The 142,889-nt window shown below is 38.3% G+C and overlaps 10 protein-coding genes, 1 long non-coding RNA gene and 1 other non-coding gene across 16 annotated transcripts; 6 read left to right on the top strand and 6 right to left on the bottom strand.

The window, feature by feature from the left end:
• Positions 1-26,324: 26,324 nt before the first annotated feature.
• LOC141625922 (small nucleolar RNA R71) lies at positions 26,325-26,431 on the top strand. The gene has a single exon (XR_012535664.1). It is a non-coding gene; the product is annotated as a small nucleolar RNA R71 (small nucleolar RNA).
• A 15,699-nt stretch (positions 26,432-42,130) lies between these two features.
• On the top strand, positions 42,131-50,537 carry LOC141622430 (isocitrate dehydrogenase [NADP]-like). Of its 2 annotated transcripts, none has more exons than XM_074438462.1 (15): positions 42,131-42,415; positions 44,313-44,356; positions 44,442-44,551; positions 44,771-44,808; positions 44,898-44,975; positions 45,082-45,237; positions 45,931-46,022; positions 46,177-46,280; positions 46,751-46,819; positions 46,910-47,025; positions 47,176-47,210; positions 47,750-47,892; positions 48,130-48,252; positions 48,335-48,418; positions 50,238-50,537. In XM_074438462.1, the coding sequence occupies exons 1-14, from the start codon at positions 42,364-42,366 to the stop codon at positions 48,408-48,410; spliced, it is 1,236 nt and encodes a 411-aa protein (XP_074294563.1). In that variant the 5' UTR covers positions 42,131-42,363; the 3' UTR covers positions 48,411-48,418; positions 50,238-50,537. The 2 variants fall into 2 exon arrangements, with proteins under 2 accessions (XP_074294563.1, XP_074294562.1); XM_074438461.1 differs by having other exon boundaries at positions 42,189-42,415; positions 48,335-48,406.
• A 599-nt stretch (positions 50,538-51,136) lies between these two features.
• On the bottom strand, positions 51,137-61,036 carry LOC141622429 (uncharacterized). The gene is made up of 16 exons (XM_074438460.1): positions 60,777-61,036; positions 60,588-60,671; positions 59,397-59,537; positions 59,212-59,282; positions 58,805-58,898; positions 57,119-57,196; positions 56,675-56,741; positions 55,579-55,664; positions 55,390-55,440; positions 54,525-54,572; positions 54,130-54,250; positions 53,878-54,058; positions 52,209-52,346; positions 52,008-52,120; positions 51,600-51,671; positions 51,137-51,511 (listed from the first exon to the last, which is right to left on the bottom strand). Exons 1-16 carry the CDS (start codon positions 60,939-60,941, stop codon positions 51,429-51,431), a joined length of 1,593 nt encoding a protein of 530 aa, XP_074294561.1. The 5' UTR covers positions 60,942-61,036; the 3' UTR covers positions 51,137-51,428.
• A 1,053-nt stretch (positions 61,037-62,089) lies between these two features.
• On the bottom strand, positions 62,090-74,243 carry LOC141622397 (uncharacterized). 2 transcript variants are annotated; one of them, XM_074438434.1, is made up of 16 exons: positions 73,657-74,243; positions 72,113-72,852; positions 70,123-71,259; positions 69,095-69,448; positions 68,917-68,991; positions 68,700-68,768; positions 68,546-68,574; positions 68,360-68,447; positions 68,111-68,257; positions 66,356-66,544; positions 66,188-66,267; positions 66,009-66,081; positions 65,796-65,900; positions 65,053-65,158; positions 63,284-63,371; positions 62,090-62,613 (listed from the first exon to the last, which is right to left on the bottom strand). In XM_074438434.1, exons 1-16 carry the CDS (start codon positions 74,012-74,014, stop codon positions 62,409-62,411), a joined length of 3,843 nt encoding a protein of 1,280 aa, XP_074294535.1. In that variant the 5' UTR covers positions 74,015-74,243; the 3' UTR covers positions 62,090-62,408. The 2 variants fall into 2 exon arrangements, with proteins under 2 accessions (XP_074294535.1, XP_074294536.1); XM_074438435.1 differs by lacking the exons at positions 62,090-62,613; positions 63,284-63,371 and adding an exon at positions 63,528-63,673 and having other exon boundaries at positions 73,657-74,194.
• A 910-nt stretch (positions 74,244-75,153) lies between these two features.
• On the bottom strand, positions 75,154-87,129 carry LOC141622395 (uncharacterized). 2 transcript variants are annotated; one of them, XM_074438432.1, is made up of 11 exons: positions 86,648-87,129; positions 85,663-85,737; positions 85,509-85,567; positions 84,928-85,063; positions 83,227-83,323; positions 83,060-83,126; positions 82,644-82,742; positions 81,890-81,979; positions 80,717-80,871; positions 76,352-76,453; positions 75,154-75,590 (listed from the first exon to the last, which is right to left on the bottom strand). In XM_074438432.1, the coding sequence occupies exons 1-11, from the start codon at positions 86,901-86,903 to the stop codon at positions 75,461-75,463; spliced, it is 1,266 nt and encodes a 421-aa protein (XP_074294533.1). In that variant the 5' UTR covers positions 86,904-87,129; the 3' UTR covers positions 75,154-75,460. The 2 variants fall into 2 exon arrangements, with proteins under 2 accessions (XP_074294533.1, XP_074294534.1); XM_074438433.1 differs by having other exon boundaries at positions 83,060-83,123; positions 86,648-87,117.
• Positions 87,130-92,994: 5,865 nt separating this feature from the next.
• On the top strand, positions 92,995-96,401 carry LOC141622391 (uncharacterized). The gene is made up of 3 exons (XM_074438428.1): positions 92,995-93,396; positions 94,572-94,809; positions 95,754-96,401. Exons 1-3 carry the CDS (start codon positions 93,094-93,096, stop codon positions 95,879-95,881), a joined length of 669 nt encoding a protein of 222 aa, XP_074294529.1. The 5' UTR covers positions 92,995-93,093; the 3' UTR covers positions 95,882-96,401.
• Positions 96,402-96,715: 314 nt separating this feature from the next.
• LOC141622390 (protoporphyrinogen oxidase 2-like) lies at positions 96,716-104,092 on the bottom strand. Of its 2 annotated transcripts, none has more exons than XR_012532954.1 (18): positions 103,848-104,065; positions 103,566-103,605; positions 103,102-103,237; positions 102,844-102,909; positions 102,590-102,640; positions 102,449-102,505; positions 102,223-102,299; positions 101,926-101,962; positions 101,763-101,828; positions 101,038-101,078; positions 100,201-100,321; positions 99,895-100,062; positions 99,034-99,108; positions 98,553-98,676; positions 98,371-98,479; positions 98,215-98,289; positions 97,689-98,128; positions 96,716-97,518 (listed from the first exon to the last, which is right to left on the bottom strand). XR_012532954.1 is itself a non-coding variant. In XM_074438427.1 (18 exons), the coding sequence occupies exons 1-18, from the start codon at positions 103,960-103,962 to the stop codon at positions 97,072-97,074; spliced, it is 1,578 nt and encodes a 525-aa protein (XP_074294528.1). In that variant the 5' UTR covers positions 103,963-104,092; the 3' UTR covers positions 96,716-97,071. The 2 variants fall into 2 exon arrangements, 1 of the variants encoding a protein (XP_074294528.1); XM_074438427.1 differs by having other exon boundaries at positions 96,716-97,184; positions 98,022-98,128; positions 103,848-104,092.
• Positions 104,093-108,366: 4,274 nt separating this feature from the next.
• LOC141622424 (protein PAM71-homolog, chloroplastic-like) lies at positions 108,367-116,843 on the top strand. Its single transcript, XM_074438457.1, has 10 exons — positions 108,367-108,611; positions 111,065-111,218; positions 111,601-111,784; positions 112,502-112,549; positions 114,448-114,544; positions 115,006-115,160; positions 115,465-115,530; positions 115,740-115,790; positions 116,169-116,273; positions 116,351-116,843. Exons 1-10 carry the CDS (start codon positions 108,494-108,496, stop codon positions 116,414-116,416), a joined length of 1,044 nt encoding a protein of 347 aa, XP_074294558.1. The 5' UTR covers positions 108,367-108,493; the 3' UTR covers positions 116,417-116,843.
• Positions 115,173-125,901, bottom strand: LOC141622427 (uncharacterized). Its single transcript, XR_012532964.1, has 3 exons — positions 123,988-125,901; positions 123,743-123,857; positions 115,173-115,255 (listed from the first exon to the last, which is right to left on the bottom strand). It is a non-coding gene; the product is annotated as an uncharacterized LOC141622427 (long non-coding RNA).
• LOC141622425 (GDSL esterase/lipase At5g37690) lies at positions 119,984-122,547 on the top strand. Its single transcript, XM_074438458.1, has 6 exons — positions 119,984-120,304; positions 120,453-120,580; positions 120,701-120,827; positions 120,990-121,102; positions 121,270-121,519; positions 122,303-122,547. The coding sequence occupies exons 1-6, from the start codon at positions 120,037-120,039 to the stop codon at positions 122,545-122,547; spliced, it is 1,131 nt and encodes a 376-aa protein (XP_074294559.1). The 5' UTR covers positions 119,984-120,036.
• A 1,230-nt stretch (positions 125,902-127,131) lies between the features above and the next one.
• Positions 127,132-129,397, top strand: LOC141622387 (fructose-bisphosphate aldolase 2, chloroplastic). Its single transcript, XM_074438425.1, has 6 exons — positions 127,132-127,449; positions 127,652-127,921; positions 128,000-128,109; positions 128,329-128,419; positions 128,533-128,802; positions 128,996-129,397. Exons 1-6 carry the CDS (start codon positions 127,270-127,272, stop codon positions 129,272-129,274), a joined length of 1,200 nt encoding a protein of 399 aa, XP_074294526.1. The 5' UTR covers positions 127,132-127,269; the 3' UTR covers positions 129,275-129,397.
• Positions 129,398-129,570: 173 nt separating this feature from the next.
• On the bottom strand, positions 129,571-135,647 carry LOC141622386 (putative serine protease EDA2). Its single transcript, XM_074438424.1, has 12 exons — positions 135,386-135,647; positions 133,838-133,963; positions 133,213-133,368; positions 132,363-132,545; positions 132,141-132,257; positions 131,932-131,985; positions 131,771-131,842; positions 131,233-131,438; positions 130,618-130,712; positions 130,427-130,501; positions 130,123-130,206; positions 129,571-130,023 (listed from the first exon to the last, which is right to left on the bottom strand). Exons 1-12 carry the CDS (start codon positions 135,566-135,568, stop codon positions 129,896-129,898), a joined length of 1,479 nt encoding a protein of 492 aa, XP_074294525.1. The 5' UTR covers positions 135,569-135,647; the 3' UTR covers positions 129,571-129,895.
• Positions 135,648-142,889: the final 7,242 nt, after the last annotated feature.

The raw sequence follows: 142,889 nt of genomic DNA, 5'->3' as shown, positions 1-142,889 counted from the left end.
TTTAATCCATTTTTCACGATTATCCGAGGTTTGACGAATGCTGGTTTAAGGCATATCGGCCACCCCAAATGTCTTCCGTTGCCACTCAAATTTTGCGTGGCCGCTTTATCGACCGAAGAACTTTCTATGTGATTTAGGAGAATTTTGTTCCAGGACCTCGGAATCACGAAAAACCGTGTATTATAAACTTCAATTTGAGCCGATCGGGATGTCGTACCGGACCCGGTTTCTTTTTCTCCCGGTTTTACAATCACGCGCCCGAGGTCATTTCAGGAGTTAACCTATACGATTCAGCCTCAAATAACGAGCATTAATCCATTTTTCACGATTATCCGAGGTTCGACGAATGCTGGTTTATGGCATACCGGCACCTTCAAATGTCTTGCGTTGCTACTCAAATTTTGCGTGGCCGCTTTATCTGACCCGAGGAACTTTCTATGTAATTTCCGGTGAATTTTGTTCCGGGACCCTGAAATCCCGAAAAACTGTGTATATACACTTCAATTTGAACCGTTCGGGAGGTCGTACCGGAAAAGGTTTCTTTTTCTCCCGGTTTTTCAATCACGCGTCCAAGGTCGTTTCACGAGTTAACCTATTCGATTCAGCCTCAAATAACGAGCATTAAACGACCATAAATCTATTTATCACGATTATCCGAGGTTCGACGAATGCTGGTTTATGGCATACCGGCACCCCCCAAATGTCTTGCGTTGCTACTCAAATTTTGCGTAGCCGCTTTATCTGACCCGAGGAACTTTTTATGTGATTTCCGGAGAATTTTGTTCCGGGACCCCGGAATCCTAGAAAAAACCGTGTATTTTACACTTCAATTTGAGCCGTTCGGGAGGTCGTACCGGACCCAGTTTCTTTTTATCCCGGTTTTTAAATCACGCGTCCGAGGTCATTTCAGGAGTTAACCTATTTGCTTCAGCCTCAAATAACGAGCATTAAACGAGCATTAATCCATTTTTCACGATTATCCGAGGTTCGACAAATGCTGGTTTATGGCATACCGGCAACCCCCAAATGTCTTGCGTTGCTAGTAAATTTTGTGTTCCCGCTTTATCTGACCCAAGAACTTTCTATGTAATTTCCGGAGAATTTTGTTAAAGGACCTTGAATCCCGAAAAACTGCGTATTATACATTTCAATTTGAGCCGTTCGGGAGGTCGACGGACCCGATTTTTTTTCTCCCGGTTTTTCAATCACGCGTCCGAGGTCATTTCAGGAGTTAATCTATTCGATTCAGCCTCAAATAACGAGCATTAAACGAGTATTAATCCATTTTTCACGATTATCCGAGGTTCGACGAATCCGGTTTAAGGCATACCGCCACCCCAAATGTCTTCCGTTGCTACTCAAATTTTGCGTGGTCGCTTTATCCGACCAAGAATTTTCTATGTGATTTCCGGAGAATTTTGTTCCGGGACCTCTGATTCACAAAAACCGTGTATTATAAACTTCAATTTGAGCGATCGGGAGGTCGACGGACCGGTTTCTTTTTCTCCGGTTTTACAATCACGCGTCCGAGGTCATTTCAGGAGTTAACCTATTCGATTCAGCCTCAAATAACGAGCATTAATCCATTTTTCACGATTATCCGAGGTTCGACGAATGCTGGTTTATGGCATACCGGCACCTTCAAATGTCTTGTGTTGCTACTCAAATTTTGCGTGGCCGCTTATCTCGACCCGAGGAACTTTCTATGTGATTTCCGGTGAATTTTGTTCCGGAACCCCGGAATCCCGAAAAACTGTGTATTATACACTTCAATTTGAGCCGTTCGAGAGGTCGTACCGGAAAAGGTTTCTTTTTCTCCCGATTTTTCAATCACGCGTCCAAGGTCGTTTCACGAGTTAACCTATTCGATTCAGCCTCAAATAACGAGCATTAAACGACCATAAATCCATTTATCACGATTATCCGAGGTTCGACGAATGTTGGTTTATGGCATACCGACACCCCCAAATGTCTTCCGTTATTACTCAAATTTTGCGTAGCCGCTTTATCTCGACCCGAGGAACTTTCTATAGGATTTCCGGAGAATTTTGTTCCGGGACCCGGAATCCCGAAAAACCGTGTATTATACACTTCAATTTGAGCCGTTCGGGAGGTCGACGGACCCAGCTTTCTTTTATCCGGCTTTTAAATCACGCGTCCGAGGTCATTTCAGGAGTTAACCTATTTGCTTGACCTCAAATAACGAGCAGTGAACGAGCATTAATCCATTTTTCACGATTATCCGAGGTTCGACAAATGCTGGTTTATGGCATACCGGCAACCCCCAAATGTCTTGCGTTGCTAGTAAATTTTGCGTTCCGCTTTATCTGACCCGAAGAACTTTCTATGTGACTTCCGGTGAATTTTGTTAAAGGACCTTGGAATCCCGAAAACCGTGTATTATACACTTCAATTTGAGCTGTTCGAGAGGTCGTACCGGACCCGATTTCTTTTTCTCCCGGTTTTTCAATCACGCGTCCGAGGTCATTTCAGGAGTTAACCTATTCGATCCAACCCAAATAACGAGCATTAAACGAGTATTAATCCATTTTTCACGATTATCCGAGGTTCGACGAATACCAGCACCCCCAAATGTTTTCCGTTGCTACTGAAATTTTGCGTGTCCGCTTTATCTGTCCCGACGAACTTTCTATGTGATTTTCGGAGAATTTCGTTCCGGGACCCTGGAATCCCGAAAAACCGTGTATTATACACTTCAATTTGAGCCGTTCGGGAGGTCGCACCGGACCCGGTTTCTTTTTCTCTCGGATTTCAATCACGCGTCCGAGGTCATTAAAGGAGTTAATCTATTCGATTCAGCCTCAAATAACGAGCATTAAACGAGCTTTAATCCATTTTTCACGATTATCCGAGGTTCGACGAATGCTTGTTTAAGGCATACCGGCCACCCCAAATGTCTTCCGTTGCCACTCAAATTTTGCGTGGCCGCTTATCGACCGAAGAACTTTCTATGTGATTTAGGAGAATTTTGTTCAGGACTCTCTAATCACGAAAAAAAGTGTTTTATAAACTTCAATTTGAGCGATCGGGAGGTCGTACGGACCGGTTTCTTTTTCTCCCGGTTTTACAATCACGCGTCCGAGGTCATTTCAGGAGTTAACCTATACGATTGACCTCAAATAACGAGCATTAATCCATTTTTCACGATTATCCGAGGTTCGACGAATCTTGGTTTATGGCATACCAAGCACCCCAAATGTCTTGCGTTGCTACTCAAATTTTGCGTGGCCGCTTTATCTTACCCGAGGAACTTTCTATGTGATTTCCGGTGAATTTTGTTCCGGGACCCCGGAATCCCGAAAAACTATGTATTATACACTTCAATTTGAGCCGTTCGGGAGGTCGTGAGGAAAAGGTTTCTTTTTCTCCCGGTTTTTCAATCACGCGTCCAAGGTCATTTCACGAGTTAACCTATTCGATTGACCTCAAATAACGAGCATTAAACGAGCTTTAATCCATTTTTTACGATTATCCGAGGTTCAAGAATGCTTTGGTTTAAGGCATACCCGCCACCCCAAATGTCTTCGTTGCTACTCAAATTTTGCGTGGCCGCTTTATCGACCCGAGGAACTTTCTATGTGATTTCCGGAGAATTTTGTTCCGGACCTCGGAATCCCGAAAAACCGTGTATTATAAACTTCAATTTGAGCCGATCGGGAGGTCATAGGACCGGTTTCTTTTTCTCCGGTTTTCAAATCACGCGTCCGAGGTCATTTCAGGAGTTAACCTATTTGCTTGACCTCAAATAACGTTAAGCAAGAACGAGCATTAATCCATTTTTCACGATTATCCGAGGTTCGACAAATGTTGGTTTATGGCATACCTAAGCAACCCCCAAATGTCTTGCGTTGCTAGTAAATTTTGCGTTCCCGCTTTATCTGACCCGAAGAACTTTCTATGTGATTTCCGGAGAATTTTGTTCCGGGACCTTGGAATCCCGAAAAACTGTGTATTATACACTTCAATTTGAGCCGTTCGGGAGGTCGTACCGGACCCGATTTTTTTTCTCCCGGTTTTTCAATCACGCGTCCGAGGTCATTTCAGGAGTTAACCTATTCGATTCAACCCAAATAACGAGCATTAAACGAGTATTAATCCATTTTTCACGATTATCCGAGGTTCGACGAATACCAAAGACCCCAATCGTCTTCCGTTGCTACTCAAATTTTGCGTGGCCGCTTTATCCGACCCGAGGAACTTTCTATGTGATTTTCGGAGAATTTCGTTCCGGGACCCCGGAATCCCGAAAACCGTGTATTATACCACTTCAATTTCAGCTGTTCGGGAGGCCGCACGGACCCGGTTTCTTTTTCTCTCGGATTTCAATCACGCGTCCGAGGTCATTAAAGGAGTTAATCTATTCGATTGACCTCAAATAACGAGCATTAAACGAGCTTTAATCCATTTTTCACGATTATCCGAGGTTTGACGAATCTTTGGTTTTTAAGGCATATCGGCCACCCCAAATGTCTTCCGTTGCCACTCAAATTTTGCGTGGCCGCTTTATCGACCGAAGAACTTTCTATGTGATTTCGGAGAATTTTGTTCCAGGACCTTAATCACGAAAAACCGTGTATTATAAACTTCAATTTGAGCCGATCGGGATGTCGCACGGACCGGTTTCTTTTTCTCCGGTTTTACAATCACGCGCCGAGGTCATTTCAGAGTTAACCTATACGATTCACCTCAAATAACGAGCATTAATCCATTTTTCACGATTATCCGAGGTTCGACGAATCTTGGTTTATGGCATACCGGCACCTTCAAATGTCTTGCGTTGCTACTCAAATTTTGCGTGGCCGCTTTATCTGACCCGAGGAACTTTCTATGTAATTTCCGGTGAATTTTGTTCCGGACCCGAAATCCCGAAAAGCGTGTATATACACTTCAATTTGAACCGTTCGGGAGGTCGACTTAGGAAAAGGTTTCTTTTTCTCCCGGTTCAATCAATCACGCGTCCAAGGTCGTTTCACGAGTTAACCTATTCGATTCAGCCTCAAATAACGAGCATTAAACGACCATAAATCTATTTATCACGATTATCCGAGGTTCGACGAATGCTGGTTTATGGCATACCGGCACCCCCCAAATGTCTTGCGTTGCTACTCAAATTTTGCGTAGCCGCTTTATCTGACCCGAGGAACTTTTTATGTGATTTCCGGAGAATTTTGTTCCGGGACCCTGGAATCCCGAAAAACCGTGTATTTTACACTTCAATTTGAGCCGTTCGGGAGGTCGTACCGGACCCAGTTTCTTTTTATCCCGGTTTTTAAATCACGCGTCCGAGGTCATTTCAGGAGTTAACCTATTTGCTTCAGCCTCAAATAACGAGCATTAAACGAGCATTAATCCATTTTTCACGATTATCCGAGGTTCGACAAATGCTGGTTTATGGCATACCGGCAACCCCCAAATGTCTTGCGTTGCTAGTAAATTTTGTGTTCCCGCTTTATCTGACCCGAAGAACTTTCTATGTAATTTCCGGAGAATTTTGTTCCGGGACCTTGGAATCCCGAAAAACTGCGTATTATACATTTCAATTTGAGCCGTTCGGGAGGTCGTACCGGACCCGATTTTTTTTCTCCCGGTTTTTCAATCACGCGTCCGAGGTCATTTCAGGAGTTAATCTATTCGATTCAGCCTCAAATAACGAGCATTAAACGAGTATTAATCCATTTTTCACGATTATCCGAGGTTCGACGAATGCTGGTTTAAGGCATACCGGCCACCCCAAATGTCTTCCGTTGCTACTCAAATTTTGCGTGGTCGCTTTATCTGACCCGAAGAATTTTCTATGTGATTTCCGGAGAATTTTGTTCCGGGACCTCGGATTCACGAAAAACCGTGTATTATAAACTTCAATTTGAGCCGATCGGGAGGTCGTACCGGACCCGGTTTCTTTTTCTCCCGGTTTTACAATCACGCGTCCGAGGTCATTTCAGGAGTTAACCTATTCGATTCAGCCTCAAATAACGAGCATTAATCCATTTTTCACGATTATCCGAGGTTCGACGAATGCTGGTTTATGGCATACCGGCACCTTCAAATGTCTTGCGTTGCTACTCAAATTTTGCGTGGCCGCTTTATCTGACCCGAGGAACTTTCTATGTGATTTCCGGTGAATTTTGTTCCGGGACCCTGGAATCCCGAAAAACTGTGTATTATACACTTCAATTTGAGCCGTTCGAGAGGTCGTATTTAAAAGGTTTCTTTTTCTCCCGATTTTTCAATCACGCGTCCAAGGTCGTTTCACGAGTTAACCTATTCGATTCAGCCTCAAATAACGAGCATTAAACGACCATAAATCCATTTATCACGATTATCCGAGGTTCGACGAATGCTGGTTTATGGCATACCGACACCCCCCAAATGTCTTGCGTTACTACTCAAATTTTGCGTAGCCGCTTTATCTGACCCGAGGAACTTTCTATAGGATTTCCGGAGAATTTTGTTCCGGGACCCTGGAATCCCGAAAAACCGTGTATTATACACTTCAATTTGAGCCGTTCGGGAGGTCGTACCGGACCCAGTTTCTTTTTATCCCGGCTTTTAAATCACGCGTCCGAGGTCATTTCAGGAGTTAACCTATTTGCTTCAGCCTCAAATAACGAGCAGTAAACGAGCATTAATCCATTTTTCACGATTATCCGAGGTTCGACAAATGTTGGTTTATGGCATACCAAGCAACCCCAAATGTCTTGCGTTGCTAGTAAATTTTGCGTTCCCGCTTTATCTGACCCGAAGAACTTTCTATGTGACTTCCGGTGAATTTTGTTCCGGGACCTTGGAATCCCGAAAAACTGTGTATTATACACTTCAATTTGAGTCGTTCGGGAGGCTGTACCGGACCCGATTTTTTTTTCTCCCGGTTTTTTAATCACGCGTCCGAGGTCATTTCAGGAGTTAACCTATTCGATCCAACCCAAATAACGAGCATTAAACAAGTATTAATCCATTTTTCACGATTATCCGAGGTTCGACGAATACCAGCACCCCCAAATGGTTTCCGTTGCTACTCAAATTTTGCGTGGCCGCTTTCTCTGTCCCGAGGAACTTTCTATGTGATTTTCGGAGAATTTCGTTCCGGGACCCTGGAATCCAGAAAACCGTGTATTATATACTTCAATTTGAGCCGTTCGGGAGGTAGCACCGGACCCGGTTTCTTTTTCTCTCGGATTTCAATCACGCGTCCGAGGTCATTAAAGGATTTAATCTATTCGATTCAGCCTCAAATAACGAGCATTAAACGAGCTTTAATCCATTTTTCACGATTATCCGAGGTTCGACGAATGCTGGTTTAAGACATACCGGCCACCCCAAATGTCTTCCGTTGCCACTCAAATTTTGCGTGGCCGCTTTATCTGACCCGAAGAACTTTCTATGTGATTTCCGGAGAATTTTGTTCCAGGACCTCGGAATCACGAAAAACCGTGTATTATAAACTTCAATTTGAGCCGATCGGGAGGTCGTACCGGACCCGGTTTCTTTTTCTCCCGGTTTTACAATCACGCGTCCGAGGTCATTTCAGGAGTTAACCTATACGATTCAGCTTCAAATAACGAGCATTAATCCATTTTTCACGATTATCCGAGGTTCGACGAATGCTGGTTTATGGCATACCGGCACCCCCAAATGTCTTGCGTTGCTACTCAAATTTTGCGTGGCCGCTTTATCTGACCCGAGGAACTTTCTTTGTGATTTCCGGTGAATTTTGTTCCGGGACCCTGGAATCCCGAAAAACTGTGTATTATACACTTCAATTTGAGCCGTTCGGGAGGTCGTACCGGACCCAGTTTGTTTTTATCCCGGTTTTTAAATCACGCGTCCGAGGTTATTTTGAGTTAACCTATTTGCTTTGACCTCAAATAACGAGCATTAAACGAGCATTAATCCATTTTTCACGATTATCCGAGGTTCGACAAATGCTGGTTTATGGCATACCGGCAACCCCCAAATGTCTTGCGTTGCTAGTAAATTTTGCGTTCCCGCTTTATCTGACCCGAAGAACTTTCTATGTGATTTCCGGAGAATTTTGTTCCGGGACCTTGGAATCCCGAAAAACCGTGTATTATACACTTCAATTTGAGCCGTTCGGGAGGTCGTACCGGACCCGATTTTTTTTTCTCCCGGTTTTTCAATCACGCGTCCGAGGTCATTTCAGGAGTTAACCTATTCGATTCAACCCAAATAACGAGCATTAAACGAGTACTTATCCATTTTTCACGATTATCCGAGGTTCGACGAATACCAGCACCCCCAACTGTCTTCCGTTGCTACTCAAATTTTGCGTGGCCGCTTTATCTGTCCCGAGGAACTTTCTATGTGATTTTCGGAGAATTTCGTTCCGGGACCCTGGAATCCCGAAAACCGTGTATTATACACTTCAATTTGAGCCGTTCGGGAGGTCGCACCGGACCCGGTTTCTTTTTCTCTCGGATTTCAATCACGCGTCCGAGGTCATTAAAGGAGTTAATCTATTCGATTCAGCCTCAAATAACGAGCATTAAACGAGCTGTAATCCATTTTTCACGATTATCCGAGGTTCGACGAATGCTGGTTTAAGGCATACCGGCCACCCCAAATGTCTTCCGTTGCTACTCAAATTTTGCGTGGTCGCTTTATCTGACCCGAAGAATTTTCTATGTGATTTCCGGAGAATTTTGTTCCGGGACCTCGGAATCATAAAAAACCGTGTATTATAAACTTCAATTTGAGCCGATCGGGAGGTCGTACCGGACCCGGTTTCTTTTTCTCCCGGTTTTACAATCACGCGTCCGAGGTCATTTCAGGAGTTAACCTATTCGATTCAGCCTCAAATAACGAGCATTAATCCATTTTTCACGATTATCCGAGGTTCGACGAATGCTGGTTTATGGCATACCGGCACCTTCAAATGTCTTGCGTTGCTACTCAAATTTTGCGTGGCCGCTTTATCTGACCCGAGGAACTTTCTATGTGATTTCCGGTGAATTTTGTTCCGGGACCCTGGAATCCCGAAAAACTGTGTATATACACTTCAATTTGAACCGTTCGGGAGGTCGTACCGGAAAAGGTTTCTTTTTCTCCCGGTTTTTCAATCACGCGTCCAAGGTCATTTTACGAGTTAACCTATTCGATTCAGCCTCAAATAACGAGCATTAAACGACCATAAATCCATTTTTCACGATTATCCGAGGTTCGACGAATGCTGGTTTATGGCATACCGGCAACCCCCAAATGTCTTGCGTTGCTACTCAAATTTTGCGTGGCCGCTTTATCTGACCTGAGGAACTTTCTATGTGATTTCCGGAGTTTTTTTTTCCGGGATCCTGGAATCCCGAAAAACTGTGTATTATACACTTCAATTTGAGCCGTTCGGGAGGTCGTACCGGACCCAGTTTGTTTTTATCCCGGTTTTTAAATCACGCGTCCGAGGTTATTTCAGGAGTTAACCTATTTGCTTCAGCCTCAAATAACGAGCATTAAACGAGCATTAATCCATTTTTCACGATTATCCGAGGTTCGACAAATTCTGGTTTAAGGCATACCGGCACCCCCAAATGTCTTCCGTTGCTAGTAAATTTTGCGTTCCCGCTTTATCTGACCCTAAGAACTTTCTATGTGATTTCCGGAGAATTTTGTTAGGGACCCGGAATCCGAGAAAAACCGTGTATTATACACTTCAATTTGAGCCGTTCGGGAGGTCGTACCGGACCCGATTTTTTTTTCTCCCGGTTTTTCAATCACGCGTCCGAGGTCATTTCAGGAGTTAACCTATTCGATTCAACCCAAATAACGAGCATTAAACGAGTACTAATCCATTTTTCACGATTATCCGAGGTTCGACGAATACCAGCACCCCCAAATGTCTTCCGTTGCTACTCAAATTTTGCGTGGCCGCTTTATCTGTCCCGAGGAACTTTCTATGTGATTTTCGGAGAATTTCGTTCCGGGACCCTGGAATCCCGAAAACCGTGTATTATACACTTCAATTTGAGCCGTTCGGGAGGTCGCACCGGACCCGGTTTCTTTTTCTCTCGGATTTCAATCACGCGTCCGAGGTCATTAAAGGAGTTAATCTATTCGATTCAGCCTCAAATAAGGAGCATTAAACGAGCTGTAATCCATTTTTCACGATTATCCGAGGTTCGACGAATGCTGGTTTAAGGCATACCGGCCACCCCAAATGTCTTCCGTTGCTACTCAAATTTTGCGTGGTCGCTTTATCTGACCCGAAGAATTTTCTATGTGATTTCCGGAGAATTTTGTTCCGGGACCTCGGAATCACGAAAAACCGTGTATTATAAACTTCAATTTGAGCCGATCGGGAGGTCGTACCGAACCCGGTTTCTTTTTCTCCCGGTTTTACAATCACGCGTCCGAGGTCATTTCAGGAGTTAACCTATTCGATTCAGCCTCAAATAACGAGCATTAATCCATTTTTCACGATTATCCGAGGTTCGACGAATGCTGGTTTATGGCATACCGGCACCTTCAAATGTCTTGCGTTGCTACTCAAATTTTGCGTGGCCGCTTTATCTGACCCGAGGAACTTTCTATGTGATTTCCGGTGAATTTTGTTCCGGGACCCTGGAATCCCGAAAAACTGTGTATATACACTTCAATTTGAACCGTTCGGGAGGTCGTACCGGAAAAGGTTTCTTTTTCTCCCGGTTTTTCAATCACGCGTCCAAAGTCATTTTACGAGTTAACCTATTCGATTCAGCCTCAAATAACGAGCATTAAACGACCATAAATCCATTTTTCACGATTATCCGAGGTTCGACGAATGCTGGTTTATGGCATACCGGCAACCCCCAAATGTCTTGCGTTGCTACTCAAATTTTGCGTGGCCGCTTTATCTGACCTGAGGAACTTTCTATGTGATTTCCGGAGATTTTTTTTCCGGGATCCTGGAATCCCGAAAAACTGTGTATTATACACTTCAATTTGAGCCGTTCGGGAGGTCGTACCGGACCCAGTTTGTTTTTATCCCGGTTTTTAAATCACGCGTCCGAGGTTATTTCAGGAGTTAACCTATTTGCTTCAGCCTCAAATAACGAGCATTAAACGAGCATTAATCCATTTTTCACGATTATCCGAGGTTCGACAAATTCTGGTTTAAGGCATACCGGCACCCCCAAATGTCTTCCGTTGCTAGTAAATTTTGCGTTCCCGCTTTATCTGACCCTAAGAACTTTCTATGAGATTTCCGGAGAATTTTGTTCCGGGACCCTGGAATCCCGAAAAACCGTGTATTATACACTTCAATTTGAACCGTTCGGGAGGTCGTACCGGACCCGATTTTTTTTTCTCCCGGTTTTTCAATCACGCGTCCGAGGTCATTTCAGGAGTTAACCTATTCGATTCAACCCAAATAACGAGCATTAAACGAGTACTAATCCATTTTTCACGATTATCCGAGGTTCGACGAATACCAAAGACTCCCCATTTGTCTTCCGTTGCTACTCAAATTTTGCGTGGCCGCTTTATCTCGTCCCGAGAAACTTTCTATGTGATTTTCGGAGAATTTCGTTCGGGACCCGGAATCCCGAAAACCGTGTATTATACACTTCAATTTGAGCCGTTCGGGAGGTCGCACCGGACCCGGTTTCTTTTTCTCTCGGATTTCAATCACGCGTCCGAGGTCATTAAAGGAGTTAATCTATTCGATTCAGCCTCAAATAACGAGCATTAAACGAGCCGTAATCCATTTTTCACGATTATCCGAGGTTCGACGAATGCTTTGGTTTAAGGCATACCGCCACCCCAAATGTCTTCCGTTGCTACTCAAATTTTGCGTGGTCGCTTTATCTGACCCGAAGAATTTTCTATGTGATTTCCGGAGAATTTTGTTCCGGGACCTCGGAATCACGAAAAACCGTGTATTATAAACTTCAATTTGAGCCGATCGGGAGGTCGTACCGAACCCGGTTTCTTTTTCTCCCGGTTTTACAATCACGCGTCCGAGGTCATTTCAGGAGTTAACCTATTCGATTCAGCCTCAAATAACGAGCATTAATCCATTTTTCACGATTATCCGAGGTTCGACGAATGCTGGTTTATGGCATACCGGCACCTTCAAATGTCTTGCGTTGCTACTCAAATTTTGCGTGGCCGCTTTATCTGACCCGAGGAACTTTCTATGTGATTTCCGGTGAATTTTGTTCCGGGACCCTGGAATCCCGAAAAACTGTGTATATACACTTCAATTTGAACCGTTCGGGAGGTCGTACCGGAAAAGGTTTCTTTTTCTCCCGGTTTTTCAATCACGCGTCCAAGGTCATTTTACGAGTTAACCTATTCGATTCAGCCTCAAATAACGAGCATTAAACGACCATAAATCCATTTTTCACGATTATCCGAGGTTCGACGAATGCTGGTTTATGGCATACCGGCAACCCCCAAATGTCTTGCGTTGCTACTCAAATTTTGCGTGGCCGCTTTATCTGACCTGAGGAACGTTCTATGTGATTTCCGGAGATTTTTTTTCCGGGATCCTGGAATCCCGAAAAACTGTGTATTATACACTTCAATTTGAGCCGTTCGGGAGGTCGTACCGGACCCAGTTTGTTTTTATCCCGGTTTTTAAATCACGCGTCCGAGGTTATTTCAGGAGTTAACCTATTTGCTTCAGCCTCAAATAACGAGCATTAAACGAGCATTAATCCATTTTTCACGATTATCCGAGGTTCGACAAATTCTGGTTTAAGGCATACCGGCACCCCCAAATGTCTTCCGTTGCTAGTAAATTTTGTGTTCCCGCTTTATCTGACCCTAAGAACTTTCTATGTGATTTCCGGAGAATTTTGTTCCGGGACCCTGGAATCCCGAAAAACCGTGTATTATACACTTCAATTTGAGCCGTTCGGGAGGTCGTACCGGACCCGATTTTTTTTTCTCCCGGTTTTTCAATCACGCGTCCGAGGTCATTTCAGGAGTTAACCTATTCGATTCAACCCAAATAACGAGCATTAAACAAGTATTAATCCATTTTTCACGATTATCCGAGGTTCGACGAATACCAGCACCCCCAAATGTCTTCCGTTGCTACTCAAATTTTGCGTGGCCGCTTTACATGTCCCGAGGAACTTTCTATGTGATTTTCGGAGAATTTCGTTCCGGGACCCTGGAATCCCGAAAAACCGTGTATTATACACTTCAATTTTAGCGTTCGAGGTCGCACCGAACCCGGTTTCTTTTTCTCTCGGATTTCAATCACGCGTCCGAGGTCATTAAAGGAGTTAATCTATTCGATTCAGCCTCAAATAACGAGCATTAAACGAGCTTTAATCCATTTTTCACGATTATCCGAGGTTCGACGAATGCTGGTTTAAGGCATACCGGCCACCCCAATTGTCTTCCGTTGCTACTCAAATTTTGCGTGGCCGCTTTATCTGACCCGAAGAACTTTCTATGTGATTTCCGGATAATTTTGTTCCGGGACCTCGGAATCACGAAAAACCGTGTATTATAAACTTCAATTTGAGCCGATCGGGAGGTCGTACCGGACCCGATTTCTTTTTCTCCCGGTTTTACAATCACGCGTCCGAGGTCATTTCAGGAGTTAACCTATTCGATTCAGCCTCAAATAACGAGCATTAATCCATTTTTCACGATTATCCGAGGTTCGACGAATGCTGGTTTATGGCATACCGGCACCCCCAAATGTCTTGCGTTGCTACTCAAATTTTGCGTGGCCGCTTTATCTGACCCGAGGAACTTTCTATGTGATTTCCGGTGAATTTTGTTCCGGGACCTTGGAATCCCGAAAAACTGTGTATTATACACTTCAATTTGAGCCGTTCGAGAGGTCGTACCGGAAAAGGTTTCTTTTTCTCCCGATTTTTCAATCACGCGTCCAAGGTCGTTTCACGAGTTAACCTATTCGATTCAGCCTCAAATAACGAGCATTAAACGACCATAAATCCATTTATCACTATTATCCGAGGTTCGACGAATCTTTGGTTTATGGCATACCAACACTTCGAAATTCTTGCGTTGCTACTCAAATTTTGCGTAGCCGCTTTATCTGACCCGAGGAACTTTCTATGTGATTTCCGGAGAATTTTGTTCCGGGACCCTGGAATCCCGAAAAACCGTGTATTATACACTTCAATTTAAGCCGTTCGTGAGGTCGTACCGGACCCAGTTTCTTTTTATCCCGGTTTTTAGATCACGCGTCCGAGGTCATTTCAGGAGTTAACCTATTTGCTTCAGCCTCAAATAACGAGCAGTAAACGAGCATTAATCCATTTTTCACGATTATCCGAGGTTCGACAAATGCTGGTTTATGGCATACCAAGCAACCCCCAAATGTCTTGCGTTGCTAGTAAATTTTGCGTTCCGCTTTATCGACCGAAGAACTTTCTATGTGATTTCCGGTGAATTTTGTTCCGGGACCTTGGAATCCCGAAAAACTGTGTATTATACACTTCAATTTGAGCCGTTCGGGAGGTCGTATCGGACCCGATTTTTTTTTCTCCCGGTTTTTTAATCACGCGTCCGAGGTCATTTCAGGAGTTAACCTATTCGATTTAACCCAAATAACGAGCATTAAACGAGTATTAATCCATTTTTCACGATTATCCGAGGTTCGACGAATACCAGCACCGCCAAATGGCTTCCGTTGCTACTCAAATTTTGCGTGGCCGCTTTATCTGTCCCGAGGAACTTTCTATGTGATTTTCGGAGAATTTCGTTCCGGGACCCTGAAATCCCGAAAAACCGTGTATTATACACTTCAATTTGAGCCGTTCGGGAGGTCGTACCGGACCCAGTTTCTTTTTATCCCGGTTTTTAAATCACGCGTCCGAGGTCATTTCAGGAGTTAACCTATTTGCTTCAGCCTCAAATAACGAGCAGTAAACGAGCATTAATCCATTTTTCACGATTATCCGAGGTTCGACAAATGCTGGTTTATGGCATACCGGCCACCCCAAATGTCTTCCGTTGCTACTCAAATTCTGCGTGGCCGCTTTATCTGACCCGAAGAACTTTCTATGTGATTTCCGGAGAATTTTGTTCCGGGACCTCGAAATCACGAAAAACCGTGTATTATAAACTTCAATTTGAGTCGATCGGGAGGTCGTACCGGACCCGGTTTCTTTTTCTCCCGGTTTTACAATCACGCGTCCGAGGTCATTTCAGGAGTTAACCTATTCGATTCAGCCTCAAATAACGAGCATTAATCCATTTTTCACGATTATCCGAGGTTCGACGAATGCTGGTTTATGGAATATCAGCACCTTCAAATGTCTTGCGTTGCTACTCAAATTTTGCGTGGCCGCTTTATCTGACCCGAGGAACTTTCTATGTGATTTCTGGTGAATTTTGTTCCGGGACCCTGGAATACCGAAAGACTGTGTATATACACTACAAATTGAACCGTTCGGGAGGTCGTACCGGAAAAGGTTTCTTTTTCTCCCGGTTTCTCAATCACGTGTCCAAGGTCATTTTACGAGTTAACCTATTCGATTCAGCCTCAAATAACGAGCATTAAACGACCATAAATCCATTTTTCACGATTATCCGAGGTTCGACGAATGCTGGTTTATGGCATACCGGCAACCCCCTAATGTCTTGCGTTGCTACTCAAATTTTTCGTGGCCGCTTTATCTGACCTGAGGAACTTTCTATGTGATTTCCGGAGATTTTTTTTCCGGGATCCTGGAATCCCGAAAAACTGTGTATTATACACTTCAATTTGAGCCGTTCGGGAGGTCGTACCGGACCCAGTTTGTTTTTATCCTGGTTTTTAAATCACGCGTCCGAGGTTATTTCAGGAGTTAACCTATTTGCTTCAGCCTTAAATAACGAGCATTAAACGAGCATTAATCCATTTTTCACGATTATCCGAGGTTCGACAAATTCTGGTTTAAGGCATACCGGCACCCCCAAATGTCTTCCGTTGCTAGTAAATTTTGCGTTCCCGCTTTATCTGACCCTAAGAACTTTCTATATGATTTCCGGAGAATTTTGTTCCGGGACCCTGGAATCCCGAAAAACCGTGTATTATACACTTCAATCTGAGTCGTTCGGGAGGTCGTACCGGACCCGATTTATTTTTCTCCCGGTTTTTCAATCACGCGTCCGACGTCATTTCAGGAGTTAACCTATTCGATTCAACCCAAATAACGAGCATTAAACAAGTATTAATCCATTTTTCACGATTATCCGAGGTTCGACGAATACCAGCACCCCCAAATGTCTTCCGTTGCTACTCAAATTTTGCGTGGCCGCTTTACATGTCCCGAGGAACTTTCTATGTGATTTTCGGAGAATTTCGTTCCAGGACCCTGGAATCCTGAAAAACCGTGTATTATACACTTCAATTTGAGCCGTTCGGGAGGTCGCACCGAACCCGGTTTCTTTTTCTCTCGGATTTCAATCACGCGTCCGAGGTCATTAAAGGAGTTAATCTATTCGATTCAGCCTCAAATAACGAGCATTAAACGAGCTTTAATCCATTTTTCACGATTATCCGAGGTTCGACGAATGCTGGTTTAAGGCATACCGGCCACCCCAATTGTCTTCCGTTGCTACTCAAATTTTGCGTGGCCGCTTTATCTGACCCGAAGAACTTTCTATGTGATTTCCGGAGAATTTTGTTCTGGGACCCTAGTTTCCCGAAAAACCGCGTATTATACACTTCAATTTGAGCCGATCGGGAGGTAAACGGACCCGGTTTCTTTTTCCCGGTTTTACAATCACGCGTCCGAGGTCATTTCAGAGTTAACCTATTCGATTCACCTCAAATAACGAGCATTAATCCATTTTTCACGATTATCCGAGGTTCGACGAATGCTGGTTTATGGCATACCGGCACCCCCAAATGTCTTGTGTTGCTACTCAAATTTTGCGTCGCCGCTTTATCTGACCCGAGGAACTTTCTATGTGATTTCCGGTGAATTTTGTTAAGGACGGAATCCCGAAAAATCGTGTATTATACACTTCAATTTGAGCCGTTCGAGAGGTCGCACAGGAAAAGGTTTCTTTTTCTCCGATTTTTCAATCACGCGTCCAAGGTCGTTTCACGAGTTAACCTATTCGATTGACCTCAAATAACGAGCATTAAACGACCATAAATCCATTTTTCACGATTATCCGAGGTTCGACGAATCTTGGTTTATGGCATACCGACACCCCCAAATGTCTTGTGTTGCTACTCAAATTTTGCGTCGCCGCTTTATCGACCGAGGAACTTTCTATGTGATTTCGGTGAATTTTGTTAGGGACCCGGAATCCCGAAAACGTGTATTATACACTTCAATTTGAGCCGTTCGGGAGGTCGTACCGGACCCGATTTTTTTTCTCCCGGTTTTTCAATCACGCGTCCGAGGTCATTTCAGGAGTTAACCTATTCGATTCAACCCAAATAACGAGCATTAAACGAGTACTAATCCATTTTTCACGATTATCCGAGGTTCGACGAATACCAAAGACTTATTTGTCTTCCGTTGCTACTCAAATTTTGCGTGGCCGCTTTATCTCGTCCCGAGGAACTTTCTATGTGATTTTCGGAGAATTTCGTTCCGGGACCCTGGAATCCCGAAAACCGTGTATTATGCACTTCAATTTGAGCGTTCGGGGAGGTCGACCAGGACCGGTTTTTTTTCTCGGATTTCAATCACGCGTCCGAGGTCATTAAAGGAGTTAATCTATTCGATTCAGCCTCAAATAACGAGCATTAAACGAGCTGTAATCCATTTTTCACGATTATCCGAGGTTCGACGAATCTTTGGTTTAAGGCATACCGCCACCCCAAATGTCTTCCGTTGCTACTCAAAATTTGCGTGGTCGCTTTATCTGACCCGAAGAATTTTCTATGTGATTTCCGGAGAATTTTGTTCCGGGACCTTAATCAATAAAAACCGTGTATTATAAACTTCAATTTGAGCCGATCGGGAGGTCGATCTAGGACCGGTTTCTTTTTCTCCCGGTTTTACAATCACGCGTCCGAGGTCATTTCAGGAGTTAACCTATTCGATTAAGCCTCAAATAACGAGCATTAATCCATTTTTCACGATTATCCGAGGTTCGACGAATGCTTTGGTTTATGGCATCCAAGCACCTTCAAATGTCTTGCGTTGCTACTCAAATTTTGCGTGGCCGCTTTATCTGACCCGAGGAACTTTCTATGTGATTTCCGGTGAATTTTGTTCCGGACCCGGAATCTTTAAAAACGTGTATATACACTTCAATTTGAACGTTCGGGAGGTCGTGCAGGAAAAGGTTTCTTTTTCTCCGGTTTTTCAATCACGCGTCCAAGGTCATTTTACGAGTTAACCTATTCGATTCAGCCTCAAATAACGAGCATTAAACGACCATAAATCCATTTTTCACGATTATCCGAGGTTCGACGAATCTTTGGTTTTTATGGCATACCAAGCAACCCCAAATGTCTTGCGTTGCTACTCAAATTTTGCGTGGTCGCTTTATCGACCGAGAACTTGCTATGTGATTTCCGGAGATTTTTTTCCAGGATCCGGAATCCCGAAAAATCGTGTATTATACACTTCAATTTGAGCAGTTCGGGAGGTCGTATCGGACCGGTTTGTTTTTATCCCGGTTTTTTAAATCACGCGTCCGAGGTTATTTCAGGAGTTAACCTATTTGCTTGACCTCAAATAACGAGCATTAAACGAGCATTAATCCATTTATCACGATTATCCGAGGTTCGACAAATTCTGGTTTAAGGCATACCGGCACCCCTAAATGTCTTCCGTTGCTAGTAAATTTTGCGTTCCCGCTTTATCTGACCCTAAGAACTTTCTATGTGATTTCCGGAGAATTTTGTTCCGGGACCCTGGAATCCCGAAAAACCGTGTATTATACACTTCAATTTGAGCCGTTCGGGAGGTAAACAGGACCGATTTATTTTTCTCCGGTTTTTTCAATCACGCGTCCGAGGTCATTTCAGGAGTTAACCTATTCGATTCAACCCAAATAACGAGCATTAAACAAGTATTAATCCATTTTTCACGATTATCCGAGGTTCGACGAATACCAAAGACACCCCAAATGTCTTCCGTTGCTACTCAAATTTTGCGTGGCCGCTTTACATGTCCCGAGGAACTTTCTATGTGATTTTCGGAGAATTTCGTTCCGGGACCCTGGAATCCCGAAAAACCGTGTATTATACACTTCAATTTTAGCCGTTCGGGAGGTCGCACCGAACCCGGTTTCTTTTTCTCTCGGATTTCAATCACGCGTCCGAGGTCATTAAAGGAGTTAATCTATTCGATTCAGCCTCAAATAACGAGCATTAAACGAGCTTTAATCCATTTTTCACGATTATCCGAGGTTCGACGAATGCTGGTTTAAGGCATACCGGCCACCCCAATTGTCTTCCGTTGCTACTCAAATTTTGCGTGGCCGCTTTATCTGACCCGAAGAACTTTCTATGTGATTTCCGGAGAATTTTGTTCCGGGACCTCGGAATCACGAAAAACCGTGTATTATAAACTTCAATTTGAGCCGATCGGGAGGTCGTACGGACCGGTTTCTTTTTCTCCGGTTTTACAATCACGCGTCCGAGGTCATTTCAGAGTTAACCTATTCGATTCACCTCAAATAACGAGCATTAATCCATTTTTCACGATTATCCGAGGTTCGACGAATGTCGGTTTATGGCATACCGGCACCCCCAAATGTCTTCCGTTGCTACTCAAATTTTGCGTGGCCGCTTTATCTCACCCGAGGAACTTTCTATGTGATTTCGGTGAATTTTGTTCCGGACCCTCGAATCCAAAAAAAGCGTGTGTATTATACACTTCAATTTGAGCCGTTCGAGAGGTCGTACCGGAAAAGGTTTCTTTTTCTCCCGATTTTTCAATCACGCGTCCAAGGTCGTTTCACGAGTTAACCTATTCGATTCAGCCTCAAATAACGAGCATTAAACGACCATAAATCCATTTATCACTATTATCCGAGGTTCGACGAATGCTGGTTTATGGCATACCGGCACCCCCGAAATTCTTGCGTTGCTACTCAAATTTTGCGTAGCCGCTTTATCTGACCCGAGGAACTTTCTATGTGATTTCCGGAGAATTTTGTTCCGGGACCCTGGAATCCCGAAAAACCGTGTATTATACACTTCAATTTGAGCCGTTCGGGAGGTCGAGGACCCAGTTTCTTTTATCCGGTTTTTAGATCACGCGTCCGAGGTCATTTCAGAGTTAACCTATTTGCTTGACCTCAAATAACGAGCAAGAACGAGCATTAATCCATTTTTCACGATTATCCGAGGTTCGACAAATGCTGGTTTATGGCATACCGGCAACCCCCAAATGTCTTGCGTTGCTAGTAAATTTTGCGTTCCCGCATTATCTGACCCGAAGAACTTTCTATGTGATTTCCGGTGAATTTTGTTCCGGGACCTTGGAATCCCGAAAAACTGTGTATTATACACTTCAATTTGAGCCGTTCGGGAGGTCGTATCGGACCCGATTTTTTTTTCTCCCGGTTTTTTAATCACGCGTCCGAGGTCATTTCAGGAGTTAACCTATTCGATTTAACCCAAATAACGAGCATTAAACGAGTATTAATCCATTTTTCACGATTATCCGAGGTTCGACGAATACCAGCACCGCCAAATGGCTTCCGTTGCTACTCAAATTTTGCGTGGCCGCTTTATCTGTCCCGAGGAACTTTCTATGTGATTTTCGGAGAATTTCGTTCCGGGACCCTGGAATCCCGAAAAACCGTGTATTATACACTTCAATTTGAGCCGTTCGGGAGGTCGATGCGGACCCGATTTCTTTTATCCCGGTTTTTAAATCACGCGTCCGAGGTCATTTCAGGAGTTAACCTATTTGCTTGACCTCAAATAACGAGCGAGAACGAGCATTAATCCATTTTTCACGATTATCCGAGGTTCGACAAATGCTGGTTTATGGCATACCGGCCACCCCAAATGTCTTCCGTTGCTACTCAAATTTTGCGTGGCCGCTTTATCTGACCCGAAGAACTTTCTATGTGATTTCCGGAGAATTTTGTTCCGGGACCTCGAAATCACGAAAAACCGTGTATTATAAACTTCAATTTGAGTCGATCGGGAGGTCGTACCGGACCCGGTTTCTTTTTCTCCCGGTTTTACAATCACGCGTCCGAGGTCATTTCAGGAGTTAACCTATTCGATTCAGCCTCAAATAACGAGCATTAATCCATTTTTCACGATTATCCGAGGTTCGACGAATGCTGGTTTATGGAATACCGACACCTTCAAATGTCTTACGTTGCTACTCAAATTTTGCGTGGCCGCTTTATCTGACCCGAGGAACTTTCTATGTGATTTCTGGTGAATTTTGTTCCGGGACCCTGGAATACCGAAAGACTGTGTATATACACTTCAAATTGAACCGTTCGGGAGGTAAACGAGGAAAAGGTTTCTTTTTCTCCGGTTTTTCAATCACGTGTCCAAGGTCATTTTACGAGTTAACCTATTCGATTCAGCCTCAAATAACGAGCATTAAACGACCATAAATCCATTTTTCACGATTATCCGAGGTTCGACGAATGCTGGTTTATGGCATACCGGCAACCCCCTAATGTCTTGCGTTGCTACTCAAATTTTGCGTGGCCGCTTTATCTGACCTGAGGAACTTTCTATGTGATTTCCGGAGATTTTTTTTCCGGGATCCTGGAATCCCGAAAAACTGTGTATTATACACTTCAATTTGAGCCGTTCGGGAGGTCGTACCGGACCCAGTTTGTTTTTATCCCGGTTTTTAAATCACGCGTCCGAGGTTATTTCAGGAGTTAACCTATTTGCTTCAGCCTCAAATAACGAGCATTAAACGAGCATTAATCCATTTTTCACGATTATCCGAGGTTCGACAAATTCTGGTTTAAGGCATACCGGCACCCCCAAATGTCTTCCTTTGCTAGTAAATTTTGCGTTCCGCTTTATCTCGACCCTAAGAACTTTCTATATGATTTCCGGAGAATTTTGTTCCGGGACCCTGGAATCCCGAAAAACCGTGTATTATACACTTCAATCTGAGTCGTTCGGGAGGTCGTACCGGACCCGATTTATTTTTCTCCCGGTTTTTCAATCACGCGTCCGACGTCATTTCAGGAGTTAACCTATTCGATTCAACCCAAATAACGAGCATTAAACAAGTATTAATCCATTTTTCACGATTATCCGAGGTTCGACGAATACCAGCACCCCCAAATGTCTTCCGTTGCTACTCAAATTTTGCGTGGCCGCTTTACATGTCCCGAGGAACTTTCTATGTGATTTTCGGAGAATTTCGTTCCGGGACCCTGGAATCCCGAAAAACCGTGTATTATACACTTCAATTTGAGCCGTTCGGGAGGTCGCACCGAACCCGGTTTCTTTTTCTCTCGGATTTCAATCACGCGTCCGAGGTCATTAAAGGAGTTAATCTATTCGATTCAGCCTCAAATAACGAGCATTAAACGAGCTTTAATCCATTTTTCACGATTATCCGAGGTTCGACGAATGCTGGTTTAAGGCATACCGGCCACCCCAATTGTCTTCCGTTGCTACTCAAATTTTGCGTGGCCGCTTTATCTGACCCGAAAAACTTTCTATGTGATTTCCGGAGAATTTTGTTCTGGGACCCTAGTTTCCCGAAAAACCGCGTATTATACACTTCAATTTGAGCCGATCGGGAGGTCGTACCGGACCCGGTTTCTTTTTCTCCCGGTTTTACAATCACGCGTCCGAGGTAATTTCAGGAGTTAACCTATTCGATTCAGCCTCAAATAACGAGCATTAATCCATTTTTCACGATTATCCGAGGTTCGACGAATGCTGGTTTATGGCATACCGGCACCCCCAAATGTCTTGTGTTGCTACTCAAATTTTGCGTCGCCGCTTTATCTGACCCGAGGAACTTTCTATGTGATTTCCGGTGAATTTTGTTCCGGGACCCTGGAATCCCGAAAAACTGTGTATTATACACTTCAATTTGAGCCGTTCGAGAGGTCGTACCGGAAAAGGTTTCTTTTTCTCCCGATTTTTCAATCACGCGTCCAAGGTCGTTTCACGAGTTAACCTATTCGATTCAGCCTCAAATAACGAGCATTAAACGACCATAAATCCATTTTTCACGATTATCCGAGGTTCGACGAATGCTGGTTTATGGCATACCGGCACCCCCAAATGTCTTGTGTTGCTACTCAAATTTTGCGTCGCCGCTTTATCTGACCCGAGGAACTTTCTATGTGATTTCCGGTGAATTTTGTTCCGGGACCCTGGAATCCCGAAAAACTGTGTATTATACACTTCAATTTGAGCCGTTCGGGAGGTCGGAAAAGGTTTCTTTTTCTCCGGTTTTTCAATCACGCGTCCAAGGTCGTTTTCACGAGTTAACCTATTCGATTGACCTCAAATAACGAGCATTAAACGACCATAAATCCATTTATCACGATTATCCGAGGTTCGACGAATGCTGGTTTATGGCATACCGGCACCCCCAAATGTCTTGCGTTGCTACTCAAATTTTGCGTGGCCGCTTTATCTGACCCGAGGAACTTTCTATGTGATTTCCGGTGAATTTTGTTCCGGGACCCTGGAATCCCGAAAAACTGTGTATTATACACTTCAATTTGAACCGTTCGGGAGGTTGTACCGGAAAAGGTTTCTTTTTCTCTCGGTTTTTCAATCACGCGTCCAAGGTCATTTTACGAGTTAACCTATTCGATTCAGCCTCAAATAACGAGCATTAAACTACCATAAATCCATTTTTCACGATTATCCGAGGTTCGACGAATCTTGGTTTATGGCATACCAAGCAACCCCAAATGTCTTGCGTTGCTACTCAAATTTTGCGTGGCCGCTTTATCTGACCCGAGGAACTTTCTATGTGATTTCCGGAGATTTTTTAGGGATCCGGAATCAAAAACCGTGTATTATACACTTCAATTTGAGCCGTTCGGGAGGTCAGGACCCGGTTTGTTTTTATCCCGGTTTTTAAATCACGCGTCCGAGGTTATTTCAGGAGTTAACCTATTTGCTTGACCTCAAATAACGAGCATTAAACGAGCATTAATCCATTTTTCACGATTATCCGAGGTTCGACAAATTTCGGTTTAAGGCATACCGGCACCCCAAATGTCTTCCGTTGCTAGTAAATTTTGCGTTCCCGCTTTATCTGACCCTAAGAACTTTCTATGTGATTTCCGGAGAATTTTGTTCCGGACCCGGAATCCCGAAAAACCGTGTATTATACACTTCAATTTGAGCCGTTCGGGAGGTCGCACGGACCCGATTTATTTTTCTCCGGTTTTTCAATCACGCGTCCGAGGTCATTTCAGGAGTTAACCTATTCGATTCAACCCAAATAACGAGCATTAAACAAGTATTAATCCATTTTTCACGATTATCCGAGGTTCGACGAATACCAAAGACCCCCAAATGTCTTGCGTTGCTACTCAAATTTTGCGTGGCCGCTTTATCTGACCGAGGAACTTTCTATGTGATTTCCGGAGAATTTTGTTCGGGACCTTGGAATCCCAAAAAGCGTGTATTATACACTTCAATTTGAGCCGTTCGAGAGGTAAATCAGGAAAAGGTTTCTTTTTCTCCCGATTTTTCAATCACGCGTCCAAGGTCATTTCACGAGTTAACCTATTCGATTGACCTCAAATAACGAGCATTAAACGACCATAAATCCATTTATCACGATTATCCGAGGTTCGACGAATCTTTGGTTTATGGCATACCAAGCACCCCCAAATGTCTTGCGTTGTTACTCAAATTTTGCGTGGCCGCTTTATCCGACCCGAGGAACTTTCTATGTGATTTATGGAGAATTTTGTTAAAGGGACCACGGAATCCCGAAAAACCGTGTATTATACACTTCAATTTGAGCCGTTCGGGAGGTCGTACCGGACCCAGTTTCTTTTTATCCCGGTTTTTAAATCACGCGTCCGAGTTCATTTCAGGAGTTAACCTATTTGCTTCAGCCTCAAATAACAAGCAGTAAACGAGCATTAATCCATTTTTCACGATTATCCGAGGTTCGACAAATGCTGGTTTATGGCATACCGGCAACCCCCAAATGTCTTGCGTTGCTAGTAAATTTTGCGTTCCGAACTTCCCATACTTTTTTTCAAGTTTGGCTCTTGCCAACCTTTGTGGAAAAGGAATTGGTGGCACATAAGTTCTTACAACTTGTTGTTGAGGCTCTTCAACCACCTTTGTTGGTTCATCAATCACTCTTGGAGTTTCCACAACAATTTCCACGAGTTCATCTTCTCCCTCCTTTTCTTCAATTACCCTAGGAGGTTCAACCACAACTTGAGGTTCAATGACATTGGCCGGTCTACTAATCTTCCTCTTCTTGACAAATTCCCGGTCTTCCAAATCCCTTCCACTCCTCAAGTGGATAGCATTCATGGTTTTCGGGTTTTCCTCGGTTTTACCAGGGAATTTCCCTTGGGAGGCTTGTAGTTGGCTCATTTGGGTAGCCAATTGGGAGATTTGGTTGTCCGTCATTCGTTGAGAAGCTTGCATTTGGGTCCTAAGTTGGTTGATGGATGAGGTTGTCTCGTCATGTTTTTGAGTGGAATGGTTGATGAATTGTGTTTGAGTATTGACAAGTTGGTTTTGGGAAGTCATCAATTGTTCCATCATGAGTTCCAAGCTTGACTTTGGTTGGGTATTTTGTTGGAAAGGTTGGGTGGTTTGTTGGAAAGGTTGGGTGGTTGGTGGGTTGAGTGATTGAAATTGTTGTCTAGGTTGGAAGGTTCTTCCTTGGAAACCCGGTGGACCTTGATTGAATGTTGTGTTTTGTTTTTGAGTTTGGAAGTTTGGTTGTTGTGATTTTTGTTGGAAGGTTGGGTTTTGGACATTTTGAGAGCCATAGGAGAAGTTTGGGTGGGCTCTCAACCCGGGGTGATATTGGTTGTTGTTAAATGCTTGCTTGGCCGGACTAGACTCCCATATCCCGTTCACTTGCTCCATACAACTTCCATCTCCAACCACCAAAGGACACTCATTGGGTGGGTGTCCTTGGTCTCCACAAAGCTCACAACTATAGACTTGGTTCCTCATAGAAGAATTGCTAGATGTTTTGCTTGAGCTCATCAAAGCAACTTGTTGCTTAAGCTCTTCTATCATCTCTTTCACTTCCACATTGTTTGCCGATTCGACCGTTGACTTCCCTTTCCTCTTGTGCCTATCATTGTTCCAATGAAAGGTACGAGAAGCCATTTCTTCAATAAGCTCTTTCGCCGTCTTGTGGTCTATCTTATCCAAAGCTCCCTTCCCCGAGCCGGAATCAAGGTTCATCTTCATCTCATTGTTTAACCCTTCATAGAAATTGTTGATGAGCTCATCATCCCCAATACCGTGGTGAGGACATAGCCTTTGGAGGCCCTTGTACCTCTCCCATGCTTCATAAAGGGTCTCATCTTCTTTTTGGGTGAACCCTTGGAGCTCACTCTTGATTCTTGCGGTTCGTTGGGGTGGGAAATACTTGTTGAGAAAAGCCTTAGAGACATCGTCCCAAGTCCGAAGAGAGTCGGGTTCACAACTTTTAAGCCACTCCTTGGCACTTCCCCTCAAAGAGTAAGGGAAAAGCCTAAGGCGTACGGCATCTTCCGTGACTCCATTGGCCTTGAACATGTCACAACTATCCAAGAACTCGTTGAGATGCTCGTTGGGGTTTTCGGTGGCTCCCCCTCCGAATTGGTTCCCTTGGACAAGTTGTAGCAAGGTGGCTTTCACATCAAAATTGTTGGCTTGAATAGGTGGCTTCACAATACTCGGATTCACCACCTTTTTCGGAGCCAAGTTATCTCTCATAGGAACCGCGGCCATTGTTACTTCCGTTTCCGGTGTTGCAAAAGGATTTTCGAAAGTTTCAAAGACCCGTGGTTCTTCTTGAAGGTTCTCAATTACTGGATTTTCTTGAGGAATCGGTGTTTCTATAAGCCCTCTTCTACGGAGTGAATTTAGTCTTCTCGAGGTTGCTTCGATCTCGTGGTCAATCGGGCGTATTGGTTGTCCTCTTCGAGCTCTCCTAACCATGCAAAAAGTCCTACACACACAAGAGAGGGGTTAGTAACAAAAGACTTAGTCTAAACAAGAACGAAAACAATTAATATCTAGCCGAACTCCCCGGCAACGGCGCCAAAAACTTGATGGTATCAAGCTATACCTCGCAAGTGCACGATTTTATCGTTGTACACTATTAAGGGTCGATCCCACAAGGAGCTAGGAAGACTACTAATCGTTTTAACTCTATGGTTTAGCTAAGTCGACAATAAAGGGAGAAGGTTATGCTAGACTACTAACAACAAGGTAAAGCAAACTAAATAAGAAATAGGAGAAAAAGCAAGGTAGAATAAAAGGTTGTAAATCAAATATATTAAAAACCTAAGACTCGGTTCTTCCCAAACAATTCGTAATTCCACGCAATCAAATCTCTAGGCTAATCACAAGGGTAGCATGGTGAGGAGGTGACGACTCTAATTCGCCTAAGACCCCCCTCTCGGGTTCGAAATAGGACACTAGTACTACCCACCAACCCCCCTCTCGGGTTCGAAGGTCGGAATCCCTAACTCAATACCCGACTACCCCAAAAACATGCATTTTCCCAAGGTAGTCCAATATTTGCTAAGGTCATTAAGCCCCATCAATTCCCGGGTCATCCCACTCCCTCTCTCGAGGGTCGATTTCAAACGCTAGATTAGAGGTGTCCTACCCCGGTTCTCCCTTTCGGTCTCAACCAAGGTCAACAATAGGGTCGAATCTCGGGTATCCAAATCACAACCTAACCAACTCTCGTTGGTGGTCAAGGGTCGTAAGTCAACACTACCCAAAAGTCAACCCATAAACCATGTCATTCCTCTAAACTACCCTCACCAATTTCCCCAAATAATTAGCCTTTATGAAATTCAATTAGTGAAATTACTCATGTTGGGTCAAACCGAGCCCTAGTGGAAGACTACTCACTAATCATGGTCCTAATTGCAAAATAAACAATAAAGATGGAAACTTTGGTCACAAACATGGTGGGAAGATGAATCTTACTACTAAACATGCAACAAATCAACAATAATCAAGAGAAAAAGAGATTTTATCTAATAACAAGGTTAACTAATCTAAAAGGCACAATCTTTAACCAAATCAACTCAAAGATTAAGTCTTTGAGGACAACTATCCAAGGATGAACAAGTGAAAGAGAAACAAAGGAAGGATGAACAATGAAAGGATGAACAATGATGAAAATAACAACAACAAACAAACAACACCAACAATTTTAACATAAACAATCAAACAAACATAAAAGAAGAACAAAATGTAAACAATTGAAAATAGGGAGAGAATTAATACCAACAAAATAGCAAAGAGGAATTTGGATAGAAATAATAAAGAAGGAAATCCTTCAATCTTCTTACAAACCCAAATTCAATCACTAATTGATTGAAGAACTTCTCTAATTAAGGAAAGATTAACAAAGAGATTAACAAAGTTTTAAGCTTGAAAGGGTAAATATTCTGGATCTAGGGTTGTGTGTACAAAAGGGTTTAAGAGGGGGTATTTATAGGCTTGTACAAGATTAGGAAGAAAAGAGGAAGAAAAGAAAGAAAAGCCCAAATTCTCGTCTTTCTTTGTTTTTTTTGCGGTGCACCGGCTCTTGGGGTGCTCCTACCGGCAAAACCGTGCAAGGATTTAAAATGTCTGGCATCCGTGTTTTGCGGTGGGCGGTTCTTGTCGGCCTGCCGGCAAAACGCCTTCTTCAGGACTTCTTCTTCTTTGTTGATGTGTGAAATGCCGGTAGACCGGCTGCCGGTGCTCCTACCGGCAGCGAGGTCAAGCTTGTTTTTCACCAAATTCTTCAATTAATTCCACTTGCTTTGTGCTTTTACCGGTGGGGGTTCGGTTGCACTGTCGGCAAAACACGTCTTCAACTTTTCTTCAAAAACTTGAGTGATTCTACGGGGTGTGTTTTGCCGGTGGCTAGACCGCTGCGTCACGGCCTCGCCAAGCAAAACACACTCTTCACCATTTCTTCACCTCTTCTTCATGTAAGGGCAATGGGGTGCCTTTCTTGCCCCAATTTCTCTATACTTGGGTCGTTTCCTACAAAAGGATACACAAGGTAACAAGTATGGGCATTGGGCACAAAATGCAAGGAAAAACACCCGAAACCGACTCGATACGAGTCGGTATGCATAAAAGAAAGAGGGAATTAAGAGTAAGTTAATCGTATATCAAACCTCCCCACACTTAAACCTTACTCGTCCCCGAGTAAGTCACAAAACCAAATGTACAAAGCATTATTATGATAGATATGGAGAGTGGATGCACAATATAAGCATCACTCAACTAAACTACTACTTAAGCCGATCGAGTATTAGCGCACTCAACGCCCCTTCAACTCGCAATTTGACACCCATGAGGGGAGAGTGCCCTATTGCAAGGCAAGTTGGGTCTTGCTACAAAACTTTCGACACATTCATCATGAAAGCACGTAATCAACAAATAGAATGCATCTAACAAAATGATCCACTTTCCTCATCTAAGTGGTCGGATTCTTCAAACAACAAAACATGGTCTCGGTCGGAGCCGTCTCGAAGTGCCAATTGAGGTGCCAACCCCTAAATGTGACAAAAGCAACCCTTGTGTGACCAATGCTCAAGAAACAAATTCAAGAGCGGGGAAAGGGAAGAAAGGGCAAGTCCGCCGAGAATTACAAAACCGACACAAGATTCAACCAAAAGACCCATGACTAAGGGGACCAAGGCAACGACATCCTCACGGTTTTCACTCGTCACTCAATGAAAGAACAAGGTGATTTTTGTGACAAAAAGTAACCAAAATCACTCAATTAACTCGACTAGCGAAAACGTGCCCGCAATCTAATGTGTAAAATCGTCCTATGTCCAATGAAATGCAAACAATGGGAAAATGCACAAAACATGAAGCAAGGGTTACAACGGGGCTAAGGAGAAGGTCGAAATGGGATTGGTGCAAGCACCGTTTGGACATGTGGGGCTCAAATCAAGAATCGTCGACACATCACATCCCATCTCTTATTACAACACATGAGACACGTCTATGCCCTAACATAGCAATGATGACCAAAACTATGCAAAAATTGCATAAACCCAACTCAAGTAGGAAAAATTTGATAAAACTCCTTTTATTTCAACAAATGGTGACGTCTACACCGTAACAACGACTCGGTTTCCCAAGCCATGCAAAAAATGTGCAAACCCGACTCATCTTTGGAAAAACATCAATTTGCCCCTTTTTATTTAGCAACGGCTTTTTCTACCCCTTTAAATGATGAGTAGGGGTGTTGCTTGCCTCTTTCTTTTTCTTGACAACAAACAAATATATACAACACAACTCGTTTTTTTTTTTTTTGATTTTTCATGACTTTTTCACTTTTCTATTTTGTTTTTCGTCTCTTTTTTTTTTTTTTCAAAACCTCTTATTTATATATATAATGCCAAATGATACCAAGTTCCGACCCAAATGGATATGTGTACTATCCATCACTATGCCCCAGATCACCTCCTACAACACAACTACAAAACCGACCAATTCTTGATTAAGGAAGGGTGGTTATGGGAATGTAGCTATTTAGGTGGGTTTGCCAAATGAAAAGGGCTAAGCTCAAGGGGGTGAATCAAAAAGGGAAACAATGTAGGGAATAAAACAAGGCTATTTGGCTATGTGAGGTTCATATAAACTGATTTTTTGCTTCATATCATATGCACAAAAATGTAATGCAATTTCATGATCTAAGGACGATGCGACACACTTATGCGTAATGATGTGACACGCCTCGCGAGGAGACCTACTCTCGAACCTAGATGAGGGCGGGGTATGAATGTACCCGCCCTAGGAGGCTCTACCCTTACCTTTGAGTAGCTAAGTCGAGCCAAAGGTCTAGTCTACGGCCCTAGGTCTCACAAGATCGGTCTAAACTCATTGGTCAAGCCCTCCTTCCTCGGCTAACTAAGAGGCCACGGGCGCGAGTCACGAGGAGGGGAAAGGCACAATTGGGCACATTAGTTCATCATGGGGGTACTTGGTTCCCTTCCTTTGACCATGCTCTTCCTTAAAAACTTATTTACAAACTCAATGCAAAAAGAAAGAAATGCAACAAGTATTTACATGTGAACAAATGCATGCGGAAATTTAAACAAACATGAAATGAAACGTGCAACAAATTGGCTAAACCTAGCAGCACATCAACACCAAAAATCCAAACGGTCTCCCAAGGAGACACCCAAAGCAACAAAATTCCCATTCTCCTTCAAAATATGCAAGATACCAAAAAGAAAGAATAGTAAAAGGAGCAAGAGATAAGAAGGATTATACCAAGCGGTCTTCTAGCTCCCTTTAGCCTCAAGTGGTCAATGCGCCAAGCCAAAAGGTTAGACAAAACATATATATACAATGCATTTTTTTTTTTGAATTTTCAGAATTTTTTTTTAGGCATTTTATCTAATTTATAAACATTTACAATTATAAACAAATATTCACAAGAGTGATATTTCCCTCCCCACACTTGAGATGTACATTGTCCTCAATGGACAAAAGCATAGGGAGTGAATAAGAAAAAGAAAGGAACATATTTTTTTGATTTTTTTGATTTTTCAAAGGGAAAATAACATATTTTTGTGATTTTTGGTTTTGAAGAATTAAAAAGACATATTTTTGGGTTTTTGATATGAGAACTCCCTCCCCACACTTATTTATTTACATTACTTCCAAATGGAAATAAATGTGTGGAGGGAGTACAAATTAAAAGACATGTTTTTTTGTTTTTTTTTTTAGGCCCTCCCCACACTTATTTATAGACATGGGAGGGCATATTAGTGAAATAAAGTAACATGTTTTTGGTGGTTTTTTGTCATTTTTCAATTTTTAGTTGGTTCTTATTTTGAAAATGCAATGCATGCTCTATTCTATATGCAAATTTGAAATGACAATGCAAGTTATGCTAAGTGAATGCAATTACTAAATGTGACAATATATTACAAAATTGAAATCTAATGCAATCCTATATGATGCAACTAAATGAATTATCAACTAAATGCATGCGAAAAATTAAACGTGAAGGAGAGAATTTGGATAAAAGGGAGAGATCGTACTTGTCATTTGGATTGAATATAAGGAGCATACCAAAGGCTTTGGATTGAAAAGGGAGGATAAAAAACCATCAACTCGGGGACTAAGACCCCATCTCATCATCATCATCTTCATCATTGTTATCTCCGGTAGTAAAGTCGGAGCCTTGAATCAAATCATCGGGGTTGAAGGTGAAATTACCTCCACTACCGCCGACACCCGGGAAACCACCCGTGAAATCGCCACTCATATTCATCACGCCGCTATCTCCTCCCGTGAAACCACCACCGGATCCCGACGCACCCGCATCACTAGCAAAATAGGGCCGAACTCCCCCTAACCATTGGGCATCATGCCCCTCCGGTCTAGACTCGGGCATAGGCGGGAAAATGGGGCGCGCAAAGTAGTCTGGTTGGAGGTTAAAACCTCCGTGGACCATACTCCCATCCTCTCTCGGGTAGTTCCCATCGGGCCAAGTGAAATAAGAGGGGTGAGGATCCTCATAGCCCACGTAACTCCGCCGACAAAAATCATCGTAGATGGGATAAGTACCGGTAGCTTGATCATAGTATATCCGGTCCAACTTTCTCCCCAAAATGTCCCTCTCACTAGCGGCTTTCGCCGTGGCAATGTCCATCCTCTCCATCCACTCGGTGAGCGATGGTGGTAAGGGAGGGTAGGAAGGAGGGTTCGAGGAGGACCCCTCACCTTGTTGAAATTGCCACGGTGGAGGTTGATGAGTTTGCGGCATTTGGTATTGAAGGGAGGATGGGGTGTTCACTCGACGGTCTCGTGAATAAACACGAGTAGGATTAGGGGGAGGTTGGTCGGTGGGTGCCTCCGCTTGAATTGGGAGGAGGTAATCATCTTTATCTTGCTCAATTTTAACGGCGGTTACATTTGGAAGCCGGATGGAGTTCTTGTGATTGATTTGCCAATATTCAAGGCCGTCGTCGGGGTTCTCTTTGAGCCACTCAAGCTTTGTAGTCAAGTAGTGCTTTGTCAAGTAAGTGTCCCCGGGTATCCAATTCATCGTGGAAAGGTCAACCGGACGGTCCATGTTGCGGGCAATTCGGATGATCATGCCACCCACATGTATCGGGGTTCTATGCCCCGGAGAACTTGCAATCTTGGATAGGTTAAGGGCTAGGTAGTGAGCCACATTAATTCGGAAGGGGGTGGGTTTTGTGAACAAGTAGGAGCCCAATATTTCAAGCTCGTGGGTCCTAAACACCCATGGCTCATCCACCGCAAGAACGGTGCACCCCATACATCTATGCCAAACCCGAATGACGGGATTGTGGCAACTTGTCGCGGGCCTTTTCACCCCAACTTGATCATCAATGCCCGAAATCGCCTTCCATACACGGGAATAGTGAAAGTCAGCGGGTGGGGTATGCGACGTCGCATTTTCCAGCCCAAAAATTTGAGCCAACCGACCCAAAGTGATGTTATGTTCCCGGTTCATGAGTCTAAAGCTAAGGGTAGCTACCATGTTTGATTGCCGGTGTTTGGTAATCTTAAGACTACTCAAAAATTCCCATGTGATCCGAGGGTAAGTATACTCATGCATGGTAAATATGCCCCTCATACCACACCCCGCAAAAAGAGCTTCCGTCTCCCTAGCAATCCCAAGGGTAGACAAAGACGGATGATGAAGAAACTTAGTAGGGGTGAGGGGGCGATTTTTGAAGAGAATAAACTTACCCTTCTGAGTTGGTGTGGCAAACTCGACTGTAGGAAAGTCCGGATCGGGGTATGTATCGGTTGCCGCTTGAGCAATCAATGCCGCTTGGTCCCTTGCTATATCGGCTCTTGTTCTTCTTCCGGCCATCTTGATGATTGGAGGAGATTGGTGAAGGTAGGAGGAAGTTTGATTGAGTTTTAATGGAGTTAGGGTTGAAAAGGGGGAAAAATAATGGAGGAGTGAAGGAGGAAGGAAGATGAAATGAAATGAAGAAAGAAAGGGTATCGCGGTTTAATTGTGGTCTGCGTGTGCGTTTTGCCGGTTGGCGAACCGGCAGCCGGTCTGCCGGTAAAACGCACTCCCTCATTTTCTATTTTTTCGAATTCCTTCTTCAGAGAATTGGCCTCGCTGCCGGTGGACCAACCGGCTGCCGGTCCATCGGCAAATCACTCTCCTCTATTAATTTTTCCAAATACCAGGTGTGTTCTGCCGGTGAGCCGGCTGCCGGCCTACCGGCAAAACACACTCCTCACTCTAAAATCCAACTTCCCAGCTTCAAAGTATGAGTGTTTTACCGGTGAGCCGGCTGCCGGCCTACCGGCAAAACACACTCCCAATTATCAATTCTTCGTGTTTTCTGCTTGCCAGGTGTGTTATGCCGGTGAGCCGGCTGCCGGCCTACCGGCAAAACACACCACTACTTCAATTTTTCAAAAAATTTGTTTGGCCTCGCTACCGGTGGACCAACCGGCTGCCGGTCCACCGATAAAACACAACACACAGCTAATTTTTGTTGTGTTCTTCCAATTTGCTCAATTTTTCTTCAACTCGGGATTCGAGCTTTTTCATTGACCCCGGGATTCATGTTTTCCACAACTACTCCGACGCATGATGTCGGGATTTCGGGTCAACGAAAATAATGCTTGTGTTCTTCAAAAGTGACCTCCGTCACCAATCCAAATAGACAAAATACGACTCCAAATCTCTCACTACTAGTCTAGAATGCGAGTTATTTACAAAGAGGCATGGGTTGCCTCCCATGAAGCGCCCTTGTTTTATGTCGTAGGCTCGACGGAGTTATGAATAACAATCAATAATTTGGAAGGAAGGTGGCAATGGAGCTCACATTCTTGATAATAGGGGTTCCGGCAACGTAGTGCTTGAGCCTTTGCCCGTTCACTTTGAAGGATTGATCTCCATCGGATATTTCAACCGCGCCATGTGGAAAGACTCGGACCACGGTGAAGGGTCCCGACCACTTAGACTTGAGCTTCCCCGCAAACAACTTGAACCTCGAGTTAAAGAGGAGAACCAACTCTCCCTCCTTGAACTCTCTCCGAATGATGGCCTTGTCATGGAATCTTTTGGTCCTCTCCTTATACAATCTAGAGCTCTCATAAGCCTCTAGCCTAAATTCTTCAAGCTCATTGAGGTCAAGTAGTCGCTTCTCTCCGGCGCTCTTCAAGTCAAAGTTAAGGAGGCGGATTGCCCAATGCGCCTTATGCTCCAACTCAACCGGCAAATGACAAGGCTTCCCAATACACGGTTTTTCCGGAGCCCGGGGTCCCGGAACAAAATTCTCCGGAAATCACATAGAAAGTTCCTTGGGTCGGATAAAGCGGCCACGTAAATTTTGAGTAGCTGCGTAAGACATTTGGGTGTGCAGGTATTCGTCGAACCTCGGATAATCGTGAAAAATGGATTAATACTCATTTAATGCTCGTTATTTGAGGCTGAATCGAATAGGTTAACTCCTGAAATGACCATGGACGCGTGACTGAAAAACCGGGATAAAAAGAAACTGGGTCCGGTTCGACCTCCCGAACGGCTCAAATTGAAGTGTATATAATAGACGGTTTTTCGGGATTCCACGGTCCCGAAACAAAATTCTCCGGAAATCACATAGAAAGTTCCTCGGGTCAGATAAAGCGGCCACGAAAAATTTGAGTATCAACGGAAGACATTTGAGGGTGCCGGTATGCCATAAACCAGCATTCGTCGAACCTCGGATAATCGTGAAATTGGATTAATGCTCGTTATTTGAGTCTGAATCGAATAGGTTAACTCATGAAATGACCTCGGACGTGTGATTGAAAACCAGGAGAAAAAGAAACCGGGTCCGGTACGACCTCCCGAACGGCTCAAATTGAAGTGTATAAATACACGGTTTTTCGGGATTCGAGGGTCCCGGAACAAAATTCTCTGGAAATCATATAGAATTTCCTCGGATCAGATAAAGCGGCCACGTAAAATTTGAGTAGCAACGGAAGATATTTGGGGGTGCCGGTATGCCATAAACCAGCATTCGTCGAACCTCGGATAATCGTGAAAAATGGATTAATACTCGTTTAATGCTCGTTATTTGAGGCTGAATCGAATAGATTAACTCCTGAAATGACCTCGGACGCGTGTTCGAAAAACCAGGAGAAAAATAAACCGGATCGGGTACGACCTCCCGAACGGCTCAAATTGAAGTGTATAATACGCGGTTTTTCGGGATTCCAGGGTCCCGGAACAAAATTCTCCGGAAATCACATAGAAAGTTCCTCGGGTCGGATAAAGCGGTCACGTAAAATTTGAGTAGCAACGGAAGACATTTGGGGGTGCCGGTATGCCGTAAACCAGCATTCGTCGAACCTCGGATAATCGTGAAAAATGGATTAATGCTCGTTTAATGCTCGTTATTGAGGCTGAATCGAATAGGTTAACTCCTGAAATGACCTCGGACGCGTGATTAAAAAACCGTGAGAAAAAGAAACCGTGTCCGGTATGACCTCCCGAACGGCTCAAATTGAAGTGTATAATACACGGTTTTTCGGGATTCCAGGATCCCGGAACACAATTCTCTGGAAATCACATAGAAAGTTCCTCGGGTCAGATAAAGCGGCCACGCAAAATTTGAGTAGCAACGGAAGACATTTGAGGGTGCCGGTATGCCATAAACCAGCATTCGTCGAACCTCGGATAATCGTGAAAATTTGATTAATGCTCGTTTAATGCTCGTTATTTGAGTCTGAATCGAATTGGTTAACTCATGAAATGACCTCGGACGCGTGATTGAATAACCGGGAGAAAAATAAACCGGGTCCGGTACGACCTCCCGAACGGCTCAAATTGAAGTGTATAATACACGGTTTTTCGGGATTCGAGGGTCCCGGAACAAAATTCTCTGAAAATCATATAGAATTTCCTCGGGATAGATAAAGCGGCCACGCAAAATTTGAGTAGCAACGGAATACATTTGAGGGTGCCGGTATGTCATAAACCAGCATTCGTCGAACCTTGGATAATCGTGAAAAATGGATTAATGCTCGTTTAATGCTCGTTATTTGAGGCTGAATTGAATAGATTAACTTTTGAAATGACCTCGGACGCGTGATTGAAAACCAGGAGAAAAAGAAACCTGGTCCGGTACAACGTCCCGAACGGCTCAAATTGAAGTGTATAATACGCGGTTTTTCGGGAGCCCGGGGTCCCAGAACAAAATTCTCCGGAAATCACATAGAAAGTTTCTCGGGTGAAATAAAGCGGCCACGCAAATTTTGAGTAGCTGCGGAAGACATTTGGGTGTGCTGCTATTCGTCGAACCTCGGATAATCGTGAAAAATAGATTAACGCTCGTTATTTGAGGCTGAATCGAATAGGTTAACTCCTGAAATGACTTCGGACGCGTGATTGAAAAACCGGGTGAAAAAGAAACTGGGTCCGGTACGACCTCCCAAACGGCTCAAATTGAAGTGTATAATACACGGTTTTTCGGGATTCCAGGGTCCCGGAACACAATTCTCTGGAAATCACATAGAAAGTTCCTCGGGTCAGATAAAGCGGCTACGCAAAATTTGAGTAGCCACGGAAGACATTTGGGGGTGCCGGTATGCCATAAACCAGCATTCGTTGAACCTCGGATAATCGTGAAAATTCGATTAATGGTCGTTTAATGCTCGTTATTTGAGTGTGAATCGAATAGGTTAACTCATGAAATGACCTCGGACGCGTGATTGAAAAACCGGGGGAAAAATCGAATTGGATAAATCCTCAAGAGACCTTGGATATGTGGTAGAAAAACCGGGAGAAAAATAAACATGGTCCGGTTCGACCTCTGAAGTGGCTCAAATTGAAGTGTATGATACAAGGTTTTCGGGATTCCAGGGCCCCGGAATAAAATTCACCGGAAACCTCATGGTAAGTCTCTCGGGTCATATAAAGCGGACACACAAAATTTCAGGACCAACCGGGAAAATTCGAGTCTGCTGGTATTCTATAAACCAAAATGAGTCGAAACTCGGATAATTGTGAGAAATGGATTGATACTTGTTTTTTGGGGTTAAAATCGAATAAGATAACTCCTTAAGAGACCTCGGATATGTGGTAGGAAAACCGAGAGAAAAAGAAACATGGTCTGATACGCCCGTGGAATGGCCCAAATTGAAGTGTATAATACGTAGTTTTCGGGATTCCAGGGTCCCGGAACAAACTTCACCGGAAATCTCACAGAAAGTCTCTCGAGTCATATAAAGCGGTAACACAAAATTTGAGGACCAACCGGGGACATTTGATAAGCACAAAATATGAGGACCAAACGGAGTCATATAAACTGATAAGCACGGACTCGCTCTACATCCACCATGCAAGTAAATGGGATCATGTCCTTTTGTACCGCATCTACCACAAATAACCTCTTACTCAATCATAGCATGAACTTGCTCGTGTGAGCCCGAAACGCGTAGAATCTCCATATTGTCTGATCTTCCGCTGGGACTTTCCACTTCAGCCACTAAGACTTCACTTAACCGTCTACCTCCTATGGGATTTCCATATTCAGCTACATGAATGGCCTTTTCCTCAAATAAGCTGCCATCCTTTATCATCTTCAACATTTTACTGGTACCTCCCTTTGGCCGCGTTATCTAATATGGCTCTCTGGTCTGGATAAAACCCATTGTAAAATTGGGTACATAAGAACCAACGTTTGAAGCCATGATAAGGCACATTACGAACAAGTTTCTTGAACCTAGTCCAAGCCCCATTCATATCTTCAGTAGGCAGTTGTGTGAATACAGTTATTTGGCCTCTCAACGCATTAGTGAGCTGTGGTGAAAAGTACCGTCTGTAAAAGGCTAAAGCTAAGGAATTCCATTCAGTAACACCGACAGCTTCCCTGTCCAAATCTCTCAACCATTCCCGGGCGTCATCAGTCAAAGAAAAAGGAAAAAGAACTCCCTTTACCTTATCCTGTGTCACCCCAGCAGCTAAAGGAATGGTAGAACAATACTTTGTAAACAACTCTATATGCTTACATGAATCCTCTCCAGGTACTCCCTTGAAGAGATTTATCTCAACTAACTGTATATAGGATGGATGAATCCCAAAGGTCCCTGCATCTGTAGTGGGAAGAAGGAAACCTTTAGGCAAAGAATCCACTGTAGGTTCTGAGTGACTGGCGATGTTCGGCATCTTAGCAAGCAGAGCTATTAGAATGGCAGGTATAACAGTGTCCTCTCCTAGGACAGATTTCCTACAACACTATTAAAGCACTAGACAAATATGAGATCAGACCCAAGGAATAAATTCCTTGAGACGAGAGACAAACTTAAAATAATCAACAAAATTACGCCACCTTCCCGGCAACGGCGCCAAAATTTGATACCGTCATTTTAGTACCAAAAATAAAATAAAATAAAATTGCATGTGAAAAATTAATTTCAAACAAACAAGTTTATTCTCAATTGCCTTTTAAAAAAAACTATTTAGATGAAATCAACTTAATTATTACTTTTAATTAGTGAGGGGAAAATTCATTCACGGATCAATTTTTTGATTTATTTGTCCAAACTTTCATTTTTTTTACAAATTTGTCCAAAGATAAACTTTTTTTTTACCAATTTGTCCAAACCCCTAATTTTTTTTTTATCAATTGACCCCTTGTTAGTTAATTTTAAACTAAGAAGCTATTCATCCTATTGTTAGTTAATTTTAAAATGAAATGTTTCTGGCTTTGTTTTTTTAAGATGAAATTTTTTTGACATATAAAGTGAACATTCTCTCATTTTTATAGAGACGAAAAAAACCAATTTCACGAATTTAACAAACTAAAAGACATCATGTCATATTCCCCCAATAAGTCTTGTTTAAGACGAACATTATTTGTCTTAAGTTTAAGACGGGTCAAATACTACCACATGGTGGTAATAAACACAAAACTTCTGACATTTTCTAGATAACTTACCGTGTAAATTAAAGTATGTATTTATACCGCTTTAAACTTAATATGAATAGTACTCATCTTAAATGAAAATTTGCGTATTTCCTAAAGTCATTCCATAATGTTTTCACCATGCCAAAATAACTCATAATAGTCATATTGTACTCATATTTGACTATTTGAGCTACTTTACCCTTGATTATCTTTGCTTTTAACGCCCATTACATTACACCAAAGGACTAAGACAAACCTCTAACAACTAGCAACAAAAATCAACTTATCCAATCAAGTACCATACATTTCTCAAACGTCATTGGATAAACACAAAAGATTGACCCTACACTTTGAAATATACTCATAATTCCCAAATTGACCACTTGTCCCAAGATTATTGCCTAATGTCTATGGAAAAAAACTCCTTTTCAGAAAACCCCTTATCCATGAGCACAAATTGACCTACACTATCCGTCACTTTGGAGTGACGGATACCATTTTACCTCACAAAGTACCCACTTTTTCTCTCTCTGTAACACTGTTCATGTGGTCCCCTTTCTCCACTAACCCATTTTGTTACCATTTTTACTCACAAATTATCCGTCACAAATGGTAACCCGTCACAAGGGAGACCAATTGATCCATGATACCATGACACACAATTGCACAAACATCCAATATTAAAATCAACATAAACTTACTTCCCATTCATTATGCAAAACCGTCTCACAATACATATAATGACCTCTCATAAAAAAATTACGAAATGCAGATATCAGTTACTATACTATTTTAGGAGAACAAGGATTACGCATCTGAGGTAGTACCTCAAACCTTGTAGTTTTTGAGTATATGCACATTTTTTCTAAGTATATTACCATTTATAAATATAGTTTTTGAGAAATATTATATTTTTTTTAGTGTAATATTTTAGTAAATGTGCTCAAAAACTTTATACTAAAACAAAACTCAAAAACTTTAAAATAAAACTCAAAAAATAAACAATAAGAGGTACTAACTCAGATATATAGTCTATGAACTGCTATTTTAGTTGCTAAAGTTATAAGATGTGATATTTAATACTCATGACTCGAATTCGAACTTCATCAACATCAAATCATCTTAATAAACTCTCTATATTAAAAAAACCTCTGAAAAAGTTATAAAATAAGGAATTTTTATAAAATTAAATTTTATATATGCCGACATTTTTATAGGGTAATAGTGTAATACAGGCCCTGTTTGGTAAACAGCGGATTAATATTAGCAGAAGCAGATTTAGAAAGCAGATTTGACTAGCATAATGATTTAGCGGGTTTGACTAGCAGATTTATTTAGCAGAATTGTTGTAGAGGTGTTTGGTAATTGACAGTTTTAGATTAGCAGATTGTTTAGATTCTTTGTAAAATGACAAATAAGGATATGAATAAATTATTTATTAAATATATAAAAGGAAGGTTAGTACTTCCTCCATTCAACTCCACTCTACCACTTTCTTTTTTCACGTTTGCTAACGCGTGTTTTACGCGCTAAATATCGTTAGCTACGTATTTGCAAAAATTATAAAAGTTAGATATTTTTAATGTACTCGTAAAGACGAATCAAACAAGATCCCACATGAATATATTGCTACTTACGCATCGAGAGAAAATCGAAATTGAATACACAATCGTGAATAGTGCACAAAAATGAAATAGGTAGAGTGGAGTTGAATGGAGGAAGTATTTTTTAAGGGGGTAAATAAGACAATATTTTTTCTTTCTAATCCGCTAACAGGAGCATATTGCAAAATAGCATATTGGACCCCAATATGCTATTTTAATATGCGGACCAAACGCTCTAAATAGCATATTCGTAAGTCAAACATGCTAAACATCCTCAATATGCTGAAATTTGGCCAATATGCCATTTACCAAACAGAGGCACAATGATCGACTATATTTCAAATTATCCATATATAAGACCGGCTTGTAAAAGATTTACTTATTTGAAAACACAAAATCTCATTTGTGATGGCACATATCCGTCACTTTGGAGTGACGGATACCATTTTCCCTCACAAATGACCCAAATAAAGGAGTGAGGGAAGCACATGGGGTTGCCCCCATCTTGTCCCCATATTCTTTTTATGAGTGGCATTATCCGTCACTTGCTTCGACCCGTCTTCGATATTGATTTGAAAAACGGTAAGTGTGTGTTTGAAAAATCAATCCCGAGTTGCGTCAAACACTAGTGCGCACTCCAAAGTCCAACCCCCACCCACCTACTCTTCTCCCTTAACTCCCACTATTTATATACAAACATTCACACAAACACAAACACTCTCATTACTACAATTACATTCATTGTTTTCTCCAATAATTTTGCGGCGCATCACCTTCACTTCTCCTCTCTCTTCAATCTGCCATGGCTACTTTCGATAGGATCAAGGTTGCCAATCCCATCGTTGAGATGGACGGTAATACACTCATCTCTACCAATTTCGATTTCTTTTAAGTTTTTTAATTTTTAATTGTTTTGGTTTTGATGCTAGTAGTGTTTGATTTAGATCTGTGAATTAGGTTTGATTGAAGTTGATTTTATTTCATTTGATTGTTTTTAAGTGAGTATGAAATGTTTGTGTTGGATGATCACTGGTTTTGTCGCTTTTGTTGTGGTGTTGAAATGAGTAGATTTGATGGCGGATTGATTGATGATTGTTTAGTTATTTGATCGTTGAATGTATGCTGCCTTACGACTAACTTGAGGATGATTTAGTTGAAATGTTTTAGATGTGTGTGTTCGATGATCATTGGTATCGTCGTGTTGAGATGAGTATATTAAATAGAGGATTGATTGATGATTGTTTTGTTAGATCGTCGAGGGAATTGAATGTACGCTGGCTTAAGACTAACTTGAGAGGATGATTTAGTATGAAATGTTATAGATGTGTGTTGGATGATCAGGAGTTCTGTAGATTTTGTTGTGGTAGAAATGAATAGTTTTGATCGAGTATTGATTGAGGATTGTTTTGTTATTAGATAGTCGAATGTGTGGTGCCTTAAGACTAACTTGAGGATGGTTTCGTCGATTTTTTGAGGTGTTGAAATGAGTAGCTTTGATGGCGGATTTATTTATGGTTGTTTTGTTGTTGGATCATCGAGGGAGGCGAAGGTATGCTATATGACTAACTTGAGGATGCTTTAGTATGAAATGTTTTAGATGTGTGTTGGATGATCGTTGCTTTCACCGATTTGTTGCAGTGGTGAAATGAGTAGGTTTGATGGCGGATTTATTGATGATTGTTTTGTTATTGGATCGTTGAGGGAGCTGAATGTATGTTGCATTACACCCAACTTGAGGATGGTTTTAGTATGAAATGTCTAGCATGTGCGGTGATCATGGTTTGATCAGTTAGTTGTGGGTGTTGAAATGAGTACGTTTATGGCAGATTTGTTGATGATTGTTGTGTTGTTGGATCACTGAGGAGGTCTAATGTATGCTACCTTACACTGACTGAACTAATGGAGTGTGTGATGTAATTTTCAGAGAGATTTTTAGCTAAAAGATTGGTGATTTTTGATGATCAAAGTTATTTGGTGTAGATAATTGGATCACCAGTATTTTTAAATCTAAAGCAACTTTCAACGTAGGTTTAGTATGACATCAGTGATATCGACGAATATTTTCATGAAAATATTTCATTTGAAGGTGTAGTTCACATAGATAAATTTGAGGCATAGTCAAGTTTTAGCCTAAAATGAAAAGTTATTTTTTATGGGATGAAGATAAGGTGATAGTGATTACATTTATTTGTATTAATCAAGTTGGAAGGAAAATGAATAATTTGTCGGTATGTGGGGATGGTGATTAATGAAACATTTCAACTTATTTGATCATCAACTGCTGGTTAAATTCAGATTTAGCGAATGGTGTATTTGATTAATTTTGGCTAGTGGAAACTCTGCAATTTGCGCATAAATAAATTTATTTACAAATTTAAGAATCGAGATTGTGGCTTCTTGTTTAAAGTGCTGTGTGGTTTTCCTTATCTTTTTGTTAGCCTCCTTTCCATCTTTAGTTTTTTAGGGAACTTCCACGGGCTAGTGCATTTTCCTGATTATCGTTTGTTAGCCGCTGCTCCTCTATTTCAATACGAAAAATCTGTTAGGCTGTGTCTATTACTGAGCAACATGAGAATAATGAATGTTATGTATCTCGTGGTTGTAGAACATCAGTCATTGGCTTAGATGACAAAGGGGCCTTTATTTTATATATTTTTCATGTGTATTCATTATGCTTGCTTTGCAAGTGCTATATTCGGTAAAAAATAGGACAAACTATTCCATAATGGTTTCCAAATTTCTCCTTTTCAGGTGATGAAATGACTCGTGTGATCTGGCAAATGATTAAAGACAAGGTGACTTTTTTGTTGCTTATATACAATCATTGTACTTCTAGAAATACATGTTCTAAAATGGCTGTGATGTTGACCGCCCATGCAGCTAATCTTCCCATTTTTGGAATTAGACATTAAGTATTTCGATCTTGGTCTTCCCCATCGTGATGCCACTGATGACAAAGTTACTGTTGAAAGTGCCGAAGCAACTCTCAAGTAAGTTTGCGTGGTATTTTCAGATTATTATGAAGCATTTAGCCTTTAAGACCCCTTTGCTCAAACCTATTTTTCCAATTTTAAGTTATTATATACATTGCTTTGTCATTTATCGACAGTCTTGATATTTAAGAAAATAGAAGCACAATTTTGTTCTTGCTCAAGCCTCTTAACTTTTTTGGAAACAAGTATTAAATATCTCGACATCTTATTCTGCAGGTACAATGTGGCAATCAAGTGTGCAACTATCACACCAGGTTGCTGAATGTTCACAGATTTTCTTATCAATTTAAGCTGTGCTTCTTCTGTTGTACTTCCTGTTCTTAGTATTGTGTCTTTCTCACAGATGAAGCACGTATGGAAGAATTTAAGCTGAAGAGCATGTGGAGAAGTCCAAACGGGACAATCAGAAATATTTTAAACGGTTGGTATACATTGCTTGGGATATTGTAAATTCATATTTAAGTGTTCTTTAAGTGCCTTCTGAGACGATTTATTTTGATGGTTTGTGTCTGTCAAATATGTTACAGGCACCGTCTTCAGAGAACCCATTATGTGTAAAAATGTCCCTAGGCTTGTTCCAGGTTGGACAAAGCCCATATGCATTGGAAGACATGCATTTGGAGATCAGTACAGAGCAACCGATCTTGTCATTAAAGGAGCCGGGAAACTCAAACTAGTATTTGGTTAGTCATGTTAATTAGTTGCTATATAGTTTCTTCCTGTCATCTTTCATCATTAGATCATTAGCCCCTCTTCACACTCACGCTTGTAAAGTTTTCCCTTGCATGCCAAAAGTAGCAGTTCACTAATGCATGAATTTGTGGCAGACTCCCCCTCTGCTACGTAACTGAATTATAATCCCTCCATCTCACCCATTTCTTTACGTTTACTTTTTCACATTTGTCAATGCGCATTTTGTTTTGTTCATATCTTTGTTTACATATTATTAAAAGATCTCACATGACTATTTTATGTTATATATTAGAAATTACGAAGTATATTAGAGATTCTTTCCACTCTTGAATAGTGCCAAAAAATAAATGTAAATAAATGGGTGAGACGGAGGGAGTATCTTATTTGGAGAAGGAATTCCTTTGAATTTTTGTACGCCTTCATGGGTGCTAACATGTATTTTTGGATGTAAATTGATGTACACCCATGTACGCATCTGAATCCTACAAATTCTTCTGTATAATAATTTGCTTGTAAACATCTGTATACTTCTGTCTTTTGCTAGTACATACATATATGCTGCTGCCTGCTAGTGGATCAATTAGTGAGATAATTATTGAAAACATCATCCTGCGTTTTCTTATTATTGATCCATTACAATTTTACGTTGCAAGTTTTGAGTCTGAATCCTTTCTTCATTGCAGTTCCAGAAGGCAAGGACGAGAAAACAGAATTGGAGGTTTTTGACTTCACTGGAAATGGAGGTGTAGCTTTGGCCATGTACAACACTGATGAGGTTTAACCCCTTAGTTGTCTTCTTGAATGTCATTGGCCTATCGATTTTCCGATTTATGTATTTGCGTGTCCTTTTTTTATACTTCTTTTGTTGTTTTTGAGGGCTCTTTGAGTCTTTGTCTTATTTTCCTCTATACATGTCTGTCGCCTTGCAGTCAATTGCTTCATTTGCCGAAGCTTCAATGAATTTGGCTTATGAGAAAAAGTGGCCTCTTTATCTCAGCACAAAAAACACTATTCTTAAGAAATACGATGGAAGGTACAATTACTTCCCCTTCTTTACATTAAATACAGAGTTAATTGATAAACACCTCGTATTTACCACTTTTTCAAAACTCCTACTTATTACAATATTTTTGAAAATTCCTACCTCCAAAGTTTTTACTCTCTAGTTTCTAAAGAAAGTCTCTTTCTAGGCTAAAAAGTGACAATTTTCATTGAATATCGATCATGAAAGATCTTTATTTTTGCTCATTACTGACTTTTGGTACGAAGGAAAGACAATTCATGACTGATAGCCGCCAAATTTGTCTTTTTATCTGGCCCAAATTGACTTCTGGTACGAGCTTTCAAAGAAATATTCGTAAATGTTCAGAGTTTTGAAGAACACTTGTAAGAGATAGGGCTATTGGAGTTATGGAAAAATGGTATAGAGTAGGTACTGTGTATCAATTAACTCAATTATATTTGATACTTCACATCTAATTTTCATCTGGCTTGTTTGTGAAGATTCAAGGATATCTTTCAAGAAGTTTATGAAAGCAAGTGGAAGACTAAATATGAAGAAGCTGGAATCTGGTGTGTGCTGGGAGCCTTGGAACTAGAAAAATGTTCTGTGATTTCAGCTTCAGTTTTTTTATTTGATGTTTTTTTTTATTAAAATGGTAGGTACGAGCACCGTCTCATTGATGACATGGTTGCTTATGCTCTCAAGAGTGAAGGAGGTTATGTATGGGCATGCAAGAACTATGATGGAGATGTGCAGAGTGATTTCTTAGCCCAAGGTTTGTGTATTATTTTGCATTACTGGTGTTGTCATTTGTAAATTCATCGAAGACTTGTTATAGCTATAATTTGACTGACCAAATAGTTAACTGTTCTGATTTTACAACCTAGTTGGTGCCCTTTGGCTAATGTTGCATTTTACACTGTAGGATTTGGCTCGCTGGGATTGATGACTTCAGTATTGGTATGTCCTTGAAATCTGGCATTTAGCTCTTCAGATGGATGGCACATTTAAATGCATGCACAGACTGAATAACAAGATTTTCATTTTTACGTGTACGGGGTTTAACGTGTACATCACCTCCTCACAGTATATGATATTTTAGCTTATTTGATTCTACCATAAATTTTTAATTTTGAGATCGACGATGGGCAATAGGAGACAGTTAATATCAGGTATGAAAGTGGGTAAGCTATATATAACCCGCTACTAAAACTTGGGGGAGTACTTCACTTTCAACTTATATATGGTCACATTAAATTCTGAAACTTTGACATTCAAATTTGTATTCGGCCAACAAGCACCATACCCATGTATAAAATGCCTAAGATAGCCGTATCTTCATACCTCGTGTATTACTTGAGAGAAGGGGTATAAAAAAGATGCGCATTTTAAGCATGCTTGTGCCAGTTGTTTGTATTTGATATGTCATACACATCTTTTCTAATCAGAATCTCAGCTAAGCAACATGTGTACATCTGCTTACATACTCACTTGTTCAGGTTTGCCCTGATGGTAAGACAATCGAAGCTGAAGCTGCTCATGGCACAGTAACACGCCATTTCAGAGTTCACCAGAAGGGAGGTGAAACTAGCACCAACAGCATTGCCTCAATCTTTGCTTGGACCCGGGGCCTCGCTCACAGGCATGCCAAGTTTATTATTACATCTCTTTAGTTTATTACTCCCAACTCTTCATAATATCTCGTGTACCCATGTTGCACACTCAACAATCAACACTCAGGCATGGGAAATTTTTGAAAAATTAACCGAATCCATCACTTATACATGCACCCGTGTTGGATACTTCAAAAGGAGTCAAAAACTTTGAGTAACATAAGTCACACTTTATTTTAATAATCAACCTGTTACTTGATCGACAGGGCTAAGTTGGATAACAATGAGAAACTCTTGGAGTTCACAGACAAATTGGAAGCAGCTTGTATTGGAGTTGTTGAATCTGGGAAGATGACCAAGGATCTTGCCCTTATTATCCATGGATCAAAGTAGGTTACATCCCTATAAATTTTCTGTGTTTCCTTTATGAACATATATGATGAACTAATGGAGGTTTTATGAACAATTTAGGCTTGCAAGAGACAAATATCTGAACACAGAAGAGTTCATAGACGCTGTAGCTGCTGATCTTAAAACAAGGCTGTGAGTCTATTTGTGAGTCCAACCTTTTTTCTTTCTCATGCAACTATGCAAGGAAGACTCTTTGTCCTTACTGCTTCTCTTTCTCTTTGTTATTACTTCCATCACAATTTTATTTTCCTCATTTGACTTTAGTGGTCAACTGATGTCTACTTTGTCATTTATCTTTCCAAATTCAAGTGGAGATACAATCTAAAAATTGTCAAATTTAATCTATTAAACAACGTTTTCATATTACTATTTCTAAAAGTTTGTATATTGTGAGAAAAGATCAATCAAAGTCGATATCCGGTTGATCAACAACAACAACAACAACATCAGAGCCTTAATCCCAAAATGATTTGGGGTCAGCTAACATGAATCATCCTTTAGAACCGTCCATGGGTGAACGCACACCTCACAATGCGAAAAAAAGAAAAGGGAAAAATGAAAAACAAAAGAGAGAGCAAAACATAATACAAAGTCTAAGGTAAAGGGTTTCTTTTATAAAAACTTAAAATTTAAATCGAGAATAAAGATTAAAACGATTTTGAAAGCCGAAGTAGAGTTTAAGGATTCGGAATACCTTAAAAGTAAACCAAGTAAAATATATAAGAAAGTGGTTGGTAAAAAAGGGTTACTAAAGGAGAGAAGAACAAATAAGTTTTTTAAAATTAAATAAAAACACTAAGTATGTCAAATAACATCAAATACTAAAAATCCACATGTATCCTTTCCCTCCATTGTGCAATCTCCGTCACCATACTCTCCTCAAGCCCCAGAAATCTCATATCGTGCTCTATCACTCTCAACCATGTCTGTCTCGGTCTCTCTCTACCCCTAGGAACCTTTTCTGTTCTCCAAGTCTCCAGCCTCCTAACTCGTGCGTCCATAGGTCTCCTTCTCACATAGCCAAACCATCCGGTTGATCATAAAGTAAAAAAAAAAACAGGATCAATATATTTAATTTTATAATAAAAAAAGAGTGTATGGTTAGATTGTTAACATTTTTCTCGCCTAGTAAAATAAATCATTTAGTCTGTTGTATGACTTGTATCCATCATTCATGTCCTTGTGGCTACTGAATTTCGTTTTAAAACACTTTCTCAATTCTCATGAATCATGATGATGATGATGGTTCATCAAATTATTGAGGTGTATGGTTAGATTGAAGATACCCTTTTGATACTTGCAAATGTTGCAACCTTGTGTTGTGTTGTAGTCTATAACTGGATTGCCGACTTACAGTTGGGTGTAGTTTTTGCATTTCACCATTATGACAAAATAATAATAATAATAATAAAATAATACTCTGTACTCGGTATTGTTTTAGGTTTATAGATCACCCTTAATATCTAAAACAAATGAAAGGCAGTGTAATAAACATTTTATAAGGTTAAGCTCAGGTTATAAACTTCGGGTAATGGTATTTCCACGGGCTCATTGTCTTAAGCCACGGAAAATTCCCGTGTAGCAATACATAACACCCGTGGCATTATGTCCACCCCAAACGTATACGGAGTAATTCATTTGATGGAAGTTATGAACTTTGAAGTGTCTGACTCCACACGTCGGCATGTCAGTGTCATGAATATAAAGTTAGGAACAATTGTGTTTTGCTAATCGTGTTAATAACGAGGATTAGATAAAATGCTCCATTTTAATTTGTGGGGGTAGTGGGAGGCGGTATTACAAGCGACTAAGCGAGTGTCGCGTTAGAGACTGAAACTTCAATACCCAATTTGTAAGGGTCACTGCCTCCTTGTAGGCTGATGTATGTTGATTACCCGGTATTAGCTTAGATTTTATTTGCCTGAGCGTCTTCATTGACACAAGTTATTGTTGCCGAATGCAGGCTTACAAAAAGCAAGCTCTGATCAGGTTAAAGGCGTAGTTTGATATACATTTTCTACATATTAGCCAAAATCTGGGTTCGCAATACTCTCAGTTTATTTATAAACCGCTGGTTGCCCTGGCGCCTTCACAAACTTGGTTTAAAATTTATGCGCTTTTGAGTTATGGTATTTTCTATTGGCAATGTGGCATTGATACACTTATCTTTTCAGTTGATTTATTTGTGGAGAATTTGGCCTTCACAAACTTGGTTTGAAATCAACTTACTTTGGGGTTATATATCTTTTGTGTTTATCTTTCCTACTGTTGTGTCCGTCTAGATCTGAGCCTTCAGACGGTAATTAAACCCAAACCCTGAGGATCCGTTTTCATATGGTGGTTCCGTTTTCATATGATGGTTCAGTAAGTTGGTAATCATCTCCATGTCCTTTAAATCTCTAAAGGAGAAAATATGATTTTTCATAATTGAGTCGTAAATATGTGGTATAATGAATTCAATTGGCGACAATATAATAATGGGATGGAAGTAAAAATAAAGCATGAACTAGTTTGAAAATGTATCCTCAAGAACACTCGAAAATATATCGTGTTTTTGCAAGCAATGATCTTTAAAAAAGAATTACACAAGTTACAACTTTTTTTAATAATTTTATTTCAAATTATTCCCACAAGACATTTTCTATATTCACTTTAGTGAGTCATTTTTTACTTCGATTTTCCATCCAAAACTTATGCTTCCCCTCCATTCTACCCTTCAAATTCACAACCTATCTAAAGACTATTCTAAGGATAGTCAAATTGGGGAGCTTGGTTCTGACTTTAAAGGATTAGGCTCGGATACGGAGTATTAGTGAAAATGGAGGAAGAACATAATTTATGATCAGAAAATCCAGAGAAAAATAACACAAAAAAGTTAAGTAGTTTTGGAGGGGAGTATTTGAAAAAAATAAATATAATATGGTTAAAAGTTCTTACATAGTGAAGTAAATTAGAAGTTCTAAAATCTAGTAAGAATAACTTGATTGTGATTTAAAGATGAATAATTTGTTAATTTTTAAATTTATAGTTTCAAACAAATTACAAGCCTATATACATCACATAAATCCACACCTAGAGTTTGGCCATGTATGATGGTGTATTCTTTAGTCTCTTTGTAGCCTTCATAATGCTATTTTAGCACCAAAACTGCAGCTCAGCATACTACAATTAGTCTCCTAAAGCTCTTTCTATATAAATCTTTGATGTCGTTAATCAATGAAAGCAGTCCAATTAACCCTGCGAGGTATAATAATTGCGCATATATCAAGTACAAGTTTTTTTACTGGCTTTAAGTCAAATTGTTACAGTAATACATGGGACTTACCCAGGAGGCATTTGAGTTGGAGATAACTAAGCCTACTCCTGATATCTGAGATGAAACGATCCAGTATGGAACCTGAAAATGAAACCAAAAACGATGACCAAATAAATTGAGCATGACGGCAAAGGAAATCTTTCCCTGTTATCTGTACTTTAGAGACACAGGCATAATATCAAATCTTCATAATGACAAAACATCTCAACCAATCTGCACAGGTTTTGAAGGTCGCCGTGACAACATTTAAAGTGGCATCTCCCACATTAATGGTGCAACAACTGCAATTAGGCCAAGATGACTGATGTCGTGAAGAAGATTGAAACCGACATTTAATACCACATGGTTTAGGAGCACAAAATCAAACTGCATACACCAAATCACCAGAATAAAAATTAGCAGGCGTCTAAATCTTACCTGATTTTGTATCTTGTTTCACAGAAAGACCATGTACAGCATATTTAGCATATGTCAGAAGCCGAACAGTTGACGATGTACCCAATTTGCTGAGTATGGATCTAAGTATTCCACTTGACATAGTAAAAAAAGACGTAAGCGTTACTTTGCCATTGTGACTAGGTATCTATCAATCAGAAAGCAGAGCTGTCTTAATCTTACTCAGTACGCAGTATAGTTAGAAGATCAGGTGGCAGACATTCCATGAAGGAAGATATGTCCCCCATCGTGAGCACCTTAAGCTCTTCCCTGACATTTTTTCTCTCTTCAACAGTCATTTCTTTTCCTAGAGTTGTTTTACTGCGAATAAAGAGTGTTTATTGACGGAGAAGAACACATAAAAGTTACCAAGAACCTATGTGATATCTGAATACTGTTGACATTAGCGAACACGTAAACAACTCACAGAATCCGTAGAATAATAACAAAGTAAAATAATCAAAAAGAGGAGATGAATTACATTTTAAAGAATTCCAGTATAAGACCATCTTACAATAAGATTCAATGACCCATATGAAATTACCAGGATTATCAAATGATTGTAAGAATTTAGGCTGGCCTCAAAATAATGCTGTTTTACATGAGGCTTACAAATATCTAACTGACTAACGCATGATTATATGTGCTTAATGGTTATATATTATGTGATGTTATGTGAAGATAGAGAGTTTACTAGATGTACGTACGTGTCTCTCTATTCTGTTAGGGTTTGAATTCTCTATATGAAGGGGCATCTGGGATTTGTTGCTGGAGATAGGTATCAGGGGAACTGCTATGCATCAGATGACGAGTAATGAGTACTAATTAAGACAAAACTCACTGATATTCCGGGCTCCAATATCTAAGAACCTAATGAAACTCCTTATTACACAGTTCTTAATTAGAGATGTACCCACAAGGGCCACAACCAAGACTCAGTGTTTCAGTGAGATGGTGTACTTAGTATCTTAGGTTGTCACTTATAGTGCGTGTCATAAATTTCTCCTTAAAATTGTACTTGAGACAATATACCCAGTGAGGTCGTGTCCTGGACTTGATGAACGACTACCAATCTAAATTGCCCAGTTCCAATTTTTTTTTACGACTGAGCTCTAATTTTTACGATGGAACAAAACAGACGAACGAGTTATATTAAACAATATGCATAAGCTAATATTATTGGACTCTTAAATAAAGTATCAAAGTGGCATACTTGCGTACACACACAATGCATGGAGGGCAAAATGTTGGAATGACTGAATTAGTCATACACTCGATCACTCAAAGCACAAATAATGTTTAAATGGAAGATATACGTGCAAAGATAAAACATCAGAAACAAGTAATGAAATAACATTGATAAATATGATGCAGTAGATACTCATAGTTGGCACTTCGCACAAGCCATTGGGATGGAGGAAAAAATCTCTATTTGTATAACAGCAACTATGAATCTATGATGCAGAAGATTGTGCCAACTATTGGTAAAATAATACTCCATAGTCCGTACCACATATGAATCTTTGGTGTTAGATGGTGGAACAAAGGTAAAGGAGAAGATATATATGCCGGGAAGAATGATTATTAGGTTTACCATGGTATGACGCTGCTTAGAAGAACTGTCAGGCGATTAAGATGGATAACAATGTCTAATGTCTTACTGTTTGATCTAAATGAGGCATATGATGGTGTACCAAGACATAATGCTCTAAAATATTCAAATTATATGTACACTCACCAAAATCGGACTTTTTGGTTTCTGTAGTACAGCATTAAAGTGCTCTTTTATTCATAGAGTTCACGAACAAGTGTTTGAAAACAGAGAAAGAAAAATAACCAGAAAACAGGTTACCTGTTGATCAGTCTCCCAGTAAATATGAGTGGTAAGTACCTAGCATAGCTGCTGATACCAAAATATTCTCCAACATGCTCTATTTCATTAACATTCTGAAGAATCATTGCCTTCCACAGCAAACAGTATTTTTTTCTAAATCCTTCATTCAATTCTTTGTACATTCCATGATCCAAAAGTACTGTAAAAGTTTTATCAATGGTTTGAGTTGAAAATTAACAAAAACTACAAGCAGATAAAGAGAGAACATACCCAATGAAAAACCTTTTGGGCCATTCAAAGAAACTAAAATGTTTCCAGGATGTGGATCGCCATGCACAAAGCCATGGACAAAGATCATTTCAGCAAAAACTTCCACCAACGCTTTTGCAACCTAAACCCACACCAAAGAGCAAAATCTCAACTACAATACGTACACCAGAAAAAATTTTATACAATCTTGCTGTGTCTAGTCAAAAGACCAGAATTCAGTCAACAAGAAGAATTTACAGATCAGATTCCCCATCCAAAGTATTTACTTTACCATTGAACTTGGAAACATATATAAAATCATAAATTCTAGACCGTTGAATTCACTTCAGGTTTTAGGAATGCTTGTATCACTCTTAATGGTGAGATGGCAAACAAGGAAGGATATGAGAGTACACCTTATTTGCATCGATTCCTGATTTCTTCAAAGATTCCAAATCATCAACCTGAAATCTAAAACATTTGTGCTGAGTGCAACGAGTTAATGGAATAGTACGAGCAAGTAGCAACATAACATCCGAAGCATAAACAAAATGCTTGTACAAATCCATTTTGATTGAGAAAAGTCCTGAGATTTAAGAATTATGAGGCTCAAGAAAGGTTCTTGCCTTAACGTTTTCCAATGGTCAAAAGGCAGCTATCATTCAAGACAAGCACCCACATCTTCACCTTATAGCATAAGGTTAAAAGAGCTAACAAAAATTTCTCAGTTTATTTTCACTCTCAAAATGGCGCACTGAGACAAAACAGAAACCAATGATAACACTTGACTACCTGAGGTCCTAGTAGGCCAATTCTAGTTCACAAGGGAACTCATCAACAATGTTTGGTCTGAATTGCCTCATGATTCTATATTAGGTGTTCTCATTGAAGCTAATATACTACGTTTGGAGAGTAAGGACCTCAAACTTGTTTGTAAATAAAAATTATGCTAACACAGAAGCTAATGAGGACAGAACTTAACAAAGTATCCGAGACAAGAAGGGCGATTCAAACACTTTATTATTCTCTGGTCCTATAATGAAATGCCTCATATTTCTTATCTAGCTTTATTTATATTGGCTAGAGGCAATAATGCGCAAGGGCTGAACACAGACTATGATGAGCTGAAGCTAGTGTAATAAAAAGCTACTCTGTAGCAGTTCTATATATAGCCTGAATTTGACATTCTCAATAACAGAAATACAAGAGAATGGAAGTGCAGCAGGAGTAACCCAAGCGAACAGCCTTGGATTACTATAACAGAGTTAAACCAGTAAATACCTTATGACCGGAACAAAACTGCATTGTCAAAACCTGTTTTGTTGTCAAATCCTGCATACATAGAGAGATACCTCGGTTAGCTCACAGACCTTATGCATTTAGCCAAGTACCAATAACAGAATTTCAAGATGCTCAACAAAATTCAGTTTAAATTTGAACAGCTATGACATGATACAGTCAGATTCTTGCCCAAAAAACTGGAGGGATCTTAACGTTCTTGCTGCTCATAAAATTGTTGGCGGTTCTTTCAGAATTTCTAGCTTCCTGTACGAAATCTTCAGAAGCTCCAAAGAAAATGAAGATTAAATATAAAAACCATTGCAATAGTTTAACAATTAATACCATAAAATTTAGGAGAGAAGATATAGTGCCAAGACCAGAATCCCCCTTCTGTCTGCCCATGTATAAATGATAGACGTCACAATTAAAATGATTTACTAACCATCATGCATTTCAAATCAATGGAAAATTTCTGATACATGTTTTCCAAGTGTGTTACTAGACTCAGGACACCCCACAGCCCCATTCCCCAAAGCAGAGAAACAAAAAAAAAGGGAAAAAAGAAAGAAGCTAAAGACATTGATCAGAACCACATTTAAGAGCATGTCAAAACAAGATGATGACTGAACGTGTAATCAAAGCATTATAATCTCTTTGGAGCTTGATACAAAAAATGAAAATAGTTCAACAATAAAGATGAAAGTATGAAACTCTAAAGAAAGACATGGGGATGAGATGACCCTTTATCTCAGGCTTGTAATCCAGCCCCTCGCCCGAGGCACAAAAGCAGAAGAAAAGAAAGGCATACTTCGAAATCACATTTAAGAGATTGTCAAAACAAGATGATGAAAGGTGTTACTCAAAGCATGAAATATGAAAATAGTTTACAACTAAACATGTAACTCTTACAGAATAACATGGAATGAACCCTTATCCGTATGCTTATTTATCCTTAGTAACGAAAAATGCTACAATCATCATGCTTATCTTAATAAAAGAAATTAAACCAAGAGTGGGTTCGGATAAATGTTATCTGGCTAGTCCATTTAGCTACATTATATAGACTAATCCAGCTTCAAACTTGATAAATAAACGCACACCAACTAAGAGTGAGTGAAATGTAATCAATTCAAGGAACACAAGTGTAATGAGGAAACTACAAACTGAAAACGAAATCTTGATGTCATGTATGCACAGGACTACAGGAGTAGCAGCCCAGTTAAAATCCTGGTAGTGACTAAATATAAGTTATATAAAGTTATACACATGAATATATGATACTAACCAAGTTCTGCAGAGATAGACTCCTTAAACCCCGATAGAATCCATCCAAATCTATACTCGGGAAAAAGCTGAAATTGAAGAATAAAGTTACTATATACACAAACTGAAAAAGAAAAAGTGAAACTGATTAAACATCCTACAAGGCTACAATGTGCACATTATGACAAGGCAGATAAAGGGCAAACGGGCTTTTGAAATGGACATGCCTGAAACAGATGCGTAGGATGACAGCCCGACAGGTATAAACAATCATGAAAAAAAAAACGCCAAAAACATTACCCAGATGCTCCTATTAATGGCGGGGTAACAGAGGAATGGGAAAGGGGATTTTGATAGATATAAAGAATTCAACGCCTGGGAAATTTGAACCGAACTGTTTCTGTAAAGTATGCTTTTCTATTTATAAAGACATTCTAACATGCAGCATAGTCCATAGTCTCCATACCCAAGCAACGAATTTTGAGACAAATGTCATGGTTGTCATGTCTAACTCCATCAGTCGCTCCAAGCCAGGGTATTGAACCTGTTAACACAACAGTAATATATTCTTAAAAACAATACCATGTGAGTAAGCAAAACATGGTTATCATTTTATCAAGGACTAAAATCTACTAAAAGAATAGGTGATCTCAAAAGTTTTCCCGCCAAAATGCACATTTCTCAAATAAGGAAACTAATGATAATTAAGTGCATTTAATAAATAAGGAAACTAATGATTACAATATATTTCATTTAATTATTATTTTTTCATTAAAATTAATCTTTCATCAAATTATATTATTTTCCCTAAATTCTAAAGTATAATATTTTAATTAATTAGAATAAAATAAAATTGATATAAAATTATAGTAAATTATTAAATCTTCTATTGATAATATTATTAGATAATGATTTGATCCCATACCACGTATAAAAACAAAACTATAAACCGTTGTTATTAGTTTTATGACAAAAAAAATTGAGAAAAAATTATAAATTGAAATAAGCTTTATTGTATAAAAATATTTTTCATTAAATACATTTCGGCTTATTACTCAAATCTCTTGATTAATTTTCAATTCCATTTTTTTTTTCGCAAAACAAAATTCAATGATGAGAAATGTGAAAAATTATGAATACCTATTTTATATAAGATTTTATAAATATAGAAAACTCTATATACCGTGCATGTAGTGCACGGGGTCTAACTAGTTTACGATTACACCATTTAATAAGATGTTTCTGTTACTCAACTTACTATTATGATACATGATATGAAGTGGACATGATACAGATGTTAATGAACTAAAAAAATAGGAAAAAAAAATTTAAGGGAAAATTCCTGTGGTACCCGAAGCTTGACATTTTCCCATAGTACCCCTATTAGCCTTTCCTACCTATTATACCTTTTTATTCATGTTTCCGTCATGTTAAATTTGTTCAATTAAGAGTTCAAACACTAACCCATGGTTTGGATATAAAGAATAAAAAGGAAGGGATGGGAGGGGAAAAGAGGAAGGGAAAGGAAGGACAGCGGAGAGAGAATGGAGCGATAGAGTTTTTACTCAAATCTTTCCTTTCGAGGGAAAAATAATTTACTTTGGAGAAGGGAAATAGAGGGATCCGTTCCCCCCGTCTCTTCCTTGTATATCTTAGCAATAATGTTAATTGTATATCTTAGCAATAATGTTACAATTATATATACTAATTACATATGTATATGCTATAATAAATCTATCAATTAGTAGGATTGTTATCCTTAATTGTAGGGTATAAAATAAGTCCAATTGTGCAAGGAGAATAACGGATGATTATGTGCCATTAATCTCATAATTTGTGGAATCCGTTGATTGAACATAATTGTGGACATGATTATGTGATTGATCTTTGACATATTTAGCAGGAAGTAAAATCATCCTACTTAGGAGTGAAATGGTCAACTTGGATGAAAAATTGTAGCATATTACATATATGTCGATTAACGATCAACACTACATTAATAAAGAAAAAGATTGTCGTGTTTTGGTTACATTTTCTCTACAAAAAGACGTAGAGTAATCAATTATTAGACTATTGACACGAAAATTGGGATATCCCTGAATCAATGATGTCATGGACCATAAAACTAGTATCATAAAGATAGATAACTGACCTTCACAGCAACTTCTTCATGGTTTTTTAAGACAGCACGATGAACTTGAGCAATAGATGCTGCTGCAATTGGTTGCTCATCGAAACTCAGAAATCTGAATGTTACTTAGGTTCATCAGTGGATATTAATTAAACAAAAAGCCTATAAAGAAGTATAAAGACTAATAAACTGAGCGCAAAAATATTTCCACGTTTCAAGGTCCAAGGCAAATTGATGAAAACGTGAGACATTAGTTGGCTTTGCAAAGTTTGCAAAAACTAAACTGGGCAATTCACGATGAACTGAGGTCAACTACACAGTTCTGTTCTGATCTCAAAATATACTCCTTTAACCATTTGACATCATGCCAAACTTTCAGTTTGACATCTTTTACGTAAAATCTACTAAAATGATTTATATAAACTCACATATCAGTGCAATCTTTACCCAGGTTTCTACGGATCACTTCCTTTATTAATCTGAAATCGCATGGAACTGCCTGCATGTCAGCAATAAGTTACGGAGTAGCAATTAAAAGTCAATAGAGATTAAGCCAGCCATGTCGCAAAAGCATTTAAAACAAAACAGGGCATCTATTAAATTGAATATATACCTGATCCTGTAAAACAGAGAGTGTCGCCATATATTCCTTCGGGATCTGCCTCAAGGAAGCAGCAAATTGACCAGCTTTCACATAAAAACCTTTGTTGACCTCGCACAATTTCAAACTTTTCCTTGCAGAACGCAGATGAACCTGGACTTGACACACAAAGAAATCACCACGAATTGATTGCACAGACTCGACCTTGCGTTTGCACAAACTTGGGTAACCTTAGACGACCTTACTTGATAATTACAAAATAGATTTCCCAAACCGCAATTAGAAAACCAACACAAAATTGAAACACTTCTCACCTCTAATATGAAAATTCAACTTGAACCTCAGAGTATATTTCACTCCAAAATGCAATGTTGTGAATGAAAATACAACTCACTTAAATTGGATGATTTAGGGAAATAAAGTTCATATATGGACTGTAAAGCATACTATAGTTACAATCATTGCATTAAGACTACATTTAAAGCACAAGTTAGGACGCTCTATGTATTTTCTTAAACATAAACTCGTAAACTAAGTGACTAACCATAAGTTGCATCCATTAACAACATTACCTCCATAAGCTTATTATTATGACTTATGAGACCGTTCACATAAGAATTCGTGGACTATAACCCACAGTAACTAAGTGAATATGATCATAGCAATACAACTACATTTACAGCACATGTTAAGTTGCTCTAATTATTTTTCTTAAATATAAAGTCGTAAAGTAAGTGAATATAACCATAACTTTCATCCATCACCAACATTGACTCCACTGAACGTGCCTTGTGAAATTGGAGTTAATTTTGACATTTTATGTCGCGAAAAATGTTCTCCCAGATTACAATAAGACAAACTCACAAAGTTCAAAAAGTTAAAATGCTATTTATTTTCTTAAACATAAACTCGTAAACTAAGTGAATATGACCATGATTCCATCCACTACCTACATCAATTCCATAAGCTTATCAAAAGACCGTCTCATATAAGAATTACGGAGAAATAAGTACAAACTGACAAATTTCAACATATCACAATTGCGAACTGCCTCGTATAACTGTTAGAAGTCCACAATAATCATATCACAAGACTATTTCATATAAAAATCAGGAGACCGTCTCACATAAGAATTACGAAGTACTGTATTAGGTACAAAACTAACAAATTTCAACAATCACAATAGCGAAAGTGGCGAACTACCTCCGCAATTGTTTCGCGATAAACATCGGAATCCTTAGCTAAACCGCGCAAAGAATACTTGTAATCAAAAACAGTTGAAGCAATCTACACAAAACAAAAACGAAGAAATTCAATGAAATTGATAAATTAGAACTAGAACAAATTATGATTAGCGAACAATTGAAGGAGAGAAAAATGGAGTAAACTGACGGTAAAAATGGTGTAGGAAGAGCGAGCGACGGCAGAGAAAGGAGCCGTAACATCGTCGGAAAAATGCGTCGGAAGTTCGCCGGAATATGCGGCGGCTGAAACGCCGGTAGCAGTGACGAGGAGTAGAGAGATTTTGGTTAACTTGGAAGATGTTAACCTCGTCATCTCAGTATCTCGTGCTTGAGAATTGAGACTTGAGGGACGAACTATGAGAAATGAGCCAAGACAAGTAGGATGTACAATATATTCAAGTTCTGACCTTATGGGAATGAAAAAGTCAAATTTAGAAGGGTCAATTTATTAAATTGTTTTCCGTATTTGGAGAAGATTGTTTCAACTGTCGATATGGCATATTCCTGATCAACAAATAAAAAAAAGGGATAAAACAGTAGGGGTATTATGCGTTCCCTTAATTAATTCGTTGATTTATGTAAAAATAAGTGGGAAGCGACATTTTTTAGTATTGTTATGTGCTCGTATAACAGTAGGTCTCCCTTGCGACGGGTCAAATATTGCGACGGGTATTATGTGAGTGGAAATGGGTAGAGGGGACAAGGTGGGCACCCACCCCATGTGCTTTGTCTCTCACCCTTATGGTTTTTTTGTGAGACGATATGGTATTCGTCGCAAGTTTGCGACGGATACCCTCCGTCATAAGGGAGAATTTGTGCTCGTATAAAATGGCGGAGCCTTTGTGGAAGTTTTTTGTTAGGTAATAGTGAATGTTTTTGCAAGAGTTAAACTTGTAATCATATACTCATTCGGTCTTTATGTTGCTGATCTACCTATTTGCTTAGGTTTATTTCCGTTTAGTAACATTGTATTGCTAGGATAGTAGGATGAATGATTTTGAGGGGCCTAAAGTTGTTCTTGTAACGGATTTCTTACGAAGATTAATTTAATATAAAACCACCCCAAAAAAAAAAAAAAAAAAAACCACCCCATGTTTTCCTAAAAAAAAGGTATTCTATTATTAATGGTTATAAAAGTTTAAATAAAATTAATTTTTTAATTTTGTTTGTAATTTAAAGTACCAAAGCTGATAATTTTAATAAATTATTGATTTATTTTAATAAAATTATTGATTTATTTTTTATCTAGCAAGTCGTCCCATTTGGGTCGAGTTTCACCCCAAAATTAACGGGTCATTTTAGATTCGGGTCAAACAGGTTACCGGTCAATTTTCGAGTCTTGTCCTAAAACAAGTTTAGATCAGGTAACCAGGTCGGGTCAAATTATGACCAATCTAACAATATCCTAACACTCCAATGTCGTGTCGGCAAAATAACAAGAGAAAAGTACAGTCACTAAAATGTCGCTAAAATCACGTTATCATACATCATGTGACATGCACTTAGCTTGTTTATAAAGCCATTGAGATGTACTTAATGACTGAGTTCAAAACCGTCAACATCGAAGCACCATTGTTTTACTTTACAAGAAAATGCTATGCATCAGTTGACGAGTGATAAGTACGAATGACAGCAGCTTTAACAGAAAACCGGCTAACAGCATGTCATTTTTTCGACAGATCTACAGCATAACCACTCTCAGGTGGATGGATCTACCAGTGGATATACAAAGTAACTTACACAGTTGCATAATATCAGTCCAAAAAGTTTCCAGCATGTATTAATTTGTAGTCGCCGCGTTGGTAATTCCACCAGTTTCAATCATTCTTGAAACAAAACGGCAAATGTTGATTATCCTCATGAAACCAGACCGAACACCTTGAACAGAAGTCCGAATATCTTCTACCAGAGACTCAAATATGTCCTGATTTCTAGCTGTTATTCCTTGCACCTCATAAGGCAGGATTTGTGAAGGGTAGACACCCCTGCATGAAAAACCATGAAAAATGAGCGACAGGCCACCATTGATCACTGTTGCCAGGAATCCAGCTTAAACTAAACGTCTAGCTTTCACGGGGAAAAAAACAATCGCTGTGTATAAAATATAAAATAGTCGCCAACAAACATTATAAACCATGGGTCAGCATAAAAATGGTCACTAACTAAAAAAAAAAAAAAATCATTTTTAATAAAATGTTGACTAATATTATAAACTGGTTACACACTAAATGGCCACTATTGGCATCAAAGAATTACCGGAAACTTTTAATAATCACTTAAGTACCAAAGTGAAAAATGGAGCTACGGAGTATGGAGTATCTCTTAAGCTAGAAAGCTACTTTGTGAAAAATGAATAAAAACAAAGCAGATTATCGAAACTTACTAATGGGATGTCAACGGGTTTATTTACACAGTTTGCGGAGGTTGTCAATCAAAAAAAATTCTGAAAGAATTTAGACTGAGAAGTGTTGCTCCATCTAATTCACTATTGACAGAACAAATAATTATGTTTATCCAGAATCTGAGTTGCACTAGTTTGACCTAAGTTTGATGATTTAGAAATGAGGACGACATTATTTTTATGCATACATGACATGGCTACATGCATGAAGTTGGAATTAAGATAAAAGTGTATGCAAATGTTCGAAAAATTACTGATTCAAACAGGTAATATCAAGAGTCAAAGTCACTCTTGCTCCGCTTCTGAAGTCAGTGAAGCACAATTGCAGATCAAGTTTCCCAGCTGCAAGATAATAAGACGTAGTAAATTAGCACAGTGAGTAAAACAACAACATTACCCCAGTGCCTCAATGCCTCCCGCAAATTGCGAGATAAGAGGGGTTTAGATTGTACGCAGCCTTACCCTTGTGTTAGCAACACAAAGAGGCTGTTTCCGAATGACCCAACATGAAATTTGTGCCGAGAACTGCATCCAAAGACCGCTACTTCACAAGAGAAAGAAGCGGAACCACTTTAGTGGGCCATTTTGAGCATAAGACTAGATACGAAAAACGAGTTGGCTCTCATAGTGGCCTATGCTTAAGCCTGGAAGGAAAAGTTAACTCATTCAACAAGAGGAAAGCATAAGCAGCATTCTAACTTAAAAAGACAGTAGAGGAATGAAAATTATAAGCAATAGACGGCTTAGATGCTACAGATTTTCGTCAAGTGAAAAGCTCCACCAACAAATCAACAGCTCATTTTACTTTCAGCATAAATAGCTCCACAACAAATCAATTATCTACTTAGTTATGATTACCGATTACGGTGCACATTTTGTGTAACCTTACAATTATTATGCTGTTTAATGTTAGTAGAGGACACATAAACACCTTGGCTTAGAAGAGGGTAACTTGTTAAAGACAAAACATTAAAAGTAAAAATAATGCAAAGACACCCTAACAACTAGCATCTACACGCTTAGAAGAGGATAACTTAAGTTATTGAACTTTTGACAAGACCTACTAAAAATATTCAACCTGCTAAGTCTAGCTCTCATAGCTTGCTGCGATAGTGATTTAACAGCCAAAATTTATCATCCAAGTAAGAAACTACTTGTTTGGTTTTCATAAAGGGTTGCCATGAAAAGATGTAAAACCTGGGATACAGGGGCCAAGGGAAGAGTAGAATGAAAAAGCTAGAATTAAAAAAAAAAAAGGGAAATGGCATAGTCATAAAGTTTGCATTGCTAATTGCGCCTTAACGTAGGGTTGATCATACATAAGATATCCAATCCAAATTTATACTTCCCAACGGATATCTTAATGTAAAGCGTGTGAAATGTATACCCATATCCAATCGAAAGATTTCCAGATATTCTCTGTTATTATCCACAAAATTTGGCTTGGATATGGATTGGTTATCAGTCTTGAATTTTTAGATACCTTGCAGAAATTCAGAGGTTAAAATATTCGATCAGATAACCTGCAAGTATATTTTCATAACCTTATCTAAAATTATCAGATCAACGGATTTTCGATATGGATATACGATCCTAAAATTTCGTTGTTAAAATATTCAATTTTTCAGAGTTATGATAGAAATCAGATGTTAGTACTTTCAATTTTTTTGCTATCGAGCTTTGTATGCGCCTTGTGCTCTTGGGAGCCCATTGTGCACATTGTGCGCCTTGCGACACACTTACACGTAAGCGCTCAGAGGCAGCACCTACTTTAACTACAATGTGAAGTCTTTCAGCAGTAGATAGTTAACTGGAAATTTTTTTTATTTGGTGTTGCATTGCGCACAGTTTTTGTCTCCAGTCACATTATACATTGGTTTTAAATTTTAACTTCAGATCACCACAATCCACACTAGCCTGTCAGTTACAGCGTTCTGGTCATTCATTGCAAAACCTTGACGATACATAAAGCAACAACAGATGCAGAACCCAAGATCCGAAAATGAACATAAAAAGTGCATACCTGACGGCTGACAAAATCTTGACCATGTCAAAGGTTTAAGCTCCATCATTGCCAGCTGCACTTCTTCCACAACATCAAGAAGTATATGCAAACGTGAAACAGTTTTCTGCACAAAAGAACAGTATAATAACGTCATTTATAAGAGTTACGGTGTAATTATTACTAACCAGTCAGTGTAATTAATAAGGTATATTCTTGCTTCAGAAAGGATTCAAGTAACATATCACAACGTCGTTCACTACCAATACCACTAGCTCAAAAGTATTCTATAATCAGTTGACCTACACACATAGTTGGCCTCCCGTCATTACTTCGTTTAATCAAAAATTTGTTTTCTTTGTTAAATGATGAGGTTACAGTCGCTACTTCAAGAGTGCCTTACACCAATGTTTAGATTTAGAAGGTGTGGCGCCTATGGCGGCGAGGCCACGTGTCTCACAGACATGAGGTATTGAGTGATATATCTACCTCTTATTCCCTCTTTTTTCACAAACACGTACAACGTTGCAAATAGACATGTTTCCCGATATTTAGTTTTCCCACGAAATAGCGGATAGTATAAACCGAAAATAAGACAAAATAATGGTAAAATTCCAAAATATTGATTGATGTGGGCCCATGTGGCCAAAATATGGTGTTTTTTAATATTAACAGAAGATAACACAAAGGGAATGCAATTTTGTTAAGAATGTAAATAGCGGGTTTTAATACCATGCTTTTAGAAGCTCAGTGCACACACTTACTTGTGTTTGTTCCGCGATAGTCCTCAAGCCTTCATATGTGAGTTGCATATCACCACTCAAAACAAAAGAAAAAGCAGCGGCCGCATCCATATTATTGATGAACATCTGACCCTCAAAAAGAAGTATTGAGGTGACCACTCAAAAATGAGCAGAAGAAATGACGGCAATGTGAGTAACAAAAGGCAATTACAGTTCAGAAAAGAAAAAATTCACCTTAGATATTTTTTCCTTGTTCAATCTATTAGTAAGTAATAAACCGGAGGTAGAAGTAGACTTCGTGTTGAAACTGCAACATATGCAATGAAGCAAAAAGCTCATTTGATGAAGTGTTACTTTTTAATAAACTTAAATAACCATCACCAGATAATAGGTAATGATAACATTGAGCAAACCTCTGTAACAAGAAACCACCATGGTCAAACATAATATTTGGTTGACCATGTATGGCGTCCAACCTCTCCACTTTGCACAACTGCAAATGTGACAAAAGCAACTTTTCAGTGAGGTTCAATGCAAATAATTAATCTCTGTCACAAATAAAGAAATAGGACAATGGAAACCTGCATTTCTGACTGCAATGATTGACATGCAACCATTTTCTTGAGACAACTTTTCACATATGCAGCTGTTTCCGTACTGGTTAACTCTTTCATGTCTTTAATATAAGAATAGAAGGATTTGTTTATCTTCCTTATTTCACCTTCTGAGTCTTCGAACTCCTTTCTTAGCGAACATAGTTCGGCAGAAACCTATACAAGAAGGAATAGAGTATTCAGCATTATATATCTATAATACCACAGGTACAGCAAAGTGCAGATGTGAGTCAGAGGAAATCCAGAAATTAAGAAAGACAATTGCGCAAAGATGGTCCCAAAATGCAACTGGCCAGTATTTATCAGTGCAAACTGCAAACAATAGATTTAGCTGCAATTATTTTATCAAAATTCAATCACTAGTATCTCATCACAAACCCAAAACAAGGAAATCAACCAAAATAAACCTACTTTTAGATCAACCAAACTTTGAGACCGTCTATCACATAAAGCACCAAATTCAGCAACACAGGTCTGCTTTTCTCTTTCACCTCGTTATAACTTCTCCAACTACATTTTGAGAAAAACAGGTAGAATAAAAAGGAAACAGCATGCATTTTTATGAATCCTTGAGTACGTCCTCTACGATAAAAAAATCCCATGGACACAGCCATAACTTCAGATATCCTTGACTACTTCCTCTAAGATAAAAAGTCATTTAAATTCCCAAGCAATAGAAATTGAAGACAAAGGTCCAATTAACCTTTACAAAAATAGAGAGTTCTTCCTCAACATAAGCACATAGCTAAATACATTCTTCCTAGCACCATGGACAAATACACTCTACAAGACAGTTATGGGCGGGTTCCAGTTGTTTGCAGCTGGTTTGGTGGTAGTTTGGGTTGGCTTGGTGGTGGCTGAGAATGAATGGATGGTTGTTGGGGCTGATTTGCAGGTGGATGAGGAGTGGGTTCAGGTTGGATTTGGATCAAAGTTCATTTTCAAAGATTCAGAAAAAATTATCAGACTGATGGAGTGGAGGCTGGGAAAAATCAATGTGGATATACATCAGGAGTGTTTAACGTTCAGGATCTGGGGAAAAAACGTCATGAAGTACTCCTCACAGTTACATGAGGTCATGACTACAAATCTTTAATGTACACTTAAATGTCATATCCTTTAAGGCTTTAAGCGGTTTCCTATTTTCTCATTAAGGAGGCTCTAAGACAGCGAGGTTCATGTCATATCACCCTGAATCTGTCACTTCATTTATAGGAAGACACTAATTCCAAAAGTCAAAATTTCAAACACCTGATACAATTAAAAATAGTCCAATTCCGCCAAAGAAACTTTCGCCAGGCAGAATAAGAAGGTTTGGAAGTAAACTTCTCTTACCCTTCAATTACACAGATCATGCTTGCAACAACCCTTAGCATCAGCTAAGAGCCATTGGTCAAACCTAAAATTTATATTTAGAAGAACTGCTAACAATGATTTGTGCAAAACATAGCCAAATAGACAAACTGAGATGCTTTATATCATTACATCATAGAATGCAAATAGGCAATGTGGCCATTTTTTTCCAATGATACCAAAAGAAGTGAACTATTATTTAGGTTAGTGAGTGTAGTGGAATAAATAACAATGGTCCGAAAACTGTGTTTCCTTCTTACTTACAATAGGAGTAGGACAATCGCTGCAAATCTTATGATTTATGACCAGCCCAAAACGGAGGACTATCTTTAAAAAAAAATCAAGGAGAGAACAGTATAGAAGATATACCAAACTTCGGCTGTCAGTATCAGTACACTGGCCTTCAAGTTGCAAGCAACCAATTTGGCGTATTTCACCTCGTCTACTTATAAGGTCGCAACTTGAAATCATTTTCTCTGATTCGTCAACTCTAGACTTCATTCTAGAAGCTTGGTCCTGCATACCAGGAATTTGTGCAGTTAAGAAGGATCAGTTAGATTCAGTCGATAAGAATGACGTCAAGTGAGATAGCAGAAAAGAGAGAATTAACAGTTCTACCAATAATTTGTCCCTCTTGAGACGTAGTAGCTGCAATTTGGCTTTTTGATACACAGTTTTATACAGTAGCAATTTTGTATCGGCCACTCTACAAAAATTAATATATGAGATTATGAGTTCACGTCCAAATCTGAAGATCAGAAATTCAAATGTTTCACCTCAACAGGTATAAGTGTATAACATTACCTTTTGCTATGTGCTGAGTCCAATGATTTCTGCAGAATACGGTAGAGCCAGGTGTTGTTAAATAGAAGTTTTAACCACGTTTTACCAAGTTAATATGCGCTTGCTGAATGAACAATAAACAACTTTTAATGAAACAACAGACTTGAGACCTTACTTCGTGATGAAGAAGATCGTAACTTTTCAGCTTGTCCAGGTACACCAAAATATCATCCAGCTTTGCAACCTGGAAGAAAAAGAGGTGAATGTTTCTTAGATGACATTTATTTTAAGTATTTCATGGTCAGCACTCAGCAGCGGTCGACAATTGGATAATGTTAACAATAGCCCCATTAAATGATAGATATCTCAAATTGCCTCAGAAGAGTACATGCCAGTGCCACATCGAACTTGTCACTTATAGGAGGAATAAGCAGCTGTTTTGTCACTCCGCAGAAGCTAGCAAATACCTACAAGGTGAATAGTAAATTTATGAATGAGTACCAAAAAAATCTATAGATATTTGCTTCAGGTAGCTATTTAAGGTAAAAACAACTGAAAGCATAGCATTACATCAGCCCAATCTCTTGATGCTAAATCACTTTCAATACAATGAGACCCCTTGTGGTCTTCCTCAAAGTTCTTCTGATCTTTGCATAACTTTGGCTTACGCGATAACAAGTCATGATCATCATGATCTTGAATCTCATCAAATAATTTCCTTTTATAATTCAAAGGGCCATCACTGGCACAAATATCAGATGATTCCAGTAGGAGCTGAGCATCTTCATTATATTTGTTAATTAGCTTATCAAGAGGTGCATCACACTGTCCTTCAGAAAAGTTCACTTCTGCTTTATCTCTCAAGTCACATGTTACATTCAGCATCATGCTGCAAACCTGCTTCTCTATAGGATTATCAAGTACCTGTTCAATCAATCATCAGTGAAAAGGAGTACAAGACAATGAAGATCTATCATTAACGACAGTGTGCTAAACTTAATTGGAATAGCAAACAACATGCTGCTTTCCAAGGCAAGATGTAACAGTAATATCTAACCATTCAGCACAAGCACAGACTTCTATAGCACATCAACACCATAGCTTAGTCCCTAAATAATTTAATCTGGCTACATGAACCGCTATGAGGAAGCATTCGGGAAATATAAAATAAAAAAGGCAGGCAATAAGAGATAAAAAAAGGGAGACATTTGAAAGGAAAGAAGCATAAGCCATAGATATCATTATCATTACCCCACTGCTTATAAAAGGGCTTTCGCACCCAGATGGATACAGGGACTCCGGCATGTGCAACCTTTTTTTTTAGAACAGCATAACGGGTGTTTCCAAGAAACCTATAACCCTGGTAAAGGGGTACGATCTACTACATGAAAATGAAGAGAAAAAAGGTTTTAAATCATTTTGAGTTGGTCCATATTACTCTTATGATTTATATCCCAAAGCTAAAAGAATAATACAGAAATGAGAAATGTGAGGATAAAAACATGAGCAAACAAAAAAATGTGTAACTGAGACAGAGAACAGAGACTATGAAGAGAGAAAAATAAAATAACGGACAATTTAAGGTTACTAAATATGACCTGGACTGGCAGCTTATCTGATCTAGAATCTGAACTTAGAGTACAACCAGGAATAGATTGCATTCTCTGCACTGGAACGTCCATAGAGGAGGAAGTTAATGTCCCCCCAGTTTCAACATCATTATTCGAGCTGATTACATTGTGAAATTTCAAGACCTTATCCTTCAAATCAAGCTTAGCAGGTTTACTCAACTGATGATCAATGTCACATGAAGACAGCTTTGATTTATTTTTTTTCTCAACAAGCAAACTACTGTAGTTTTCGACAGTAGAGGCTAAACCATCTCCCTCTTTGTGACCATGATGATCTACATTGGGCATGAACGGACTGACTTCATAAAGTGGAGAAGCTGACACCTTGTTTAGCACTCCACTTGCAGGCGAACAAGCAATATCACCAAGCATAACCGTATCGATACTGTCTTTTGAATCATTGAATGTGATATCCAACAAAGAGAAATCACTTCGCATAGATTGTAGAGTTTTTATAGCAGGTGTTTCCATTTCAGATTCATTGCTGTCTTTTGCCTTGCAATTCAATGACCCTGTTTCAAGAGAAGATGTTGAAGAAGAAACAATAAGACGTCTTGCAGAAGTTTTAGGAGATGGTGAACTTTTATGCAGGCCCAAGGATTCTTCATTTTTCTCAACCTCGCTACAGCTTTCAGACTGCACTACTCCTGTATTTTTCAAATCATAGCTATCTCTATCACTTTCCCTATTGAATTGTCCGTCAGACTCAGCAAAACGCACATCCAAGCAAGCAACAGGGGCATCAAAACGAGTAAATGATATATCCTTACTAACATATTCCACATTCTTATCACTTTCCAAATATCTTGGTGATAATCCATGAACTCTTAATCTCGAAGCATTTCCCTCGAACTTCGAAGCAGAAAGAAACGGAGTTTCAAGCCTTTTGAGTCTTGAAACGCTTTTTGCAAAAACTGAAGTACTCCAAGCACGGTTTTGAGTTCCTCTAACACGAAATATCTTATCATCCTGAGGTGAATTCATTAAAGCATTTTCAAAGCCATATGGATCCTTAAATATCTGCCTACGTTTAGAAAGTAATGAGGATATTGAGCCAGGATTTGAATCTATCCTACCATTGATATCCTTATCCAATGGAATATCCTGCAATCAGAAAAGAATTGGACAGTACACTATCAAATCACAAGACTGGAGTGGACACAGAGAAATCCATGCTCAACTTTACTTGAAAAAAGAAAAAGAAAATAAGACAATGGAACGAAAATGTCCCTATAACTATGAGCATTAGTAACATCATCAACATTATTGTGATACCCTTAATGAATCTTATGCCGTGCAGGGTAAGGAAGAATTATAAAGCAAAAAAAAAAATGATACGAATTTGATCCTTTCATTACACAAGTAAAGGCTATATGGCCCATCTCAATGCATTATACAGGATTAATCGGGTCACACTTTCATATCTTAAACAAAGCCGTTCAAAGCCCAAATTCAAATTTTAGATACTTGGGGAGGAATTAAGAAGGGAGGAGTACTTATTTTTTCAGTGTCATTTAAATGCAAATTTCATGTGTGTGCACATGCACACATCTATAACACACATCACGCCTGAAGTTCCTGAAAATCTTAGATATGGTTCAAAAAAGGGGAAAAAAGGAACTTGAAGCACTATAAGTACTCATGATGAACTCTATAGTTGAATGCACAGTGATGTTTTCTTAGTACTTAAGAACAATTTTAAGAAAATCTAACTATTCAATCGACAATATACTTAGTTGTGGTTGTAATTAACTAGTGAGTCACGGGCTATACCCACAACTCCACAAGCTGCCACAATTCCCAGCAGCAATGTTCATCTTCGAACTGTTTTTTGGAGAAGTTCATCTCATGAACTAAAATCCATGAGTCCACAGCATTTTTTTGTGGTTGATGAGCTCTAAACTTCTAAATGTTCATTGATATGCATTCCCTTACGTGATCATAAAGAGACTCTTACATGTGTCTGAAGAACAGTAGCTTGAATATGTTCATTAATTGGGGTTATAGAACCTGGACCATCATCCACTTCTTTTGGATGACTTTGAGTTGTCTCACCAAGAGTAGCATCAGAAATGTCACCATTTCGTTTCTCAACATTCAGAAGATCTACAGAAATTGCCTCAGCAGATATCTCCAACGAATCATTTTTATGGACAGAACCTGCATCTCTACTGTCAGTTTGATCAAAATTATCATATCCACTTAAATCACGACTACGCTTTGGATTAGATGCACGCATGGAGTTTGAATATTCAATATCACCAATAAGAGACATAGCCTCCACATTCTCGTTGCCTTCAGCCAGTAAAACATCACATTCAGGAGGCAGCTGTCCATAATCATACTTGTGGCGGTGCGTCCCCACAAGACTCATATCATCAGAATTGCCACTGTCATTAACTTTAGTAACAGGCAAAGAAGAATGAGAAATACGATTTCCGTTTCCGGTCAGTACCATCAAATCACCAAGACTAGCTTCAGTGGAGGTTGCCCCAGGAGTTCTCTCGCCAAAAGGTACTCGAACCCCTGTTGGTGTTTTAAATTCTCCTCCAGAATCTGATCTTGCTAGACTGCGAAAGTTCATAGAAAAAGCAGTTGAATCCATTGTAACTTCATGATTTTCATCTGATATAGCAGAATCTGATAACCGTCCAGGTCTAATGAATTCAGCTGATACAGGCCCGAAAAAGTTATCCTCTGCAAAGATTGAGGAACACAAAAAAGAAATTAGGATAATGTAGGAAAGTAAACCAATATACTGTAGTCAAGTAAAACGGATGAGCCAATAATGACTAAACAGCTAGCAATTTATGCACACTAACTGACAAACAGACCGAACTACAATGTGCACAAGCAATAGCCATCAAATGTCCGCAAAATTTATATTCTAGCACTAAAGTATAGTTTCCTTTAGCCTACACTTGACACCGTGATTATAAATATCGCAGCTAGGGACACATATATCACTCAGACATGTTCATCAAACGATATAAGACAGGACAAGACACATAAATTAACCAAATATAGTTTTTAAGCCAAAAACACCGAATAACTGTCATCTTAAATATCAACACCAGTCGTAGAAAATCTCCAATAAGTCTTTGAGCAAACACCAATCAATTGTCAATCGTTACAGTCACTTTACTATTTTAAACTAGAAAGAAAGAACATGTGCATCAAGGTTAGCTCAAGCACCTCTCACTAGTTCTATAGTACAATAAAGCACATTTTCTATCAAACACAGATAATTAGATAGCTTATCAAGCTGATTTTTCGATTGATACGGTTTTTCTGCTTACAATAAAGGTTTGTTTAGTTTGGGATAGCTACTTCATCAACATTCGCCAGAGAACCTACATTTCCGAAAAATTCTTGCCACTTAACGCATCAAAAGTAATAACTCTCTTCACAATACGAAGTCGATTATCGACAATTCAACATTCCAATAAAAATCAAACCAATAACTTAAACCTTAAAAAAAACTTCAGAAGAAAGGATTACCATCATTAGAAGTAGCAGAACCGAAACAACTACCAGACGAAGGCGATTCCATTGGCCGAAGAAATGCGCTGTTGATCACAATATCAACGCCATCATCACCATCACCACCATCTGAATCATCACTACTACTACTACTCTGAAGCAATTCCAGTATCTCATCACTCTCAGTCCTACTGAGCTTCCCATTGCTAGAATTTAACTCTTCCTTTGAAGCATTATCCGGTGTTGATTCAGATTCATCGTCTCGATTGAAGAAGTGAACAGCGGTTGTCTCGGCGAAGCTTACTCTTCTTGCTCGTTTCTTGTGTATCGTTTCTTCTTCCATTTCGTTGTTATCTTCGGGAATTTTTGCCGACATTGTTAGTGTGTTTGAGTGATTAGGGTTGAAATGGAGTGGAATTTGGGGATTAAATTGGGGATTTATTCAATTTTGAAAGATTAGGGTTTATGATTTGGGGGAGTGATAGTGGAGTAAGGATATGATAGAAAGTTTTGTGCGGGAAAGTTGTGTAATTGAAACTTTGAGAGGTCGGGACATACGATGCCTTCTCCGAGAATCTTCATCTAAAAAAATAAAACAAAAAGTTACCATTTATCATGGTGTGCCAGTGGGTTAATTAAGGACATAGTATAGCATTTCTGCATAGAAATTCATGGTGTGCCAGTGGGTTAATTAATCTCAGTGGGTTAATTAATTAATTTAAGGCTTTAACTGTTTGCTTGACAGTGTCTTAATTAATTTAAGACATAATTGATCTCTGTATCAATCATCTATCTAATTGTTACAACTCCGATCACCGACCAAGCAATCCCTTTTATACGTTTTATTAGCTTCCAAGATTCAGGTTTCAAACCCTAATTTCATTAGTCTTAATTAATTAAATCTCCTAATTTGATACTATAACATAGTTAATAAATTAGAATTATTACTCAATCCACATGAGAATTAGCATCCATAATTGATTAATTTAATGGATTTGAGGAAGAGAATTAGAGAGGGTGTGTTTATTTTGTTTTTTGAAGAAAGGGTATGGTATGGAAAAGCAATGATAAAAAGTCCATGAATATTGATGTTATTTTATTAACCTTATTTATGTAAAGGTTAAAGAATGATTGATGTTATAAAATTAATTAGGAGATCAATATTGTTTAATAGGAGTAAATATAGATAGTGAACACTAATTAATTAGGAAATAAATATTATCTTGTAGCATATCAGTTAGGCGGAAAATTTAAGCGAGATAATTTGGAAATGTTTTAATCTTTTAGTATATAGGGGACTCGTCAATTTGAAGACGAGCCATTTGGTGATTTTCTCACTAGGTTCTATAACTTTCAATGCATTTTCACGATAATGGATTAATGTGTCGTATTCGTATCACTGGTTTCAAAAAGTTAAGGTCAAAACACTTTAAACATCAAGTCAAATGAGAACAATATCGATGAGCACAAAAAAAAGGGAGTTTTTTTGTTAACAAATACGGAGTACAACGGAAGAAAACAAAATGCATTCATTGCGATTTTTTTTTATTATTTTATATTGACAGTATGGACATAAAGAACTGAACTTTTGCAATATTTATACAATCAAACAACTCTGCCGTGAACATTGAATTTGGAAACTTGGTCCTGAAAGCCAGATACTTTTGAAAAGGCAATGGACGTAAGGAACTGTATGTTTTTGTTACATACAAGTATACAGCAAACGAGGATACAATCGGACCAAGTTTTAGCATCCAGATATTCAGGTACCAACAGGTCTGGTCTTTCAGCGGCAAATACAGCATTGTTCCGGATTGCTATGCTAGTGATGGCCTTGTTGCCCGCTCTTTGCATTGTCTTCGTTCCAGCAAGGATGCAAAGTAGGTAACTGATACTCATCAGGCTTAAGGGCTAAGGCAAAATCCGGTAAAGTTGGCGCAGTCTCCATGATTCTGCAAGTCACAGCCATGTTATGAGTAAACAGTGACGGATGACCTGTAACTTTTATTCTATGGGATACTGTTGAAATTTCCAAGTCCCATTATACGAAAAATTATAAATTTAGGATTTTTCAACCACTATCGTATTATTAGGCATAGATCAGCCTACGACTATATAACTAGTGCTTCCCATTGGCTACACTAGAGCTAACTGATGCAACAGATTTCAAATGCTAAATCACAGAACACAGTGCAAATGGATATCGGTACAACTGGATCTCACATAAATGATGAGTAGAAGTTGTAAAGAACTTAAAAAGAAAAAAATGGGACTTCAAAAGAGAAGCATTTATCTACGGAAAATATATTTTAGTGAAGTGTAAAGTTCCAAGCCAAAAAGAAGGCAAAGAGTTAAAAATTGTAGATAATGTTTTCTCAAAATCAAATAACCTCTTATAAACAACACAAAATTTCATTTGTGACGTATCCGTCACTTTGAAGTGACGGATACCATTTTTCCTCACAAATGACCCAAATAGAGGAGAGAGGGAAGCACATGAGGGTGCCCCCACCTTATCCCCTATCCGTTTTGTGAGTGGCATTATCCATCACTTACTCCGACCCGTCTTCAGCAAGACTAATTGTATAAACAATTCACCATTTCAAAGGAGCCAGTGAGACAATGATACCATGACTTTATGCTACTATGATTGTATACGCAGCTTTCAAACGAAAATTATAGTGCATAATTTTATATTGCATGTATCACTTACTTTTCATATGTATACAAATCCCGATTGATCCGCACCTTGCTGGAAGTATCTTTAGGGATTTTGTCAGAAAGATATTTCATGGTTCCCCACAACGGTGGATTTCTGCATAAGAAACAACAGATTAAAACAACCGCTGAAAGCTAAGAAAAGTGCAAAATTTGACATGCAGATGACATTGTCAATGGACCAACACCACCCCACAAGAACCTAAGAAGCACATGGTGTCAGAGAAGGAACTTCACAAGACCAATGAAGGTATCATCTCGAGGACTCAAACTCTTGGCAATGGAAAGAGTAAACAGCAAAACACCTCTTCCAACAACGCCCGCTTTCTCTTAACTCACTTGCTTAACACACAACTCATGACCAAGCAATCCGAGCAAAAAAGCTGACAAATTGACTTGGTCAATGAATTCACTTGAAATTAAACAGATGATTACACAGCTACACTCACTGTCAGTGTCTATATGAGTATATGCCCACTTTCCCTAACATGAGGAACAGAAGGAAGCAAAATCCTTCCAGAAGTAAATCCAGAAGATATAAAGCACAAAAAAGAAGTATACTCTTAAGTCTTAACCTCACTCCTATCATGAAGAAAAAAAACAATACCAAGGGTTCATCCTGGCAAATCCCGCAAAAAGATGGAATACTATCAAAAAGATTTTGTTACCATAGGATTGAAGTTCCAACCGATTAGGTAGAAACAGAGTATATTCTAGTCTGAAAATCTTACTAAACCATGTCCATTGATAACACAATTTCTGTGTCCTTACAACATATCTGACAGCTTATTTCACGGACAAACATGACCATGACCAGGTCACATCTCCACGCTTTGTAGCAGCACACAGATTAATCATTACCATGGTGACATCTGTGTTCACGAAAAAGGGCCAAGCTCAGTTTGTAACAGTAGGCAATCTGTCGCAAGTACTGAAGACTGACGAGTGATTAAAGGAAGACTTAAAGGGCATCAGCACATTTAATTGCGATTCCAAACACAGAAAACTCTTCACAGCAAAACTCTTTCTGGTTATAGTAATTTCATGCTTTCAAAAGGTAACTTTAGAACAAAACTTGATTATTCGAACGTGATGATTCCGATATCGCTTCACAGCCAGTTCTATTTGAACGTGTAAGGTTTCTCCAAAAAGCTGCATATTTTTTTAATTGGGCAGTAGCAAAAAAAGCAAACATGTTTAAAAGTTAGGACGAGAAGCCAATGTTCCTTGTAAGGTGAGGGTGAAAAATACGTTGATCAATTTCGCTCTCTTACCCTTGGGTCTTGGCTCTGTGACACTTACCCTCGTCTCTTTTCTACTGAGTTGAGTTCACAGTAATAGGGGTAATTATTTTTTCAGCTTGGAAGAGAAGGAAGAAAAGTTTGAAAATATGGTTCCTTTGAAAGGTGTGTACTTGATGATAAACGAGATCTCGGATCACTTGGTTTCAAAGACCATCATTATATTACCTCTAAGGGTGTGTTTGGATTGAGGGATTCGGAGGGAAAAGAAAGGGAGGGGGAGTAGGGGATTTAAAATCCCTCATTTGGATAGCAAATGAGGGTGGAGGGAAATGGAGGAGGAGAGATTTGGAGGGATCCAATTTCCCTCTTCCAAGACTAATCAAAATCTCTCCACAATAGGCAAAATTTGGAGGGAAATTGTATCCAAACACTCACACTCCATTCCCCCTCCCCTTCCCTTCTCTCCCTTTCCCTTCCCTCCTTCCTTTCCCTCCATTTTTGCTATCCGAACACACCCTGAGGGTCCGTTTGGATTGAAGGAATTGGAGAGAAGGGGAGGGGAGGGAAAGGGAGGGATTTAATTTTCTTTGTTTGGATTAAAAATATGGGAGAAAGGAAATGGAAGGGAAGAGAAATGAGAGGACTTATTTTCCCTCCTATAGAACAAACTATAATCTTTCCAAGGGTGGCAAGATTTGGAAAGAAAACATTATTTGGACTCTAATTATACCACCAACATCCTTCAATCCTCCATCCATTCTTCATCTCCCTCCTTCCTCCCCTTCCATTTCCCTTTATAATTTTTGTTATCCAAACACCCACATCCCATTTGCCCTCCCCTCCCTTCACCTCCCCTCACTCCCCCTCCCCTCCCCTTCCCTCCTAAAATTGTATCCAAACGGACCCTAAGTGTGATGAGTCCAAATCCAGCAGTTTTGATTGTATAATAGATTAATAGGAGTCAAGTGCTCCACTCTCACCCCAACTTCATTTTTCTTCTCTAAAACTTCGTTTGTTTAAAAAAGGTCGAACCTTTCCTTCCTTTAAAAGATGCAAAAGGTGTTTGTTGATACTTTATATCATAACGTAACGAATATAGTCGTTCGATAAGATGACTCTTGAATGGCTTGAGAGCACAATCATCCAACTCTCTGTATATATATATAGGTGTCATCCCTTTGGTATCCTTTGAACAATGTCCTCTATAATCAAAAATAAATAAATAAAAAGTAGGACGCATCTAATTTATGAACCTCGAGCACCACAATCACCTATGTCAGTGTCAATAAAGATCGCTCCATGTGAGATTAAACTTCATTTATCAAACTTCAGAATTCAGATGTAATAATAGCAAACATGTAAAAGGATTAAACCATTTAAGAAGAAAAACAAGGATTTGCTAACCTAGGCAAAAAAGGGCTCTTTAAAACATGTTAAGTTGTGTAATAAAAATCAAGGAACTGGAATATTATTTGAATTATCATTGCCTTAGGGCCTTGTTTGGATAGCAAAGTCGGAGGGAAAGGAAGGATAAGGGGATAGAGGGAAAGGAAAAGGAGGGAAGAGAAGGAGAGAGGGAATGGAGTATGGTTGTTTGGATACAGATTTCTCTCCAAATCTTTCCTATGGTTGGGGGATTTTGATTTGCCTTGGAGGAAGGAAAATGGATCCCCCAAATTCCTCCCTCTCCATGTCCTTCATCCTCATCAGCTAACCGAACAAAGAATTTTATTTCCCTTGCTCCCTCTCCCCTTCCTTTCACCCCAAATTCCTCCATCCAAACAAGCCCTAAATGGGCTAAATCCAACAGTAGTCTACTTATCAACTGCACTTAAATAGCCCTCCTATACGTGCTGGCTTCCAATATACAGAAATATGCAGCTTTAACATGTTGCAGATACACTCACTCCATTAGACCTTGATAAAATATTACCACTATGATCTGCTTCTTCATAGCATAAAAGAAGCGGGTTCAATGAGCCACCTTTCTTTATCCGATTTTCCAATACAAAACAGAAGGAATACTGATTTGCTCAAATTTAAATGGAAATAGGCAACAATGTGGTTAATGCATCATCCCATCCATTACACCGTACCTATTCTACAAGACTCCCTCATTTTACTATGATCTTCCTCTTTGACTTTAAGAAGTCAAAGTTTACAAAGTTTGATCGTAAATATGTTGAAAAACAAAAGGCTTTAAATATGATGCAAAAAATATTTACAAATATAGCAAGGAAAGATTTCACAAATTTATGTTTTCACTTTTCAACTAAAAATTATACGTATATAAATGCAAAAGAATATGGTCAAAGTGTCTTACAGACGTCAAAAGTCTTACACTGAAAGGGAGGAAGGCAAATGGGAGGCATCTTACTCTCTGTTTGACTAGAAACAGTCGGATTAATTAATCATTCCACCTCCATGAGTAACCAAAGTATCTCCCCGGTTGTAAGCAATTAGTAGGAAAAAAAAGGTATGGAATTAGGGGAGTACAAAGTATCATTAAAATCTCCTTCTTTACGACCACAATAAATCTGATCTTCTCTCACACAAACTGGCCTTGTCTTTCTTGCAGCTTCTCACAGCCATCCACAGCATGCAACATCATTACTAGTAATTTTGAACCACATTGGGTTTTCCCTTTTATTGCTGCTTATTTTTCTGCTATCCAAATACCATTCTTACTTCTCTTTCCCCTCTTCTCTTCCCTTCCCCCAACCCCAATTTATTTCCCTCTCTTTCCTTTCCGGCTATTATCCATATCCATAATCTGGTTAGCAACTTTAAAACATGCTTATCGTTTAAAGTTTTAGCAATCTATACGTGATGACTTCAGCTCCATTTCCATGGTACGCATTTTAAAATCAATTTTCATCCAATATGGATAAATTTTTACTTACACTCAACAGCCCTTATGCAGTGCCTACTACACTTGAGCAATGCCCAAGGCATCTACTTGCACCGAACTATTTTCGCTTGTTGAGAACTTAAGACACGTAAAAAGCTTAGTTTTCTTGGGTTTATTTCACATTGACAGCGTGTATTAAAAAAGTGTTGGCACAAAGAGATTGGGGCTCAGCAAGGGGAATAAACATAAGAATACAAGAGTATACCTTGACTGAGGAGGAGCCATGTTAAATGCTTCACCTGCCTTTTTACACTCTTTAAGATACTCATCAGCTGCTTGTAAAGAGGCAATCGCCATCCCATGAGACTTCTCGGTGTTGCCCTCATCCAAAATGACTCCATGATAATAGTAAGCAGCAGCCTGAAGAATACTATTGTTAAGTAATATTTTTTTTTGTCAGAGAAGCCACATCCCGCAGGGCAGAAGAATACAAGGGAAAGTAGGATTTGGATTTTGAACATGCAGCCTAATGCTCATAGTACCTCCTTACACTACTACTCTTACCCAATGGACTAAGACATCTTTGGTTTTCTGGATACAAAATCGGCGAAAACAAGAAAAATATGAAATATTATGCAATATGCTAAATCTTTGGGCAAGAAGATCACATGGTAGGACAGTGTGGAGGAAACTTCTAAAGCTCCAAGCTGAAAATTCAGCTAAAAGCTTAAAGCTCTTGTCCTCTTATAAGCCGATCTTAGCCGATATATATTATATACAAAAGATACAAATGAAATTGCCACGTATTCACATAGCCTTGCCCATCCCTCCCCTCAACAAAAAAAAAAGAACAGGAAAGGTCGGTACAGCAAACTGGTTCCGACCTTCCTCCCCTTTTTGCTAGTCCTCACCTTAACCCTCTCGAAAAGACTACACCATCACGTCCACCAACTAACTGCTCGATTAGTGGTGGTGTGGAGGCCTAGTACTCTGGTAGTGGTAATTGTGGTGATTGATCAAAGATGATGGTTGACTGGTGCCCTGGTGGTAATGGGTTGATAATTTTATGAGCTAAGATGAAATTATGTATTAATTGTGGCCCTCTTACTATATTTCTATTATTTAACAAAATGAGTTTCTCAACAACGTGCTAAAATTAAAGGGGGAAAACACTTTGGAGCAAACTGCAGAGGGAGTATTTGTTAGAAATTACGGGTACATCATAGTAACTATAGAAACATGCAGGACACGCTGGCGCAAGAAGGAAAATAATAAAAGACAGCGATAACAACAGTAACGAAATCAACACTGCCTCGGATTCACATGTATGTATCGATATCCCTATATCGGATCAATATCCCTATATCGGATACTGTAATAAAAAAATTTCACACAGAACAGATACAAGAGGGAAAACGAGAAAGAAATCATAATATACCTTTGCTTCCATATATTTCCACTTAATGAAAAGCTGGTGCTTTTCACCCCAACCATTAGTTAGTGGTAGATTCATTATATTATCTTGTGCCTGCAGAAAGTTGGTATCAGCACCAGCATACGACAGCAAAAATATTCAAAGCTATTTAGGACTACCCATGAGTAAAGAGAACTTAAAAACACAGAAACAGTTTGATGAATGACAATTACAAGGACCAGTATCAGGTACATGTGTCATGTGTGGTGTGGATATCAGAACCTGGTATGAATATGGGTCAGTGTGAGAGGCTATATAATGTGGCTAACTTATATAGACAAGAAAAACATGATATAGTAAAGGAGAAATTCATTTGGTTGGAGCTGAATTACCATTTGTTTTCAGAGATTAGAACATTCTTTTCCTGTTTGGAGAAGGGTTGTTTCTAGCTCCTTTCGGTGGCCCAAGGTATCATATGCTTGTAAAGGTATCCTACTTACGCTTAAAAAAAATTGGGCATTTTTTGTGGAATGAAACCTAAGCTAGACCGACCACTTTCTAACGATTTTTGAAGGCTACCGCAACAAAGTCTAATGTTAGGAATGAACTTCCAAAACACTGTATTAGAGAAGGTACATAAATACAGTATAACTACATGAAAGCAACTAATAGAAGTTTTAAACTTCACTGGAGGGACAGCAAAAGTAGTTCTAATCCCACATACACCAAAATATTAGTAGGAGAACAACAAAGTATATATCAATATGTAGTAATCAACCTGTTGCCAGTATTTCACCATTTCACATGCAAGTCTTCTCTTTACAGCAAGTGTTGCTTTGGAACTGTCAATCGCCAAGCCAAGTTGGATATCTACACCCTACACTACCAACATAATGGGGATTATGTAGGTACATAAGAATGCTTATTCTGTATGACAACAAGGCCAAAGCCTTAGGCCTCAGAAATAATGTCGGTCTAACATAAACCACCATAAGGAACCACCACAAGGAAGCATTATTACTAAAAAGAATAACAGGACCAAGTGTATAACAAACACGACAAAATAGTAATATACTAAGTCTGAGGTTCTGTGATACGAGTAATAATTATCTCATTAGAAAAGTATGTTCCAACTTCCACTAAAGCGGAAGCATTGTTTCACACAAGAGACGAGGAATAGAGAGACTTTACTACCTGTCCAAGTGCCTGCAGCGAGAGAGCCCGTATAACTCCTTCGGACAGATCTACTGGCAAACTTCTTCTACAAACAGCAAGTGATATATAACATGAGCAACATAACAATATACACTACCCATGACATACATAAGAACACGGGTCAATCTTAAATTTAAAAACCTTACCTTATCTCTACTGAAAGATGTGGAAACACGTGACGGATTGCACAATCAAGGTATCCTGCTGCCTTCAAGAAAATGTCGACGGAAGCTCGCCTGCTCTCTGTGTTCGTTGAGCCAGTGGGTAAAAAATTAACGTTAAAAACCAGTTTTAAAACAGCATACATTTGGTGTATTTCGTAATTCTTGTTACTAATTCCCCGTGCTAGTGAGTTCAATGGTAAACTTGGTACAAAAATGTCGAGCTAATCACGTTTGCAGTTACGGACCTTACGGTCACTATTGTCCTAAGATAATAAAGAATCGTCATAGTTAAAGTATAGTGAGCTTATTGACATCACACTTTCTTCTTCTGAATAGGCAAGAGGCGCATTGCTTACAAAATTATATTTTAAAATATAATTTTGCATAACAAAACCCTTCCTTTGGAGACATAATGTTGTAACGAGAAGGGCATTTACAAGAACTAGAAGAAAAGTATGAAAATTGCCGAGTAGTGTGCCTCGCTAGCTACGCTGCATCTGTAAGCACCGAGGCGTTTTGGCTATTACCTCATTAACCATGGGACTTAAGGGTCCTCAGTGCACTAAAGGCTCGCTTTTTTAACTAAGTTGGATTCCTCAAACAAATTAGCGGTATCATCAAGAAACACGTGTTTATTTGTCTAGACTTCTTATTGGTAGTAGGTGATAGGTCTCATCGTTTTCCTTAGCTAAGACTCCCCACAATGCTAAAGTTACGATGTTTTATTATGAAGTACAAGCTCATATGAGATTTGGAGTCTTAAACACTAATTGGTGGCTTCAAACTCATTCTAGAAGTAAGAACTTCCTAAGAAAACTGTAAAATATGTACAGCTGCAAGATGGATGCTAATGGTACTGTGAAGAAAAAATTTATATCTGAAACGACAGGTAGCGATGGTCATCTTGGTTTCAATAATTGGGAGAAGTTGCCTACACATGAGCACACGACCCCCATTTCTAATTTGTTTGGACCGGGAGACCCTTTTGAGGTGTGAGGTAATAATGCTAACTGAAAAAAGAGGCCCAGGCATCATGCAAACGGACTAGCCCAGCTTAATTGATCAATCGGACCCAGGTCTTTAGCCATGGGATCTGATACCATGTTAAATCATGCAATCGGACTGGCCACACCCAAATGAAAGAGAGAGAGTTCGTTTTATAAGCACAAGGAGGTTCCACTCTAAAACCAATTGGCAATAGAGTGAGTAGCCCCTTACCTTATAAAGTGTTAAACTCTCTCCTCTTCTATCCATGTGGGACACTCACATGTGGGTTATACTATGGGTTTATTCACACCAACACTTTCACTCAAATGTATACAATGAGGTCAAGCAAACGCACTAAGAATATCAGCTACAATCAAAGATTATATACACCTAAACCAAATCTACCACCGGGCAGATTTAAGCTAAAATAACCAATTATCTTCCAAATTTTCGCAAAAAGAATCTAGCATCCTGAATGTTATGCCACCTATATGTTTTATCAGCTCTATATCTTATACGGAGTATATGAAAGTTTACTTGTTAGCTCGGAAAGTTAATTTCATTCACAGCATATAAGCTAGTAAACTTCAAAAGCATCCATCAAACAAATTGGACACCTTAGACGACAAAATAAGACGGTCTAAGCAATAAGCCAGTTAGTTTTTCGGACACTTGAGTACAAGGGGTATTGCCTACCATCAGTAACCTTTGGTTGATAACCATCAGTAGATATTCTGGGAAGAAGTAAAAGGTTGGCTTGTGATAGCGATAACATTGCCATCAGATGCAGGACAGACAATACCTCATACCAAGCATTAGTCATTACTGTTTCCTGAAAAATGGATAGCGAAAGCAAAATCAAACACTAGCCTAAATCTGACACAATAATCATGTCAGCTGGAAAATTAGTCAATCAACAAGTAGAACTGACAGTACAAGCTGTAGGGTTGATTATTCATGTATCAAGAAATGTCACTGCTAGAAGAAAAAGATGGGGTATCCTCAATTGTACTCCTTTCCTACGCCTTTGCTATCCCGCTTATAATAATCCTTGATTTTCTATGGGACTTCCGTGGTGAGATTATCGCAAACTTGACCAATTTATTTTGCCTAACACACTCCATGACTCTAATTAGAAACTAACATCAAGTATTCAAGTAGCATTGTTTCTTCCTTAAACTGAAGTGTTCCATCAAGTTCTCTTAAGCTTTAACAGCTCCATTATGAACAAAACGAAACACAACAATTGCAAAAAATTTCCAACTTTCGAGCCTAACCTCTGCCGCGTCTTCTTGATTGACCCAACAAAAGTGTACTTTATGTTGCAACGGACTTCCTAAATAGAAAACCGATAAATTCAATCAAAAAATATGGTAAAATGCGAGATTGAATAACAACACAAACAAAAATTCAGCAAAATTATACGAGTACCATCTTTAACTAATCCGAGGAGAACAGGCAAGTAATCTTCGAGAACCTGTTGAAGATCCGTCAATGTAGAACCCCCTACACATAAAAACGGCTAATCACAACACTAATACAGTATTCCCTCCGTCACCAGACGTATTTTAATCAAAGGTAAACAAATAATTAAGCCGGACTGGGTAACTAACTGACTAGTGAACAACATTTTTCTTCTCTACTAGGTATTTTAATCAAAGCTAAATCATTATGATTGAGACAAACTGAGTAACTAACTACATTTTTCTTCTTTACGAGGTATTTTAATCAAAGGTAAACAAATAATTGAGGCGGGCTGAGTAACTAATTGAGTAACTAACTACATTTTTTCTTCTTTACCAGGTATTTTAATCAAAGGTAAACAAATAATTGAGACGAAATGAGTAACTAACTACATTTTTCTTCTTTAAGAGGTATTTTAATCAAAGGTAGACAAATAATTGAGGCGGGCTGAGTAACTAATTGAGTAACTAACTACAATTTTCTTCTTTACCAGGTATTTTAATCAAAGGTAAACAAATAATTGAGACGAAATGAGTAACTAACTAAATTGAGTATTTTAATCAAAGGTAAACAAATAATTGAGAAGGGCTGAGTAACTAATTGAGTAACTAACTACAATTTTCTTCTTTACCAGGTAATCAAAGGTAAACAAATAATTGAGACGAAATGAGTAACTAACTAAATTGAGTATTTTAATCAAAGGTAAACAAATAATTGAGAAGGGCTGAGTAACTAATTGACTAACTAACTACATTTTTCTTCTTTACCAGGTATTTTAATCAAAGGTAAAACAAATAATTGAGACGAAATGAGTAACTAACTACATTTTTCTTCTTTACGAGGTATTTTTTAATCAAAGGTAAACAAAACTAATTGACTAACTACATTTTTTCTTCTTTACGAGCTATTTTAATCAAAGGTAAACAAATAATTGACGGAATAACTAACTAACCGTGTTGCGTAATCGATTTACGCCGAGACCGAGTAACATGAAGAGCCTCATGACCAACCATAACCACAATTTGAGTACGAAGCGCAGACAATCGTTCAACAGCACACTTAGGCACTTGTTCCCCAAGGCATTGAGAAAAATCAACCGCTTTCGGAACCCGAAGCCCCGGTACAAATACGGATACTTCACCTATATTACTTGGCCGCCGTCTGTTTCCTACTCCGGTTTCTTTTTGCGTTGACACAAAACACCCCATTTTCCCACAACAACAATTTATTATTTTGGACACACGTTAGAAAAACCGTAATTATAAAAAACGCATTTTATGAGTGAATTTGAGTGGGGTTTTTTAGGGTTAGGGAAATTGGGGGTTGATTTTTTTGAATTAAATGAGGGGAATGGGGTTGAGATTGGGATAGTTTTCCGTGAGCTGGTGAGGAGGGTGGGCCGGTAGCCGACTTAGTAAAGGTGTCATGACTCATGAGTCATTACAGTTGAAGTGTTGGACTTATATAAGGGTATTTTCGTCTTTTTAACTGGTGGTTGATTGAGGTGACGTGGCGTAATCTAGCACTACTTGCATTTAAGAAGAGTTGGCCTACTCAAGATATTATGAAATTTATGCCGTCCGGTCTCTTCATTTCCTAAAAAAAATGGATTTTTATTTCTTATAAATGATCCGAATTAAATATTTGATGATTCAATACTGGTAATCGTTTCATAAAAATAAAGAGAAAATGGATTGAAAGAAAAAATATATTAAAATATGAGTATATTAAAGAGAAAATGGAGAAAAAGAAATGGAAAGAATCCAAATTCAAATTTATGATGATTGGAATGGGGGGATGACAAGGTACATATAGATGTTGAATGAAATGTCTATTCACTCCATTGTCTTTGATATCGTAAACCTGAATCGGGGAGATTGAGAAGTTGTTTATTATTGTCAATTTGCTATCCACTAACTTTTACAAAGTAGTAAACATTATGTTATATTTAGTATCCAAATCTTATCTCATACGGAGTACGTGATTAAACTTCTTTACAATCAATACAAAATTATCGACAGGCTTCAATATACTCAACAATTATGCAGCCACAAATTCTTTTTTTCTTTTTTTACTTCAAAGTTGAAAGGTTTAAAATTAGGATTAGAGCAAAACTCTTTGTCTTTGTTGATAACAATAGTTCCAATAACGGTGCAGTTAAAATATCTCCGTTACTCTTTTCAAGTTGAATGCAAAGGCAGTAGTTATTCCATCTGTTATCGTAGCCTCCTCAATAATTTTGGGAAAAAATCAGATAAAACTTAGATTGCTAAGTAGTACGGAGTACTATATAACATAGCCATATGGGTGTTTGGTAAACAATAGATTGATAAAATTTAAGTATATTAAAACTTTTAGATGTTTGACTCAACAATCTACTAAATTACGTGTCTGGTAAATGGCATATTAAAACAGTAGATTAATTTCTAATATACTGTTTTCCAATATGCTGCTCCCCCATCATATTCACTTTAGTAGATTATAAAAAATGAATCTGTCTATAATTTACACATGTATACAACAATCTATCAATCTAAATCCGCTAATTAACAAACACTTCTACTAAATCTGTTAATTATAATATATTAGTCAATCATGTCAATCAAATCTGTCATTTGTAATCTGCTTGACCAATCTGCTTCTGCTAATTATAATCTGCTGAGTACCAAACAGGGTCATAGTGTAAACCAATATAAATGGGTCATGGGTCTAACTTGTAAGAGTTATAATGTGTAGGAGAATAAACAATTCGTTGGAGGAATGAGTAACACGTGTAAGTTAGTGACTACTGACAAACGGGTCAACCGGGTTAGGTCGGGTAAATTTTGGGTTTTCAGACTTTGGGTCAGGGCGGGTTATTTCGGGTTCGGGTCATTTTTGGGTCAACTATTATCAAGTTATGTGTGGATAAAATCAATTTGCAACAATAAAAATTCGGGTCAAGTTATTCTGGGTCGGGACAATTCGCGTTCAGGTGTCGAGTTGGGTTAATTTTGCTAGGTCTAGGTCTAGTGACTACTCTTGGATAACACCGTGTATTTATTTATTTTTTATTTTTTTGGCAACAGTAAATGAAGGCTTTTACATTCTCATGGCCTGACGGGCAAGGCTATCTATGCGCTATTTGATTAAGATGTCTAGGAATAAAACTAAAGTTTACACAATGAAAATGAACCTGTTCCGGGTGTAATTCCGGAGCAGGATTTATGACCACTTAAGCTTGTAGAATGACGTTGTTGGCTTGTCTCTTCCTTTCGCTCTCTCCTAGAAAGATGAACAAACTGAGGGCTCGGCTTGGTACCGAGCGTACTCACTCCGACACTCAAGTCAGTAAACTTAAAGAGATAAGTTGTGTGTTAACTTGGCAAAGTATATTGTAGAGAGATAAGAGAGTTTATACCAGATTATTAGGTGTTTTTCGAATAGTTTTGGGATCCTTTTCTCAATGAGAGAAGTGGAGTATTTATAGGCTTTCACCTTTTGTCACGTAGTGGTAGTGGCCAAGTGGCTAGCAGGTGAAAAGACTATCTTACCCTCGGCCGAGGGACCCATGCCGGGCCGGCAGGCCTGGTTGACTCCATGCCGAGGGGACTGGATGTGAGTACGCGGATATGCCTCTCAGTCGGCTAGTTGCCGAGACCGAGACCCAAGTGACAGGCCGACAAGCTATGTCGGTTAGGCTGTTAATACGTTGACTTGCTGTCTTTTATCTTTGACCTTGCTCAATGTGTTGACTCGGTCAGCGGGTGCAGAATATGCCCCATCAGAACCCAAATACTTTTTAAATCATCAAGGATTCCCTTGATAATATGGTTTTCCTTCTCCAATCCAGCTATTTGATTGATCAGCTTTAGGCAATCCGTCGCAACCTCCAGATGAAGTTCGCCCCTATTTCTTGCCCATTTTAATCCTTCTCATTGATATGCTTTTTATTTGTATTAGCTTCGCAAGTGTACGAATGGACGTTGTAGCTTGCAAAGGTCGAACCCTAGGGACGGAATTATGGTTCTAAGATCACTTGTTTAAACTACTAGTTTAGCTCGAATAAGAGAAAAAGGGTTGGTTTAAATTAACTATGAAACTAGAAAAAGAGCAACAAAAGAAAGTGATTAAGAGCTTAAGATGACAAAGACAATGGTTAAGGGACTAGGATAGATTAAAATTTTGATTAAGCTATTATAAGAAGTAATTAATGATTGATTAAGAAAAGATTAAAATTTTGATTAAGGGTTTGCATAAGGTTAAGGAAATGATTTCAGATCTAGGGTATGTATTTACAAATGATTAGGGAAGGGGTATTTATACTATCCCATTGGATTAGACCTAAGGAGGAAATAAAGCCCATCTCGCGTGTTTTGGTCTCTGTGCCGGTCAACCGGCTGCCGGCCTCCCTGCTGACAACGAGTTCTTCTTCAAAATGTGTAGGAATTGGCTTGGGTGTGTTCCCTACCGCCTACCGGTGGACCGGCTGTCGGCCTGCCGGCAGAGAACACCTATTGCTGAGTTTCTCAATTCATTAGCTTTGTGATGCGTGTGCCGGCGGACCGGCTGCCGGGGTGCCAACCGGCAGCGAGATCTTCCTCCTTTTTTTTTCTTCAATTCTCTCCTTAATTTGTCTTAAGGCATAGGACAAGGTTCCCTGCCGGTGGGCCGGCTGCCGGTAGAGAACCCTTCTTCAGTATTCCTCCTTTCTTCTCACCAGGTTGTGTTCCCTGCCGGTGGACCGGCTGCCGGCCTGCCGACAGAGAACACTACTTCAATATCTTAGCCTTCTTTTCCTCATGCTTAGTCATCGAACCGCCTCACATGCCCCGATTTCTCTATTACCACCTCAAATCCTGCAAGAGGGGTATAAAATCATAGATACGGGTATCGGGCGCAAAATGCAAGGTAAGGCGTACAAAACCGACTCGATAGGAGTCGGAATACATGAAAGAAGAAGGGAAATTTGGTGCAAATAAATCATATATCACCCATACTCCCAACGCTTCCGCCTGCAAGGCCGATTCCGCGCTCAGTTTACTACTACCTCTAGCAATCTCCATCCCCAAGTTATTGTAAGCCACCCATCCGCAAACTGCATCAAAGTTTCTTTCCCAGCTCGCATCCACTTTTAATCTTGTACCCCTACATTGGCTAGGCATTCCAATAACAAAAGTAGGATGTCCTTCGCGTAGAGCCATCAAGCCATTCTCCAGGGCATTAAACCCCAACTCTTGGATACTTTGTCTTTTTATCCTCCTTTTCCTGTTTTAAACCTTTCAAGCTTACCTCCACACTCACAGAAAGAGACCTGAAAAGTGTCATAGGATCCACTGTCACTCCCTTAAAGATGATATTATTCCTTAACAGCCAGATCCCCTATTCCCCCATAGTGTAGCCATGAATTTGAGGACCCTCTTCTCTCCTTCCTCAAGGTTCGACGGGAAGCGTATCCAGTTAGTTATCCAATCACCGTGTATTAAGAAGATAGTGGCCATAATATTCTGTTTGGACGACTTGAATGAAACTGATATTTTTTTACCCGACGAATACCAAGTAAACAATTATGCTTTTTTTGTTGGGACATGCTAAATCTTGCGCACAAATTTACTCAATCCCGCGCATTTTTCCCCGTTATTTCGTATATACCCCTCTCATTTTTCACCCACCAAGAGCGAAACAAGAGAGAATTAAAACCCCTAGAAATCCCCGAAAATAAAAACCACAAGAGAGAAACAAGAGAGAATTAATCACACGTTTTTCCAAAAAAAGGTTAAGATTATCGATTTTGCTACCCAAAAATTAGATTGTAAAATTATTAAATGTAATACTTTAACATAAGTATAAAACATGAGAAAAATTTGCTAGGACAAAATTTATTTCTAGTGTGTATAAGAATCAAGGTACACTAACAAATAACAATTAATGTTCAAGTGGTTGGATGTATTTAGCCGGATCAACTGATCAAGTATGTAAATGACTATGACCGAAACTTGTAAATATACTTTCAAAACCTACATCGACACACAATAAAATCATAACACGGGTTTCATGATCGCAATTTAACGAATCAATAAGTCTTGCTTGTGACCTCTCACAAGTCTCCTCCCATTTGCTTCCCCACTTCTCTCCTACTTGCAGTCAGTGACGGAGCCAGGATTTGAACTTAGAGAGGGCGGACGACTAATTTCATAAGGTACATTCGAAAAAAATTCAGAAATTTAACTAAAAACTTCGAAAATTTCACCCGTCGGGGGCGACCGCCTTTGTTAGCCCCCTAATTCCACCCCTGCTTGCAGTTGGTGAGAGATTACAAGTTTATGACGAAAAATATTAATTGCACAATAATTTATGTACTCCCTCTACATTTTAATGTTCTTCCCATTTCTCCATTATATGTGACTAGTATTATAATGAAATGGAAAGAACATAGAAATGTGGAGGGAGTACATATGATGATTGATAGGAGATGAAAGGGAAGGATGAGAATTGAAGCAGCAGACAGGTGTCAGAATGAGAGTGATATCCTCAGTCCGTCAGTCGTGCCCACATGACGAGATCAGTAATATGCGAGGCCTAAGCGTGGAGAACACAGTCAATAAACAAACAAACTAATCCTATGCCAAGTGTAGTATCATACGATAATACAAATAGTACTTAAATTATTTTGGGATATTCTATGTTGTACCTTTGATTTTTTCGGTTTTCTATGTTGTATTCATTCTTTTTTTATATTCTACATTGTACCCCTAAACTCTTTACTTATTTCTCTATCATGACCTCGTTTAACTCTCTATTAACTTTATCACTATCAAACAACCTTACTTTGACCTATATTCTAACTTATTAATGTTGTATCACCATCCTATATGAGAAATGACCTCATAAATCACTTCTAATAAGCACAAACAATTACTAAAAACATCTGTTATAATTCATGAAATGATAATAGAGATTTGATGAACTTTAAGTTAGATTTGTATACTATTTGGTGAGTTAATGAGTAATTCAACGAACTAAGAAGTAATTAAATTATCGAGTAATTGAAATGGTAAATAGACGATTTAACATATCAATTAAGAAACTAAGTTAGCAAACGCAATAAATAATGTCATGGTATACACTAATGTATGGAATTCAGGGGTATACCATATAATTTCAAAAAAGTAAGGGTATAACATAAAATACCGAAAAATTCAAGGGTACACTATATAATATCCCAATCATTTTATTCTAAAACGGATATGACCATCTTAGTCAGTAAACAAACAAATCAGTCGCAGTCAGTTACAAACATGAGGACCAGTACTCCTACTATACAATTACACCATTCACTTTACAAACCTCAATGATTTACATCTGAGATCCCACTACAAAATTCAACCTCACAACAACTTCGTAAACAAATATCTAAAAATGGGAGAAAGAGAAGAAGACACGTACAGTACGGCCACCAACGGCAAACCTCAATACGAAGAACAAGACACGCGTGATCATTTCATTGGTGGATATGATGAGAGTTTATACGACGCCGTTTCAGATCTTCTCAGGCCGATATTCTTCCCTGATGATAAGAATTCGGGGTCCATATTTCGTCGGACGAAATATTCGTTTAGAGAGAATCTTCCGAAACTGAGAGATGCTTCTAAGAATTCTGGGTGTAAGCTTGTTAAGTGGGCCCGTAATGGTAGTCCGCTTCGTTTGCTCCTTGTCGTCTCTGTATGTCCTCTTTCGAAGTACTACTAATCTTTATTGTTATTTGTTACGATCATTTGTTTACCTTTGTTTTTGACTAAAAAGAGAGCAGCGGATTGTTTGTAGATATTGTTAATAGTTGACCGTTAGATCAAAATGCGAGATGAAATCGTTTTTAAATAGAAAGTTATGTAAATGAATGAGGTACCTGAAAATTGGAATAGGTAAATAAATGATCGGAATAGATGTGGAGTAAATGATGAAACAAAGAGAGAGGAGCGGATCATTTGTCGCTGACTGGAATGGAAATCGTTTTTGAGATAGAAAGTTATACTCCCTCCGTCCCGGTCATTTGTTGTCCTTTTTCATTTTGGGTGTCTCAGTCATTTGTTGTCCTAAAACAAAAGGACAACAAATGACTGGGACGGAGGGAGTATAAATGAACGAGACACCTTAAATGGATTAGGTAAAGACATGATCGGAATAGATGGAGTAAATGATACGGAGTACTCACTAGTTAATTAAGTAAAAAATTATTCGATATGTTGACAATAAATTGGCTTGTCGATCTAATGATAGATTACAACAACAACAACAACATCAGAGCCTTAATCCCAAAATGATTTGGAGTCGGGTGACATGAATCATCCTTTAGAACCGTGCATGGGTGAACGCACTCCTCAAAATGCGAACAAAATAGGAAAGGAAAAATGAACAACAAAAGGGAGAGTGAAACATAATAGGATCTAATGGTAGATTAGAGCACCAAAAAGTCACCTTATATTTCCCTAGGTAGAAATGTAGAATGCAGTGAATTCTATTATTAGATGATGGAAAATAAAGTTTAGGGGTACACTTAGTGATAATGACAATAATTAGGGGTACCATGTATGTTTTAAAAAGTGTAGGGGTACTATGTAGAAAGTCGAAAAATTAAGGGGTACCATGTAGAATATCCCTTTTTGTAATGATGAGAGAACTTGCAGCCGCTAGCTATTGACCAGGCTTGAAGTTTATAAGGTATAGTCTCATGCCATAAATAACCCCCACACAGGATCGCTGTTGGATTATAGTGCATGTTTTCACCCCTCACTAATATACACTGTGAATGCTGATTATTATCTTTACTCTGCCGTGGTCACTCTGTCGTATTGTAGCTGTTCATCTTCTCATCTTTACTTTTGCTTCTTCTCCTGCAGGTTGGGACAATTACCCTTCTGACTTTGACCGGAATCCTGGTGTTTTTGCTGTTCTTGGCAGCTGCGACTACCAATGCTGTCATCCTATCACTTTTCGTGTCTTTAGCAGCTGCTGGTGGCTGTTTGGCTATTTTCTTTGCTTGCCTGGCAGCAATATACATTGGGGCATTATCACTTGCTGTTTTCGTGATCTCGTCTGTGACAATATCAGCAATTATTACTTCTCTGATAGTTACAGGTGACCACCTTGAATCCTCTCTTTCATTATTTACAGCCAGTCATACCGTGAATGCTGGCTCAGTCATTTTACTAATATGTTGAATTCACTGCATTTGCTTTTGGATCAAAGTCTTGGGACATGAGAAATATGTCGGAGAAGAATGGAGCCACTCACATGGAAGTGGCTTTGTGGGTTATTAGAACTCGTAATCAGATTTGACTGTTCCAAAAAGGAAATCGTAGTGAACATAAATGAATAATGAGGGCAATTAGAACTCGTACTCAGAGCTACTGTATTAGTTACAGAATGTTGGTCTTGAATCTCGATTTCGCTGGAACTCACTATCAGAGTATCAGGGCTATTCTTTTCGTTTAGAATGAAACTCCTTAAAAGGAGAAAAGAATAGGTGGACTATTTCTTGATGGCAAGTTATAAAGGGCGGCCATGGATATGACATTACACTATCTTGTTGCTATTCTTTTGGCAAAGGATAGACGAGAAGAAACATAATAAGCATGTGTTAACTTAAAATGATTTATTTTAGAATAAGAAAATCAACATAACAGAAAGAAACTGACTTGTTAACATATAGAACCTCTGTTGCTTGTAAACGTTATGCTGTCTGTCAGAGGGCTGCTTGAAGTGTTTCTTCTGCAGGTTCCATGATCTGCTAAATTGCAAGTAACTGTTCAAGTAATTCTGTTGGCATGTCGGCCTTAATAAGGACTCTAAATATATATCGAATGGAGTAGCGTTTCGTTTAAAATATTTGGGTTAAAGTTTTTGAGCAATGTTGTTCTTTTATTTGTCGTCCTAATTATTTCTCTTTACTTTAACCTTTTTCACTCTTCTATTGCAATACATATTTGTACCTCTTTAAATTTGTTTTATGTCTTTTGTCCTATTGAATATTTAGGGTTTTCGTAACTGAATTGCTACCAATTTGGTACTATCTCTTTCAGGTTGGATTGGATTCTTTTGGATTCTCTGGGTGACCATGAGGAAAAGTGCTGGCATTGCAAAGAACTCGGTCAGTTACACAGGGTCTGCACTTTCAGCTTGGCGTGGACAGCGACACCACCACGACTGAAGCGTAATCTGAGACTCCCTAGCTTCATCCCAAATTTATTCTCCATCTGACTTTGATGGCAAATGATGTTGACTTGGACCAATATTTTCTCTGAAAATTGAGTTGTACGAGTAATTAGAAATAAGAGTAGTATTGATAAAATCAAACAGACAAATGTTCTTTTATCTCGACATCAATTTGGAGAAATTAGGGTCGAAGTTGACATTATATTACCACTAGTCAGATTTGGGACAATAAATTTGGGAGGGAGTTCGAGAAAGCCTATGGCCCTTGTTTGTGCATCATAGCGAAATAATATTGTACGTGTCGTTCGTTGCATACTTGGTTGGTTGGTGACTACTGCTTCTGGAAACATTTTGTGGCTATTGTAAGTTCTAAAGTTGTACTATATTTCTATGCTACCTTCTTGAATATGTATGGATTGTCGAGTTATGCTTAAGCAATGTAAATGCGAGACTCGAGTTGTATTTGTAACTGGGATCTCAATGTTTGCATAAACCAAGTTACATTTTCAGCTCCATCTCCAAGAAGTTAATTTACATCAGTATTTGAATAATGTTGTCCGTGTAATCCTTTTTGTAACAGAATCCTATTTCGAGTCATTTATTTACTTTTGCTTAAATCTTCTCCACAAGAAAAAAAAAAAGTAATGTAAACAATTGAGAGAGGCGTAGCAGCACTTACGCCCTCTATTCCATTTATTACATATTTGGATTTTGCAAACAAATTGTAATTGTATTATTATTATTAAACGCAGTTTGGTTTCAGAACATAAGTTATGCCCGAGGCTAGGATAAAAGAAAATATAAAATCATACATACAAAAAAACACATCTTGCACAAATGATTAAATATATCATTCCGACGAAAATAATAAGCATTTTATCCGAGCTTTTTATGAGCTCATAAAAATTGATGTGTTGATTTTAATATTAAGACTTAAGAGGCAATGGCCCTGCTAAATTAAGCAAAGACAAAATTTGCTGGCTAAGTTAGACTCTCACTGTCTAGTCTTGAAGTACCTTAAAAGGGAAGACACAGATCAAAATGAGGGGTGCTCGGCTTTGCGAGCTTGAACAGTCTTTCTTTCCCTTCCTTTTCATTTACCCACAGGCCTCAATCTTCCCAAAACAGTTTGAGGGAGAGTTAAAGCCTTGAATCATACACAAATTTAGTGCCTCTGAAGGCAACTCAAACAGTTTGATTTGTATTTGAATATGAATTGAGATACGACATCACAAGATCTGCGGCTTTGTAGCCAGAGGCTAAGGCCTTCCCTACAGAAAGTCCATCCTTGTGGTTACCTGAGCAAAAACAACCATCGCACAAAAAAAAAAAATTAGAAAGCAATAGAACATACACTAAAACTTTGAGAGACGGTCTTTCAATAAGTTACTGAACTAATCTATGTTACTGAGAATGAAATAGAGGAAGTGATCCGGAAACTCCTGCATGTAATAGTTTAAGGGTTGATGGCATCATGCAGGCATGAACTAATCTATGTTACTGAGAATTGGTAAGAACAATTCGACGTTGGGACACATCCGAGTGTTAGACTCGGCAACTTTCCAAAAGGAAAACGAACGAGCTTGCGCCACTACGAAACCCAGTACCACCATACTCGGGTAAAATATGATGCTAATCCCCCTTATACTAAAAGAATAAGAGATCACCCAAATTTCAAATTAATAATAATAATAATAAAATTTTACAATTAAATTTCAAATTGAGTTAAATATCAGTTGTATAATTGTTATTTTCTTTAATATTCCTATCTAAAAAACCGCGCATTCGCGCGGGACCTATACTAGTATATGACCCTTACATTGGAACTTGTAAGTATACTATTCTATGGAAGTATGGTGGTACCGAAGCTCAAAACCACCCTTGCACTTTCAGCAGTCAGCACAAAACTTCCATGTTTTTAGCCTAAAATGAAGCGCCCAATTGTTACACCCATGTGCAGGTGTTGAGTGTCTGACAAGGGTACGTAACATGGGGGCATGACTAGCACACACAATGATAACAACAATAAAGTTTCAGAACCTATGTATGGTGGTATGGCAAAGCAATGTTTTCAATATATTTAAATGGGATGCAAAATGCATTTGAATATATGAACATGTAGAAAATAACATCACCTGCATAGAAAAAGCCAGGCAGATCATTTTCCATCTTTGCTATAGCCATCTTAACAGATTCGTAATTTTGCCCATATCGAGGGAATGCCTTGCTCCAATAAACATGACTGCACAATAGCATAGTACTCGGTTTTAAAAGGATACCGATACTTGGAAGGATAGACAATGTAAACTTGCGAATTATAATCCATACTTGATGAAACTAGGGTCTCCCTTGACGCCTAACAGCTGCTGTAGATCAGAGAGAACTACTTGCTTCAGCTCATCCCTAAACCACAAGAAGAATTAGAATCAGAACGTTTACCAAAATACCAAATAACAAGATAAAAGAGAACCCCAAGAACCATACGTTGTAGCTCTTGCTAGCTCTCTATTTCTGCTTCCTCCAACGAAGGTGGTGTATAGATACTGGTCAGCAGGAGAGCGATCAGGGAACATCATTGACGAAAATAAAGTACCTGTGGGACCCAAGAAACCGTCATTAGGCTTGGACACATGATAATAACAAAACCAGTCAGCTCGGGAAATTACCAAGAGTCTTCAGTCCTTTTTCTTGCTCCTTAGAGGGGATTAGAACTCCAAAACCTTCAAGGGGTCTCTCCACATTTGCCTTCTTAAATGCTGTGACTATAATAGAGACGGGTAGATAGTCTACCTGTTATGACGGATAGAAACATCAGAATTCACAGCACACCGCCATTTATTAACATACGATATTTTACAGTATTAACAAAACAGACTAACAAATTCATGTAGAACAATCAGAAAGAAAGTCCTAGAAAAATAAAAATAGAGAGATCATCACATTACAACAAAACCCAGCATAACAAATCACAGTATAGGAGATAGAAACCTTCAAATTCATATAACCAATAAGAAGGAAAGTTCTTAGTCATATTGCAAATAAACAAGAAAGACGAGAAGACTACAGAACTTGCACAACACTGAAATTACTTTATATGCCTCAAGACTAAGGAAATGAAGTCAAGTAAAAAAACAGTAAACTACATACCTCTGGGACGAAGTCAAGAGAAAAGGGACTCCCTCCATTCAGAATCTTCATGTCTTTGACGTTTGAAAGTGGAGCCTATTTCAGACAAGTCTTTCATCAGGTGAAAATTTTCTTAAATGACAAAGCGGTCACTTTAAATTTCAGTTACGCCAAAGTACAACTCAATAAACTCATTAAGCCAACTTAGTGTAGTTCAAAGAATTTTCAACGGCACTGTGCAAAGCAGATGTAAGCCATCAGAATCCGATTTCCAGTATAACTCAGGTTTTTATTGAGAAATAGTCATTTTATCAATTTATCTATGTTTGACTGAATAAAAAAATATATCTAAAATTACATGGTAGACCACTGCACCCTCTGTCACACTCACTCCGTGATCATGCAACAGAACACAATTTCAGGGCATTTTAACATTAAGAACGCCGTTTTCAGTGGTACCCATGGTATTAAATCTCGGTCTTTTCACTGTAAATGCGGCGAATACAGCCTCAAATGTGGTCGCGCTTATCTTCATAATCTTGATAACTCGGTAAATCGGTGTAGGGGCCGATATTTATAACCATGGTGACGCTAGAGGTTGACACTAATTATATAGCTCAAGTGCTCATCTGGTTACGATTTGCCCTAGATAAATGGAGATTGCGATTTTGTCCCAGAAATAAAAATTTTTGGTTTGCAATTGCAACTTGGACAGTCATCTAGAAGGTAACGCTCCATACATAGGAAAACTCTAGCCCAAGCACAGCCAAAAGTCTAGCTAAAGGTCTAAATTTCAGTTATACGGTACACAGATAAAATTTCCTTTTAGAATATCTGTCAAAATCAGTAAACTTTGTCAGAGCCAGGTAATGTGATACTAACCGTTACAACCACAGCATCATAAGGTCGATCTTCAATTGATTTGTTTGATAGACAGGATAGTGACCAATTGTTTGAATGCCCCTCATGGCTGTATGATAACGACAGCACCTTACATTTGAGCTTAAGTTCATCTTCACTGAACCTTTCGCAAATTGTATCTACAAGTGTCTGGAGACAATACAACAATCAGCTACCAGAAAATCCCTTGCTAAAAATTTCTGAGCGGCCCGATACAACCAACAAGAAACATAAATATCCCAGCTCAACAGATCGTCTCAAACAAAAAAATATACCACATTATATTACCTGCATTCCACCTTTGAAAGAAAAGGAACCACGTACACGCGTCTTTTTGACAGGTTTCTTTTGTTCACCTGGTTTCGGAGTCAATCTAGACTGAATTGCTCCAGCAATTATAGACCCAAACCTGGTAGGTGAAACATGGTTGCATCAAGCTTTATATGAACGTGTCAACATAAGACACAGGTAGAGAGCAAATTAACTGATTTCAGTAGTCAGTAGCGTACTTGTGAGCTCGCTCAAAAAAAAAAAAAAAAAAAGGAAAAACTACACTTGTATAGTTTGATCATTATTGTTAAGTAGTGCATTGCAGAGGCTCTTTACTCATTGTTGAGTACAACGGATGTGATTTAATTACACAGGACCAGGATGTTAGCAGTGTAGCTTAGTAGTTAATATATATAAGTCTTATTGGCCAATGAATCTATGATCGCCATAACATAAAATCAGGTACCTACATACGATCAAAGAGTGATTGTGATATTATATACTAGTAGATACCTAACTGTAAAATAGTACACCATTGATATGTTATGAACTCGTGATAAATAAAAAGAAGGGCAAATTCTTGTTTCAGACGGACCATTTCCGTCTGAAATAAGACGGACAAATATGTGACCATTTTACGATAAAATGTACTCCGCAAATATTTCTGGATAAAATGTTACTATAAGTTTTTTGTTAAAAAGGTACAACTTTAGTTATAACATTTTATCATTAAGTGATCACTTTCTACTATAAAATGTTGACTTTTGTCGTCTTATGTTAAGACCGTCTCAAGGGAGGCCTACTCAGAAAGAAGAATTACAAGTATGCTAAAAACGAAGTCCTTTATAACAATACCTGTCCTCAATATCCCATAGCTCTGGAAATGAATGACGCATCTGTAAATGGAACAATGAGATGAAAATGAAATGATTTAGCAAAAGAAAGGGAAGGACAGAGAGGCCAACAAAATGAACACCGAACATCACGCATATGCTATTCTGTTAATAAGCGTCAGACCCGTCAGTGCGTCACTGGTCAGAAACTTCCAACTCTTGCCCAAAGAGGGGAAAAGCTTCACAACTTAAACAAACAGATGGAACATAACAAGAAACAACCGAAAGAAAGCTAAGTTAAGTGACAGTAAGCAAACCAGAGACTCAAGCAACATCATCCAACAGAATTTATCACTCCTTATCAGCACTATCCAAATTAATGGTTTCATCATACCAAATAAAATCATGGCGTTGTTAGTCATTCTTACGTCTTGCCCTCATAGTCTTAGGTTTTCATGTACCCCTCACACACCATCATTTCTCCATGCTTCCATTCTCACAATTGCTGCACCACTCTATCTATTTTCACATTCCCAAAATAACAAAAGCGAGTCTCTCACATGTAACATCCCGTTCGCTAATTTAACACATTCAGTAACAGTAAACACGTTGCCACAGCCACACATCCAAAGCAAGCATACCAACCAATGGCAAGTTTACTTTTTGAACATGCTACTTTTTTTCCAAAGCCAAACAGCCTTTAAAAAGAGTATAAAGAGATGGAGACAGGTGTAACTAAACACTTACAGAAATGGTCTTCGGATCTGCAGCACTTGTGCCCCCCACAAAAGGGTCAATTAGATAATCAACAAACTGCACAGAGAGATATTTAAAGGACCATGAGAGGGCAAAAATAAGAATTAAAAATAAACTTTCTTGCACTTGAATGACTCAGGTACAATGCTTATACCTCTTCCCCAAAATGACGACCAAAAAAATCACTAACGCTGCAGAAGAGACCAAACTGTTAAACAAGTAAGTCATGAAAACACACTTTCCTCAAGGAATGTTGTAGAATGCATTTCTCATCAGGCAATGTATAGATACCAGATTTCCAATAATTGCAACTAAATATCCACAGTAAATTGGATCATATACTAGATCCGAAATCCAAATGTATGTTCGTTTGGTAGAAAAAATGCAGAGCTACATACTACATGTCTCAGGAAACCAAAGTAGTACAGCTAATCATAGGATATAGATTTACCTTTCATCCGCTTGCTCATCAGAAACCTTTGCATTATCGCGTCTTCTCCATGAAAATGGTTCACATAATAGTCGAAGCTAAGCAAACAGGGTAAATATAAACATCAGTAAATTACTTTCCTATCCTCCTCAACTCACTAAAAATCTTCATCTGTTAGATAACAACATTTACAGGCAAACACATCTGCTCAAAACTCACTGTCAAGCAAGCTTAAACTTGAAACAACCTTAGATTTTGGGGAAAGGAAATTGCTCGTGAATATGCTGATAGGACCAGAAGGTAACTGTAGAAAAGAATAAGCCACAGTCAATATGCACGGCACAGAATATAATGGCAGTGAAAAAAAAGGAACGAAGACATGACATACCAGCACAGGGAGACCATCCCTAACGACGTATCTTTTGTTTTGTGAAAGTGGCTGTAAGGTATAAAGCAAAAGTAGAAACTTGTCAAGGATAATAAAATGCATCGAGCTTAAGTTTGAACATGGAAACTAAACCAGAGGCAAGGAAGCAACCCTTGAACTGATTGATTTCTGGAGATTAGAAGAGGCAATCCAACGCTTTTAGAAAAAGGGAAATTGTCATTCCCAAAGAGATTGATTACAAGGGAAAGACTTACAAGTTGTTGCTTATCACGGATACCAAGATCATCAAGCAAACTTGTCACCTCGCTCTCACTTTCCGTCTAAACATATAACGAGCAACATATTAATTATCAGGATGCCAATTGCCTAAAAGGAGTCATGAACTTAACTACTCCCTCTGACTCAACCGATTCTTAACGTTTTTTCAACATTCCCCTCACAAGAAAAAAACCCGTCAAGAATCAAGTCAGTCAGAGGGAGTACTTAACAAATAGGTGTATCAAACATTGTACCATAGTATTTGCTCCCTCGTCCCAAATATACCCATTCTTCACAGCACTTCTTATTTTACCACCAGCCCTTTCATCAGCTTCTATCAATGTCACGTTCAAACCATTCGATTTTAGCTTATACGCAGCAGCAAGTCCACTGCAATTCCACATAAACACGATGCCAAACCAATAAACTACAAATTTAATCCTTCATTTTTCCGAGGCACTAAAACAAAAAACCAAATTCTCACAACCCATTGTCTCAACTATAAGGGGTAAAAAGATTCCTGTAAAACTGTGGAGTTAAAGGGGTCCGATGTATGCAGTCTTACCCCATTTCTAGCCACAAATAAAAGACTGTTTTATGATGACCCAAAATGATAATTGCGTCGAAAATTGCACCAAATGAGGTCTCTATTTATAATAAACCATTTTGTTTTACCCCATCATAATCCAAAACCAAAGAATAACGAGTCTTTAAATACCTGACACCGGCACCAATAACAGCAACCCTTTTTGCCGAACCTGAAATTAGAAACCCAGTAAAATCAGAAATATGATCAGAAAAAAAAAACACTATAATTTGCAGAAATGCACAATAATCCCACATCATTTGCGTATAATTGAATGCAAATTATACTGTAAAACCGTGTAATTATACTGTAAATTATACTAATCCATTTGCTAATAAATGAGTTGTCTGTGACCGTCTCATGCAACAATTACTGAAATAAATTGGATAATAAAAAGTTAAGAATGCAACATACTTTGGAGTTTATCTGGGTCAGAAGTGTTGGCCATGGGAATGTTGTAGGTGGTGGAAGAACAAGAAACCAGGTGAGTTGGTGAGAGGAGGGAAGTAGTTAGTGATAGCATAGTCATATTGTGTCATAAATCTAGTTGATTTTTAGACAATTTTAACTTTTAAGGGTATATTTTCTTTTAGAATTTGGGGGAAATAGGAGGAGATCAAAATAGATAAGCTAAGGGGATAAAGTGCCCAAATGTTTACACTTTCACACTATTTTTGTTGTCTTTTTCTAGAAGTTCTCTACCTCAATACATAGACTTGGGAAAGCTGATCCGACCCGAATGATTCGACCTGATAAGGCTGACCCGAGACATGAAAGTGACCCGAACATGCTTGACCCAAATATGACATGAAATCCGAAATGACCTGACCCGAACCTTGATTGACCCAATGTTGACCCGACCCGAGATAACCCAACCTATAATTGACCCGATTCAAAATGACTTAAAGTGACCTAAAATCCCGAAACGACAAGTACTATCGTATTAAGTACTCCCTCCTATTCATTCATTTTGTCCCTCTTTCCTTATCGAAACTAGTCGGATTTTTGTCCCTCTTTCCTTTTTTGGTAATTTTTGTGTGGTCCAAATTTAATTACATGTGGGGTAGAGTGGAATAGAGTGTTTTGTGTGGTCCAAATTTAATTACATGTGGGGTAGAGTGGAATAGAGTGTTTTGTGTGGTACAAAATCATTTTCTTAATTCTTGTGCAAAATAGAAGGGGGATAAAATGAATGAATAGGAGGGAGTATTTCTTAAACAAAATAATATTAATTAAAGTGTTTTAACCATTATCCCGAAAACGACCTGACCTAAAATACCCCATAACCAAAAGTGACCCGACCCGAAGTGACCCGACAACAGGTCACTCGGAATTGACCCAAAACCCGCCCCAACCCGACCCGAGATGACTCGAACCAAACTGACCTGACCCCATATCCGACCCGATTGACCCATTTGCTGCCTCACATCACACTTTTTATATTTGAGGGGGCATATTCTGCACCCGCTGACCGAGTCAACATATTGAGCAAGGTCAAAGTCAAAAGACAACAAGTCAACGTATTAGACAGCCTAACCGATGCAGCCAGTCGGCCTGTCACTTGGGTTTCTGATAAGGTTTTTTCAGTCGTTGGCCTTAATCAAAGTAAACCTAAACTACTACTAACAAAATAGCTAGCGGTAAGTCAGGGTCGAATCCACAGGGAGGCGGTGATTATCTAGTTTGTTTATATTTAAATCTGTCTTAAAGTAACCAATTATGGGGGTTTGTTTTGTTTGTATGCTAACCAACTAATTGTAAGTAATTTAAAAGGGCAAATAACAATAATATTAAAGGTCTAGGATTTCCGGTTCAATAGGTCAATTATATGGGGTCTATTAATCAATTGCTAGATCTGTCAAGCTGTCTAAGGTCATAAGATCGGTCGACTCTATTATGCCCTTTAGATCGATTCTAACATGCGGTCGCTATAATTAGATACAATCTATTTGATTATCGCAGCCTATATTAATTCTAACCCGGTCGGTGAAAGGATTAATTCGCTACACTAATTAACAACTCAGGCCTAAGTTAATTAACTAGAATAAGAACAATAATCAAACGACAACTTATATGATTTCCCTAGCAATTAATCAATTTCCCCTTTCTAATTAACCTAGATCCCCTTCATCCTAGATGAGGAAATTAGCTACGCATAATAGAAAGAATAACAATAATAGTAATGGAAAACATGATGAACAATAATAAAGATAAACAAGTAATTGAAATAATAATTCAAGAAAGATTAGAACAATACCGTAATTAAAGGCAATAGATCCGAACAATAATTAAACTAAACTAAGTATTTGAGAGAGTTTTCTAAGGTAGCTATATTAAACCTACTGAAAATAAAGCATAAAATAACCTAGGGTACGAGTTTTGGTATTTATAGCAATACATAACCGACTTAAGGAAAGTTGCAGGAATTATAAAACTGGAAGGTTCCTCGATCGAGTCGAGAGTGACTCGATCGAGGCACCAAAGTTCAAGAACACCCAACTCTCGACATTGCGAAATTTAGTTGATTAGGTTGTTTCCTCGATCGAGTCGAGAGTGACTCGATCGAGCATGAAGTTCCTCGATCGAGCCAAGGTTGACTCGATCGAGGCACCAATTTCCTGCTTCGCGCACTGATTTTCAAACGGCCGCCATTTCTTCGTTACTTGTCAGAAACAAGCGATTTTTGTGGCGTTGGAAAGCTAAGAAGATAAGCTTTCACCTCCAATTGGAATCACTTGAAAATATGTTGTAGAACTCGAGATATGGCTCTTCAAAGTAGGCACTTGTAATAAGAAGCTCTTTTCTTCGTGTTTTCTTCTTAACTTCTCTTCCTTCATTCTTATGGATTCTCGTGCCATGCTTCGTGTATCCCTTCATGCTCACTCCGCGATGCCCATTTCATTACTTTGCTCCCCAAATGCATCATTCCTGCATTAAACATCAAAAGGCGGAAGTATCGACATTCTAACTTAAAAGGCATGTAAATGATATAAACTAGCACGAAAACCGGTCAAGGAGTGAATTGGTGTTTTCTGATTTGTTTTTACCTTCAATTCCCTCCTTGACCAGCCTTACTTTACACACCAATGAACCCCACATAAAGCCACCTATCACCGCCATATTGGTAACCCCTGGAAAGCTTGTACTACCACCTTTCCAAAAAGTCTAAGAACACCTCAAATCGACATCGTTTTCTACCTTAAATATCGACTTAAAGTCACCCTATTGCAAGTGGTTAAACTCTTGTCAAAATGTCGTGTTTTACAAATAAAAAATTATTAAAGGTTGTGTTTTACAAACTTTTTTTTAAAGGTGGTGTTTGGAAAAAAATGTTTTTTAAATGTTGTGTTTGACAAAAAACCTTTTTTTTAATGACGAGAAAACCCCCAACCATTATTTTTTGTGTGTATTGAAAAGTTCAGGTATTCGTAATAGCCTGCAAATCACGTATATCGGTTTGCTCGAGTTCTTGCTATGAAAATCTCAAGGTTTTTTTTGTTAAAAACTACCTTATCTTTGGAGGTATTTGTAAAAATACTACCTTATATTATTTTTTTTGTTTTCAACTACCTTTGTTTTTTTTATTTTTGGTCAATAACTACCTATGCTAAGAGTGTAGACATATTTGGTCTGCTTTCCGGCTTTAACTGATCTCACATGACTCTTTTATGTTTTAATCTTACTAAGGCCGATTTTGGGAAGTCATGAAGTATTCACGCTTAACTTTAGTAGATGTTTGTAGTTATTATTAAAATGTGAAATTCATTAATTTTGCTTATCTGAAGTTAAATTGTGGTTTGGACGCAGTTGATTATTGTTGTTTGATGTTAACAAAGTCATGTAAGATAGGTTAATGTCACTAAATCGACCAAATCTCGCCATATTTTCAGCGTAGGTAGTTTTTGACCAAAAAAAGAGAAAACAAAGGTAGTCTAAAACAAGAAAAATAATATAAGGTAGTTGTTTTACAAATACCCCTAAATATAAGGTAGTTTTTGACAAAAAACCCAAATCTAAATGTAGAATTTTATATAAGATTGATGAAACGTCATATATTTCTTATAACATACTGATCCTCTACAAAGCACCATACAGTAAAAATTAGCAACTTTTTAGACACGTGGTATACGAAAAGTTACTTCACCATTTAGAAAAAACAACAAATCTTTTATTGGACCGTTCTATATCATATGACGGACCCAAGAGAAAATGTTAGCCCGAAATAGGAGGTGGTTAAGTACAATCAAAACAAATCTAAAAGGAGTAGGTCTCCTGAAAACGATATCTCTATTAATAATCTATCTTCTTATTTTGCGGTGCACTCTATATCCTCCACCACCTCCCCACGTCATGTCCTCCACCGCCTTTGATGGCTACAACCACCACCACCTTCCTTACTGCCTCCGTTATCTGTGCCCTCACGACCTTAACGACTGTTGTTGTTACCATCCATCAATTGAAAATAAATTATGAACATCCCTAATAATCATCATCAACAACCCATTCGCGGTCAACAGCAAGCAACTTGGTTTGAAATAATCCAAATTTCATTTTTTTTATTGTGGTTATAATTTGAATGCTTATGATTTTATACTGAAAGCTTATAATTTAAATTCAAAGTTTTTAGCTTAAAATATGCTATTTTCTAAGTCAAAACCAAATTGTGGACTTTAAAAACAAACAATTAACATATGCAAAATATTGACCAATATTTTTAACCGATTAACTTGCTAAGTCATTATAAATCCGCTAATTCGCAAGCTATGTCCAAAAATACATTTTTAAGCCTGACACATATCCGTCTTAAATATTAAAGTCAGGTCAAATGCTAGTATATAAGGATAATAAAGACAATTTTTTTTATCATTTTTGGTGTGATTTGATATGCATTTGATCCGTCTTAAATGAGAATTTATAAAAAAACATTTATCAACTCACCCATTCTGACATGTCATCAACTTTGACGATTACTTTCGTTCTAATATGATGATATGATGATTGAAAAGTGAAAACCCGTCCGCTCCCCTTCCTCTTCGTCCCCCCCTTCATTCCTTCAAGTCATGTCCTCATCACTCCAGCAGCTTCCAGTCCCACTGCCTTTGCAGCAAACACGAATTTCATCAAATTATAATGGCAGATTACTTCCCTTGTTAGCTCTACCACCTTCTTTTCTCTTTTGTAATTCTCTCTCTCAATCTCTTTTTCTTCTTTTGCTTGTTTTTATGGTTTTCTATATGTGCTAAGATTCTTGTTTCTGCTTCTTTGATTCAACTTGCCATTTGTAGATTTCTACGATATAAGTGTATCGTGTTAGAATATATTCCCTTTGTCTCGGTTATTTCTTTACCTTTTATATTTATCGTGAGGAGTATTTTAATCAAAGGTAAACAAATGATTGGGACGGAGGGAGTATTTTGAAAGTCAATGGCTTTAACTTAACTCGCTCATCCGAAAGGATGACTTGAGATAGGTCGGTAATATCTCGAGGATCAATCTAATTTTCTTACCTTATAAAAAAAATGTGCTAAGATTCTTGTTTGTGCTTCTTTGATTCAAGTTGCCATTTGTAGGTTTCTACACCCATTGTAGAACGATATAAGTGTATTGGTTTAGAATATACCCCTTTCGTTCTGGACTGCTGGTTATTTGTTTACCTTTGGTTTTGACGCAAAGACCAAGGAGAGAAGAGGGACCATTTGTAAATTTTGTTATTGAGTGACAAGTGGACAATAGGTTATCCGGATGATCAAATTACCCTTCAAAAATATTTCTAATATAGACAGGTAAACAAATGAATGAATGGAATACCCATAATTGGAATAGGTAAACAAATGACCGGGACAGAGGGAGTATTTGATTAGTCGGAAATGTTGGTGGCTTAGGTTGCGTATCCAACTCAAGTTTATGTCAATTTAGATAATTATTTACTCTCTGCAAACAACACTTTTGATACCAAATGTATTCATGTCTAGGTTAATTTTTTTCAATTTGGTACTTTAATGTTTAGTAGGACACTTTAAATCACGCCTATATTTTAATTGCTAATCTGAGTTACGAAGTATTATTTATTCCGATGAGTTTCTTCAGACTTTCCAATATGTGAGGAGGAATTGCAAAAAAATGTGTAATCTATCTATTGGAATGGAGGGAGTATCATTTAGCATATTTGTTTTAAAAAAACTCTTAACGATCCACCGTTTCTCTTGTTCCTCTGCATTTGTCAATTATTATGAAGACCTTCCGAAAGTGCTATATGTAGATAATGTTGCGGAGGTATTTGGGTGGGTGGGAGGTGTTTGGAAAAGACCGTACAACTACATTTTGATTAGTAAGAAAGATTTCAACTTTCTCTTGGTTCCTGCCCTTCATCACTTACCCTTTGTTTTGATAGAGGGATTTTGAAGGGGGAAAAGGATGTGAAATGGAGGGTGAGCATTTCCTTTGCTTGTTTAGCAAAATGTAGCTGGAGGGATTTCGAGGGGAAGGTTGTCTTATGAGGGACATTAAAATCCCTTCAATGCAGGAAAGGTTTGGAGAAAATACTCTCCTTTTCATTTTCTCTTCCTTTCCATTCAAGCCCTTTCCCTTCTCTCCACCTCCCTAGTCCCTACCCTTCCTTCCCTCTCTTTTTTGGATCTAAACAAATATTTCAATGTTGGAAGGGTTTTGATTTTGAGGTGTGCGTTCACCGGTTGTAAAGGATGATTCATGTTAGCCGACCCCAAATCATTTTGGGATTAAGGCTCTGATGTTGTTGTTGTTGGAAGGGTTTTGATATCCATTGTAGCTTTGTAGGAATGAAATCTATTCTCGCCATTTCCATCCCCTCCAAATTCCTCCAACCCAATTTGCCAATCAAATTAATTCGTCCCTTCCTTTTCCCTTCGAATCCCCCATCCAAACAAAGGGTTAGGGTTTAAATAGTTATAGATATTAGCTTGTGAGCTCTTGATAAATATCAATATGAGAATGTTTCATTCATGACCGGCTGTGGTCTTAAAGCACACAACAGGAATGTAATTATGAGGTTATGGGAAATCTATAACTCTATAGCTTGTAGTAAAAGTTGTTTCATTGTTCACCGTTTTCACATGGTAAATTATTTACTATGTGGTTCTCTTATGTATGTTGCACCCAATAAAGGAAGAAGACTATATAAGTCACGAGGCTTTACATACAAAAAGAAAACATGTTTAGTGATTGAATATTGTGATTGCCTTAGTCATTATGTGTCCAATAGGCTGATGTATCTGTCAAAAATGAAGTAGGGATTTTCACTCTCTAACTTTTGGCTTCAATCTTCCAGTAGGCTTTACATCCGATTGATGCACAATTGCACATGTTCCTAGAGATATATGTTCACCTCATAACTTAAGTGTTTTTGTGACTCTTGTAGTCTTGTTACAGAGTTATTCTTGTTATAATGTTATCTGCTGTAGAAGTGTTTGAACTATTGGTTCATCTTTGTCCTTTAACAGCTCTTAAACTCACTAAACACTGATGCCATAATTTTCATCCAACTGTGTGAACATGATATTTAACATATAAAGTTTCCTGAAACATATATATGTCAATTATGTGTGCAGTTTTTTTAAGTATTTTAATGGTCTACTAAAACTATTTGCCTGTAGTGAGACAAAGGGAAACAAGGAGGCTGAGGTTGGTCTTCAAGATAGTGAGATCTCAGGCGAGTGCTGGGGTTGGACCAAGCAACTATGACGGGGAACCCCAAAATGATGGTCAGAATGTATCTTCTAATGGCTCCACCGATGGCGGTTCTCAACTGTGAGCATCAGTTTTTATTTAATTTTTTTCCTGCAAAGTTAATCAACAATTTGTGTCAAAAAAATAAAATAAAATCAACAACCTTTCTGCTCCGATTTTTCAATACCGTTTTGACCTCTTTTTGTCAGTAAAAATATGTAAATATGATTGCCTTCAAAATGAAGTAAATTATCCGAGGATTGCGAGGAAAACATTCTAGAATTTTGACAGTAAATATTCTGTTGTTCACATTATGACTGCCTGATTGCTGCTTGCATGTCTAAAAACTTGTTAACCTGGAAAAGTAGTGTCAGCGACTTATATATCCTTGTAATGACATGGTATTTTGTCAGTTGATTTACAATAGAGCAGACTCATTGTTTCATATTGACTGATTTGGCAGAGAGAAGCGTCCTAATCAGATTCCTTATCCTCTTTCTATAGCTATGGTGCTTTGTGGGTGTGCTTTAGTGTTTTCACTGATTATGTTTGTGAAAGGAGATCCATCGTCATTGTTGGCAGCAATTGCAAAAACTGGATTCACTGCAGCATTCATGTTGATTTTTGTATCAGAAATTGGTGACAAGGTAGACAATTACTTGATAAAGAATTGATTTTGAACTTGTCTTATCCTCATTTTAGTCTTTTTCATGGAGATGTTTGGTTTCTTTATTATTCTGCTTTTTACGACAAATGGAGTAAGAGTTAATACCACTTAAAGGACCGCGTATCACAAAATTTTGCCTCAAGTTGCTCTTCTTCCTACTTTAATTTTTTTTTTTTCACATACATCTGCCTGCCATATTATTTGGAGAAAAAAGATTGTACATCAGATGTACTACGTCATACTTAATGACTTTTTGTGTATTTTTTTGAGTTCTATAGAGTTTATAAATTACATTTTAGTTTATGATGTCAAAAATCAAATTTTTCTCAGCTTATATGTAACTTTTTTGAGTTATAATGGAATTTTTTGAGATTAATGTTTAAGTAAATGAACTCAAAAACTTTATAATAAAACTCAAAATTTTTACATTAAAACTCAAAAACTTTATCTAAATGCTCAAAAACTATACCATCTGATGTACTACATCGGATGTATAATCCACTTACTGTATTATCTGTCCCATATTTTACCAGTTTTGTCTGTTAAATTTCATCTAGAACATTTGGGATGTGGTTGGTTATTATTTTTTTTTAAATAATGAGAAACAAAGCTTAGATTTCTGTGTGCTTGCTTTGTATACTATGTAGTATTTGGGATTGCAAATATTGATCATTCTTTTTCTTCTGTTATGCACCAGACATTCTTCATTGCTGCTCTCTTGGCCATGCAATATGAAAAAGGACTGGTAATATTTACTCTTTTATCCCTCCACTATTTACCTGCTTGCATGTGTCACTATTTTATGTCGACCACTCTTATGCATGGAGTTTTTATGCTTTTAAAGAATAATCTAGGATAAAAGTTCGTTCATACTGTTACACTTCCTACGTTCTAAATCCGATCATGTGGTTACCTTTTTCACTTTGGGATGAATTAGTCATTTCTTTACCTTTGTGTTTAGGATAAGCTTTTAACTTGTCAAATGAATACCCTATTGTTGCTTAAACTCCACCCTCTTCACGCACAAGGCACGACCCACCACAACCACCTATTGACCTATATCTCCAAAATCCCACGATAATCAATGGGTCTAACATGCATGACACAGATCCCACAACCCCAAACCTACAATACAGATCCAACTCACTCATAACTTTGTTTGTTAATACTTATTCAAGTATACATGTTTATGAGGGCATACATTCGATGTTACAAGGAGAGGACAGACAGACATCGGAGGACATATTTTTGGTGGTGTTATTGTCATCTGTACTGGTGTGAGCAATGATGTGGGACAGTGGGAGGTAATTAAAGAGTGTACATGAGAGAGGAAAAATATTAGGAAAGGCTGTGTAGTCTGGAAAAAATTGGGAATATTCTTGAACTTCTCGTATTGGAGTTTGTCAAAACCAAAGGTAAGCAAATGACTAGGATAAAAGAAGTAGATGTTAACAAATTTTTCATTCTAGGTTACTGAAGAATTTTACACCACGATAGGGCTTTAGTTAAAAAGTGTGCCTCGAGTGCGCCTAAGGCGTGCCTTGGACGAGGCGTTAGCCAAAATGCTTCTTGCTTTTTAAGTGTGCCTTTTAGATAAGGCCCACCTAAAGAGGCGCACTAGTACGTACTTTTTATATTTCTCCTAGATCTTTAATTATGCCATTTCTTTTTCCCATTTTCCCTAACTTTTACTCTTGTGCATGTTAGCTAGCTTGAAAACACCTAAAAAGGGTATTGTTGCCTAAAATTTTATTTGGAAAGTACAATTTTGCTACCAAAAATAGGATGCCTCGAGTCCAAAAGGCGCTTCGGGCTCTTCAATTAAGCAATTTAAAAAAAAAAAGAGAGAGAAATAAGGCTTTCATTGCATGTAACCTGATCTGTCATTTTAGGGTTGAGTTTTTTTGATTTTCTTAGAAGGGGTTCTCCAAGTGTCAAACTTGTATTTTTTTTGAAAATTTTTCTCATGAATTTGGTTTAAAATAAAGTGTCGAAGTTTCATATTAATGTAGGAGTGTTGAGTGTTGGTCACACGTATGCGAGTTAATATCCACAGCCGGAGCATTGACCTGTTGAAATGCTTTATAGATCTCTCTATATTTATTGAAAGAGTTGGGAGTAATATGACATTGATTAATTAAGGTAGTTGTGGAGTGTAGCCACTGTGATGCACATATTGTAGATGTTCAAGTACTTGGTCACTGCTGTTGTCAAACATTTATTTAGAATGCAAGACCTTTCAGTGATTCCACGTGCCCTAAAATACAGATCGCCTATAGTTTTAAATTTCAATTTCGGCCAGTCGTGAAATCAGCTGTTGCGGCTTAACCTCACTTAATTTAGCCTTTATCACCTCAAAATGTGCTAAACTGGTTGCAATGATCTTCGAAACCTTTACATGTCTCGGTATCATCTCCTGTATAAAAACCGGGAGTGTGCGCCTGATCTTATAAAAAAATTAGCGTGTGTTTTCTGCGTATCAGAATATGTTTTGTCAAATTAGTGAACATGATGACTTGTATGTGTTTATTTTTCTGCTCAAGTTAGTCAGGGCCATACTTCTTTATATTCAAGCATTCTTTACACTATAGACTTTTAAGTCAAAATTTGAGGAATAAAACATATTTATGTCTTATGAATCAGGTTTTGTTAGGATCAATGGGTGCCCTTGGTCTGATGACAGTTCTCTCAGTAGTTATAGGCCGCATATTTCAGTCAGTACCTGCTCAATTTCAAACAAGTAAGTGATCAAGACACATTTTACGGGCCTTGTTTGTTTTTTTTGTTTGTCGGTATTACCTATATACCATAAAAGATTAGTCAGAGGCTCCTCCAACTTTCTTTCAGAATACAGACGACAGTTATCGTAGCCGTGAAAGTCATTAATTGCTGGTACAAACGAAATGGGTTTGAAACCTTTTCAGCATAAAACCTGAGCTTCTGGCTCCCTTTACACACAAACTTCCTTTCATAATAAGCTAAAAGTTTTTTGTTGGTCTCTAAGAATTTAACTGTGTATTCTGGGTAGATGAACTTTCTGTAGTCTGAGGCCTTGGAGGATGCAGTTTGAATTCATACGATGAACAACTTGGCTACAAACTATTAGTCGTTGTCATATTAGAGCCAGATATATAGCCAGTAGATTCTTATTATTTCGGGTTATCAGGGTAGTTAATTTTTTTATTAATGCATGTTTTGCAGCTCTCCCCATCGGAGAATATGCTGCTGTGACCCTTTTACTATTCTTTGGTTTGAAGTCAATTAAAGATGCATGGGAGCTTCCTGATGTCAAAGCTGAAAACGAGGGTCCTGAACTTGGTGAATATACTGAAGCGGAGGAGCTTGTGAAGGAGAAAGTAAGTAGCCACATCTTTCTTTGGAAGTATTGTCTGAACACCATTTCGTCTTACCTTGTGCCATTTATCCAAAATACTCCCATGATCTCTTCAATCTGCGCAAGTGGGATAAGAGTATTTATAACGGGTAGGTTGGAGCATAAATAAATGGCTAAGACGAAAAAAAAAATGGAATACATAAACAAATGGGTAAGACAAAGGGAGTAGTAAAAAAATTGTGTGCGCAACTAAAATAACCAGAACAGAAGTTTTTAAATTTTTTGTGATCCTTCAGATTGTTTGATTCAATGTTTTAAATGGGCAGGCATCCAAGCGGCTGTCAAATCCTCTTGAAATTGTGTGGAAATCATTCAGCCTCGTGTTCTTTGCGGTGAGCAATAAATTTCTTTGACTTTGGTGTAATTCTCGACTTAATTAGCTCAATGGCTGTAAATTTGGCCATCCTGTACTATCTATATGCTTTATAACATTCTCTCAGTCATTCATTTTGCAACTAACTACATACGGATTATATCATATATGTGGTCATGTATTTGATGTATCTTAACATCTGAAACAAGCTTTTTCTAATTTCTCAAGGAATGGGGAGATCGATCAATGCTTGCTACCATTGCTCTTGGTGCTGCACAGGTACTTAGTGCTCCCTCCGTTTCTTTGATGTCTCCGAATTTCCTCTTTGGCATGTTTCGTTCATATCTGCCCATTGCCTTTATGAGAAACGGGTACTTTTGTACGTCAAGACCTTTTTTGTTGTTGTGGTATTAGATGTCAGTTTCAGCCTTGAAAGCGATATTGGTCATCATGGCCCGATCTTGGTCGTAGAGCCATTAAAACATGTGTGTTTATGTCAGATGCGGCGTCGTGGCCTAGGTTTAATACCGTGTTTGTCGGGTTTCTTAAATCTGGTGTCACTTTTTTGGGAATTATGGAAGAAACGTAGCAAGTACTTGTTTATAAACAAACACTATCAGGTTCATGTATGAACAATTAAGTTTTAAACTCTCCCAGTCTCCATGGGGCGTGGCAAGCGGAGCTATTCTAGGACACCTAGTTGCTACATCTGTCGCTGTTCTGGGAGGAGCTTTCCTAGCTAAGTACATCTCTGAAAAGCTGGTACGTATTGAACTAATTTTGCTACTAATCAGATTCAGCTATTTGTTGCCATGAATCTCACCCGACTCCATTTTTAGGTCGGCTACTTGGGAGGAGTACTCTTTCTTCTTTTTGCCATAGCAACATTCTTTGGTTTTTTCTAGTTCTTTGTACACGGCTGGAAGAAATGAAAGATGTTCACTTTCGTAAATCTCCAGCTCAAAAAATACTAAAAGATTTTCGTTATTCACTGGTAACTGATATTTTTTGGAGCTAGAAGTGGTGAGAAACGATAATGAAAGTTTAGGGAATAAGGACACGGCATATTGAGGGAATGACTGGGCGGACAGCTTTGCATCGGAAATTTGCAAACTTGCAGATGCAGTTATTAGGTGATGAGACTTGTGTATGGTCTCTATGTTTGATTTGGCGACTGCATTGTTTAGGGCTGTACCTTTTCTTTCGACTTTTGAATAGTAAACCCGGGCAGCTGTTGTAGATCTTTTCACCGGTTTCTCTTAAAAGAGTCGAAGTTAATGTGTAGACGACAATTCTTGTATAAAACCGATGTACACAAATGTTATTGTAAAACTTGTGCAATTTTTTTTTTTTTTTTTTTTTTTTTTTTTTTTTTTTTTTTTTATGGTGCTTCATACATCATACATTCTTAAAAGCAAATACGTCATTTTAGAGGACTCGGGTTTAACACATTGAGGATTCAAGAGACAAAAGTCATGAAGTCATGATCCGCCTCAAGAGCGGTCATATGCTCGTCTTTAAGGGATATTTCTAGTTCCACACTTCCATCTTCACAACCTTGACTTGCATTGACTTTTCCATCTGTCTTATTTCCGGGTCCCATTCGAATAGCTATTGGCTTACCTAACCCGAATTCAAGCCCATACATTTCGAACCTCATAGACCCTCCAATCACGATATTGTTCAACGATCCAGGAACGTTAACATCGTCTTCAGTCGAACATAGGAATCCCGGAGTACTAATAAGATCGGTGATCGTACTGAAATCGTCTTGGATAGATTTACTATCCTTGGCTCTAATTGCATCATTCAGAAGATTGGCCGCCCAACCGATGTCATGGCTTAACAATTCACCCACCTTGCAAATCGCCTTAACATGAATTACATAGTTACCTATGTAATCATTGGATAAAGGTGGTTCAACCCGGGTACGAGTATTGACCGCCACACTACAAACCGTATCCTGGTCAGGGGATTGGTTTCGAGCCCTTGTTATCGATCTCCATATAAACGAGACTAAGCTCTGGAATGAAGACACATTATTCTGAATGCTGCGCCCGTCATTGTTGGCCTTAGCCTTTATCGTTGCCAATGAGTTAGACGAGAAGTGGAAGACTCGGTCTGTTAATGGCCCGGTCTCATGCCTAGTCATGACCTCGTTAAGGTCATGATAAGGTAACTTGATGACCGGACCATGCGCGTACACAGGTACTCGTGAAATCTGTAACGATTTTTTAGTACTTGTACTGTCTGAACAAAAAATCTCCGATAACATGCTCAAAAAATGCATAAAAGATATGCCATCTACGACACTGTGGTTCACAGTAAACCCGATAAAAACACCATCTACAAGTTCCGTTACTTGGATGGATAACAAAGGTTTAGTGTGACCTTCATAATTGATACATTCTTCTCCAAGATCAAATAACTCGCGAACTATAGTTGGCACGCGAGTTGGAGACAGAAAATCAGATATTTTGAGATATTTAGCGGTAACATGGGTTAGCCTTGCTCCAGGACCCTTATTGCAGTCTATGAACACGGCACAAGCATGTTCATCAAGGAATGTCTCGGTCACAATGCGGCCAGCCAAAGGATAGAAATGGAGAAGGGCGATAGAAATCGAGTGTTTCAGGTTATCTAAGAAATTAGTGAGTGTATTATAAGGAGTTGATTGATCAAAGGTGTAAAGGAGTCCTTTTTGAATGGGATAAATGCTTAACATGATAATTTCAGCAGGGTTTAAGAAAATACGGTTTTTTGATGATTCGACTTCGTGATTCGGTTTTATAAAGCATTCTGAGATTAGCTCCATCTTTGATCTCTTGGTAATTACAGTATATTTTTTCAGAATGCTTATATTTGAATTGCTGGTAGTTGTTTAATATAATTAATTTGTTAGGAAAGTGAGGGTATGTTGGGATTAAGTCCAAGTGTGAAATAATGAACTTTGGTAACCCTTAATTCAAGGGAACATGTTCTTGTTTGCTTGGTAGAAAATGTGGACGGAAGATTTGAATGAGCAATTGTACATGAATTTGTGGTATGAACATGTATTCTGCATGATGGTTTGTGAAGTTTCACTTGTTTTCTGGCATAAAAGGAAGCAAATTCGGAATTCTAGAGGGCGCTAGTTAGATCTATCCCTAAATTATTGTCGGGTCCAAATTCGGAGTTGTAATTTGGTCCTGATAATGTTGTATTGACACTATCTTTATAATGGGTTAAGTCTTTTCGGTTTGTCGGGTTTACCTCCGTCTTAAAGGGTTTATTTTCCTCTGGGTTCTCAGCTTATTATTAGCCTGTGATTCATTATATATCGATCGGTCCTTCCGTTGCATGTGGGAGATTGGAGCTAATTTCCCAACAAGTAGCATCAAAGCCACTTCGGCTCTGTCCAACTGGTCTTGTGGTTTGACCGATAAAGATGTCAAAAATATGGGATCTCAGTTTGGAGTACAAAATCTGATGATAAAAAGTAATTTCACCCTCTAGCAAAAGAGGATGAAGGATGTCCATGTACATCTTGGCTTGAAGACAAGCCGAAAAAGTTGAGTGATGCCGACTGGGAGGAGGTTGTGTACTAAGTGTCTAGTACCATTAATGTTAGGGTGCAAATCCATATCCCACATCGGTAGTGTAAAGGTGAAAGATTATCTTTATAAGTGTCTACAAAATATAATAGTAAGAAGTCTTTTGGGAAGGAGACAAAGAGTAAATCCGTGAGGGCTTGACCCAAAGTGGGACAATATTGTACTATTATGAACAGTGGACACCGTTGCAGCAGAGGCTCAACACGAGGTATCGACGCTTCTGCACAATTAAAGGATTTCGTCATCAGCTATGTTAAGATTTACATGGCGGAAAGCTTGACCAATAAGGTCTTGATAACACAAGAGCAGTGGTGGGCGGTCGCCCGCCTTGGAGGCTGAGTTTTTCGAAGTTCTTAGTTAGATTTTTTAAAGTTTTTTCGAGTGTGCCTTATATTATTACCCATCTGCCCCCCTAAAATTTTTCGCCCCCCTAAACTCAAATCCTGGCTCCGCCAGTGTACAAGAGTAAGACTACGTGCATCTGACTCCTATTACTCTGCAATTTGCGGAAACCATTAAGACACAGGGTAATATTGTTGTTGTAGTCCATGTAACTTTTTGATAGACCTTTAAGACTACAATGGGCTGCAACGAATAACAGGGAAGGGCAAGAACCTACCATTTGGAGACTGAGGAGTGACAAATGAATTAGTAGGCCAACTGCAATACATGAAAAATCCAACTACTAAATTACAAACCTTAACATGCAACACTTAATTCTACAAATAGAACATTTCATATCCATCAATTCTCACCCTTTTCAGTTTTCTTAGTTGTGAAATTATTCACCTAATAAGTGAAAACTTGAACAAGTGAGCAAGATCAAGTGATTGTTTAGAAAAAACATGACAAAAAGTGACTATAAATTCTATGAAAATATAACACATATGTAGTTTCATTCACAACATATACTTGCTCGAAATATCAAAATAATGAACACCAATGCGAGACTAATAATATTAGTCGTCTTAGGGATATTTTTACGACATGTGGTTACAGAGGCGAAAGTTGTGGACGCAAAGTTATTATCCGAAGATTTGATAACATTTGTATTTGGAGATTCATTGACGGAGGTTGGAAATAACAATTACTTGCAGTATTCTCTAGCCAAGTCGAATTTCCCATGGTATGGCATTGATTTCGAAGGTGGCCAAGCCACCGGAAGGTTCACCAACGGAAGGACCATCGGAGATATGATATGTACGAAATATTAATATGCAAATGCAAAATTCGTTGTAGCTTAATCAATCACGCTTCATAAAATTATCGAGTAATAAGTTTTATTTTAGTAGGTAACGTTTGTTCTAAATTCTGACCGTGTTATGTTTTTTCTTGTATTTGTATGTAGCTGCACGGCTTGGTATACAATCACCACCACCGTATCTTTCTTTGTTGCCGAATGATGATAAATTGCTCAAAGGTGTAAATTATGCATCTGGTGGTGCCGGAATTCTCAATGACACCGGTCTCTATTTTGTAAGTATCAATTCCTGCATATAATTTACCTTTGACGCCAACAACAACAACATTACCCCATTGTCTTAATGTTTCCCGCAAATTATTAAAGTTGATAAATTTGTGTTTTTTTTGTAACAGATTCAAAGATTGTCCCTAGATGATCAAATCAACTGCTTTGAAAACACCACAATAGCTATCAAAGGAAAAATAGGAGATACAGCTGCTAATAAGCTTCTAAATAACGCGATTTATTTCATGGGAATTGGTAATTTCACAACCCCATTTTTGCTTCAACACAAATTCTCATTTGTGACGTCTCTCGACCAGTTTGAATAATGATAAAAAAGAAAGGTGGTTGTGAGATGTCATAAAATACTTTTTTGTCGCAAGTAAGAATAATATTGACATTGAGTTTACAAACGTGTAGGAAGCAATGACTACGTCAACAATTTCTTGCAGCCGTTTATGGCGGCAGGACAAGAGTACTCCCACGACGAGTTTGTCGACCTCTTGCTCGCCACCTTGGAACAACAATTTACGGTAATCAACTTCTCAATTCCCCTAAGTTATTACACTGTAATGAGTAAAATGTGTACTGCGAAAATCAGTACCCTTAATGTATTATTAGTTCAATTTATTGAAACTTTCGCTCATTAACTACAAAATCTGATTCTGTCATTTTTTTTTTTTTTTTTTTTTTTTTCCAGCGGCTCTATAACTTGGGCGCGCGTAAAGTGTTGTTCAATGGACTCGGACCTTTAGGGTGTATTCCGTCGCAAAGAATAAAATCAAGGAAAGGAATATGCTTGAATCAAGTTAACAAATGGGCTCAAGCATTCAATTCTCAAGTCCAACAATTAAGCCTCAAGCTAAACAAACGTTATCATGATGCACAATTTGGATTTGCTGATACTTACAAAGATGTTCTTGATCTCATTGATCATCCACAAACTTATGGTAAGGATGTACAACATCTTTTCACAAATTTAAAATACTTTACGACACTCTGATCAGTTTTTTACATTTGCTTACAACATAAGAGGTCAAGAACTTTTTTTTTTTTTTTTGGCAGCTGTAAAAATAGGTCAAGAACTAAAAGTATGAGAAATGACATTCTTTACAAAATTTAAAGGTGAAAAAGCAACTTGTATGTACTATGTACATGTGAAAGATTGTCAACTTGTTTCTGTTTAAACGGAAACGTAAAGAAATGACTGAGACACTTAAATTAGAAAAAAGTAAAAAATAACAAGATGGATGCAATATTGTCTAACAGAATGTAAAATCAGTATTATATGGAGTACCTGTTTTAATTTTGAAAAAACTTTTTAGTTCACATTTAGATTTAGATTATGTTTAAAACAGAAACGTAAAGAAATGTGCCTAAATGAGTGAAATGCCTGAAAACAGGGTATATGTGTGAAATGGATCCGATCATTAGAGTAAGTAAAACATAGATTTATCAAGCTGGCATATTTAGCTTAACTAAATGACTGTGATTGCCATAACATTAATTTCTAAATACAATGTACGTATTTAGTTCATGTTTAGATTATGTTTAAAATGAAAACGTAAAGAACTGTATCTAAAGCAGTGAAATGCCTAAAAACAGGCTAAATGTGTAAAAATGGATCCGATCATCAGAGAAAGCAAAACATGGATTTATCGAGCTCCTATATTTAGCTTAATTAACTAATGACTATAATTGCCATAACATTATTTTTTAATTTTTTTTATCAGGTTTCAAAATATCAAATACATCATGTTGTAATGTGGATACAACAATTGGAGGACTATGTTTGCCGAATTCAAAGCTTTGTAAAAATCGAAGAGATTATGTGTTTTGGGATGCTTTCCATCCATCAGATGCTGCTAATCAAGTATTAGCTGGGAAGCTTTTCTTAAGCATGTTCCCAAATACTAACAAAAATGTCACTAAACCTTCTACTCAAAAAAGTCCTCGTAAAACACTTCTACATCCGTGATTTTATATAAGTATGTAAGTCGTAAACAAGAGGTTTATAACTGCCACGATATGAGTTTTTTCTACTAGTGGATAAAATTATACTCAAAAATTAGAGATTTTAATGGTTGTACTGTTTCGATGCAATTATAAGAGTCTATTTTACGTCTTATACAATTCTATCCTACTTAATATTAAAGCAGAAACCATTAACTTAAATTTCTTAATCTTTTTTTATTGTTGATCAATCGAAATTGAATCCCTACAAAACATATTACAAGATTTTTTTTGGAAGACGCCGATATGATGGATGAATACGTGAGTCTCGTCGATGAATACCTGTTCTTTTGGACTTAAAGTCACTTAATTTAAATTTACTTTAGATCTTATAAGTTCAATTCATTTCAGATCCCATAAATTTAGTTCAGATCCTATAAGTTCAGTTCAGTTTATATCCTATAATTTCAGTTCAGTTCATATCCTATAAATTCAGTTTATATCCTATACATTACTTAGTTTAAGTTCACTTCGTATCCTATAAGTTCAGTTCAGATCCTATAAATTCAGTTCAGTTCAGACCCTATAAGTTCAATTCAGATCAGATCAGTTTCAGTCCAAAAGAACATGACCTAACTCTTACATCGTTTGTTACTTGTAGTTTTCACTAATCTTATTGACCCGATTCACCCGAACCTAATTTGGGCGTACGACGACCAATTAGGTGAGGTTGGGTATCATTATTAGGCCATAATGCAATTCTTCAAATCCTCACTCTTATAATGCACAAATACATTATGAGTAGATCGAATTATTAGAACATTTCTCAACATCTATGATCTACAATATAATTGAAGTTCAGTCCAACTTCCGGAATTCGACCAATCGACATGATTTTTTAAGACAATGCTACTCAATTATTTTGTATTACCTCATTCATTTGTAAAAGCAGCAATCCAGGAAACCAACCATTCGTGCAGTTTAAATAAAATATATGAAAGCCAAGTTCATAGAAGGATCCTTTTGTGTGGTAGTTTGTGGGTTTGGTCTGTTAATCAGAGTTCACATCTGAAAAATGATTTAAGACAAAAAACGACCCCAAATCGATAATCCAATTTAAACCGTCCAAAATTGAATCTAATTGTTGATTCGGTAATGACTTGTAACGATCAATGATTCGATAAGTTAGATCTTATGAAACCAAAATGCTAAAAACTTACCTCTAATCTTCAATTCAGCTTACTTCATCTCAATTCAGTTCAAATTTCCATTCAGCTCATTTCAGTTCTGTTCAGCACAGCTCACTTCATCTCATTTAGCTCGAAAGAACAAGACCTAACACAAACAAATTGATTATTCGTTAATGACTTGACACGATCGATGATTCAATAAGTTAGATCTAATGAAACCAAACATCATTAATGACTTTGAACTTAAAGTTGGACAATGCATGCTAAAAACCTACCTCTAATTTTCATGTGAGACCGTCTTAGTTAGGCTCTTAGCTGAGACATCTCACATGAATACAGGATAACCCCTCTCTAAAAGACCCTAACCTCCATCAATCATAAGTAGGCTTAGCCTTAAAATTATTTCACCTTTCAATCAATAGTATGCATATCTATCTTTTATTCAATAAAAGTCTCCTTTTTTTTGTGAGAATCGTTTTCCAGTCCCTTATTTCGGGGATAGACACTCTCTCAAAAACTCGCACCCACCGCCAGAAGTCGAGCTCAACTATGGTGTGTCACAATCAGTAAGTCGATTCGATCTATACCCGATCCAAATAGTGATCTGACCCAATTAGCCAGGAGATGTGACATGATTTGGTCAGATTAATGGAGCCATATAGTTGGAAATGCATAGAGTACAGCTGTGTGTAGCAGAAACACTATTCTATGGCGCATATTATGAAGGTTGGCATTGATTAACCCCAACAACACATGAACACATCTCATGGCTAACTTAACTTCAACTATTAAACTAATACGAGTAATATTTCTTAGCTGTCATGTCCCCTTTACCTTCACTTATATAAACCACACCCTCTCTATTTCCACAAAACAAACACTCTCACATTATAATTTCTAGTAGCCTAGCAGTTAAGACGGAAATAAATTCAGCTTCCTCAAAACAAATACTCTCATATCACCATTTCTCATAGTCTAGAGGTTAAGACTAGTGGTTAAGACGGAAATATATTATCAACGAAATATCGTCATTATTATTACTGAAAGCTTAGTGGTTAAGACGGAAATATTTTCCAGAGCGATGGCGGTTTCTTTCAGCAATAGAAACACTCACACTAGATCAGGTAGCTTCCCTCCAAAATCAAATCTAATGGTCGATAAAATCGAGCTCGAACTCAAAAAACTCGCGAAAGCCGAAGAAGTTTGCACTTCGGAAATCGAATCGATCAACACCGGGTTAACCGGCGTAGCCCGATTATACAAATGTGTGGATCGGGCCCTCAAAACCCGACACCTCCAGGCCCAAACTCAGGCCCAATTCCAAGCCCATCGAATCAACCCGCTAATCGACACGTCATCAAAACTCCTCGAAATCTGCACCACGTCACGAGAAATGCTGACGTCACTCCGACAAGAAGTCGTCGGACTCCGATCACACGGTGAGGCAAACGACGACGCCCACGACGGAGAGAGGTTGTTGTCGTCCTACGTGGCGGCAAGGAGAGAGACGATGACGTTATCAAAAACGTTAGCGATTTCACTGTGTCAACTCGAGCGACTCGCCGGAGAAAACCTGGACCGGAACGAGTCAGAGGTGAGTCGAGTGCTTACGAGTGTAACGATCATAAATATCTCAGTATTACGAACATTGTTTCGATTCATGATGACGAAGCCACGCGCGAGGCCGGCGCGTGTGTTATACGCGCTAGGGTTTAAGAAGAAGGTTACGGGCAAGGCAGCGACACTGCCCTCAAAGAACGGGAATAAGCTGACCGATGTTGATGCTGCCTTAAACGCGGCGTTTTGCGCGTGGGGTAAAGGAAAAGACGAAGATACCCTTGCTGTTGCTCTTAAGAGGTTGGAAGCTATGGAGGTTTCTTTGTTGGAGTTTGAAGAGGGATTGAGTTTTATTTTTAATGTTTTGTCTAGTATTAAGGGTTCTCTTCTTAATATTATTTCCAATTATGTATGAAACGGATCCGAAAACATAACTCTGATGTTTATTAATATCTGTCGATAATCAGGTATATGAGTTGCTTTAGATCTGTTTCGCTATTTAACTCGTTCCTAAATTGTAAGATGGAAGATTTGTAATTTACGAATGTGTAACATTAACTTGACAAATGTGTAGCGAATGTATACAGAAGAATTTATATTCCGATGTTCAGATATATTTCATTTTTAATCCCGTCTTGTCATTTTTGTAGCGTATTCACCTACAAAGTGTAGAATACCTCGATGATTTAACCGATAGTCCATTTGATTAACAAAATAGAGAATACGGTGATTCAATATATGATTTTGGTATAGACAATCACAAGAAAGACCACTTTTGTAGTACTAGTATGGGTGGCGGTAGTAGTATACGGTGGCGGATTTAGGGGGGTTAGTAGGGGTTGTCGCTCCCGCTGGACATTGACACCGCCCCCGCTGGACATTGAAAATTTTGAATTTTTTAGTTAAAATTTTCAATTTTTTTCGAGATTTACTTTGTGACATTATCAGTTTGTCCTGGCTAAGATTTTTCGCCCCCTCTAACGAGAAATCCTTTCTCCGTCTCTGATAGTATGTATGAACTATGAAGTGGTGTGTGTATTTTGTGTGGCAAAATCTTCAAAATTTTGTGCGTTTGTAAACAAAGTCCAGTAGTCCACCATGAATTCATGATGTCTACATGATGTCTTGGCCGTAGGAACTATAGATTACGGAATCGCGGTATATGTGGCTGAAGATATGCTGATTTCCTTGTGGCGACTTGCAAGTATAAAGATTGGCCTTGGCCCGGAGCTGGACCCCGATTAAAGTGACTTGATCTAAAATAGCTGGCCCCGAATCCTTTGAATTATACCATAGTTGATGAGTTGTACTGTTATATTGACGGTTTCATGACATTTTATGTTAGCGTAACCATATGGTTGAGATTTGTCGTGGTAAAATGTTGATGCTAGATGATTCATCCAGATCATGTATATTAAAACCAGATTCTCCGTCTCATTTGGTGTTTCATATCACTCTTAACATGAAATTGTCGATATTGAGTTGGAAAGAAATAGGGAACATGAAACACTTGATCCCTTCTACTTCCTCCGCGTACCCGTGTCTAACACTCGACACTTAAACCTGGGCACGACACTTGGACTCTTCCTTTTTAGCCAAAATATGCGGATTTTTCATAAAAATAGCCGAGTTTAACACTTGGACATACAACCATTTCTTATACCTCTGAACGAGTCTGAGTAACATAGGTTTATCCGCTCTCATGCCTATCACTGGTGTCACTGGTAAAAAATGGATGTACAGGATAAAAAAAAGTGTTAGTATGAGGATAAAAAAAAATAGGAAGAAAACATGATCCAAGGTGTAGGGCTATGATTGGCTGAAGTATAACAGCCTCAAAGGGTATATCTCAAGCTTGAGACAAAGGAGCTATAAAATGAAGTGCATGTGGTAGAGAAGAAAGGTAAGAGAGTAAGACTGAGAGAAAGATAAGGAAATAATAGGCAACAGGCATTTTATACAACTGTTGTGATAATATCAGTTTAGCCTGTAAAAAAAAAATGGCAGCAACATCAGCTTCTCTCCTTAAGGCATCCCCAACTAAGTTGGACAAGTCTGATTGGGTTAAGGGTCAGTCCCTTCGCCAAGTCTCGTCTTTGTCTGTCGCTAAGTGCTTGCCTTCTGCCTCGTCTTCGCTCTCTGTTAAAGCTAGCTATGCTGATGAGCTTGTCAAAACCGCGGTATGTCTTACTCTTTACGTTTTCTGTTTGTTACTTTTACATATCGAGACAGTTGTTTGGCAGATGTCAACTAGCTTAGTAGGTAAAGTCATGAGAGGAGGTGCTCATGACCTGGGTTCAAATCCCGTCTATACATGCATATGAATTGCAGCTTGTCTGCTAGGGCTCTGATTTTTCTTATCCATGTTTCATGGGCCTGCAGAAATCGATTGCATCACCAGGTCGCGGAATCTTGGCCATGGATGAATCAAACGCAACCTGCGGGAAGCGTCTTGACTCAATCGGGTTAGAAAACACTGAGGCAAACCGCCAAGCGTACAGAACCCTGCTAGTTTCAGCCCCAGGGCTTGGACAGTACATCTCTGGAGCTATCCTTTTCGAGGAGACACTCTATCAGTCAACTACTGAAGGCAAAAAGATGGTTGATGTTCTCATTGAGCAGAACATTGTGCCTGGTATTAAGGTTGACAAGGTAAGCATCATCTCAAGCAGACATTTACGACTTCTAAATGCTTATTCTTTCAATTCTTGACTGACTCAGTTGTTTTAGGGTTTGGTTCCCTTGGCTGGGTCCAACAACGAGTCATGGTGCCAAGGTCTTGATGGGCTAGCATCTCGCTCTGCTGCTTACTACCAGCAGGGTGCGCGGTTCGCCAAATGGTAATCACCATTCTCTTTCTATATTGTTTCTTGGTTTGTTTATACACCGTTGGATAGCCAATGTAAATACCGGCTAGATTAGGGAAAGACGGTCTTCCAATAAGTTATTAGCGCTAAAAGTGCCTTATAGCGCCTTTTACACCAAGAAATGAAAAAATGTAATAGAAACATGCTCAGTTCGGAATGCTTTACTGACCTGTAATGCTGATATTCATGAAGGCGCACAGTAGTTAGCATTCCGAATGGCCCATCTGCACTAGCTGTGAAGGAAGCAGCTTGGGGTCTTGCCCGCTATGCTGCTATTTCTCAGGTAATCACTCATTTCTCTATCGTCATATGCCAACTCCAAAGAATACTCGAGTAACAGAAATTTGACATCCTTAATAATCTTTAATTAACTGGTTTACGGGGAAATGCATGCAGGACAATGGACTGGTTCCAATAGTAGAACCAGAAATCATGTTGGATGGTGAACATGGGATAGATAGGACATTTGAGGTAGCGAAACAAGTGTGGGCTGAGGTTTTCTACTACCTGGCCGAGAACAACGTCATGTATGAAGGTATCCTCCTGAAACCCAGCATGGTCACTCCTGGTGCGGAGTGCAAAGACAAGGCTACCCCCGAACAGGTCGCTAGTTACACCCTCAACCTTCTCCGCCAACGCATTCCTCCAGCTGTTCCCGGAATCATGGCAAGTACCCTATTATCTTCCCTCTTTCACACAAGTTTGATTATCTTCACTCTTTCCTTTTTTGGTAAGTTTCATTCATTTTTTATTAATTTCTCTCTCCTAAAAAATCAAAGAACAGGTCATGCAGCTAAAAGATAAAGATTAAAGGATATAACTAATGAACTAACCTTTGTGCTTCAATCATGTGGTGTAGTTTTTGTCTGGAGGACAATCTGAAATGGAAGCAACCCTGAACTTGAACGCGATGAACCAAGCACCAAACCCATGGCACGTATCGTTTTCTTATGCTAGAGCTCTTCAAAACACTTGCCTTAAGACATGGGGAGGAAGGGCTGAGAACGTGCAGGCCGCTCAGGAGACATTGCTGGCCCGTGCAAAGGCCAACTCCCTTGCTCAGCTTGGAAAGTACACTGGCGAAGGAGAGTCCGATGAGGCCAACGAAGGAATGTTTGTCAAAGGCTACACTTACTAAACCGAGCATTGAGACCAAGATTTGTATATGAAGCAAATGTTGTATTTTTACCCTTTCTGTATTTTCTCCCATATTTTTACTACGGTTTACTCTATGATTTTATGAAATGACTTTTTCCGACAAGTAGTTTTAATTAGGCTAAAAAGCCAGAGGACTGTCAAAAAAGCAGTACCGGACAAGCAGAAGATAACACATCAAACGTGGTCACAAAATGTCGGAAAAAGGCAATAATAAGAAAGCGGCAAACAAAAAGCAAAATGAAACGACAGTTAAAGGAAATGAAGCAACGATTTCCATTCTCGGTGAAATAAAGCTATATTTAAGGCAAATGAAGCAATATCTAAGCTTTTGAAATTTTGTAAACATTTACAATCTTTAACATTCCGGATAAATAGATATCGAACACTATAATTAACTAACCTGTGAGTAACCCACCTACATGAGGCTTATTTGATTCCTTCTATTCCAGTTACTGAGTTACAATTGTACACAATAAAGATGCAGAAATGCAAGAATATAGTTATGAGGAAGGAAGACATGCCGTTTAAGATACAAGCAAGTACATGAGACAGACTTCTGTAAAAGTATTTCCGACTCTAAGAGGATCTTGATATTGGGGAGTTAGATGGCACTCCAACGCCCACTAGCATCGCCATCTTGGCACTCAGAAAGCCACAGGTCCATATGCTCTGTAATTTGTTGTCTGACTTTGTTGACAGCATCAGGAGAGCTGCAACCTTTAGAGTCACCTGAATGAATTGAAATACGTTTAGGCTTGGAATCGTACAGTAACTTGATGCCAAAGTAAACGGCAAGAGAAGACAATTGTGTTTCATAAAAAAACATACCTTCAATACTCAATGGTGATTGAGGGCAACCCCGGAAGTCAACGCAATGGCCACAGTTTTGACATGTGATGAGATAAGAAGGCACTGAAAATTTTAAAAAAACAAAAGAATCAGAAGCAGATACTAGAAGAAAGATGGAAAATACTTGACCCCACAAGATATACGATTGTTTATAAGATTTACCATATGATGGCAAGGGCTCTATTACAACAGGCGTGCCCGATCTCGTACATATAAGATTATAAGGTCGGATATTTCATAGTTATAATAAATGAAAGTCCACACTACAGAGGCAGATACTCACAGTCTGACGATGAAATCTGTTTTGATGCGTGTCGCCAAGGGTCTTGTGAGCCATTTGCAAACACTATCTTGGTACCTGTCAGATATAAGAAGCACAAAACACCAATTTAAATCAGACGAGGGAATGAGTGTAAAACATCAGGTCCATATACGATATACCAGCATATAATTATAAAAGGCGAGTAAACAGACCAGCTATCCGCAAGCCTCCGTAGTATAAGTTAGTTTCCTCAACAACAGGGTATACCGTATCTCCAAAAACATTCTTGCAAAGGTCCAAATGGTATCTGCATGTAAACCATTTATGTAATTAGAAAGTAACGTCGCCACAAGTTTTTAGTGGCAGTGGCCACCATCTAGCCACTGTGTTAACTGAACACTGATTTTTGGGCCACTCCCGTGTCCGATACCATACTCAAGAATATGTATATGGACTATGGGGCCCGCACCCGACCCTAACCTATCTGACACTTCTCCTAGAATAGGCAAGAGGGTAGGCTCGGATGACAAAAGTTGAGGAAGAGACTCTGTATGAGGTCTTTGTATGATATTTAACGATTTAAATTTTAAAGCCTTGCTGTCCAAGCATTTCTTAACTTCACTTTTTAAATATACAAATATATTACAACTTCATAAATGTATTTATTTTTTATAGAAGTGTCCACCTTATCCTCATTTTAGGATGAGTCCCCAGTCTAAAATTTAATTCAATATTGAGTAAAATAGCCCTAGCCATCCATAGTACCAAATGAGCATAGATATAGAAGTAGGCATAGGAGCATGCATTTGCACGAGAATTGAAACCACCTTAAGTCAACTTTTGATGATCGAATGCTATCATTTGCTGGAGCCACCTGAAAATATGCGACTTCGCTGCAAACTTGGAACCACCATAATCTATCAGAATTATGTTCACTGCCAGTAGTGTTCTTCAAGTACTCTTGGTTATATGTTTTGACAGTTGCACCAAAGCTTCCAACATAATAGTCATTGACGTATGAAGCATAAGCACTCTGCATAATGTAAATGAGATGTATAAACACAGTAGAGAAACTAGAGATGCAAGGGTGAAGTGACAACATCGACCGTTGTGGATAAAACAATCTCTTTTGATTCAAGATTTAAGTAGTGTGCTTAATTCAGTTGTTAACTGAAGAGCATGCGACAGTTTGACACCGATAGATTTAAATGTTTGACAGGAAACTGAATTATCAATGTAAAATTTGCAAAGATATGCACAATTCTTAAATAGATTTTGTGATACCAAGAAGATAAGACGAGAGTAAAAGTATATACAATATATCCTATACACTAGAAGATATAAACAAAAGGGGAGAAAACATACCACCAAATCTTGACCAGCCTTCTTAGCTTCAACAAGAGGAGTGCACAACTTATCTGGATTTCCATATTGAAACTGCAGGGTTTAAAAAAGTGTCTCGTTGACATAGTGAATAGGCACAAGAGAATACAGTATGGAACTAATGAATTGTAGATAAATCCTACCGCTATAACTGCAGCATCAGCCAGAAAATATAGGAAGTCGCCATCAATTTTCAGCTAATAAGAATATCAAAAGCGAAAACGTCAGATGATGAATTTCAAAACGTCAGTAGCCAAGCCAGAAACGTAATAAGAAAATATGATAGATATGATTCCTAAACTGCCTTTTGAAAAACAATAAACCAATTTCATGATGCATTACGAGATCTAACCTCAGAAGCACCAAAGGATGACTTTAATGCTATCTCATTAGTCTTCATTCCTTCTTCAACAAGATGGGTAACTTCTTGTAATGCAGCTTTACATTCTGGCCCAGCTGAGACACCGATCTGTAGTATATCATCATGATGAAATAATTAAAGAATTATTTGATACACAGAGAAGACCAGTGAAACAAACTGAGTCCTAAGCTGAGGCGTCATAAGAATATCCACCTGTTGATCAAACTCTGTGAAGTCATAAACCGCAAGGACCACAGCAGAACTTGCAAGACTTCCACATGTCAAATGGGGAAACTTCAAGCGGAACCACGCACTAAGAGCTCCAGCGTAGGAGCCACCAAATACGAACCATGGGTTATCAACATTAGATCGATTCAGCTTCTTGTTTAAGGATTCCTAGGGAAATAAAAGGACATTTTTCAAGTTTTCTTAAAACAATGGAATTGAAGGTAATGCAGAGACTAAACGTCATGCAGGAAGAGGGATGTCTGAACATATAAGCTCCCAATTTCCAAATCATTCATTCGGAAACAATGTCTTGCCATAGACACCATTAATGCCATCGGTAAAATTACTTATTAGTGTTTTACCAAAAAAAAAAAAAAAAAGAAAAAAAAAAATTGTCCTAATAACGCAGGCTCTCTTTGGCCAAAAAAGAAACAAATTACTTTGGCTCCCATCCCCCTCTTCCTTTTTTTGCCAAAGAGAACATGTGTTACTAGGAAAATGTTTTTGTTGTAAAGCACTAGTAAGTAATTTTGACGATGCTGACATTAATATATCATCTTGACAAAAGCAAATTAGAGAATTAATGAAATGGTTAAAATTACTTGTTCATGCTTTACAACAAAAACATTGTCCTAGTAATGCATGCTCTCTTTGGCAAAGGGAACAAATCACCTTCGATTCAGCAAGAGCATGAGACATTGAAGACCCTTGATGCTCCTCCATATTGAAAACCGTGTAACTAACTATTAAGCTTTAATACTACCTCAAATGATAAATATACAGCCTTTAACATACAAAACTCAAATGAACATACAAATAAAACACAAAATCACACCTGATAATATTGACGAAAAGCAGCTAAATCAAAGAGCGCCTGCTTGGATGAAAGATATTTCAAATTTTCAGTAGTGTGTGTTTTAAATGGGGCACTTTTCCCGTAGTACCGATGCTCAGGAGAAACAATAGCAGCTCCAAACTTCTTAGCTAAGACCTGTAATTGACAACAGATGAAATTGATTAATTGGATCCACTGGCGAAAATTGTGGCAGAAAGCAGAACCCTAAACATACTGACTTCTGATGATTAAATGAAGAAATATACTTCCGTCCCGGTCATTTGTTTGCATTTACTTTTGGCACAAAACCAAGGAAATTGGAGGGGACCGACAAGTGGACACTAATGGATGTGGAAGTCAAACTACCCATAAAAGCATTCCTAATATGGAAAGGTAAACAAATGAATGAGACGCCCAAAAATGGAATAGGTAAACAAATGACCGGGACTGAGGGAGTAATTATTTTCCGAAAATTCTGAAGTGGGCCGTTCACATGCCACAAATTCACAATGCAGAACTATTGAAACATGCTTAAGAATGTAAACAACGTCACTAGTGTCCAAAGATACGAAAGAATACAGTATGAAAAATTACTCTGTAATAGAGTGTGTAGTTATTTACTTACACTTAAATAGTCATTTGCTATCCCATTGCATGCAGATTCACCACATATTTTTAAAAATATTGGTCCGTTTGGGGAACGGAAATTGTCCAGATATTCATAATATCGTTGTTCAAATTGACGATGGTCCTGCACAACAAAAACATCAAAAAAGCTATCAACCTCAACATTGTCTTCAAAGGTTTTGTAACTTCTGCAAACCTTTAAGAGAATGAAATGCAGATTTTGTTTACAGAAATAAGGAAAACAATTATAAACCGCCAAACGAGATGTGTATCGACGATCCTATATTCCTATTGTATAACTTCTCACTCAACGGTTTGTACATAAAAATATAGTGTGTGGCAGCCAGAGTGATTACCAGGCTATTCCCAAATGTTGCTCCGTAAAAGTTATACCCAAAAATGAAAATTCTAAATGATCAAAGTCTTAACTTCAGGGACAAAATATATGCAACTTGACAGGATGACCCTCAAAATGACATCGAGGGAAGGGAGAGGGAAGGAGACAATGGTGTATTCCTTTGAAATATCTCCTATGTTAGAAGGATTTTAAATTTCTTTGTAGGAGAAAAATGGATCCCTAAATTTCCGTGGCTTACCATTCCATCCAATCCAATATGTTGACCAAACAACGGAAATTCTTTCCTTAATTTCCCTCCAAATCTCTCGATCAAAGCAAGGATATAGCCATACAATTGGCTACCATTGGGAGTGCGCCCTCCTCTTGGTTGGGTCGCATCCTCATATGAACATAACACTAACTGACCCTCAATTATCACATACTATTCCGATTCCAATTATATACTTTGATTCCTTCATATGGAATCAGAGCCACAACAACCCAAAAGTCAATTCGAAATTGCAGGCAATCCAAAGCAACATTCATTAAGGGGGCTTACTATGAGCAATCTTTTTCAATATTGAATGATTTTTCCACATCATAGCAGAATTAGAATTACAAGTTTACAATAAATCAAATAGTAGTTAATTAAGCCTAAATGATACAAATGTCAGTTATCTTAGCTAGTAAAGTCATGAGACGTGATACTCATGAGAGTCATGACCTGGGTCCAAATCCCGTCTTCATCAAATTTGCCCAAGTTGCACCCTTTACACCAAAAACTAAGCATAATCGATAAGTTTAAGCTTTTGGGTGAAGCAATCAAACAGATTAACTATAGTAACCACAAATCCTTAATCTAAAGCTTGGGCATATTAACCCACCCACCAAAACATACCACAATCATAATCTACATAATTAATCAACACCAATTCTTGTTTAAGACCGTCATAACCTAAGACGGCTCTCACACCCAATTAAAATAGGGGTGAAAATAAAACGAGGTTATGAGAGGTCTTAAATTAAGACGGTCTCAAGCAAGACTAATTGATTACTCACAACTCACAAGTAGCATCAATTCTCATAATCACAACTCTAATACAACAAAGATTGAAACTTTAATGCAAAAAAATAAGCAAAAATAAAAATAATACGACAAAGATTAAAACTTTAATGCAAAAATAATATAGAAAGGGAAGAAGAACATACATAAGGGGAGAAATGATCAAGGGTTTGATTAAACCAGTGTTGTTCAGTGGTGACATAATAGTTGCCATTGTTGAGCAAACGAGATGTAAGATAAGCATATGATACAGAAATTTGGGTGATTATTAATAATAATAATAATAATAATAATAATAGTGGATATTTGAAGAAGAAAGGCATCACCATTGTTGACTATACCAAGTTTCTCACTTTGCTATTTGTGATTTAAGATTCCTTGGTAGTTAAGTAGACTTGTGTGTGTCTTGTTTCAAGTGGGTTGAAAATTATTTATGAGAATATACTCCCTCCTATTATCCACAAAATCTCATTATAGACGGTAGATATCAATTAAATACGGATTAAATATAATACTACATTTTTAATAGGACAAACAACAAGTGGGGTGGTGGGGGCAAAAAATGTCACCACTTTCAAATTATTTGACCCGTTTTTAGCTATAGACGGATATATTCGTCTATAGCAAGACTAGCTGCCTATTATCCCCCTTTCACCACTTTGCATGTTTCTCTTTTGCAGACTATTCACAAGCGGACATTTAACTTCAATTTTCTCCCGATACATAAGTTAAAATATATTCATGTGTATCTTATTTGATTCGTCTTTAAGAGTACATTAAAAATATCTTAATTTTTATAATTTTTGCAAATACATAGCTAAAGATATTTACCATGTAAAAATCGCGTTGACAAACGTGATAAAGCAAACATGTAAAGTGGAGTTGAATGGAGGGAGTATTTCTTTATTTAAGTCTTTATGTGGCGGAAATTCAATTTTATGCGGGATAATGTTTGGTTCTTGGTCGGGTTATGATGGCAAATGCCAAGGTCTTGAGGGGCAAGCATCTTGGAAGTACCAAATTGTTACTTGCTTGCAAATTGACCTAAAATTGTTAGAAGCACTCTGAAGGGAAAACGGGTTTAAAGCACTAGTGCACGGTAAGTCGGCAATGAAGAGGAGAGGGCAACTACCAAATTAGCGTTGTTGGTAATGTTTTGACAATTAAAAGAAAGATCGCACAAACTCTTAATAAATCCCAACAAAATTAGACCACATAGTACTAACAAAGCTACTAAAAACTCGTGAGAAATCGCACAATATTTTTTTTCCTATTTATCTTAGTTGGTAAACTTATGAGAGAGTATAATCATTATCTAAACGCCAACAACAAAATCATCGTCATTTTGTCTCCCTTTCCACCCAAAAAAATTGAAACAGGTTGGTACCGTGTTATTGTTTGAGGGCTCTAGAAATTTCCACGTATTTGATTTTACATCAACAATGAACATTTTTGTGATTTTGACCTATGATCTTTATCATTTGGTTTGCAATAGATAAATAAACAAATTTAGCAATCCATTTATTACCATCAAAAGCCTACTTTATAAAAGGAGGCCATTGGTTAATAGTTGGGCCGAAAGAGAAATAGTGGGCCTTTGGGAATGATTTTAAACTAACAAAAGGACCACATTTGATTAACTTAACCAAAGATAGTTCAGTTTGCGTAATGGACTTGGATTTTGATTTGATTTGTAATGACACAACTACACAAGTCATTGGATGGTCCAAGCCCAACTCAGTTGTCATAGCTCGTGACTTCGGCCTCGGCCTTACTTTCTTAGCACAATCATGAGTTAGAGCTGGCAAAAACTGACCCGACTAGAGGAATCGGGCCTGAACCTCCCGAAATCCGACCCATTAAAACCCTAAAATTGGGTGAATCAAAATCGGCAGACCTGACGCGAGGTCAAACCGACAACTGAAAACTACCTTATATTGTCCCAACCCGAAATCGACCTGAACGGATCTGTGACCTGATATTAACTCAACCTGATTTTGACCCCGATAGCAAATTAGCTTAATAATAGTCCAAATAAGACCAAATTAATATCTATCTTAATTTTTAAACTTAAAACTTAATTTAAGTTTTAAGCTTAAAACTAAAATGAATACATCTCTAGCTTGTTTTAACATCACGATTCACGAGACTATCAACCAAACTGATATCCATCTACTTATTTGGATGAACAGTTTTTGTATATGAGTTGAGTTTATAATTACGTTCGTTAATTAAACATCAAATTCTAATAATGCAAATACAAGAAACTTAATTTAAGTGGAGAAATGCAAATTTCATATAGTTCAGTTCAGAAAATAACAACTATCACCAATTCTTGAAGAGTATCTCAACTTAAGATGACTCTCATAATAAAAACGGTCTTAAATAAGATCTATTCAATAAAAATGGTTACCAGTAACAATTACGAGTCCAAATTCTGTCAATATCTAGTATGTTTACTTTTGTGCTTCCTTATGGAAATTGTTAGGGAAACGAAGGTCACTATTGTTTAGCACTTTAGTGGCAAGGTAATATTATGACTTAACCAAATCGATGATGAAGTAATATTATAACTTGTAACAATCGGACACTTGTAGAAAAGGGGAACCAAAAAAATTGCATGCTTAAAACTACAACCAATGTGATTAATGTATGGTTAAAAAGAGCAATCACACATTATTATTTCCAATTTTGAGGTGGCATATAAGTTCTTTTCACACATATCATTACACAAACATCAATTCATGAATCCTGGCTTAACAAATGTAATGTTGTAATTCCCAAAGCCTAGCTCTACATACAAAAGTTATTCAAGGTTGGTTGGCATCATTGGAATAGATTAGAATGATCTATTCCAATGTGATTGGAGTATTTTAGAATTTAGTTAGATACGTAATGGATTTTAACTCCATTTTAAGTTCTTGGAAATTCCATACCCACCTTCTCATGGATACAAACTCCATTCCTTAATGTTTATTTTTTCCGGTTAACTAAGGAGGAGTTTGGTTCAATAGATTAGAATGGATTGGAATGGAATGAGGTGCCATGAGGGGATGTATTTAGAACCTCATACTGGCCATACATGTTAATTGTTGTCTGGTTCACTCCTCTAGAATTGTATGGAGGGGGAATGAAGTTAGAAACTTGAGGGGGAGGTGGGTATGAGATTCCAAGGAGCTGAGTTGTGGTGGAATAAGAATCCTGATGGATTCCAACTCCATCCCAAAATGCCCCAACCAAACACTAGAATGGCTAGAATTCATTTCATTTCATTACAATCCTCATGAAAGGTATGAAATTGAAACCCCATACTTCTATGGTTTCTCATTTCATTTCATTTCATTCCTAAGCAGTGGATCAAACGACAAAGTAACACTTTTAATTTAGGGATATTCTACATGGTACCCCTAAACTTTTTGACTTTCTACGTGGTACCCCTACACTTTTTAAAACATACATGATACCCCTAATTGTTGTCATTATCACTAAGTGCACCCCTAAACTTTATTTTCCGTCAACTAAACTCAGTTTTAGGCATTAAGTGATGACTTGGACGTGTAACCAAGCTTGTCATTTATTAACCCATGACATATGGACTCTATTTGGCTCAATATTCATCTCAATCCTAATATTTATTGATATATATGGGCTAAAAATTTTTTGACGGAAAGTTTATTGATCCCATGACAAATTATCGCGTCCAAAGATGAATATTGAGCCTTAATAGAGTCCTTATGTCATGGGGATGATAAATGACAAGTTTGGTTACGTGTCCAAGTAATCACTTAACGCCTAAAACTGAGTTTAATTGACGAAAAATAAAGTTTAGGGGTACACTTAGTCATAATGACAACAATTAGGGGTACCATGTATGTTTTAAAAAGTGTAGGGGTACCATGTAGAAAGTCAAAAAAATAAGGGGTACCATGTATAATATCTCTTTAATTTATTACAAATTTGAGCCGTCTTATGATATAAGACTGTTTTATAACTTTTTTACAAAAGTAGATCGTCTTACTGTATAATACAATCTTATTCTATAATTTGTGAAAATATGTATGGAGTATTGGAGTGACACTTTTAACATAAAATGCTCATTTTTACCATAAAGTGATCACTTTTAATTGGTCGCGACTCGCGTCATATAACGGTCTTATAGTATAATTTGCGTTTCCAGTGACATATGCTTCCTCCGTCTCGATCATATATAATACCTTTGGTTTTGGCACAAAGACAAAGGAAAAAGGAGGGGAGTGAGGACCAATTATTAGATGATAAGTGGACCAAATTAGAGATGAGGGATCAAGTTATCTATCAAAGACATTATTAAAATAAAAAAGATAAACAATTGATTAAAAGACCTAAAAATTAAATAAATAAACAAATAATCGGGACATAGGAGTATAAATTCTTTTCACACATATCATTACAAAAGCATCACCTCGTGAATCCTGGTTTCACAAATGTAATGTTGTAATAACTCCTAGAGCAATAGTTTTTACATACAAAAGTTACCAACAATATGTATGGAGTAATACTTTTAATTGATTACAAATAATCAATAATTAGCTATGTATTATTTGCAATGAATGTAGTATAGAAATGATTTAATTACCTTATGCATGGCCTACTATATATCATTTCTATCTTTGACATTATAATATAACCATAATAAAAGAGAAGAAATTGGAACCCCCACGTTTGCTCAGATTCATGATTTTTGCTTCTTTGGGCCATCTATCTCTAGTATTTACATTCACTATTCTTCAAGCAATCAGTCCACATGGTGTCACTGCCAAAATTGGATTACTATAACGAATAAATGTGTACCTTTATCCAAGTTTATAAGTTTATGGGTATCAGTGATGTTTGTAAAAAAAAAAAAAAAAGGTAATACATTGTTTGCGATACTTATATATAGAGAAGAAATATATAGTCATCGAGTTTTAGAAATTTTGTGTAATTTATAAAGTCATCCAAGTTTATAAGTTTAATAAGTGTAATTTATATGACGGAGTCCTTGAAGTCATCGAGTTTTAGAAATTTTGGAGTCGACGAAGTTTAAGTACCGAATGTCATGGAAGAATGGATATAGGAGTTTTTGATTTTAAGCTTAAGATAATTTCAAATTGTACAAATATTTATGCCTAAAAATGCAATTGAAATTTAGATGTACATTATTTAGCATTTATTATTTTGTTGTTGTTAATAATATGGATAATTCATATGCTAAGTTGGAATTTATTATCACTTAAAACTCGGGTGAATTTTTCTCAAGGGTTTTGAGTCCAAACCTCACCAATAGCAATCTTAGCTTGCGGAGGTTAACTTATGGCATGTGACTATGCCTCCTAGATTTCGATCCTATCAGCCCCTAAAAAATGTGATTGACCTCATATACGGATTTGCAGACTATCACATATACTAAATAATGATTAAAGAAAAATCATTTTTTTCATTTTAGTGCATACATTACAACCTATACATCTACACAAGGAATGCAATAATGATCTAGTCCAATATAAAGAAGCTTGTGAATCACACATACAATAACATTACAATAGTATAACTAGAGAGTACTATACTACAATTGATGACAATTCTATAGTGGAATCTAAGGAGTGTGCTTGAAGAATTTTCGTAAAACCTAGCCTATTAGATACTACTCCGTCCCGATCATTTGTTGTGTCCTATTTTATTTTTGGTGTCTCAGTCAATTATTGTCCTTTCTATTTTAGAAATATATTTGATGAACAATTTGGTCATTTACACTCAATTTGGTCCACATGTCATTTACTAATTGACCCTCTTTTTTTTTTGGTATTTATGCGAAAACCAAAAGACAACAAATGACCGGAACAGAAGGAGTACATAGCATTGATTTATGAAATGCCAAAAAGATCGATGTGCTCTTTTAATTGATTTCATTCCATCTTCACCAACCTCCATTGTCTAAATAATATTATGATTCAACTATAAAAACAGACAAAAAGGTAAACCCTAACAAACATTAATTAATTACATTTTTTAGATGGTAGTTCATTAATTAGAGCATTAATTAAGAAGGAAATGAGTTGAAAATGAGATGTTTGGAGAGGTGTCGAGCTTGTTGAAAAACAAAGGAGTTTAGAGATCTTTTGTGGGACAGCTTTGTGATCTACTTTTTATGCTTACGCTAATGTCGTCTTCTTATTTCCTTTTAGTAAGCTTCTATAGGAAACCCATTGACACGGTTATTATTAGATTCGCTATGTATACGTCCTTACTGGTTTGCAATTCGTCCTTATAATATACGGGTTATATATATGTAATTTAGTAAGCGATAAAAAAGAATTTGTTCTTGACGAAATTTGTAGGAAAGCTGATCGAATCCGGTAACCCTGGCTAAGTGGCATTTCTACCCTATGGGTAGTGGGGTCTTAATTCCCCTTCACTTTCGATACAATAGGCATCTTTTATTGTTAAATTTGTTTGACTTAAACTTTTTACGCCTTTAAGGCCCCTTATTAAAAAGAAATATTGTAATTACGATAAAATTGAGCCTACACTCTATCATAATTAATTTGTACTTTTAATATGCTTCCTATTAACTCGGACTTGATTCAAACGAACTACTGTAGATCGTTCGAATCAAGATGTCCTGACCTAGTCTCATAACATTAAAATTCAGTCTCCTTAAGCTAAACACGTACAATTATGCATATTGAGTTAAGTTTTTCACTTGTAGATACTCAAGTACAATATTGAATCATCGGATTATATAATAAAACGGTTTTTTATAACGTACACATTAATAAGTTGGATATTTATTGAAAACATTTAGAGCTATTTAGGTACTTGGATTGCTTTTATGTCTGTCCAATATTTTCGAAATTTCCACCTTTTTTTTTACTTTTATTCTTAGAACTCTTCAAATGAAAAACGAAAATAGCTTAAACTTATCTATTAAGTAATTTTGAAATATGAATATTCGCATTTAATCCAATTATTATTCAATAAAGGACTAAATATGGATATGAGACTTTGTGAATTTCTATATGGTTATCTAATCAAACTAGCATTTTGGATTGAATTTTCGATCCGTACCCTTCCATAATTGAATTGAGCAAAGATGGCCAACCCTAGTTGATAAACACCTAATAATTACCCCACACCTATATATAGTCACATACACAGGCCCAAGTGCACATGCATGTACAATGAAAGATATCTACACCAATAGTTGGAAAACAAGTTTATAAGATAAGCTACGAAATCCGTTTCGGTCATTTGTTTTGGTACAAAGACAGGAAAAAAGGAGGGGGTTAATTCTTGAATGATAAGTGACCAAATTAAGTATGGATGACCAATTATCCATCAAAAATATTTCCAAAATAAAAAGGCAACCCAAAATGACCGAAACGGAAGGAGTACAAGTTGGTGTATGACGTACAATTGTACATAATATCCATTCTGAATAATCCATACTGATTAGTTAATACAAAGTAACACTAAACTTCTTTATATATTATTCTTTCCATCTCAGTCATTTATTTACCCAGTATATTCTAAATTAAACGTAAACAAATTATCATGACGAAGGAAATCCCATATAAAGTTAAAAGAAAAAAAAAAACTTGTTGAGCTCAATACATTTTGGATGGTGAAATA

Source organism: Silene latifolia, chromosome X, assembly GCF_048544455.1.
Source record: "Silene latifolia isolate original U9 population chromosome X, ASM4854445v1, whole genome shotgun sequence".
Taxonomy (NCBI): Eukaryota; Viridiplantae; Streptophyta; class Magnoliopsida; order Caryophyllales; family Caryophyllaceae; genus Silene; species Silene latifolia.
The sequence above is the reverse complement of the archived record's forward strand: the minus strand, read 5'-3'. Positions and strand labels throughout refer to the sequence as shown.

Coding starts and splice junctions, on each gene's coding strand:
- LOC141622430 (XM_074438461.1), top strand. CDS start 42,364: ATGGCTACTTTCGATAGGATCAAGGTTGCCAATCCCATCGTTGAGATG. Junction 44,552..44,770: donor AGTGCCGAAGCAACTCTCAA/GTAAGTTTGCGT, acceptor CTTATTCTGCAG/GTACAATGTGGCAATCAAGT. Junction 48,253..48,334: donor CTTATTATCCATGGATCAAA/GTAGGTTACATC, acceptor TGAACAATTTAG/GCTTGCAAGAGACAAATATC.
- LOC141622429 (XM_074438460.1), bottom strand. CDS start 60,941: ATGACGAGGTTAACATCTTCCAAGTTAACCAAAATCTCTCTACTCCTC. Junction 55,441..55,578: donor AGATCCCTCCAGTTTTTTGG/GCAAGAATCTGA, acceptor CTATGTATGCAG/GATTTGACAACAAAACAGGT. Junction 51,512..51,599: donor CCAACTCAAATGCCTCCTGG/GTAAGTCCCATG, acceptor TATACCTCGCAG/GGTTAATTGGACTGCTTTCA.
- LOC141622397 (XM_074438434.1), bottom strand. CDS start 74,014: ATGTCGGCAAAAATTCCCGAAGATAACAACGAAATGGAAGAAGAAACG. Junction 72,853..73,656: donor TTCTGCTACTTCTAATGATG/GTAATCCTTTCT, acceptor CAATCTTTGCAG/AGGATAACTTTTTCGGGCCT. Junction 71,260..72,112: donor CTACTGTTCTTCAGACACAT/GTAAGAGTCTCT, acceptor TTCTGATTGCAG/GATATTCCATTGGATAAGGA.
- LOC141622395 (XM_074438432.1), bottom strand. CDS start 86,903: ATGGGGTGTTTTGTGTCAACGCAAAAAGAAACCGGAGTAGGAAACAGA. Junction 82,743..83,059: donor CGCTGCAGGCACTTGGACAG/GTAGTAAAGTCT, acceptor TTGGTAGTGTAG/GGTGTAGATATCCAACTTGG. Junction 81,980..82,643: donor TGGTGAAATACTGGCAACAG/GTTGATTACTAC, acceptor AACTTTCTGCAG/GCACAAGATAATATAATGAA.
- LOC141622391 (XM_074438428.1), top strand. CDS start 93,094: ATGGGAGAAAGAGAAGAAGACACGTACAGTACGGCCACCAACGGCAAA. Junction 93,397..94,571: donor GTTTGCTCCTTGTCGTCTCT/GTATGTCCTCTT, acceptor CTTCTCCTGCAG/GTTGGGACAATTACCCTTCT. Junction 94,810..95,753: donor TACTTCTCTGATAGTTACAG/GTGACCACCTTG, acceptor TATCTCTTTCAG/GTTGGATTGGATTCTTTTGG.
- LOC141622390 (XM_074438427.1), bottom strand. CDS start 103,962: ATGACTATGCTATCACTAACTACTTCCCTCCTCTCACCAACTCACCTG. Junction 99,109..99,894: donor ATGATGCTGTGGTTGTAACG/GTTAGTATCACA, acceptor TGTCTGAAATAG/GCTCCACTTTCAAACGTCAA. Junction 98,480..98,552: donor AAAAGGACTGAAGACTCTTG/GTAATTTCCCGA, acceptor TGGGTCCCACAG/GTACTTTATTTTCGTCAATG.
- LOC141622424 (XM_074438457.1), top strand. CDS start 108,494: ATGTCCTCATCACTCCAGCAGCTTCCAGTCCCACTGCCTTTGCAGCAA. Junction 111,785..112,501: donor TATCAGAAATTGGTGACAAG/GTAGACAATTAC, acceptor GTTATGCACCAG/ACATTCTTCATTGCTGCTCT. Junction 112,550..114,447: donor TGCAATATGAAAAAGGACTG/GTAATATTTACT, acceptor CTTATGAATCAG/GTTTTGTTAGGATCAATGGG.
- LOC141622425 (XM_074438458.1), top strand. CDS start 120,037: ATGAACACCAATGCGAGACTAATAATATTAGTCGTCTTAGGGATATTT. Junction 120,305..120,452: donor GACCATCGGAGATATGATAT/GTACGAAATATT, acceptor ATTTGTATGTAG/CTGCACGGCTTGGTATACAA. Junction 121,103..121,269: donor CCTTGGAACAACAATTTACG/GTAATCAACTTC, acceptor TTTTTTTTCCAG/CGGCTCTATAACTTGGGCGC.
- LOC141622387 (XM_074438425.1), top strand. CDS start 127,270: ATGGCAGCAACATCAGCTTCTCTCCTTAAGGCATCCCCAACTAAGTTG. Junction 127,450..127,651: donor ATGAGCTTGTCAAAACCGCG/GTATGTCTTACT, acceptor ATGGGCCTGCAG/AAATCGATTGCATCACCAGG. Junction 128,803..128,995: donor CAGCTGTTCCCGGAATCATG/GCAAGTACCCTA, acceptor CATGTGGTGTAG/TTTTTGTCTGGAGGACAATC.
- LOC141622386 (XM_074438424.1), bottom strand. CDS start 135,568: ATGGTGATGCCTTTCTTCTTCAAATATCCACTATTATTATTATTATTA. Junction 132,258..132,362: donor TCACAGAGTTTGATCAACAG/GTGGATATTCTT, acceptor GATATACTACAG/ATCGGTGTCTCAGCTGGGCC. Junction 130,502..130,617: donor CGGAGGCTTGCGGATAGCTG/GTCTGTTTACTC, acceptor TATATCTGACAG/GTACCAAGATAGTGTTTGCA.